Source organism: Gymnoscopelus braueri, assembly GCF_963280865.1.
Source record: "Gymnoscopelus braueri genome assembly, chromosome: 6".
Classification (NCBI taxonomy): domain Eukaryota; kingdom Metazoa; phylum Chordata; class Actinopteri; order Myctophiformes; family Myctophidae; genus Gymnoscopelus; species Gymnoscopelus braueri.
In genome coordinates, this window is record NC_137607.1 from 13,201,190 (window position 1) to 13,345,368 (window position 144,179).

At 42.0% G+C, this 144,179-nt stretch overlaps 6 protein-coding genes and 1 long non-coding RNA gene across 7 annotated transcripts; 2 read left to right on the forward strand and 5 right to left on the reverse strand.

The window, feature by feature from the left end:
• Window positions 1-2,880: 2,880 nt before the first annotated feature.
• On the reverse strand, window positions 2,881-4,497 carry LOC308086814 (T-complex protein 1 subunit gamma-like; the record flags this gene model as incomplete). Its single annotated transcript, XM_080430459.1, has 1 exon — window positions 2,881-4,497. One exon carries the CDS (start codon window positions 4,495-4,497, stop codon window positions 2,881-2,883), a length of 1,617 nt encoding a protein of 538 aa, XP_080286585.1.
• A 5,443-nt stretch (window positions 4,498-9,940) lies between these two features.
• On the reverse strand, window positions 9,941-10,912 carry LOC308086815 (uncharacterized protein; the record flags this gene model as incomplete). Its single annotated transcript, XM_080430460.1, has 1 exon — window positions 9,941-10,912. The coding sequence occupies one exon, from the start codon at window positions 10,910-10,912 to the stop codon at window positions 9,941-9,943; it is 972 nt and encodes a 323-aa protein (XP_080286586.1).
• Window positions 10,913-14,646: 3,734 nt separating this feature from the next.
• Window positions 14,647-20,209, reverse strand: LOC308086816 (nucleoprotein TPR-like; the record flags this gene model as incomplete). The annotated part of the gene is given in 2 exon segments (XM_080430461.1): window positions 14,647-14,790; window positions 14,792-20,209. Coding segments are annotated over 2 exon segments (5,562 nt in total).
• An 18,329-nt stretch (window positions 20,210-38,538) lies between these two features.
• LOC308086817 (uncharacterized protein) lies at window positions 38,539-61,875 on the reverse strand (the record flags this gene model as incomplete). Its single annotated transcript, XM_080430462.1, has 6 exons — window positions 38,539-38,574; window positions 38,783-39,420; window positions 52,955-53,194; window positions 56,633-56,757; window positions 61,299-61,356; window positions 61,731-61,875. The coding sequence occupies 6 exons, from the start codon at window positions 61,873-61,875 to the stop codon at window positions 38,539-38,541; spliced, it is 1,242 nt and encodes a 413-aa protein (XP_080286588.1).
• A 29,305-nt stretch (window positions 61,876-91,180) lies between these two features.
• Window positions 91,181-95,029, reverse strand: LOC308086722 (thioredoxin-like). Its single transcript, XM_080430373.1, has 5 exons — window positions 94,970-95,029; window positions 94,441-94,545; window positions 93,024-93,089; window positions 92,362-92,427; window positions 91,181-91,289 (listed from the first exon to the last, which is right to left on the reverse strand). Exons 1-5 carry the CDS (start codon window positions 94,991-94,993, stop codon window positions 91,224-91,226), a joined length of 327 nt encoding a protein of 108 aa, XP_080286499.1. The 5' UTR covers window positions 94,994-95,029; the 3' UTR covers window positions 91,181-91,223.
• A 22,725-nt stretch (window positions 95,030-117,754) lies between these two features.
• Window positions 117,755-120,736, forward strand: LOC308087448 (thioredoxin-like). Its single transcript, XM_080431305.1, has 5 exons — window positions 117,755-117,827; window positions 118,252-118,356; window positions 118,976-119,041; window positions 119,469-119,534; window positions 120,641-120,736. The coding sequence occupies exons 1-5, from the start codon at window positions 117,804-117,806 to the stop codon at window positions 120,704-120,706; spliced, it is 327 nt and encodes a 108-aa protein (XP_080287431.1). The 5' UTR covers window positions 117,755-117,803; the 3' UTR covers window positions 120,707-120,736.
• Window positions 120,737-130,747: 10,011 nt separating this feature from the next.
• On the forward strand, window positions 130,748-132,473 carry LOC308087303. Its single transcript, XR_013933310.1, has 3 exons — window positions 130,748-130,807; window positions 131,221-131,286; window positions 132,393-132,473. It is a non-coding gene; the product is annotated as an uncharacterized lncRNA (long non-coding RNA).
• The last annotated feature ends 11,706 nt before the right edge of the window (window positions 132,474-144,179 follow it).

Sequence of the window (144,179 nt, forward strand, 5' to 3'; positions counted from 1 at the left end):
TTCAGTTTGGGCGTATTGCCTCTGAATGTGATGATGGCTCATTTGATGCTTTGGATTGCGATGGTGACAGGCTTACATTTTTTGTGCTATCCTGACTTTTTTTTGGTTAAGGACCTCCCAAAATTATACGTATTTGGCCGCCGACCCCCCATCTCAAAATGTTTTGTTCCAGGGACCCTCCAGAAGCAAAGATTTGAGTTAAAATGTTCGCTTTGAAATATTATATTGAAATATTTGCACAAATGTTCTAACATTTTCAAAACGTGACGTGCTATGACCTTGTATATCTGCTATTTTTCAATAGCCGAAGTACAGTATAAAATAATGGTTTAAGTGGTTAAAATCTAAAGGGATTAATTAAGTGGTTAAAAGCTGCTTTCCCGGTTTTAATGGGTTAATATATGCTACAGAGGGCTTAAAATATGTAATTCTCTGCCATCATGGCATTCTCTGCTATTGGAGTAGTAGAGAACAACATTTAATTGAGTAAACGTACAAACGTATTGGTATCAAAATGTACCAAAAGTAAAAGTACTCATTATGCAGAATGTCCCATTTCACAAGTTTTCAAATGTATACAATTATTTTGAAAATAGCAGATCTACAAGCTCACAATCACGTGACGCATTGTGAGCTTGTAGATCGGCTATTTTCAAATGGCCAAAAGTTATATAGGGCTGAAGTGGGTAATGTATGTTTTGTAATGATAATCAAAATCAACAAAGTAACTAGTAACTAAAGAGAGACAAAAAGACCATTACTATATTCAAAAGTAATCAACAAACTACTATAAAATCTGGTCAAACATTGGCCAAATTGTCAAATAATATAAGAGGCAAACATTTTGGGTATTGACATGGTCGTCTATTTTTGTGAAAATAGCCGATCTACAAGCTGTTGTGAGCTTGTAGATCTATCTAGATGCTATTTTCACAATATTAATCTGTGGAACCGAGTCAGACAAAATTGAATGCCTCAACTCCTACAATTCAAAAGTGCTTGTCAAGGTGGGGGGTCCCCAGTTCAATTATGATTATTTTGGGGGGTCGCGGCCTGAAAAGGTTGAGAACCATTGTACATGAAAACCTATTCAGTTACAGTAACAAGCACATAATTACTTTCGACTCCTGATGGGGGGGACATAGCTCCAGTTACGGTTCTTTAAAACACTTACATGTACTCATATATACAGTAGGACTTAATTGTTCACCCGTTACTTTGAATGACCAAACATCATGCAAGAACTTTGTGCATGGTTGTAGCTTCACATAGTTCTGATAATAAACGGTAATGTTTTGCCTGAATACTCTGTTTTTCTTTTAAGTGCAATCACGTGCGGCAAAAGAAGAAAGATGCTGTGATGTTTATTGGTTCTCAGGTCCAATGTGTAAGCAGTTCAAAACACACTCGGCAAGGTACCCCCCCTTTAACCAACTTTTAACAAAAAATAACAAAAGATAGGCATATTCTTCGCCATGTTTCTACCGAATACAAGAAGACTCACTCCAAAACCAACTCACCCCAACTCAAAAAGGAAAACTCACCCCGGAGCTAGGAACACTCACCCCGGGGGGTGGGTAAACTCACCCCAGGACCTGAGAAAACTCACTCCGGAACACTCACCCCGGGGGTAGGAAAACTCACCCCGGGGGAGACGCACTGTGATTGGCCAGTAGTCACTTTGAGTGGCAGTTGGGGCAAACGCAGTGAGTGGGGCAAACGCAGTCAGTGGGGCAAACGCAGTCCCCACCAAAAATATTTACTATTCTGTCCCTATCGGTACATAACTCGGACGGCGCTGATTCGACTAGCAGACCATCAGCTGGTCGTTGCGGGCACTCGCGCCTGGAGGCGCTCGGGCGCAACTCCTCAGCCTCAAGGTCTGCTGAGTCGGCGCGCCTCCGTCATGGTCCAAAACTATACTTTATCGGCGAAAAAAAGAAGTCCGCGGATGACTGAAAAAGTTTTACCCCAAGCATTCTGTGAAAATGGAAAGCTCACAAAGTTAAAAACCATTGGGGTGAGTTTTCCGGAGTGAGTTTTCTCAGGTCCTGGGGTGAGTTTTCCTACCCCCGAAAATCTTGGGGGTGAGTTTTCCTACCCTGTGGGGTGAGTTTTCCGGAGTGAGTTTTCCTAGCAATGGGGTGAGTTGGTTTTGGAGTGAGTCTTCTTGATACCGTTTCTACCCAATTGAGCTATTGACAATCCCCCCTGAGAGGTGAGGTCTCTGTCACTGCCAACCTGCAGTCGGTTTGGGGAGACCGTAGACAACCACACATATCCTCCGATACACATGGAGTTACCAGCCTCTTTTTTCTTTCATTTTTTTTGGGCCCACCACCTCTTTATTATTATTATTATTTTTATAATTGTGATAACATAAAAGCAACAGAAGAAAGGGAAATACCGAAGGAAGAAATACATAAAATAAAAAGGTATTATGTAACTTGGCCCAGTTGTCTTGGTCCACTCATTAGTTCACCCCCAAAATCACTTTTTTTCTATCGATTAGTCACCCCATGGAGACTTGAATTCATAGATATTATTTTGTTTTGGTCACATTCCTAAGCCAATAATTTGATGACCGGCGGGCCGGTATGCAGTGGTTTTGATAGGTGACACAAAGGAGACTCTTTGTGGCTCCTACAAATTCAAATTATTGGCTTAGGAATGTGACAAAAACAAAAAAATATCCATTAATTCAAATCTCCATGGGGTGACTAATCGATATAAAAAAGGTCATGTTGGGGGTGTACTATCCCTTTAAAGCCCCGCTTCATTGCATTGTACATTCACCTCTATGTCATGCAGTGTTCAAACACTCCATTCTATTAGTCTGCTAGAGTTTGTTTCAAGGTTTCCTACAAATGTAATCCCTCTCTACTCTGCTGCTGCTCCTTGTCCTCCACTCGGCACCTCTTTCTTTTTCTTCAAAATGTCATCGATGCGCAGCAGCAGGATGGCCGTGTCCAGAGCGGTCTTGTAGGTCTGAGCCTTGACAGTCAGCGGCTCCAGGATGCCCAGCTGGGTCATGTCAGCCAGGGCTCCCGTCTCTCCATTGACCCCCCAGGCCGTGAAGCCTTCCTCGGCGTGCTTGGCCCTGAGCGAGGTGAGCACCCTGATGACGGAGGCTCCGCAGTTCTGGATCAGCGTCCTGGGGATGACCTCCAGGGCCTGGGCCACGGCGCGGTACGGCCACTGCTCCAGGCCGTCCAGAGCCCGGGAGCGCTCCATCAGGCGCTTTGACACGGCCATCTCCACCGCCCCGCCCCCGGGGAGCAGGTAGGGCTCCAGCAGGATGTTCCTGCACACCAGCATGGCGTCCTGGAGGTTCCTCTCCACCTCGGCCAGGATGTCCTTGCTGGCTCCCCTCAGCAGGATAGTGCAGGCTTTGGGGTCTTTGCACTCGGTGACGAAGGTGAAATACTCGTCGCCGATCTTCTTCACCTCAAAGAGCCCCGCCCCTGTGCCCACGTCCTCCTCGCGCAGCTCGTCGGTGCGGTTGGCGATGCGGGCGCCGCACGCCCTGGCGATGCGGTTGTTGTCCGTCTTCCTGACCCGGCGGATGGCCGTGATGTTGGCCTTCACCAGGTAGTGCAGGGCCAGGTCCGAGATTCCCTTCTCGGTGAAGATCAGGTCGGGTTTGAGCCGGATGATGTCCTTACACATCTGCTGGATGAACTCTTCCTCTATCTGAAGAATCCTGGCAAAGTCTTCCTCTCGGGTGATCTCGATGTCGGTCTGGCTCTCTCCTTTCTTGTACTCCAGAGAACAGTCCAGCAGTATAATGCGGGGGTTTCTGATCGTGCGTCTCATGCTTGCATGAGTCACGTCCTTATTGACCATGACTCCTCTCAGGACACAAGAATCCTCCATGAACCCCCCCGGAACCTTCTCCACTTTGGCGTATTTCTTGATGTCTATCTCCTTGTGTCCGTTCTCCTCCAGCTCAACGGTCTTGACGGCCTCCAGAGCGATGTTACAGGCGAGCTCAGACCAGCGACTCAGAGCTTTGGTGTTGATGGCCGAGTTGACGATCTTCAACATCATGGAGCGGTCATTCAGATCCACCGGAGTGGCGACGTCTTTGAGAATGACCAGTATGTCGTCCAGGGCCTGCCTGTAGGCGGTGATGATGACTCTTGGGTGCATCTTCTGCTCCAGGAACTGCTCTGCTACTGCCATCATCTCACCGGCCAGTATGATGACCGACGTGGTTCCGTCTCCGACCTCCTCATCCTGGGTTCGGCTGATCTCTAGCAGACACTTGGCTGCGGGGTGCTGAACCTCGATCTCTCTGAGGATGGCGTTTCCGTCGTTGGTCATGACAATGCCTCCCATCGGGTCCAGCAACATCTTCAGCATGGCTCTTGGCCCCAGACACGTTCTGATGACATCGGCAATGTTCTTGGCTGCATTGATGTTCCCAGTTTGGACCTTCCTGGCAGGGTCTCTCCTCATGTTCTGGTTCATCACCACAACTGGTCTTCCCATCATTTTGGCAGAGAGTGTTGACTATACAAGATATCTAACTCAGACTATACTAGCTGATATGGAAGTGACTGTGAACAGGCCAGCCATGTCTTTCATATTCATTTCTACCACTCTGACGCATCATGAAGAACTTTGATGATGTCATCTGCCCCAAATCCCTGTGATTGGCTGAGTTGATTCAGCTTTCAGCCAATGACAGACACACACACACACACACACACACACACACACACACACACACACACACACACACACACACACACACACACACACACACACACACACACACACACACACACACACACACACACACACACACACGCATATAGTTCTAATGTGTGCATGTGAATTAAATTAAATTAGTAAATATAAACAAATTAAACAGATAGTAACTAAGTATATGTACTCAAGTAATGCACTTGAGTGCATTTTAGCCTGTGCCATATTGTATTCTGTGCCTTATGTCTACGTCTTTACAAAGAGATTTACAAAGACTGCAAGTCAGTACCAATCTCTTCTTTACAAAACACAATATATTATATAGAAATAGGATGTAGGAACACATCAATATTCCTTTGTTCCTAACCTCCTGGGGATGGGGCACCTGGGGGCTGGGTTTTGATGCTAATCAACAATGAAGAATAGTTTGGAACTATTTTATTTTATTTTATTTAGCTCAGTCCTGACAACTTTGCAACCTGTATATCTTTTTTAGTTCGTTGATGATTGACATATTTCTTCGGGTCAGTTAAAGTGTCTCATAATGGGTCGGATTAAAAAGAAAATCATGCAAATCACTACTTTTTGGACGTAACGTTTTATCTTATTTTATCGTTTTAACCGTGTGTTGTGTCTGTGTCTTGTGTTGTCATTGTGTTGAAATTACACCAGCAGAATGGCACTAATAATCCATTAAGACCAGGAACGCATCTGTGTCATTTTATGAATGTATTTGGCTATTCAAAAAATAGCAGATATACAAGCTCATAGCGCTTTAAAAACATACTCGGTGCTGCTCAATGAGCTTGTAGATCTGATTATTATTTTTTTATTGTGGAAAAGTTATATGCAATGTATATAATATGTATGTTTTAAAGCGAACATTTTGAACTTCAATCTGTGCTTCTGGGGGTCCCTGGAACAACATATTTTGAGATGGGGGTCCGCGGCCAAATATGATTTTGGGGGTCCTTGACATGGAAAAGTTGGAGCACCACTGATATAGCAACATACTGTTAGGATTTAGAAAAAAAAATGTGATACGTATTTGGTCGTGGACCCCCATCTCAAGATGTTTTGTTCCAGCGACCCCCAGAAGCAAAGATTTGAGTTTCAAATGTTTGCTTTAAAAAATATATAATATTCAAAGATTTATATTCAAACGATTTTCCCCAAATAGCAGATCTACAAGCTCATAGCGCGGCACTCGGTGCTGCGCTATGAGCTTGTAGATCTGCTATTTTTTAATAGCCCAAAGACATTTTAAAATGACACAGATAGGTTCCCAGTAATGGGTCAAGCCATTCAATCCAAGAACACATACTGTGTCATTTTTTTGTTGTTGCTATAACCATTACTCTATACTTTGGGCTATTCGAAAATAGCATATCTGAAAGTTCATATAGTGCGGCACTGAGTGCCGCACTATATGAACATTTTGAACTCAAATCTTTGCTTCTGGGGATTCTACAAATGCCTTCTAAATCCTAACAGTTTTTTGAAAAACTTAAGTTGCTATAATATCAGTGGTTCTCAAACTTTTTTCATGTCAAGGACCCCCAAAATTATATGTATTTGACTGCAGACCCCCATCTCAAAATATGTTGTTCCAGGGACCCCCAGAAGCAAAGCTTTGAGTTAAAAATGTATGTATATTCAAAGATTTGCACACATTTTCACGATTTTCTTTTCAAAAATAGCAGATCTACAAGCTCATGGCGCGGTACTAGGTGCCACGCTATGAGCTTATAGCACGGCTATGAGCTTGTAGATCTGCTATTTTTTTTTTTATCATGAAAATCTGTGCAAATCTTTTAATGTATATTTTTTAATGCAAACATTTGTAACTCAAATCTTTGCTTCTGGGGGGTCCCTGGAACGACATATTTTGAGATGGGGGTCCGCGGCCAAATACATATAATTGTGGGGGTCCTTGACATGAAAAAGTTTGAGAACCACTGATACCATAGTAGTGACTTAAGTGTTTCAGAAAACTGTTAGGATTTAGAAGACATTTGTAGATGCGTTTCCGGATTACAGAGGTCTCTAGATACAGTACAGTGGTCTCATACAGCTATAGATACAGTACAGTGGTCTCTAGATACAGTACATGGTCTCATACAGCTATAGATACAGTACAGTGATCTCATGCAGCTATAGATACATTAAAGTGGTCTCCTTTTTACAATAGGCGGAAATTACATATTTGTACTGCATGCAATAAACTGCATGATTCTTGCCCAAAACTGCATGAGATTAGCATAAATGTGGCATTTCTGTACAGGGGAGGCTAGTAGGTATACATGTAACCCATTTCAATTCACTTATATCGAGGTGACAGCTCAAGGGACCATTTGGAAAATGGTGATGGCCGTTTTTCCTTCGCTAAAATGTTGTTTAACTTTGAATCCTTAGGTATTTATCCCCCTTACTGACAAGGTAGCATGACAAGGTTGGTCCCATTGGAAACCTGAGGTTGTCTAGAATCAAATGGTATCTCTATCTTTGGGCTACGTCTAAATTTGAGCGTGCCACAGTCTCCGAAAGACAGTCTCGCCGGCGTTTCAGCCAGCAATCCTGCAGGTCTCATAGGGGTAATAAAACATAAAAAAAACACACTTTGGACCACTTTTTTTCTTGGGATCATCAAAATCCCTATATTAGAGGTCCTATGAATGCCAAAAATCCAAACTAGGAAAAAAAATAAGAGGGTGCGCGTGGACCCCTCCTAGGGCCTCTACTATGGGGGCAATTGTAACACTGTGACTCATTGCATTCAAATTAATATTTTAGTCTTCTCATTATTATTGAAAGCTTAAAAATTGTATTATTAATTAGGGCACATATATATGTTTCTTATATCAAAAGATGACTAGGATATTTCAAGTAGTCTGTGAATTATGAAGGCAAATACAAAAAGTGTTACTTTTGTCCCTGGTCTCCCTACTTGAGTAAATGTACTTAGTTACTTTACACCACTGAAAATATCCCATTTGTGTTTTATATTCACATCATAAATGTAGGCCTATGTAGACCTACGACTGCCTGGTTCTGACGACATGGCTCTTAACTTCTGCAGGAGTCAAACATCTATGTGTGTGTGGGTGTGGGTGTGTGTGTGTGTGTGTGTGTGTGTGTGTGTGTGTGTGTGTGTGTGTGTGTGTGGGCGGGCGGGCGGGCGGGCGGGCGTGTGTTTGTGTGTGGTTGGGTTTGTGTGTGTGTGTGTGTGTGTGTGTGGGTGTGTGTGTGTGTGTGTGTGTGTGTGTGTGTGTGTGTGTGTGTGTGTGTGGTTGTGTGTGTGTGTGTGTGTGTGTGGGGGGGGGTGGGGGGGGGGTGTGTGGGTGGGTGGGTGGGTGGTTGGGGTGAGGTTGAGGTTTATACAATACATTATGAACTAGAAGAAGTGCTCCTCGGAGCACAGGTCTCCGCCAGGTCAGGTAGGTTATTGTGGCCTCCTATAATAGGCCAAAGTGAAAAGGGTGGCATTTCTTCTTAGGCCGTTCACGGCAATCGGACACTGCGTACATGATTTGAGGCATTTTGTTCAAAAAAATTGTTCACGGAATTTGCACGCTTTTTTTTTTGTTCAAAAAGGACCTATCCTGCAAACTTTGGAAGCCAATGTTGGTCAATTTGATATATGGAATATCGGATATGGAAAATCGGACAGATCCGTGTTGATCACATGACTATAGAGATACTGTGTACCGACTTACGTGATGTTTGGACAAAATGGTGGTGCTATAACAGGCCAATCTGAGAAATTCGGGACAGAGGTTCGGCTTTGGCATCCAGGGAGTGTGTGTGCGCAGTTTCGCAGAGACCGGGCCAACGGTGCCGGAGATTAGCTGTTCACAGACAGACGGACGGACGAAGGGACAGGGTGCATAACAGTCTCGGCCATGCCTATCAGCCTGGCGGACACAATTAACCCACATAAGCCATATTTAATAGTGAAAATAGCCAATCTACGAGCTCACGATGCAACGCGCTGTGAGCTTGTAGATTGAAAAATGTTTTTTGGGGTTAAATCTTTTGAAATAATGATAAACAATTGTTGCAAATGTAAAATAAATGGGATATTTACTCACAATCCATAAAAAGGGGTTTGGGTAACACTGTCATACTTATTAGTTGTCTAAACTTTGTAGGCATTTTTTATTATTTCGAAAAACATTTTAAAATAGTGAAAATCTACATCTACGAGTTGTGAGCTTGTAGATCAGCAATATTCACTATCTTAAAAGTTTTTTTCAAAATAATAAAAAATGCCGCAGAAGTAAGGTGCCGCCGGGGTTTTGAAGGAGGGTAGGGAGTCAGTTTTTGATGGCTGTTGGTAGGGCATTCCACATTTTGCTGGCATAATAGAAGGAATTCATCCCTATGTTTGTGCCGAATCTGGGGGGAATGAGATCAGTGGATTAGGCGTAGATTAGGGTCCCAGAGATAAAGATGGTATATCAAATGTGGGCCTGTGGACTAATGCGTTTCAAAGTGGGTCCTTGAAATTAAAAAGGTTGAGAATCACCTGTTCATGGTCTCAGACAAGATGATGTGATGTTTATTGGTTCTTGGCTGCAATAAGCAGAAAACAAAAATAACAGCTTGTTTTGTTTTAAAGCCCACTCACCACGACAGGGTGTGAACAGAGTGGGAACCCGCCCTAATTAGACCCCAATTTATTTCACTATTGAAAAAAAAAGTCTACTTTAAATGTTTTGGGTCATCATTTTTGGCGATGACCAAAAATATATATTTATTTCCGCTGAGTATCCCCACCAGCACAAAACATTCTTCCTGATACTTTTATTTACTGTTTTATTTTTTATGCTTTTTGGGCTCTTTATGTCTTGGCTTTTCAACTTTTTGTTGTCCACTTATCTTTTTTTCCCTTTAGTTTTCAAAACAGGTTAAACAAATTATGTTTTGTACTGGCGGGTGGCTGACCTATCATATTTCACATGGAGTCACCAACCGTTTTCTTTTCCTACTAAATTATGTTTTAACAAAAAATAATGTCATCTCTCTGAGGGAGGGAAATGGGGGAAAAAAAAGGAAAGTCACTCTTAGTGTAGAGTGCATATGGACGTCAGTGGATTATGGGAAAGGTAATCAGGGTTTCACTTCCTCTCTCTTTCCCCTTCTACACCAAATGTCTTTGTCGAAAATAAATAGCCGATCTATAAGCTCACGAATGTGTCGCAACGTAAATAGGAGATGCTAGGGCTCAGGAGGCCCAGCCCAGCAGCCTCTCAATGGCAGCGTTGATATCGCCTCCTGTGGTGATGAGTGCCTGTAGGTTAGCCTCGCGGTTGACGAAGCCCATGGAGCTGAGCTGATCAAGCTGCTGCTGAAAGCGTACTTCTGGGCTCTGAGTCTGAGCCGATGCCACTCCTCCAGCGAACATCTGTAGCATCTGCTGCATGAGCTGCTGCGGCTGTTGTTGGTGTTGCTGCTGTTGTTGTTGAGGGGAACTGGCGGCCGAAGTCGGATTGGATCCTGGAGCTGCGGCAGAAGAGTTATCCGGAGCCACGCTAGCGCCGCCGCCCGCGGCGGGCGGAATAACCTGGGGCAGAAACGCCTGAAGGACCTCCTGGATTTGTTGCGGGCTCCCCACAAACAGGGGCTGGTGGTTCATCGACGCCTGTGCCGACGCCAGGTTTGGATTCTGTGGCATGGACTGCATCATGCTGCGCATGTTCTGATGCATGCTCTGCATCATACTCTGCATGCCGGGACTGCCGAGCACGTCGGCGCCGACGGCAATGGAGATGCCGGCCACGGGGTTTAAGCCGCCGAGCCCGAAACCACCCAGTATGTTGGCAGCAGCGGGCTGCGCTGCCGGCATGGGTCCTGTGGTTGGCGTGGGTCCTGTTGTGTCTGCTGCGCCAGGAGTGCCGCTGCTGCTGGCTTGAGATGGTGGTGTAGACTTCCTCAGGACGAGATGAACACTAAATCCATCTTTGATGCCATGCTGGCTCAGATTATCCCCATCTTTCAGGATCTTTCCGGCGAATATTAACACGATCTGCTCTTGTTTGACCTGGAACCTCTTGGCTATCTCGTCCTTGAACTGGGCGACGGAAGCGTCCTCCGAGATGGAGATCTGTTGTTTCTCCTTCTGGGTTCTGACAGTGACCGCGATCTGCGCGCGTTGTCCATCTTTATTCTCCTGGTTATTTCCCTGAGTACTATCCATGGTGTTCTCTTTGCCACTGTTATCAGCCACCGCTAACTACCACGTCTTTTATACCTTAGACTTATGCCACTCTGACACATCATGAACAAATCTAATGTCATCATCAGCTGTGGTCAGCCAATCACTGGGGATTTTAGGCAGATGACGTCATCAGATTTGTTGATTCAGCCTTCAGCCAATGTGCTCGCTTGAGTTCGCTAACATGTCCATTTGGTGGCCAGTCTGGGACTGTGGGGAACTCCTTATTTGGGTAAGACGGACATCATATTTGCTGCTGTAACAGTAACGGATGTTTCTACATCACTATGACTGCATCACTATGATGTCATCAGTTTGCTGTCAGTCATCTCCAAATTTTGTGCAAACACTCCATATTTGGTCAAAAAACACATTTTAGACAACCAAGAGTTTTGTCCAAAGCATATTTGGGGGCCAATCTATGAGTCATTCATCTATGATGTCAGTCGTCTCCATATTTGGGCATATCAGAGTCCTTAAGAAGTCTGTCTGTAAATGTGTGGAGCTCCATATTTGGGGTGGCTGGCCCCTTCGGTGACCTCGTCATTATGATGTGTCATCTCCATATTTGGGTATTTTGTGCGTAGACAGATGCCTCAACGGCTATGGAAACTACAGCCACATCAGGGGCCCCCCGGGGCCACAGGCTCCAATCTGCACCAAACTTGGCTAAACTAAATTACACAGATATGGGGCACTACAGCGCTGTTATACAGCAGTGTCTTAAAACTTCAAATAGCCACAACTTACCATTGCTCTAATCAGCGCAATATATGACTGGATTTTTAGGCCGAGTGAAACTCTATGATGTCATCTCTTTGTTTTTTTTTGGTTTTTTTTTGTCATTCTTTCAATGTTCATTCTTTTCCTAATAAAACAATGTCTCAGCATGGACTGCTCAACATAACAATACTATGATCTAGTTGAGTTCCCAATGCAACTACGCCCAAATATGGAGTGTGTTGTCTAACCTCAATGTGTCGTCATGACATCAGGTGCAAACAAATCAGTCAGCTCCATATATGGGCACAAAATGGGGCATGCTCATATATGTGCATATACTGATGACATCAGGGATCTCCATAATGGGCATAAAAGAAACAAAGACTAACAGATACAGAGATCTCCATTATACTGTATGGGCATATCAGGCGGATTGGCGGTGCAACGTAGATGTGAGGGCCGTGTAGCGGCCCGAACCTCTAGTACTATAGCCTACAACTATTTCAATATTTTATGATTTTCACTGACTTATTTTTCACAATGATGTGCGACGACTTTTCTAAATTATATTTTTGTCTCAAGACTCCTACATTCCCGCCAAAATGACACGGAAGAGCGGGAAGTGCTTTGGAACCAAAAATCTTTTAGTCATACATTTTCAATAAATGTATTGCTAGTGAGGCCAGCAGTAAAAAAAACAAGCTAAGAACAAATGATGTATAACACGTAGCTACTAGAGTTGTGGCCAAAAACACTCCAAAAAGCTAAGTTGACACTGTATGACTTTAAATGATTCAAACACAGAAGGGGACATTCACTATTTAAAGTGTTTCATAGTCAGGTGATGTCTTGTATTAATGTATTGCGTCAGAGTTGAGATGACGGATCAGTGTGTCATCTGGTAAACTGTCTCCCATGCATACAGTACCTCGAAAAGGGAATGGATGACCCCCACCCCTCTCTTCATACGGCCACCGCGGTTCTCTGGCCAGGGGTCTTCTAATCTAGACCAATGGTACTTTTTTTGTGCTAAGTACCCCCAAATTGATATGTATATGTGGCCGCGGACCCCCACCTGAAAATATGTTGTGCCAGGGACCCCCAGAAGCAAAGATTTGTGTTCGCCCTTAAAAAAAAGATTTAAAGATTTGCATACATTTTCAAGATCTTTAAAAAATAGCAGATCTACAAGCTCATGCGTGAGCTTGTATATCTGCTATTTTTGAATAGCCAAAGTATACAATATGGAGAAAAAAAGGGTTAAAACGATTGTGACACTTTATCAACTAATTTTGCTGGGGACCCCCGGACTCCACTTTGAGAACCAACGTTCTAAACCAGGAGTTTTCAGCCATTTTCAGGCCAAGAACCCATTTGTTGAGACAAAGCAACATAGTGTTGGAAGTAAAACTTTTGTATTATTTAATTTGTTTATTTGTTCAGTCAGTCAGTCAGTCAGTCAGTCAGTCCATACGTTTTAGAAAGCCTTCCATGCATCCTGATAAGAGGCTTAAAGGCTTTCAAACCTATAGCTCACCGTATTTAGCCAATTGTCTCATGTCTGTTGACATTGACCTGCTTATTTATGGCAAGCTTTGATGGCTTCATATATTCACCTGACCACACTATCAATCTATCATCATTAGTGTCGTGTAAATTTAATCTTTTAAAACATTTTGTAATCTTTGCTAATCCAGAAAGAAAACGTGACGTCACAACATTAGCAGATCTACAACATAGCAGATCTACAAGCAACATATAGCAGATCTACAAACTCAAATTGAGCTTGTAGATCAGCTACTTTTGATACTTTTGTTTGATGCCCTTAGGACATTCATTTACGAAAAAACTAAAAGGTAGAATGTGGAGATAAGAGGTTTCTCCCCCGACAGCAATTTGAGCTATATGGTATTACACAGTCTCATGCTGAGGAGGTTTTAAGAATACCTGGCAGCCCACATACGTTGAACTCAATGGATGTGGGCCGCCATGTTGTGAGGTGCTACACCTTCTTGATAACATGTAACTCATGTATTTGTGTTAATGTGTATGTTCAAACGTTTCAACTTTTGGAAAAAGCTAAACAAACCCCCAAAACATATTTTTGGTGGCCCCCTGTAGTAACTCTGAGGACCCTCTAGGGGCCCACAGACTTTGCTCAGTGTCTGTGCCTATAGGTCAGTGGTTCTTAAACGTTTTCAATTTCAATAGTGACAAACGCTCATAGACTAAAGCTCAAAACCCATCTAACCCCTGCTCATTTTGCTAGGATTGGATGGCTTCCACGATCATAACACCAGGGGCAGCTCCACGGATCATGTCCAACCCAGATTTGGCTCAACAAGGGAATGAACTCGTTCTCATGCTATTCAACAAAAATGTGGAATGCCCTACCAAAAGGCGTAAAGGAGTGTAAAACCCTACTCACTTTCAGAACTGCCCTAAAGAAACACCTTCAGGAGGCTGCAATTCGAAAATGGCCCCTGTCAAAGTCCTAACCTAACTCCTGGGGACTTGTTTCATCAGTTATAACTACAAAGTGACTTCTTATCAGCGGTCTCAGAACTTTCGGAGGTCACCCCAGTACACCTAGATGTATTTCCTGTCATTTCCGCATTCAGACCAGGCTATTCTGTCAGCACCTAAAGCAGCGGGAACAGACGTTGGCCGTGCAGTCTTACAAACACCTCTGTACCCCCTCTAGTGACCATGCATAAACACAAACTGTCGCGAGAAATAGCAAAACATCCATACCTCCGTGACAAATGACCAAATGTCCCGATATCCAGGTATTAAAATAACCACGCTAGATGTACACAAACTTGCTCCAGCGGCTCGAGACAGAGCAAACTACACAGCTGTGATTAATTCCATCAGATTACTGAGTGAGTGAGGGGGGAGGGATCAGCTCTCTGGCAGTATGGAGTATGAAAGGAGTATGAAAGGTGTCTTGTCAATAAGAACTTTTATCTTACGGACCATAAGAAGTTTGTTCAGACGTTGGATGTCGGTAGCATGTAGCTCCCTTGAGAGGCCCCCTCCTCATCGCCCTCGTTCAGTACCTGAAACTCTTCTCCCAGGTCTGGACTTTCCTGCCCGTCTTTTGGCACCACGCCCTCTTTTGGCGCTACGCCCTCTGGTCTCAGTACTGTCCTCATCCAGCACCTCCTCCTTTGGTTCCGCCCTCTGAATGACGCGTAACTTCTTGGGAACGGGGAATTCAGAGAGGTCCTCCTGCTCTGTGTCAGCGACCAAAGAGGAACTATACTGGTCCTCTTCACGAGGCCTCTTGGACATGCAGGAGGCGCCTGGTGTAGCTGAAACGGTGTCGAACACGGCCGAGGACGTTGAAGGCTCCTCCACCGGCGAGTTGCTGGGTGCTGCCTCCGTCACAACGGGCGGTGGTTCCTGGATAGCTGGCTCTGTGTCGGCGAGGCTCTGCTGCACCGTCGGCATGGGGCCAGCCAGAGAGGTCTGGATGTTGGGGCTGGTGGAACTCACCAAGCCGCTGGCACTGCCGGACATCGTCACATGCTCCACTGGAGTACCTTCGCTGGACTGCATGGCTTCCTGGTTCTCCACCTGTGTAGTGGGCAAGACAGTGTCCTCATCCAGCACCTCCTCCTTAGGTCCCGGCCTCTGAATGACACATAACTTCTTGGGAACGAGGAATTCAGAGAGGTCCTCCTGCTCTGTGTCGGTGAACAAAGAGGAACTGTACTGGTCCTCCTCATGAGGCCTCTTGGACATGGAGGAGGTGCTTGGTGTAGCTGAAACGGTGTCGAACACGGCCAAGGACGTTGAAGGCTCCTCCACCGGCGAGCTGCTGGGTGCTTCCTCCGTCACAACGGGCGGTGGTCCCTGGATAGCTGGCTCTGTGTCGGCGAGGCTCTGCTGCACCGTCGGCATGGGGCCAGCCAGAGAGGTCTGGATGTTGGGGCTGGTGGAACTCACCAAGCCGCTGGCTGGAGTACCTTCGCTGGACTGCATGGCTTTCTGGTTCTCCACCTGTGTAGTGGGCATGTCAGAGTCCTCATCCAGCATCTCCTCCTTAGGTCCCGCCCTCTGAATGACGCATAACTTCTTGGGAACGGGGAATTCAGAGAGGTACTCCTGCTCTGTGTCGGCGACCAAAGAGGAACTGTACTGGTCCTCCTCATGAGGCCTCTCGGACATGGAGGAGGCGCTTGGTGTAGCTGAAACGGTGTCGAACACGGCCGAGGACGTTGAAGGCTCCTCAACCGGCGAGCTGCTGGGTGGTTCCTGGGTGGCTGGCTTTGTGTCGGCGAGGCTCTGCTGCACCGTCGGCATGGGGCCAGCCAGAGAGGTTTGGATGTTGGGGCTGGTGGAACTCACCGAGCCGCTGGCACTGGCGGACACGGTCACATGCTCCACTGGAGGACCCTGGCTGGCCTGCATGGCTTCCTGGTTCTCCACTTGTGTAGTGGGCATGTCAGAGTCCTCATCCAGCACCTCCTCCTTAGGTCCCGCCCGCTGAATGACGCATAACATCTTGGGAACGGGGAATTCAGAGAGGTCCTCCTGCTCTGTGTCGGCGACCAAAGAGGAACTGTACTGGTCCTCCTCATGAGGCCTATTGGACATGGAGGAGGCGCCTGGTGTAGCTGAAACCGTGTCGAACACGGCCGAGGACATTGAAGGCTCCTCCACCGGCGAGCTGCTGGGTGCTGCCTCCGTCACAACGGGCGGTGGTTCCTGGGTGGCTAGCTCTGTGTCGGCGAGGCTCTGCTGCACCGTTGGCATGGGGCCAGCCAGAGAGGTCTGGATGTTGGGACTGGTGGAACTCACCGAGCCGCTGGCACTGCCGGACACGGTCACATGCTCCACTGGAGGACCCTGGCTGGACTGCATGGCTTCCTGGTTCTCCACCTGTATAGTGGGCATGACAGTGGTGGTGGGTGCTGGGGAGGTAAGAGTCATGTTGGGGCTGGTGGAACTCACCGAGCTGCTGGGACTGATGTACACGGTTACGTGCTCCATTGGAAGACCCTGGCTGGACTGCATGGCTTCCTGGTTCTCCATCTGTGTAGTGGGCATGACAGTGGTGGTGGTGGGTGCTGGGGTGGGAAGAATCCTCATGGCTCTGGCACTGGCCCTTGTGGTGGGCCTGTTGCCTGGGTTGACAGGCCGCTTGCGGGCTGTAGCCGCCAGAGGGGTGGGCTTAATGTTGGCGGTCGGGGGCTCTGAGCTACTGGCACTGCCCCTGTCTGCAGATGGGTTGGTGTTTAGACTGATCTGTCTCTGCTCTATACTCTTGTACTGTTCCTGGGTCTGGCTGGGATCCACCTCAGGGGGCTCATCCCTCTGTTTATATTCCTGTCTCTCATGCTGGAACAGGACCTCTCCCTCCTGTTGGCCCTGATGGCCCTCGTGCTGGGATTTGAGCGTGCTCACCCGCACCTCTAGCTCCCCTCGCTGCTGCTTAAGTTCCACATTTTCCTTCTGTAGCAGGTCCTTGGTGGCTGTGAGCTGATTGATCTGCTGTTTGGCGCCCACAAAAGCTTTCCTGTTTTTTTCCTCTTTGTCGGCTATATGCTGCCTCAGTGTGTCGTACTGGGTGGCTTTCTCATGCAACTCTTGCCTCACCATGCCCATCTCTACTTGCAGCCTGGATGACGGCTCCTGTGCCGAACGCACCTCTGCATCACGTTCGCTGAGTACCGTGTTGAGGTTCTCTAGCTGTGTCTCTAGCTCTCTGGTTCTGGTTTCGGCCTGTGCCAGGGAATCTCTTAGGTCCTGAAGCTGGTCCTGGGATGGGCCTGCTGCTGCCTCAGTCACCATCTTGTCATGTTCTATCTTAAGCTCGTCGTACTGGGTCTTGTAGGCCATCTTGACCTGGGTGAAGGTACGAACCTTCTCCTGAAGCTCCTGATCCTTGGCCTCCACCTCCTTCCTCAGGTCGTTCGTCTCCTCTGTCACCTTGTCCATGTTCTCGTGCAGGTTCTGCACCTGGCTCTGCAGGGAGGTCACTGAACCACTGCTGCTAGACACCTCTGCTTTGAGGCGGCTGTTTTCTTCGGTCAGCTGCTGGATCTGCTCATGAAGGAGTGTGTTCTGTCTCTGCAGCTCCTCAGAGCGGCTCTCCAGCTTTGACATCTCTTCCTTGAAGATCTTCTCTTGCTCCTCCCAAGACACCTTAGCCTCCTGTAGCTGTGCAATGGCTCTCTGGGCGTTCTCCTCTAACTGTTGTTGCTTGAGCTCAGCGGCCTGCAGGGCCTGGTCCTTGGCTACTTGCAGGGCCTCCATGTCAGCCGCATGCAGCATCATCTCCCGCTCGTATTTATCCTGGGCTTCAGATGACAGCTGATCCTGCTCCTGGCTGTGCAATACAGCTTGCTTCTGCTGGGCCTCAGCCACGGCTGCTCTCTGCAACGCCTCTTGGTGGTCTGCCTCGACACTGCTCAGACTTTTCCTCAGCTCGCTCATCTGTTCCTCCACAGAGGCCAGGGCCCTCCTCTTCTCCTCCACCTCCTGCTTCTCTTTATCCACGTCCAGAAGCTTTCTTTCCAGCTGCCTGTGCTGCTCCTTCACGTGGGCCTCCATAGAGGAGCGTGCCTGCTCTGTCACCTGCTTCTCTATGTTCAGTGACTCCTCCAGGCTCTGGGCCATGGCTCTGTACTGCTCCATGCTGGAGCTAGACTCCTTCAGGCGCTCTTCCAGCTCCTCTGCCCGGATCTCGGCCTGCCGCAGGAGGCCTTGTAGGTCCTCGCTGTCCTGATCTGAAACATGCAGTGCCTCTCCACTTCCTTTCTGCCCCCTGAGGGTGTTGATCTCCAGCTGGGTGGCGTTGAGAAGCTCCCTAGTCTCATGGTGAAGAGCCGATTCGGTCTCCAGCTGCCCCTTGGCATCCATAAGCTGGATATCTTGGTTCCTGCTGAGCACATGGTGCTGTTCCACCTCGTGCTCCAGCCTCTTCTGCAGCTGGGAGATCTCCCTCTCCTGCTTCTCCACCTGGCTGTTGAGACGCTGTCGGGTGTCCGTCTCAGAACGTTCCAGAGTGGCCTGGATGGTCTGGAGGTTGGTAAGCAGCACATTCTGGTCCCTCTGCTGACTGAGGATGGTCTCCTCCTGCATCAGTCTTGACTCCACCATCCTCAATTGGTCGTTCTCCTTACGCAGGCTCTCAGCGTGACCCTCGGCCATGGTTAGTTTCCCCTGTATGGCCCTCAGGTCTTGTGTCGTGGTGTGAATCGTCTGCTCGCTCTTCTGGGCAGCAGCAGCCATCTTTTGTCCCTTCTCCCTGAGGGCGGCAATCTCCTTCTTATAACCCTCCACATTGTCCTGCAGCATCTGATACATCTTGGAGTCACACTCTAGCTGGGCGGAAAACTTGGCATTCTGGTAGAGCAGGTCAGAATTTGTCGCCTTCATTTTCTCATTCTGCTCTGCCAGAGCCTTGTCACGCTCCATGCGCTCCTTCTTGTAGGTGGAGAACACCTCCTGCAATTGTTGCAGGGCGGCCTTGGCCTCCACAGCTTCAGCAGACCCTGTGGCCATGGAGATCAGTGGCATGGTGGGCTTGGTAGCCGGTGAGTGGCGAGTGGTGAAGGTCAGGGACAGCTCCTGTTGTCCTGACCCTTGCTGTGGGAAGGTGACTCCAGTTGCCTGTACCAGGAGTATGCGGTGGTACATGTCCCTCTGCCAGCCAATGGACTCGATCAGCTGCATATGCTGGTTACACTGCTCCGTTCGAGCTTCCAGCTCAGATTGGGCTTTCTCCAGCCTGTGCTCCATCTCACTGAACTTGGTGCCTGTTCCAGTCTCCAACTCCTTTTGCTCCAGGGCGTCACCGAGATCCCTGATGGCCATCAGGAGGCGCTGGTTCTGCTGCTGCAACTCCTCCACGTTGCGGTAGGTCACCAGGTGCTGGGTGATCACCTCTGATGTGCTGTTGATGTCGGCCGAGTTCAGCTTCTCTTCCAGGACCACGTGGTTCCCACGGGCCTCCTCCAGCTCCAGCAGCAGTACACGCACCTGTTGAGCCATGTCTGCCAGCAGAAGCTCACACCTCCGGTTGTCCCTCTCCAGTACGGAGGAGTGTTTGTTGGACTCATCGGTCTCCCTCTGCAGGCGGTGCACCTCCTTCACAGCCCGTTCCAGCTTGTCCGACAGGCTGGCGACAAACTTCTTGTCTTCGTCTCTCTGTTGTTTAAAGATGGGAGCCTTGGCCTCCAGATCCTGCACCATGTCATCCAGGCACTTGTTCAGCCGCTTGTTCTCCGAGAGCTTCAGCTGCAGCTGTTTCTGGACCTCCACGTAGGCTGTGTTCAGCTCAGTCAGCGTCATGCCAGGTGGAGACAGCAGTACGCTGGGGGTGTCCAACTCTTTCTTTAGGCTCTGGATCCTCTGCCCAATAGCCTCACCTTTGGCACCATTCATTTCCTCGAGCTTCTCCAGGACCCTGTTTGCTTCTCCAATGTCTTTCAGTCGTTTGTGATGCTCCTCCGCCTCACAAGTCAGCTCTACACTCTTCAACTTTGTGGAGTCTGCTGCTGCTCCCTTGTATAAATTAGACAGCTTACTGATGGCATTCATAATAACATAATAATGGATAGTTAAAGGACTATAAATATAAAAGGAGATCTAAAGATTGTCGCTACTGAGTAGCAGCGATCCCTACTCACGTTCACCAAATATAGGCATATTGCGAACTCTAGTGAGCCCATTGGCTGAAGACTGAATCAACTCTGGCTGACCACAGCCAATCACAGGGATTTGAGGCGGATGATGTCATCACAGTTGTTCATGATGATAGTTGCGTCAGAGGGGTAGAACTGTTAAGTAAATAAAATACATGCTAGTTAGTAGTGGCTTGGAAAATGTGATCTGTATGGCGATTGATGCACCATACAGTGTGGCAGAGCGCAGGGGAAGGTAACATACCATGAAGTCTAAAGGCGATAATGTTGTCGCGCAAGCCGAGCTGATCGTGGTCACTGTCAAAACCATGAAAGATACTGAAATGATGGTAATCTCGGAGGATGCTTCCATCGCACAGTTCAAAGTCGAGATAGCCAAAAGGTTCCAGATCAAACAAGACGAGATAATGTTGATATTTGATGGAAAGGTACTGGTCACCGAAGATGAGGATACTCTAAGCCAGCATGGCATCAAAGATAGATCTAGGGTTGATCTTATCATTTAGACTGCCAGTTCAGTAACACTTAACAGAAAACTGGAACCAGCACAGCTTGCCAACACACTGCTGCTCAGTGACTTGTCTGATGATGAGAAGCAATGCAGGCCTTAATCTAGATCCATCTTGAGACCCTGCAGACGGAGGCATCGCCTGGCCGGACGCCCAGGTAGATTTCTATCTGGCGTCCCCCCACTTATTCCTCCCGGAATGAAGAAAATTAAGGGAACAGTGACACCTTAAAGAAGAAGAGGAAGATTAGAAGATTTGAAACTTTTTTTTTTTTTTTTTAAGCAAGAACAATGGCTTATATTTCAATATGCTAACTTTCCCGGAAGAGAAAGGCTGTAGTATTAGCTTTGAATTCCCACTGATGATGTCACTGGTAGGCAGGTTTCATCTCTGAAACACAGAGTGAGTGGACAGAAGTGGTACCATCTTATAATGAGCAGGATATATACTACATGTATCATTTATATATACCGATATCTAGAGCCCAACCTAACTCCAGATCTACCCTTCGGTCCAGGGACGTATACACGTAGATAAATTGGTGTAAATCACTCAACAACAACACGCAACACTGATACTACCTTTTGGGAATGTATTAACACACACACACACATTCACACACACTAAACTACCACTTGTACAGTATTTAATACCCTCAGCCAGCCCAAGAGAAACTACGCACATTAGTTCTCCTTAAAATGGGTGCTAACGGTAACATGAGTTGACATGATGTTGTAGTAGCAGTAGGTTATTTAACTGTAAACACAAAAACACAAATGGAAAATACTATTAATAATACGGAAACATACATAAATATGTAAACAACACAACAACGGTGAGTACACCCAACGTTTCAGTTAATATAAGTTAGCAATTAAACAGTAACTGCAAAGTGTACAGAACTGAGAAAATAAAGGCTTTAAATAGAACATTCACAGACAGAGTAGCAGATTTCACAATAGTCCTATGTTGTAAACTGCATATTCACAGAAAATGTTTTCATGTGCTTTCACTCGCATACAATATGCAAGCATTCTTATGTCTAATATATATTTGTGTGGTTTTCAACTCCAGAGACAGGAAATATGCTGTGTGACTGCCCTTTTTTTGGTTTCTCAAGGACTGTTTGCAGTTACTGTGTAGATAGAAGCCTCCATGTGATCTTAAAATTACACATTTGAGAGAAGACATTTGGTCACATAACAAAGGATGCCTTCATTGTAACAATTCTTTAAAAATTTAATCCCCAAACAACACTGGAGATTTCAAACTCCGCTCTGACTTCACTATGAAGCTTCTTTGGTGAATAGTGACTGACTCAGACTCAAAAGTGGGGTTCAGGGTTTTTAATGAGCCAAGATGGAGTGGAGTATGTAGTATAATGGTGTGCAAATAAAAATAAATCACTTGTAATAATACCCACTCCCACAACTAAAACTCCTCAGAAAAAGTCTGAAATCATAATTGCACACAAGCAGCATCACACACAGAGCAACACACATCTCCTCCACTTGCAGCTTCCAGTGCATCTTCTGCGTCCATCTGGGGCAAGAGGATGTGTTGCAGTGCTTGTCTCCTTATACATACATTGTCTTTCTCTATCTTTTTGATGAGCTCCATCATGGATACGTCCACATGTTTGCCCGGCGTACCCGATCTACTGTACACGTACATTAGGGCTCTCCCTGGAGCTCCATCACGGGAACACCTTCCCACCTCCTAACATAGGGGTGGTAGAGAAAAAATAATAATATATTGAATTGTAAATGACTTTGAATCAAGAATTGGTTCTGAATATACTTGGAAAGCTATTTGACTATAGGTTCTAATTGAATGCATGATTCAATAATTTTCCATTTTACAGTTTAAAATATGCTATTATAGTAAGTTTAAAATACATAGAATCTTAACACGTTTTGAATCCACCCAATAAGTGTCATGATACAAATCATATTGCGAGGTCACAGAACATTCCAACCCATACCTGCCAATAGTTCAGGATGTTCCTTGGGGGCCCCCAGTGCACAACAATCCTCACATCTTCAACCTGGACAGCCATCCCAAATGCAATTGTTGCCACTACACAGCGGATTTGGCTGTCAGGTTTGACAAACGTTTCCAAGATCCGTTTCTGTGTGTCACTATCTGTGTTCTTCATGAACATGTCAACCAGTTTATTTTGGCTGACATGTTCCTTGCCATCCCAAAATCCATCCTGTAGGCTCTCAAAGAATCCATAGTATACGTCTCCCACTTCTTTTGTGGAACTATGTAGAACATAGTACTGAATTAATTCAGTATTAACACTATACGTACCAGTGTGCCAACTCAAACATAATTTGATTTTGATTAATCAAATGATAAATCACAAATGTATCACTAATTGGATTAACAAATGATCATATCTCAATGATATAAAGAGAATTATCAATTGATGTAGATTCTTAGATGCTGGATTCAGTAATAAGAAATTCTGCACACTGAAAAATGTCAAATAAGAATTCACCAATGCCTTATACAGCATCATTACATATACTCACGTGCAGTATATTATGCATTTAGGAGCCGAAGGTCCCATCTCCCTGAGGTCCTTTATAAGCCAATCCAGCTCTTTAGAGTGGTAGTGGGAACTTCTCTTGAAGGACAGGTGTATGTTAGGCCTTAAATATATAACAAAAATCGATTCAAAGTATGTACCCCAAAACAAGTCACTCACTCAACCATAGAACATCATTGGTCTCGGTTCCTTTTGGAACCACAGAATAAAATGGGTATTCAGTGGTTCTGAAAGGAGCTTCATTGCGCTCTAAAACATAATTTATTTATTTTCTTTCTTACTTACTTATCATAACTAATGATTGCATTTAACACAAAATCACAAAGACTACAACACATAAAAATAAGACCTATAATAGGGCAGGGACAGGATATAAATGCCGGCATTGAGATATGGGTGGGGCTGATAGGTGCAATGCTATGGTTAACTGAGTCTCTCAAAATAACTGTCTGTGATTACCGAAATTCATGTTATTCAACTATACTTGCTAGCTAGAAGAAATATCTAATTTCATCTCAAATATTCTCATTCCCCATTAACTGTAAACCAAATAACATATTACAGTTGTTTGAAGGCCATAAGGCTTACACATACATACCTGTCAGGCAGGGAAGTAATGAACTCCACCTGGTCCATGTCCTGCTCGAAGTCATCCAGGATATCCTGTACCATGTTCTCTGTTACTGTTGCAGTCAACAGCAACAGAGGACAGGAAAGGGCACATCGGACTCTGGGGATCTTTCTGTAGTCCGCCCGGAATGTGTCTCCCCTATAAAATAGAAGTTGATTGTGACACAATGAGCTATGCCTTCATTTTTGAATATTGATGATACTGTACACTTTCATCCTACCATGTTGTGATGCAGTGTGCTTCATCTATAGCCAGAAGACAGATGCTGTCCTTGTGGGACTTGATCCATGTCCACCATGGCTCAATTAGGAGACATTCCGGTGACATGAAGACCAGCGACACTTCTGCTTCAATGATACCTGTCAAAATGCAATCCATCCGATGATGATTGTCTCTTCAATTGTTAATTCTTGGATATAGTTATTCTATTTAAAAATTTACCTTTTATTCATGTTTATTTATGTTTATTTTAACATACTTGTCACTGCGTCGCTGCCCATATCTTTGGTCACTGCAGCTGCATTAACTCCTTTGGCCTTCCAAGTGTTGACCTGGTCCATCATCAAAGCCTTCAAGGGGCTCACCATGAGGACCAAGTGTTTTTTTCCTCCATCCAACTATGGAGAAAAGTTATTGGGTAATAGGTATTAGAAAGGGTACTGCATTAATAGCACAAAGTTAATTGAGTAATGCATGTTCAATAGTGCTTAAGAAAACATTGCAGTTACACTATGTTCAGGTTTCATACAAGTGGCAGGAGTTTTACTTTTGTCTACCAAAATATTACTTCATACCGGTAGTTGACAAAACTTAACTTACTTTTGTGTCTTTATTTGACTACTAGACTATAAGTAAATAAAACAGATTTTATGTTGACTAAAACATAAATGAAATAAAATGCCTTCTAGTCAAAAGATAATGACTAGCAATCTTTGTAGACATATATTTTTCCTAGAAATAACAGAAACGATTAAAACCCCTGCCAACATTAACACTGATAATGCTATTGATAACTTACTATTAGGCCTATGTGTAACCCTACAATGGTTGGTGGCTATTATTGTAGGCCTGAAGATGGAGAATTGTATACCAAAATACCCTTATTAATGCTTGCCTATTTAATTCCACCTTTTAACTTATGTAATTAACGGCCTAAAGCAAATACGTATATAATGTAAGTTTATTACCTTGTCAATCACTTTTGCAAATAGCCCAAAAGCCACACTTTTGCCATATCCAGTCAGCAACACAGCAAAGACATGTTGTCCTCCAATTAAGGCTTTAATAATGTCCCTTTGCTTATCCTTGAGAGGAAAAGGTGACACCTCATCTAAAATGCGGCTGAGATCCATTCCTGGTTCACAGGTCAGAGGTCAGATGGAGTACTATCACAAGCAGAGGGTCCAAACCAGAAAGCAGTCCTGACAGGCAAACACGTCCTTGGGAGCAGGCAAAAACAAGTACCAAATATCACAAGCAGAGGGTCCAAACCATGAAGCAGTCCTAACAGGCAAACAGGTCCTTGGGAGCAGGCAAAAACAGAGTAGTATCACAAGCAAAGGTCCAAACCGTGGAAGTCAAAAACTATGTAGAGAATCACTGGAACACACTAGCTGCAAACACAATGGTTACGAACTGAGGGTCACTAGGAGAAAAAGTTCAATCTTATAGGTAGTGGCTTTATTAGGGAAGTGGTCACAGGTGTGTACCGCTTTATTCTCCAGTCTACTCCTCATTGGCCCAAGAGCCCCCTTCCCATTACACACCTGTGACCACTTCCCCAATAAAGCCACTACCTATAAGATTGAACTTTTTCTCCTAGTGACCCTCAGTTCGTAACCATTGTGTTTGCAGCTAGTGTGTTCCAGTGATTCTCTACATAGTTTTTGACTTCCACGGTACTACTCTGTTTTTGCCTGCTCCCAAGGACCTGTTTGCCTGTTAGGACTGCTTCATGGTTTCGACCCTCTGCTTTTGATTTGGTACTCGTTTTTGCCTGCTCCCAAGGACCTGTTTGCCTGTTCTTTGTCACCAAAATGTCCAAGCCTGTATGCAGCAACTGCAAAGAGGAAATACCCAAAAAGCCCCGTGGCTACAAAAGATGTTCAATTGATTCTCTGTCAAGTCCACGTACAGCAGCATTGGTTTTTCCTCAGCTGTCTTCGAGAGATTTTGTGTGCTTGAATCAAAGAATTCAACAAGAAGACTAAGCCAAAGGGCGCTAAACGAACTTTTTGCGGCACTCCAAAGAGTTCGCTAACAAGGAATTCGCCAACAAGGAGTTCAAATTACATTTGTAGTACACTGTTTATTACATTATTCCATATTGTAGGATATGATGGACATGTTGATGTCCAGTAAAAGTCAGGAGGCACGAGGGACATTGTCACAAATCAGGGACTTCTTCTCCCACAAGTCCCTTCGTAAGGAGGTCAAGGACAATATCCAACATGTCTGGGATTTTGTTGTGGTAATACTTTCTTTATTCTCTATAAAGATGGAACCGTTTATCCCTTGTATTTTGATGTAACTACTATGACAAATGTTTGATTGAAATTAATGCCATATCTACTTTATTCCTAAAGTTTGTTGTTGGGGCATACATCACGCTGTTTGTCACAGACTTGTGCAGCATGGGAAGTGTGGATGAGACACCAGCTGACTACCCAGAGGATGCGGATGGACAGATGGACTGGCTCTACAACACAGCTCAGAGAGTAGTGGACTTCTGCTGGATGCCCTCATCTCCTGAGGACATCAAGGTCGCAGCGAGGGCAGCTGCGGAACCTCAAACAGCATCCAGTGCAAGGAAGGAAATCTACCCCTTCTGCATTTGCGAAGAAAGTATGTTAAGTTCTTCCTATTTTACATCTATTTTTCAATTGTCCCCTTTTCCAAGCAGCCACATTGGGTTGTCATATCGGGGTAAACACATTTGTAATAGTATTACAAGTGTGTCCCCTGGTGAAGTGGTTCAGATATAATGTGTGACTCTATTATGTAAGCACTATTATGCTTCTATTATGTCTTTGGCAGTAACAAAGCATGCTATTTCTTACAGACAAAATGGGAGAAACCATGGTTCAATGCAGTAGCAACCTCTGCGGTGACGTGTGGTTCCACAAGAGCTGTGTTGAGCTGGCAGTAGAACCGTCTGCAGACGAGGACTGGTATTGCAGCATAGAATGCCAACAAAACGACTCTTATGTGCACTGCTACTGCAAAACACGCCAAGGTGGAAAGATGTTCCAGTGTGCACTTGGGAATGAATGCAAAAAATATGTGTGGTACCATGCAAAGTGCATGAGTACCTCAGAAAAAGCAAAGGCAAAGCAACGTACGTGTAAATCCAATTTCAAAACAAATTTGCCTAAATATTGAATTGTCTTTTATAGTAAGATGTCGTGTTTTTTTATTTTATATGATATAGCCACATGGTACTGTTGGGGAGAATGCCTCAACCACAACGTATCAAACCCAACTGACCACGTGTGGAATTACAGCAGAGCAGTCATCTGGGAGGGACTGTACAATATCACCCGGCGAGATGCTGTGAGGGAGGGAGATGGAGAAGCCATGAAAGACTTTTGGAAAACTGACATGGTTCTGTTCTCGGAAAGACGGCACCCTAAATATTTTATAATTGCCCATCAACTCCTTACAGGTAAATTTATCAATATTGAAATTGTACTGTCAGTAGCCTATAAAGGCAGTGTGCAGGAAGATGTGTGCTATACTGAAGATCTAATGCGCAGACTACTTTTTTTTAATTCAATATTACCTTGAATCATTATGTATTTATTTGTACATTAGGGATTGAGGGGTTTCATCCGGAACGCGTCAGAGAGGACCTCAAGTGGAACCGTGTGGCAAACTTGAGTGGTCGACCTGGATGCAACATAGCCTTAGACCTGGTGAATGAACTCAGTTCAAAGGTATAAAAAGCAGCAACTTATTCACAAATGATTCACAAATTATATTCATACGATAAAAATCAAACTTCTGAAACGTGATGTGTTGCTGTACCTGTATTTAATGCAACCATTTTGCAGACATGCTCCAGCGGTCGAGGGGGATGTATACAGACAAGCAGGTCGATCGCTGTGCACAAATGTCTGGTTCCTTTGGGAAGGAGCTGGATCAGCTGTTCAGAAGATCCGGAATTGGACAGGCTGCAACAAAACATCATGGGACAGCTTCTTTCAAGAAAAGGCAAAAGGAGGATGTTGCCAAATTTGTGGAAGAATACAAAAAGGACAAGCTGTTTGAATTTATCCCTGGTAGAAGCCACAAGGGCTTTCCTGACTTTCCTACAACCAGAAGCTGACGGATCCTCAGAAGATGGGGAGACTGACAAGTAAGACACGCGAACGCTGGAAGCGAACGCAGCTCGAAAATAACAATAAGAAGAATCGAAAGGAATGAGCAATTGTAGAGAAGTGGGTGGTACAGTGAAATTAGTGAGAACAGGGCCGCCAGAAGAGTTTGTGAAATGTGTTTGGTTTAGGCATGTTGCAGGCTGTTGTCAGAGCATCGTCTACATTCCTGGTGGTGCACTCTGGCGCACTCTGGCGGCTGCTCACAGGCAGTGCACGCATGTGAGTCACATGGGGGCGCGAGCCAATGAGAGCGTGAGTCACATGGGGGCGCGGCTGCACACAGAGACACACACGGACAGAGACACACACACACAACCCGAGCACGGCTGCATAGTAAGCTCCACTTGGGCTTCCGCGTTCGCAATGAGGAACCTAGCAGAGAAAATGGATGGCTGGCGAAAACTGTCTGTGGGATGAATACAGGTGAGATACAGAATAGGAAAAAGGGGCATCTTTATGTGTAATGTAAAAATGTGTTTACTTACATGTTCTAACCATGTTCTCCTCTGCTTCGTTTCAGGCTCTTTCCAATTAACCAGGTCTCCCACTTCCACCCACCAATGCTCTTCATTCCTCCACCGCCACTCCATCTTGGCTCATTAAAAACCCTGAACCTCACTTTTGAGTCTGAGTCAGTCACTATTCACCAAAGAAGCTTCATAGTGAAGTCAGAGCGGAGTTTGAAATCTCCAGTGTTGTTTGGGGATTACATTTTTAAAGAATTGTTACAATGAAGGCATCCTTTGTCATGTGACCAAATGTCTTCTCTCAAATGTGTAATTTTAAGATCACATGGAGGCTTCTATCTACACAGTAACTGCAAACAGTCCTTGAGAAACCAAAAAAAGGGCAGTCACACAGCATATTTCCTGTCTCTGGAGTTGAAAACCACACAAATATATATTAGACATAAGAATGCTTGTATATTGTATGCGAGTGAAAGCACATGAAAACATTTTCTGTGAATATGCAGTTTACAACATAGGACTATTGTGAAATCTGCTACTCTGTCTGTGAATTAAGTTTTACTAAATTATTAAAAATGTTAAACGGCATCGCCGATCCGCGCGGATTAATGCAGCTTTCTGGCACGTTAGTATTGCTCTTGTTGGTACCTTTGAGAAATCTCTCCAACATCTAAGCGACGAGCTATTAGCCCGAGACCAGACAGTGGTACCCGCGACTATGAGAGAGTGTTTTGAGCGACAAGGGACCCTGGATACCGCCTTCCCAAATATAAAAAAGGTAAACAGGGTCCAGAAAGGGGCTACCCGTGCCCTATACACAGGCAATGATCAGAGACATTGCACACAGTTGACTACACAGCTGCTTCCAAATTAACCACCATCCAACCAGCTTGGAAGTGTGGGTCACGTTGTGTCATTGTATGTTTTACAATTGATACTGTAAAATGCATTGCTGAAGTGTACTACTACTCATGGTTTTAAATATGTTTATTTATTGAACTGAAGTTTAATTGATTGTGTGGTCAGCTCTCTCCCCTCTGCGGTGGTAATCCTGTTGATTGGGAAGGTGCCAAGTGCTGCAGAAGAGGAGGGGTGTTTGATTCAAGAGCAACCTTATTCAAAAAGACTAGCAACCTTATTCAAAAAGACTAGTTTGTGTATGAATGGGCGCCGGAAATTCATGTTATGTCAATGGTAAAACATTCAGTAATTGTGTGTTAAAGGAGAATTCCGGACAAATTAAGTGTTATCTTTGATGTCTCGTTACTCACCTACCGATGTGAAAAGTAGCGTTCTTTTTTTTCATATATTCCCCTGTCGTCATTTTTTAAACACCCTCCGTTGTTATAATGGGAGCGTGAGGGTTAGTGAAATTCGTCTATTATAACCGACGCAAAGTTGTTTTTTTCACTACTAGTATTCATAGTAGAGTCTCATGATAGTCAAACATGCGTTGAAACTATCTGCGAGGCTGCCGTCAATGGCGAACGATTTAACACTGGTTGCTTGTTTCTTCCAGAACCTGGCAACTCGTGTTGCCAGATTCTGGAAACAAGCAACCAGTGTTAAATCGTTCGCCATTAACGGCAGGCTCGCAGGAATTTTCAGCGCATGTTTGACTATCATGAGACTCTACAATGAATCGTAGTAGAGAAAAAAATAACATTGCGTCGGTTATAATAGACGAACTTCACTAACCCTCACGCTCCCATTATAACAACGGAGGGTGTTTAAAAAATGACGACAGGGGAATATATGAAAAAAAATAACGCTACTTTTCACATCGGTAGGTGAGTAACGAGACATCAAAGATAACACTTAATTTGTCCGGAATTCTCCTTTAACTCATATGCCTGGTGTTTGCTTGTTGTGAGTTAATTGAATTGCCAATTGCTGATTATGTGTTTTGGTATGTCTAACTCCCTATAAAAGGGAGCCTGCAGGTGATGAGTCCCAGTTAGACTTTGGGTGACGCACGGGTAACAGCCTGAGTGAAAGTTGCCAGGGCGTACAGCTTCTCATCTGTTTAGGTGTTGTTCCTTGTTTTGTCTGCAAGTGTGTTTATGTTTGTACAATTGTTATTTTGGCCAGTCTTATTTTTCGTCTTTGCCTTTACCGAGGCAGCACTGTATACCCTAGGTGGGGTTGGCGAAAGGGCCTCTCTGTGTGGAGTTTGCATGTTCTCCCCGTGTTCCCTAGGGTAGGTACCCTTACAAAAAACATGCAGTAATCCTGGTCACTATACTGCCTCGCCTGATGGAGGGGAAAGAAAATGGTTGGAATAACGTTCCTTCCATTCGCTACGTCCAACCAGGGAAACTCTCCCCTGTCAGGTGACAAGAAGGTCAGTTGGCTCTCATGCATTGAAGGAGGCATGAGCTCGGCCCTGGCCTCCCTAGGTTGGCAGAGGGAAGGTAGTGCCCAGGATTACATAGACAATTGGCACTGGGTTACAAAATCATGGGATAATTTTTTTTTTAAATAAATAAATAGCGAAAATACGGTAACACTCTTACATGAAGTAGGTTATACGTTTATGAAAAAACTTAAAAAGTTTAAATATGGAGTTAGGAGGTTTCTTCCCGACAGCAACGATATGTGTTTGATAGGGATCTTTATCAATTGGATGCCAACAGTAATTCTGTGCTGTGGAATAAAACCTGTGAAGCAGATAGATAGATAGATAGATAGATAGATAGATCATACGCCGTTTCTCATTTCCATCTCAATAGAACATCAACTATTACTTAGAAATTACAATAAAAAATGTTCCTGCTGAAAGACTTTTATTGATGTAAAACACTGATACAAACATTTTCGTTCAACTCAATTAAGCCAACACATTTCTACAGATAAAGTAAGCGTACCCGGCAATATATAAGCCAATAACCCTCGAATAAGAGGCTGGATACGGGTCATTTTAATGATGACTTGATCTAGGTCTCCTTCACCCCACAGCATGCACCCCTGCCTGTATTGTACCAGTGCATGTACTGTAGCACCTAGTCTGACACACTTTGCTTAAAGCAGCACTATGTAACCTTTTAGTTCAATGGTAAAACATATCAACACTTGCGCAGGAAACCGGAGTGGAGGAGGAAAGTTACATAGTGCAACTTTAAGCACTATGCAGCACAGAAAGGTCAAACACTAGATCAATCTTTTTTTTTAACAAAGGAGTATGGTTATTGTAGTCAAAATGACTGCAGGTTCCTATATGTTCAATAGCTTTCTTCTGAAAAGTATGTTTAGCGCATCCAAAACATTACTGACCAAAAAATAATTCTAAAGTAATAATTCAGCATTAATTTACACTCAAAGTGTGCACTTAGTAACGGTTAAACATGAACAAACAGTCAAGAGAGAGACTCTGTCATTGTAGTGGTACATGACTGGAGGCACTGTCTTCATGTGGATCTGAATATGTGAGAGAGAGAGAGATAGAGAGAGAGAGAAATACTGAAATACTGTGTTAATCATTAAATCACTTAAAGGGGAAATCCACCCATTTTCAATATTTAACTATGTCATTAATATAGCATAAAGGAGTTGTGTGGAAATAAGAAAAAATTTAAAAAAAAATTAACATTGCAAAAAAATTTAACATTGCAAAAAAATTAACATTGCAAATTACACCATGATGAGTCATCACAGTGTAATTTGCAATGTTAATTTTTAATTTTTACTAAACCTTTCAAACCTTTCAAACCTCTTAAACCTTTCAAACCTTTCAAAACTTTAGAACCTTTAAAACCTTTAAAACCTTTAACCTTTAACTCTACTAACACTATCAATACTCAATACCATCAACATTCTTAGCGATCCCACGCTGTTTCTTCAGGAACAGTACCTTCTAGTTCAATATAATCTTTCCTAAAAATGTCCAATCTGCAAGCTCACAATAGAGCTTAGAGAGCTGCTATTTTCACATATTATGACATGACCAAAATAGTGAAGTTAGGGTTCATATTTTATACTTTCAAATTGTTCTATACTAATACTAATCTGCTATCAAAAATGAATACATACATACATAAAATAAAATATTACCATCACAATATAGTTATAGTATATCAAATTAAGTTATTTGGTCAATAATATTGTGATATTTGATTTCGTCCACATGGCCAAGTCCTAGAGGGGAATTTGTGGGAAAAGCAAATAATCAGACTATTACACTGACGGCAACCAGAGAGCCATGGTCACAATGATTTTGTTTTGTTTCACTCTCAACTTATTAAAGTATGACTTACGTAGGACCATTGCACACAGAACCTAACAAAGGAGCCTTACATTGTGCAGATGCTCCTGTATTATTTTTTATTACACATTTTTCAGCTATTTCAATTATTGTATCATTGATTTGTTTTACATATTTTTTCTTGTTGCTGCAATGTCAAGGAGCAAAAACCAAAGAATTCCACTCGCGTACACGTGTATAATGTGCATTAATGATATATAACATTAATATACAGTCATGTACATAAAACAATACAAAAATCGTGAATCTTGGGATGTTGAATATCTTGAAAATATTTTTTTTGTCTGAGTGACATAGAACTGTACAATGACATTAGACTTCATAATCATGGTACTGTAGGTAGTTATTATATCACACCAATCAACCCATTTTAGAAGAGATTTTTAGATGTCTTTGGGCCGGCCTGCCCACTTCTTCTTGGACTTGTCGTCACCCTTCACTCCCAGCAACGAATGAACACAAATGAAACACAAATGACACAAACACAGAAAATGATACACAATCCAATGTAATTATCCAAATATTAACCTTTAGCTTATGCTTCAATAGTAATATATTTATGAATGATAACACCACCATATAATTATCATCCATTAGTAATGGATAGTTTGATGCTAAATAAGAATACAAGTAAAATGGTCAGAAATAAATCAATGCTTGACATTTTATTATAAAAAACTATTTAAGTAGAACAATAATAGAGATTATCAAAACGTACTCTTTAGTAGGGCAGATATACTTATATTCTACAATCATTAAGAAGAAGAAAAATAAGACATATTTTTTTGTCTCCCTTAAGCTGGCTCCAGACCAATCCAAATCGGCCCGATTTTGGGCCGAATTGGCTTCGGGAAGCGTCGGCCAGTCGGTTAGGGGTCCGTCGGGGGGTCCGTCGGGACCTTTTCGGCCGACCCAGAGCCGACCGAACATGTTCAGCTTTTTAGCCGACTGGTAGCGCAGTGGCAGTGACAACAGAGGGCTGTCGGTGTTGCCAGATTATGTGAGAGAAACAAGCGACCATGTCTAAGAAAACCTACATTCACTGTTTCTCGTGAGGGAGAGGGGGAGAGAAAGAGGGGGGAGAAAGAGAGAGAGAGAGGGAAAGAGAGAGAGGAAGGGAGAGAGGGGAGAGAAAGAGAAAGAGAGAGGGGAGGAAGACAGAGAGAAAGAGGGTGGGAGAAAGTGGGTGAGAGAGAGGGAGATACCAGGAGCGAGGGAGAGAGAGGAACGGAGAAAGCGGGAGGGAGAAAGAAAGGGAGAGACGGAGAGAGAAACGGAGGGAGAAAGAGGGAGGTAAAAAGCGGCAGAGAGAGAAGGAAAGAAAGAGAGAGGGAGAGACAGAGGGAGAGTGAAAGATTGAGAGGGAAAGAGCGAGCGAGAGATTGAGGAGAAGGAAAGAGGGAGAGAGAGAACGAGCAATTAAGTGAATTGCTTTCACCTGCTGCTGCTGCTGCTGTGCGGAGTGTGCTACAGGGCATATCTCCGCCAAGCCAGGGTGACCTACCCAGGCTCATGAAATTCATATTCAGGCATAGTAGCCAATTAGAATGAAATCTGCAAAAACGGACTCATATACTGATACAGAACCATATATTGGCTATATATTATGGCTGTCGGGTGGAAATCTTGTATGTTCCTTTTTTATTATTATTTAAAAAACATTTAAAATCGTGAAAATAGCCAATCTACAAGCTGTAATTATTAATAATTAAGAAATACTATATTTTAAAGAGTGAAAAATCAACTAAAGTCATTATTAGTGCAAGTTCATTCACATTTCATTTGAATGAAAATAACTTGTGGGTAAAATACATTCTGTGAATCTAATGTGATTAATGTGACCCCTACTTCAGTCAGTGAAGTCCAGGGCTGAATGTGACATATTGAGACCTATATAACTAAATATTGGTCATTTGCCAACACATTATTTTGTGAAATAAATGGGTAATATTTCACAGATAGTTATACTATTCTTATAATATATTAAAATACAATCATCCTTAACCTTCAAGTTAAATGCATTATTTCCGTGGACTTAAAAATAATTTTTGGACTTAAAAATCTTTATTATTTTTTTGGATGGCCTTCCTGCCCTGGCAGGAAGGCCGGGCAGGGCCTTTGTGCCCTCCAAAAAATTACAACACCAAAGGCCAAGTGGCCTTGCCCCTAAAATGACGAAATTCCAGGCTTGAATGCAATAGATGTACTCTGAGTCTGTTACAAGTAAAAGTCCGGAATTCAACATTTACTTGAGTAAAAGTACTAAAGTATTGGTATAAAAATGTACTTAAAGTACCAAAAGTAAAAGTACAAAAATGTTTGAAAATAGCAGATCTACAAGCTCAGAACGCGTGCATCGCAACACGTTGTGAGCTTGTAGATCTGCTATTTTCAAATAGCTTATAGGTATAAAATAGGGCTAAAGTGGTTAATGTATGTTTCATAATGATTTGCCGAATTGGCTTCGGGAAGCGTCGGCCAGTCGGTTAGGGGTCCGTCGGGGGGTCCGTCGGGACCTTTTCGGCCGACCCAGAGCCGACCGAACATGTTCAGCTTTTTAGCCGACTGGTAGCGCAGTGGCAGTGACAACAGAGGGCTGTCGGTGTTGCCAGATTATGTGAGAGAAACAAGCGACCATGTCTAAGAAAACCTACATTCACTGTTTCTCGTGAGGGAGAGGGGGAGAGAAAGAGGGGGGAGAAAGAGAGAGGGAAAGAGAGAGAGGAAGGGAGAGAGGGGAGAGAAAGAGAAAGAGAGAGGGGAGGAAGACAGAGAGAAAGAGGGTGGGAGAAAGTGGGTGAGAGAGAGGGAGATACCAGGAGCGAGGGAGAGAGAGGAACGGAGAAAGCGGGAGGGAGAAAGAAAGGGAGAGAGACGGAGAGAGAAACGGAGGGAGAAAGAGGGAGGTAAAAAGCGGCAGAGAGAGAAGGAAAGAAAGAGAGAGGGAGAGACAGAGGGAGAGTGAAAGATTGAGAGGGAAAGAGCGAGCGAGAGATTGAGGAGAAGGAAAGAGGGAGAGAGAGAACGAGCAATTAAGTGAATTGCTTTCACCTGCTGCTGCTGTGCGGAGTGTGCTACAGGGCATATCTCCGCCAAGCCAGGGTGACCTACCCAGGCTCATGAAATTCATATTCAGGCATAGTAGCCAATTAGAATGAAATCTGCAAAAACGGACTCATATACTGATACAGAACCATATATTGGCTATATATTATGGCTGTCGGGTGGAAATCTTGTATGTTCCTTTTTTATTATTATTTAAAAAACATTTAAAATCGTGAAAATAGCCAATCTACAAGCTGTAATTATTAATAATTAAGAAATACTATATTTTAAAGAGTGAAAAATCAACTAAAGTCATTATTAGTGCAAGTTCATTCACATTTAATTTGAATGAAAATAACTTGTGGGTAAAATACATTCTGTGAATCTAATGTGATTAATGTGACCCCTATATAACTAAATATTGGTCATTTGCCAACACATTATTTTGTGAAATAAATGGGTAATATTTCACAGATAGTTATACTATTCTTATAATATATTAAAATACAATCATCCTTAACCTTCAAGTTAAATGCATTATTTCCGTGGACTTAAAAATCATTTTTGGACTTAAAAATCTTTATTATTTTTTTGGATGGCCTTCCTGCCCTGGCAGGAAGGCCGGGCAGGGCCTTTGTGCCCTCCAAAAAATTACAACACCAAAGGCCAAGTGGCCTTGCCCCTAAAATGACGAAATTCCAGGCTTGAATGCAATAGATGTACTCTGAGTCTGTTACAAGTAAAAGTCCGGAATTCAACATTTACTTGAGTAAAAGTACTAAAGTATTGGTATAAAAATGTACTTAAAGTACCAAAAGTAAAAGTACAAAAATGTTTGAAAATAGCAGATCTACAAGCTCAGAACGCGTGCATCGCAACACGTTGTGAGCTTGTAGATCTGCTATTTTCAAATAGCTTATAGGTATAAAATAGGGCTAAAGTGGTTAATGTATGTTTCATAATGATTTATATCTGCAAAGTAACTAGTAACTAAACATTTCAAATAATTGTTGTGGAGTACAAGTATAGACAATTGGAAATACTCCAGTAAAGTAAAAGTACCTCAAAATTGTACTTAAGTACAGTACTTGAGTAAATGTACTAGTTACTTTACACCACTGCACGTCAGTGAAGAAAAAACGCTGGGAACATCCCTAAGTGGCTTTGCAGGGAAACAAGCCCAAAGTCGCTTATAATAAGCAGACCTGGCAACGCTGGCACGCTAAAAGTCAAATTAGCACATGAATGGCCAGTCGGCTGACAGACTTAAATGGCAACTTTTGCCAACCGAATACCAGTCTGTTGCAGTCTGGAGTAGTCTGCAATAGTCTGGACGAGTCTGTTTGGTGCGGAGTTGCCTTTACTGTCACTGGTCGCCCCCCTGCAGTTCAGAGGTGGTAGTTCGGATCTTCTTTTTAACAGGGTCTCCATCAGAGGAGGACTGTCGCTGCGTCTTGTCATCTGCTGGAACACACAAAATTATTATTTTTTAAATGTCATTATAATATGTAAATAATGTTAGATTACAATGAATGATAATATTGTTGCTGTCGGGAAGAAACCATAATTCTCATGTCATTTAATCATGCTTTTTTCCCTCATAAATGAATGCCCTATTTTATACTTAATTGTATGACAGTGTTGCACAAAATTAGTTAAAATTACCGATTTACAAGCTGTGATACTTTGTGAGAATGTACATGACATAATTTCACTATTTAAATGTATTCAAATGTTACGTTTTTGCCTTTAATGACTTTCCCAAAAAGGGGACGCCAGGTTTTTGAGTTTTATGAATAGTAAATCATTGAAAAGTATTTAGAAGAGCTTGTGACTAAATAATAACTACATGGATCCATTTGAACAATGTTTATTTTATCCATTTCTTGAAAGTAACGGTTTTGAACATACAAAGTTTCTGCCCCACAGCGACAATATGTTGTTCAGTATTGATGTATAATGTGTCAGACTCCTTATATGGAAAAAAAGCATTTTAGTTCAACTAACGTATTTCTTTGTTGCTTAACATGTTGCTTAAGAGGTGCCTTTTCAGCAAGGCAATATATTTGCTACAAATTAAAAATGGCGTTGTTGTTTTACCTGTATGAATCCTCATGTGCAACTTCAAAAGTTGATTTCGACTGAATCTTTGCTCACAAAGTGTACAAGGAAAGGGCTTTTCCCCTGTATGACACCTCATGTGTGTCTTCAGATGAACCGTTTGAGCAAAGCCTTTGGCACAAACTGTACAAGTAAAGGGCTTTTCCCCTTTGTGAATCCTCATGTGTCTTTTCAGATGACCCGTTTGAGCAAAGCCTTTGGCACAATCTGTACAAGTAAAGGGCTTTTCCCCTGTATGAGATCTCATGTGTGTGTTCAGATCATCCATTCGAGTAAAGCCTTTGGCACAAACTGTACAAAGAAATGGCTTTTCCCCTGTATGAGATCTCATGTGTCTCTTCAGATGACCCATTTGAGAAAAGCCTTTGGCACAAACTGTACAAGTAACAGGCTTTTCTCCTGTGTGGGTCCTCATGTGTGTCTTCAGAATATCCTTTTGATTGAAACTTCTTTCACATACTGAACAAGAAAACGGCTTTTCCCCTGTATGAGTCCTCACGTGAGTCTTCAGCTCATGCATTCGAGCAAAGCCTTTGGCACAAACTGTACAAGGAAATGGCTTTTCCCCTGTATGCGATCTCATGTGTTGTTTTAGATAACTCATTTTACCAAAGCCTTTACCACACTCGTCACAAATAAAGCTTTTCTTCCCTGTGTGAATCCTCATGGATGGAGTTTGTTTTGATGGTTTCAGGTCCTGGGAAAGCTTGCTGTTGTAAGAAGATCTTTGTCCTTTCACATTTCTTGTCTTGTGTGATTTCAGTGTGTTTAAAGCTGACTGATCTTCTCTGGTCTTTTTCCACTCATCACTGTCTTCAGTGTCAGATTCAGAACAGTGTGAAGAGAGGAGCTGGCCATCACTAGTTTGTTGTGATGCTCCACAGTCCTCTACATCAGCTTGTGTTTTCATGTGTTCTGTTGAGGTGCTGGCTAGAGGCTCTGTCTCTCTGTTTTCATCATCATGTTGCACTGCTAGTAATGTCAACGTAGACCCATTAGCCTCCTCTGGTCTTTGAAGTAGCTCCCGTTGTTTCTCTTTGATCTGTGGAGGCTCTGGTTCCTCCTGGATTAGACTAGGATTCCTCTCCTGCTGTTCAACGGAAACCTCCTCTTCATACACAGGTTGGTGCAGGAAGTCTAGACAAAAGATAAAATGACAATGTGACCAGTTGTGCATGCTTCAACACACGGATGCTGTGGGAGTATATATCGTGTCTGGGACAATTCTAGGACAGTATATTTCACTTTACTTGTGACTGCTCCACCACTCATTAGACCTGTCAATGAGGAGAATGCAGTGCAATTTCAATAATTGTGTATTTATAGCTCCTGGACCATTAACACATTCCCTGCCAGAGTTTTCTACAACAGGCTGTTCCCACTGCCAGCCATTTTGACCAGTCTGACTCTTTTTTGTGGACCCATAGCATATCTTCTGCTATGACTATGAACACATGGAATATCTCAAAACAAAGCTTAGAATCTCTTCTTTCATCTGAAAAAAAAAGTGAGTTGATAGCATGTTCCGTCTTTTAGCTAGAGGTAGTTGAATACAGCTCGTTTTCACCAAAAACTGACCTTTTTCTTTAGATTCAGAGTTATGAGTGTTTTACTGAAAGGACACACTTTAGAGGCATAAAAATGATTTCAGAAGTGTTTGATATTTATTTTGCGCCTTCATTGACATCAGGCATGTAAACAATACTTGTTTATAAAAAAAAAACGAAAAAAAACAAAAAAAGTTTTTGATTGTACATTTATCGCTCCATTTCCAAAGTGCAAGCTTATTTCAGCTCAATTCAAACAACATTTTTTCACTGTATTTTTTTTTCAAATACGTTTTCCTCAAAATAATAATAAATAATAATAATTCCAAGTTCAAAGTGCAACATCAATACATTCAAAATCAAAATCAGTCAAAATCTCAAGTATTCATAACAAATAACAGATCAACAAGCTTTACTAAGCTTGTAGATCAGCCTTTTTTTTCCTTTTATGCCATTTATGACAATTTGTGAAAATAAATAAATCAAAATAAGTAAACCAAGTAAAGCTCAATGTGTCATGACTCATGATGCACAATGTGCAGTGCATGGTGAGTGAGGTTGGTAGGTTGAACCAGCGTCTCACTACAAAGTGCAAGAAGTCATTTGAAACTAAATGTAACTACATGAAATAAATAATAATCGTTCAAAGATCAACATCAATAAATTGGTGCAATTAGTGCAAAATAAATAAATACAAATAAGTAAACCAAATAAAGCAGAACTGACATGAATGACAAAATAGGGATGAATGTAAACAGACTCTTGAGTCTCAACAGTGCATGGTGAGTGACTACTGAACATTCGTTACAGTTTCACTGTAAAGCACAAAGTGCAAGTCATTTCAAACTAAATATAATCAACTAACAACAAATAATAATCATTCAATCAATAAATTGGTGCAATCAGTGCTTTCTGAGGGAATGTGACAACTGATGGTGTGTGTGTGTGTGTGTGTGTGTGTGTGTGTGTGTGTGTGTGTGTGTGTGCAAAAAAATAAAACAAAATAAAGTAAGGCAGGTAAGGTAAGGCATGAGGTACTGGTTCAGGTTTTACTCACAAATACCTGTATTCGTCATAAGTGTGGTACCGTAACCAACAGTCCCCAAGATGCAAGGGAACATGACATGACCTGCACTCATAACTGGTCTCGCTCCGTTTTCGGCCTGATCTGCTACACACCCTACAAAGCCTTGTTGGGTGCTTCTTTGTACCCAAGCCTGGGATTTTGTCCATTGTATGGGGTAGAGCTCTATTCAGCCTGCTCTGTGGGTCCACTATTGGTGGCCTTGGGTGGCGAGCAGGTGGTCCGGGGTCCACTCTTGGACCCCGCCTTCGGCGGCGAGCAGGTGGGGCATCTGGTGCAGGGTCCTCTCTTGGTGCCCTTCGGCGGCGACCAGGTGGGGCATCTGGTGGAACGGGGCCATCCTCGGGAGGAGGGGCCTCAATCCCATCCTCCCGAGGAATGGCCTGATCCTCTTCCGGAGGAGGCGGGGCCTCAATCCCATCCTCCCGAGGAATGGCCTGATCCTCTTCCGGAGGAGGCGGGGCCTCAATCCCATCCTCCCGAGGAATGGCCTGATCCTCTTCCGGAGGAGGCGGGGCCTCAATCCCATCCTCCCGAGGAATGGCCTGATCCTCTTCCTGAGGAGGCGGGGCCTCATTCCTACCCTCCTCAGGAGGGGCCACAACCACAAGGTGCGCCTGACGGGTCCAGGAACCCACTATTTCGTTCATGAAGGAGAAGAGGTTCTGCCAGGCACCATCTGGGTGCCTGGCTTTATAGAGGACAAAGGAGTTGTACAGGGCAATTTGGAAGAGGTACAACACAAACTTCTTTGTCCATTTTTTGGTCTTCCTCGTGCACATATAGTAGGACAGGTTCTGGTCCAGTCTGTCGACCCCATTCATGTACTGATTGTAGTCAACCACACAAACTGGCCTCTGTTCGTTCACCCTCTTGCGTTTCCCTTTCTCCCTCAGTGGCACGGTCTGCATTTCGTCAGGGTGGAGTGTGGTGATCATAGTGACAATCTTTGTCAGCTTGGATCGCCATGCCACCACCATCACTCCATCTCCACTATGGCGTGACATTGACGACCCAAGGCCCAGCTTCGATTTGGTCACCTCGGCGATGACGCAGGGTCCCGCAGACGTGGGTCTCCTTGGCAAGGAGGATTTTGGCCGTGCCCACCGAATTGTACAAGTTGTCCATGTACAAATGGTACCCAAAGCCTGCTAAGTCCCCCAGTAGGTTTGAAACCGTGTCCACAAGGGTGTGCCCCAAGCCACAGTATGGCTGCATACTATACAGGTAGCCTGTTGCCGAGTCACATAAAATGTACGATTTGATGCCGTACCTGATCGGCTTACAGGGGGCATACACCTTGAACTCGAGGCGCCCACGCCACAACAGCATGCCCTCGTCGATTGAGATGTTCTGGCTCGGCATGAACATCTGCTTGAAATTTGCCAGCAAGGACTCAAACACCGGGCGGACTTTCCAGAGCTTGTCTTCTTTCTCGTCAGGCTGAAGGACAGGGCGGGGCACGGTGTTATCGACGAAGTGAAGGTTGCTGAGTATGGCCTGGAACCGGTTCCTCGACATGTACTTGCCAAAGAAGGGGGTGGCTAGACGCTCATCAGTGCACCAGTACATCTCAATCTCCGGCTTTTGGAGGAGTCCGGTCAAAAAGAAAAGCCCCAGAAAGTTCTTGAGCTCTACCAGATCGACAGCTTTCCATACATTGGACCTGGAATACTGCAAATCACTGGGCTGCTGCTGGCCTGCATAGAGGTTTGTTTGTTTGCAGATCTCCTGCAGCAACTCGTCTGTGATCAGCAGCTCCAGGAAATCGACCGGGGCATCGGACTCCAGAGCAGCAGCCTCGTTCCGAGGACCCGGATTCCCAGTGAAGGGGATGTCCCGAGGACACCAGTCTGTGGCATGCCACACAGGAGGAGGAGCCTTGCGTTTCCGAGGCCTGCCACCACCTGCGAATTATAGAAATAAGATAATTACCATAAAATATTTGTTTTTGACACACACACACACACACACACACACACACACACACACACACACACATTGCAGCTATACTCATGCACACAGATACACAATCACATGAACTCACAGACAGACACGCACATTGAACACAGAGAGGGAGGGAGAGAGCAGAAGTAACAGACACACACACACACACACAGCTGAAGAGGGTCTTTCTTACCTCGTCTACGACCAACACACACACACACACACACACAGCAGCTATACTCATGCACACAGATACACAATCACATGAACTCACAGACAGACACGCACATTGAACACAGAGAGGGAGGGAGAGAGCAGAAGACACACACACACACACACACACACACACACACACACACACACACACACACACACACACACACACACACACACACACACACACACACACACACACACACACACACACACACACACACACACAGCAGAAGAGGGTCTTTCTTACCTCGTCTACGACCAGCTGATGTTCCAGCCATGTCGCCCTCCAGATCAGGTCCAGCTGATGTTCCAGCCATGTCGCCCTCCAGATCAGCCCCAACCATGTCTGGCCCTACAATAACACATCAATTCAATTTAGGCATTTAGCATCGATATAGATCACATGCATATATATACAGAATAAATACATTTGAGAGAATACATTTACATCGCCCTGTGGGGATTTAGCTTTTTTTTATTCCTGTGATGATAATTCTCACCTCTACTACCACCGCCCACAGCTCCACCAATCGCTCCCTCCAACTCCTCCTCCTCCTCCTCCTCCACACCAGCCTGTGACCCTAGAATAACATAAAAATATACTTTTATAATCTAGGCATTTAGCATCAACATATAGATCACATGAATGCATATATACACTGAATAAATAAATATGAGAGAATACATTTACCATTGTCTGGTTTTAGCATTTTTTTTATTCCTGTGATATAATTGTGACTCTCACCTCTCCTACGGTCACCAGCATGGCTGACACCTCCATCCATGGCTCCCGCCATAGCCTCTGCTGAATCTAGAATAAATTTTCAAATACTATATTATGCATTTAGCATACATAGACAGAGTGACTAGGCACACATGAAATAACATAGTACATCTTTCTGTCATGGTAGAATTACAAAGGCAATTTCTCAAATGCTTTGTTGACATGACCCGATCATGACCTGACTCACATCAAACGCTTCATTTGAGGTCAGGACGAAAACAACAATAACAAAAAAAACCTTGATCCTACAGGATCAAACAGTTTTGTTGTTGTGTTGTTGTGGCCCTGACCTGAAATGAAACCCCTGACCTGAAATGAAACCTTTGATCTCTTTTGTTATGATAACAATTATGTGCAGAGGGAGTGGGGGTTGGGTGCACCTGTTATTTCCCCCCAAAAAAGCAGAATAAAAATAGCAGATCTACAAGCTCACAAGCTTGTAGATCTGCCATTTTATAGCACCACACAATACATCAACAGAGCCTAAAAAATGTCATCAGCAATGCAAACATGCGTTGTTGTGAGCTCAGTTGTGGTCGCGACCCACATGTTGAGAACCACAGACACGGACCGCTGATGGGCCTGTCGTGTTAGCGTTGCCAGGTTGTGGGAGAGGAATAAGCAACCAGGTCTATGAAAACGAGCCCAAAAGTAGTGACTAGCAGACGGGGCCACATGAACACTTCAAGCCTATCTGAACATAGCCAATTTACAAGCTCACACTCGCAGGCAATCACCATGTTTTATAAGCAGCTTCACAGAAAAACAAGCCCAGTGTGGCTTATTGCAGATATACAAACTCATAGCTATAATAAGCAGACCTGGCAACACTGGCTACGACTCAACACACACAAAACCGCTTGATTTCTCCATTGAAATCAACTACGTAACACACAAAACACGATCAAATAAAATACTAACAAATAAAACAATAAAACAATGATCACACAAGCAGATCACAACAACAACTCGCGTTGCGAGTCGTTGTCACTTGTCAGCAATGCATACATGCGTTGTTGTGAGCTCAGTTGTGGTCGCGACCCACATGTTGAGAACCACAGACAGGGACCGCTGAAGGGCCTGTCGTGTTAGCGTTGCCAGGTTGTGGGAGAGGAATAAGTAACCAGGTCTATGAAAACGAGCCCAAAAGTAGTGACTAGCCGGCGACTATGCCACATGGGCACTTCAAGCCTATCTGAAAATAGCCGATTTACAAGCCCACACCCGCAATCACAATGTTTTACGAGCAGCTTCACAGAAAGACAAGCCCAGCGTGGCTTATAGCAGCTATAGAAGCTCATAGCGAAATAATCAGACCTGGCAACACTGGCTACGAATAAACACATAAAACAGTTGGTTTTCTCCATTGAATCAACTACGTAACACACAAAACACGATCAAATAAAATACTAACAAATAAAACAATGTATCAAAAAATGTATGTGTGCTTACCATTGCAAGCAGGCATTGGTTCCCAATCAGAGCCTCCAGAATCACTGGAGGAGTCGGAGACCACACCGGACTCGAACTCACTCTCCGTGCCTGGGTCTGAGACTACTGGGTCAAGCACGGGCACGGAAATCCGTGAACTGCGACGGACAGGCGGGTCCGGCACAGGTCCGGTCACTGGAGGAGTTACTACCGGGGGCACCGGCGGCTCCGATGGCTCCCCTTTCGTCGGCTCCGGTTCCGGATCTGGTATGATCAAAAACTGGAACACCGGCTCCCGTGGTTGGGGGTTCGGGGTTGGGGCTGCACTAGGCCCCCCGAACTGCATCTCCAAGAGCGTTCGCTGCCGTGGACCCGACGATCCATCGGCGACCGTGTTCTTACGCTTCTTGGTTCGTTTCATAGTCTACCCTCTCTCACTGAGTAAACTATGAACTCCTGTCTACTCTCTCTCGCCGATCAACTCCTTCACCTACTCTACCTATATAATATTACCTCCACGCCTCTCTATCTATATGTATATATAATAACTCACTAGGCTATATATATACCACTCACACTTACTATAAATCACTCACTCACAAACACTGTATACTACACTCACCTATATAATTATTACCTCCACGCCTCTCTATCTATATATATATACAATAACTCACTAGGCTATATATATACCACTCACACTTACTGTAAATCACTCACTCAAATATCAAAATCACAATCAGTCACACAAACTCACGTACAAATCTCTCAGATCACTCACCTCTCTCCCTCACTCAATGTCTCAAACTCGCACAACTTTCTCACTGACTCACTCAAATCTCTCAAAACTCACACTAACTCACACTCAAATCTATCAAAACTCACACTAACTCACACTCAAATCTATCACAACTCACTCAATCAATCCACGCAACTATACTCACACTCAAAATTCTAGCAATCTATCTATCTATCTCTCTTTCTCTCTCTCTGTAACTCTCTCTCAATCGATCGGCTTGTCTAAACTCAAAAATGGTTTTAGATGCACAGACTGGGCAGGCTGCCCGGATCCTCTTTCAAGGCTTCGATTGGTCACGTGACCGATGACGTCACCCATCCAGATGCGCTTTGAGCTATGTGCATGAGATTAACCCCCAAGCTGCCAGAGGACCTTATTTAACAGAAACCACTAAAAAGACCATATCCCGAGATATCTCGGGATCGGCGCTTAACGGGTGGATTTTATATCCCGAGATATCTCGGGATTGGCAGTTAATGTGTTAAATAATCACATGCACATCAAGGTGAATGCATACTTGGAAACTAGAGATGGTCCGATCGGATCGGCCCAATAATGCCTCTATCGGCTTTGATCGGGACATCCGATCACGGGTAAATTCACCGATCGCCATTGTATGGAAAAGTATTGTCTCTCGGACTCGGTAAAACAGTTGAATGGAGAAGTATTCTCCCTCAGTAAAACACCATCATATAGAGAAGTATACTCTCATAATGCACTGTATCTATCAGGCTGCAGCTCCTAAACTCACTGCCCCCCTCTACACGCACGCACGCACGCACCACCGTAGACAGAGGGAGACGCGCAGGAGAAATAGCACTAGTCTCAAAGTGAAGTTGTTAATGTTGTAAAACGTTGTGGATAGACCACTGGAATAATAACTGGTCATCATACAGGGTTTCCTGCAGGAAAAAAGTTAGGCCTGGTGCTACGGCTGGGGAGTCATGTGCGCCCGCGTGCCGAAATTGTGCGCACAAAATATTTTTGATTTTTTTTTTAATACAAATTGAATACAATTATTTATTATAACAGAATGAATTAATTCTTATTTTTTCCCTCAAAATATTAACGAGTTGGTGTGATGATGGAAAACACAACTGCATTATGCTATTGTTAGTCACATTTATTCAACATTATGTTAAGCTTTGTACCACTGTACCAGTGTTAGATTTTATCAGCCATTTTTAAATGTAAGTCCAGTATCAATCGCCCTTGTTAGTTTTGATCATATATAGTCAACCTGATCGTGTTTATATTTAGTCAAGTTTTAGTGGACTAAAAGTTGAGCATTTTAGTCTTTATCTTAGTCCAACAAAACATTATGTATTTAGTTTTGTTTCAGTCAACAACAACGGTTTACATTTTAGTCTAGTTTTAGTCAATGATAAATCTTTTAGTCTACTCCAGTCCATGCAAACTTGCCATTTTGCCACACTGATCCCAGTACAACCCAACACTAAACGCCTGGTTATAGAACCAATGTCCAGTTCTACCAACTGATCCCAGTACAGCCTGACAACAACACCTGGTTATAATATAGAACCAACCCAAACTGATCCCAGTACACAGCCAACACCTGATTATAGAACATGGGTCTTCAACAGGGGGTCCGGGACCACTAGGTGGTCCTTAGATTTACAATAGGAGGGCCACCAAATGTTGTTTCATAGGATTTATTTAATTTTACATTAACCACTTGAACCCTCGCATCCTTATTCTGAAGGGAGCATTTGCCGAAAATAGCAGCTCTACAAGCTCCCCATTTTCGGCAAAGAGATTTGGTGTACAGGGAAAAAAGAGTGAACCAAGTACAGAGCCAAAGGTCAAGTTTACAAAGTAATAAGTTGAGGGTTTAAGTGGTACATTTCTGAAAATCAACATATTAATAGAACATATAATGTGTAAACAAACAAACATCATGAAGTTACACATCACTGATGATAGTGCTGCCAAATAAGTCTATGAAGCTAACTATGAAAAAGTTTAATCTGCAATACGTTATACAATATGTAGTGGGGGGTCCCTGCTTCATCTCTCTGACAGCTAAGGGGTCCTTGGCCTGAAAAACGTTGAATACCCCTGGTATAGAACTATACACTGATCCCATAGGGGTCCTTGGCCTGAAAAACGTTGAATACCCCTGGTATAGAACTATACACTGATCCCATAACATCCTAACACACAACACTTGGTGATACTCAGAACCAATGTCCAACGTCTTAAAACCAGGTTAGAACAGTAACTTTGTAACTTTTATAACTGCTGGGAGCGCAGTAACTGCCAATTCAACTCTGTGTGTTTGTGTGTGTTTGTGTTTGTGTGTGTGTGTGTGTGTGTGCGTGTGTGCGTGTGTGTTGCTGCACGTGCAAGCAGCTGTTCGTTTGTTTTGTTTTGTCAGAAGAACGCTCCCCCGGGTCTAATCCATTGGCGTCCGCGAAACAAATGGGGGCGAGTGTGATTTGGGGTGAGGAACGGTTACCACAGTGCGCTTCTCGCCAAACTCAATTGCGGAAATAATATGAATAATATTATGGGGATATAATCCTATAGGCTACATAATATATTGAAACTAGAGAAAGTGCTCCTCGGAGCACAGGTCTCCGCCAGGTCAGGTACGTTATTCTGGCCTCCTGGTGGCGCTATAATAGGCCAATGTGAAAAGGGTGCCTTTTATTCTTAGGTCGTTCACGGAAATCGGACACTGCATTCATGATTTGAGGCATTTTGTTCCAAAAATGTGTTTTGCTAAATTAGACCTGCTGGTGGCGCTATAACAGGCCAATGTGAAAAGGGTGGCATTTCTTCCTCGGCCTAGTGGGAATGTGCGTGTGAAAATTCACGGAAATCGCAAGCTGCGTAGTTTGAGGCTTTTTGTTCAAAACGGACCAATCCTGCAAACTTTGGAAGCCAACCATAGGCAATGAGGATGGAATATGGGAAATCGGACAGATTTGTGTTGATCACATGACTATAGAGATACTGTGTACCGATTTGCATGACGTTTGGATAAAATCTGTAGGAGTAGTGTAAAAAAAAAAGGGTTTTGCACAAATCGGCCTCCTGGTGGCGCTATAACAGGCCCATGTGAAAAAATTGGGGCAGAGGTTCTGAATTGGCATCCAGGGAGTGTGTGTGCACAGTTTCGGAGCGACCGGGCCAACGGTGCCAGAGATTAGCTGCTAACACACAGACAGGACGGACGGACGGACGGACGGACAGGGGCGAAAACATACTCTCTCGCCATGCCTTTCGGCCTGGCGGAGACAATTACAAAAATAAATATAGCAGATGCCTTTACTGTAATATGGGCGGCTATTTTTATTAATTAAAAACATTCCTGATCCTTGCGTGTGCATTGCAACATTGCATAATTTTCACCAGATTTTTTGGGGCTCGGCACATGCGCCGACCCCCCCAACAACAACAAACAACATGGCGGCCCCCGTCCAACGCAACGCCTTATTGATCATACTACAGCGTCACACAAAAGTATCAAAAGTAGCAGATCTACAAGCTACTTAACGCGATGGGGCTTTTACAGCACTGCACCAACACTACCATCGTCAGCAACAATTGGACATGGAGACATGGCTGAACTTCAACCTGGTGTTCACTTTCTCCATTAACAACCCGTATATCTAAATAAACGTTCATATTTCTAATATAAAGTGCTGACCCCATGGCCACGGATGTTACAATTATGTACGGGCCTGCATAAGTACCCGTATCTTCCGTATTGTTCAATAAAAAGCATTTTAATCCGATTGGTGGCCATTGTCTCAGAATCTTCTCCATTTGCTTTCATTTACGCGACCCTATCGGTTGGGAGGTGTATTACACTCTGATACATTATAACTCTATGAGAAAATGGCCGCCGATCGGATTAAAATGCTTTTTATTGAACAATACGGAAGATACGGATACTTATACCCACCTGAAGTTAATTGTAACATCCATGGCCATGAGGTAAGCACTTTATATTTGAAATATGAATGGCATTAGACCTGGTTGCTTATTTCTCTCTCACAACCTGGCGTGGAATGTGTCTCACGTGACCGCTAGCAGAGGGTCTTCAACCTGTGGGTTGGGATCTCAACGCCCCGTTGTGAGCTTGTAGATAGATATACTTTATTGTCCTTGCGGAAATTCATTTTGTACCAAGCAGCCATCAGGATATTAAAAAAAATCACAAAACATAACATAAATATATAGACAGATCACACAATACAGACAGACAGACAGACAGACAGACAGACAGACAGACAGACAGACAGACAGACAGACAGAGGAAGAGAGGAAGAAGAAGAGAGGGCTAGCTTGTAGATCTGCTATTTTCACAATATTTATCTGTGGAACCAGTCAAACAAAATGAGGTCCCCAGTTCAAATATGATTATTTTGGGGGGTCACAGCCTGAAAAGGTTGAGAGACAGACAGACAGACAGACAGACAGACAGAAAGACAGAGGAAGAGAGGAAGAAGAAGAGAGGGCTAGCTTGTAGATCTGCTATTTTCACAATATTTATCTGTGGAACCAGTCAAACAAAATGAGGTCCCCAGTTCAAATATGATTATTTTAGGGGGTCACAGCCTGAAAAGGTTGAGAGACAGACAGACAGACAGACAGACAGACAGAGAGGAGAGGAAGAAGAAGAGGGCTAGCTTGTAGATCTGCTATTTTCACAATATTTATCTGTGGAACCAGTCAAACAAAATGGTGGTCCCCAGTTCAAATATGATTATTTTGGGGGGTCACGCCCTGGCATCCCTTATTTTTATTTATTTATTTTCACAAATTGACATAAATGGCATAAAAGAAAAAAAAAGCTGATCTACAAGCTCAGTAAAAGCTTGTAGATCTGCTATTTGTTGCTATAAATACAGGTGTGGCTTGAGATTTTGACTTGTGTGGGCAAAAAGTTTGGAAAAGGAAGCTCTCGATGAATGTATTGATGTTGCACTTTGAACTTTGAATTATTGTTTATTATTTGGAAAAATAAATATTTTGAAAAAAATAAATACAGTGAATAATGTTGTTTGAAATGAGCTGAAATAAGCTTGCACTTTGGAAACAGTGATAAACGTACAATCAAAAGCAGTTTTTTTTTTAATTTCTTTTTATAAACAAGTATTGTTTACATGACTGATGTCAATGAAGACGAAGTGTGTGTCTTACTAAAACGCTTATAACTCTGATTCTAAACAAAAAGGTCTGTTTTTGGTGAAAACAAACTGTATTCAACTACCTCTGGCTAAAGAACGGAACATGCTATCAACTCACTTTTTTTCAGATGAAAGAAGAGATTCTAAGCTTCGTTTTGAGATATTCCATGTGTTTATAGTCATAGCACAAAATATTCTGTGGGTCCTCAAATATGAGTCAGAATGGTCAAAATTCCTGGCACTGGCTGATCCTGTTATAGAAAAACCTCTGGCAGGCAATGTGTTAACAAGAACCCCAAAAGGGGTTCCTGTCCTGAAAGGTATAGTTACAAATAGGGGTTCCCGCCCTAAATGGGTTAAATGACAACTTAAAGGACACATTTATTTTCCATCCTGAATGAAAAGTCAGTATTATTATTCCATTTTGGCTATGTACAATAAATTCAAGCCAATGTTCAGAGGCATTGTCAGTATTTGTCTTAAAAGGTAGGGTAAGTGATTTGCTATTATTCAAATAATTGCAAAATGGGTCTATGTTCTGATAGCTCGTTACTATAGAGTGTCCTGTCCATATAAGGAGTCCCCCATGTCTCTCCAGCTCTTTATTAAACAGAAAATGCATTTTCAGTGCTCTCTCCTGATTGGCTTAAAATGTGTCACCTACCTGAAAATGTACTATATTCCGTTTACCAAAGAGCTGGAGAGACACCTGTGACCGAACAAACGCTCTGTAGCAATAATTACTATCAGAATATAGTACTTTAACCTTTTTAAACAAAAAACAAAACAAAAAAATATCACTTACCCTACCTTTAATTTCTTTAATTCATATTTCTTTTGTTGGTAATAATTCAACTGTCAGCCAGTGTTTTGAGACATGTTTTAATTGATAAAAAGACATTCAACATGCATAAATAATTAAAAAATATATTTAAAAAAAAATGAAACTTTTTTTTTTTAAATAGAAATGCCCTCCCACATGATCGGAGATTGAAAGGTGATTGGTGATCGGCCGCAAAAAACCTGATCGGACCATCTCTATTGGAAACGATTCAGAAACTCACATTTCAGCTGTGATATTTTGTCCATGTTTTAATTATTCCCATGAGCAACACAGGCAGCAAAGAAGAGAAATTAGTCCAGGGATACAAAACTAATTTAATTTGAAAACTTTGTTGCAGCCTTGCATGTTAATAAAAACTTATCGACTGCCAGTGACGAGTACACTCGTCAGTTGGCCCGAGGCTCACATTGCCATTAACGAGTATGTATGACGATTGAGTGTTTTCAGTGGTTTTCCACTAGATGGCGCTGTTCGCTAACCTGGGAGTCACCATTTGACTCCCAGAGAAGCAAAGAAGCAGCAAATCACGGGATCGCAAGAAAAAACAGTTATTCTATTTGGAGAAATGTCTTTTTCTCTGTTTCTGCTGTTTTTTGGCGAAAACAACCTACATTCAACTGCCCACAACTATGGAACGGATCATTGCGGCGGCACGGGAAGGGAAAAACAGAGGGGACCAAGTAGGCCTATAGTGTATGTGCAAAAAAACACCTTAAAACTTAAACTTGGCCTTGTCACTGAACCCGCAACCATCTGACCTAGCAGCATCTATGTGCTGTTAGTGAGGCTTTTAGACGTAGTGTCAGTACCGATAAAGTGATGTTTATTTTGTTTTGTTTTATTTGTTTGTTTTTTACCTGAGAGAGTGTCACACCTCGTCTTCCAGTGTAGTAATGTCAATGTTGATACATCAGCCTCCTCTTCCTGTTCCTCTACAATCTGCGGAGGTTGTGGTTCCTCCTGGACCAGACTTGGGTTCTTCTCCTCATGTTGTGGTTCCTCCTGGACCAGACTGGGGCTCCTCTCCTCATGTTGTGGAGGTGGTGGTTCCTCCTGGACCAGACTGGGGCTCCTCTCCTCATATTCAGGGGAAACCTCTTTACACACAGACAAGAGGAGGAGAGAAGAGGTAGCATCAAATTCAGCAGAACAACTCAAAAGTGTTTTTCTCATTGTATGAGATTTCATCGAGATTTATTCGTAACTATTTGATTGGTCACAATTTGATTGGTCACAATTTGATTGGTCACAATCATCTACAGCGGTAACCAGGATTTCTCATACATATAATGTAATCTGGCAGCCTGCCCAAATAGATTAACCTGACAACAATTTGTTTTGGGAGAGTTGGCAATTTTGGATTTGTTAGATCCAGAGCGACTTACAAGTGGAAGATCAGAGTAACTGAACACTAACCCTCGTCAAAGTTCATGTAGAGTCAGTAGAGAAACACAAAGAAAACTGTACTACAAAGAAACTATGATAACAGGTAAACAACATGCTATTTACAATACATGTTTACCATTTGTGGTCAAAACAAATAAAAACACACCCAAGTCTTCAAAAGGGGATGGGAAGTAATTAGTTACACTACATTTACTTTTACATTACATTTACCTTATTTAGTAAAAGTATCTAGTTACTTTGAAGCTACTTACCTAATGTGTTTGGTATAGTATGGCATAGGACATGTTATGGCATTGAGTGATTGAATAACAAACATAATAACAAGACCAGGAGACCTGGTTCTGCCAGACCAAGACTTCACATGATGTGTCAGCCTGTGTCTATGCCCATGTATGGACGAAAGGGGGACAGACTTTTATGGCTGGGGCCTAAGGACAAAGTGACCAAAACCTGTTTTTTGCCCATGTATGGAGAAAACAGGTACAAAACATGCCCATGTATGGACGAAAGGGGGACAGACTTTTATGGCTGGGGCCTAAGGACAAAGTGACCATGCCCATGTATGGAGGAAACAGGTACAAAGCCTAATGTAAGCCAGACCCCCTGGGTCCGGCAAAAATAGTGAATACTGGCAATAATAAAACGGAGCCTTGCACTGTGCCAGTGCTTGGCCCCGTAATTACTGTATAAAAGATACAAATGGATGGATGAATTATTCTCTCTTAGAAGGGATGGACAAACTGCAAACCAAATTCATCTGTTAACATAGCTATAAGTAGCTTAGCTACTATGAGTATGTCTAATACACACTTGCTACTTCCAGCTAAGGAACATAGCTAGAGTAAAAAGCTTCCTGTCACCTGCAGACCTAGAAAAGTTAATTCATGCTTTTATTTCCTCTCGATTAGATTACTGTAATTCCATCTATTCAGGCCTCTCCAAAAAAGCAATATCCCGTCTCCAATTAGTGCAAACCTCAGCTGCTAGACTTTTAACCAACACCAAAAAACGTGACCATATCACCCCCATTTTAGCTGCTCTTCACTGGTTACCTGTTAATTTTAGAATTGATTTTAAGATTTTACTTATGACCTTTAAAGCTGTGAATGGACAGGCCCCCCTTTATATTTCTGCCATGCTGGAACCTTATAGGCCTGTACGCAGCCTCAGATCCTCGGATAAGGCCCTCCTGGAGACCCCCACACCCCAGCTCATCACAAAGGGTGGAAGAGCTTTTGCAGTCCGGGCCCCAAGCTTTGGAACGCCCTACCTGTCACCCTAAGACGTGCAAAATCAGTATCATCTTTTAAAACTCTTCTGAAAACGTATCTCTATGCTAAGGCCTTTTCTTAAATTTTACTGTCACTTTTGTTTTATTTGAGTATATCTGTATGTATTTTGTGCCACTTGCTTTATTCTCTGATCGTCTGTAATAGCTTTTATCCAAATTTTTATCATGATTGTTCTTTTTATTCTGCTCTGTAAAGCACTTTGTGACTTGTCTGGAAATGTGCTATATAAATAAATGCATTATCATTATCATTATCATTAATACATAAATAAACCTCTCCATCAAACAGGGACGGGTGCCCCATGATTTCAAAATAGCGAGAGTAACCCTTCTGTACAAAAAAAGGAAGGAAATTAGATGGCAACTACCGCCCTATTTCTATTCTTAGTTCCATCTCGAAAGTTATGGAAAAAAATAGTTTATGAACAGGTTGAAAAGTATCTTGCAGAAAAAAAACAAATGTACGAATTCCAAACTGGCTTCAGAACATCCCACTCCACTGACACATGCCTTCTCTATTTGAACGACCACATCAAACAAGAGGTGGCAAATACTGCAGCATGGTCATGATGGACCGCCAAAAGGCTTTTGACACCGTTTATAACTCTACTTTGATTTATAAACTAAATTAAAGCAATTGGTTTTGATAGCACATCAGTGAGCTGGATGCAATCCTATCTGGAGGGGAGAGAACAGGTGATGGAGGTGAACGGAACTGATAAATAGGATTTCATCTTTTATTTTTATCATTTGTATGTTAATGTTTGGAGTGTTATTAAAGAATTGTCTCGTCATTAAAGATAGGCCTACAGTTCATTATCTTATTTGAGTTTTCCATAGCAATAACCTTGCATGTGTCAGCATGACCTTAAACTGAAACTGTGTTTATCAACTTACTAAAAGATGATATCATATTATTGTAACCCTGTGCTGGCCAAGTGCCTGGTACAGAATGATACGGTCAGAGCAGAGGCTCTTTTCTCTATAATGATGTACCAAGCTCTCTCTCTCCTTCCCTCAATGGGAGTGACTTACAGACTGTATTTAAACTGTTGCTTTACTCTGTAGGTCTCAGAATGCATTCTCTGAATAAACCAATTTATTGAACTCCGTATTCTCTTCTCATATTTGGTTCCGCGTCACGGTAACTTTAACTGAGTATTTCAGACTCAAGATTTTCCTAGCTATCAGGATAGGGTTGAGGACAGAGTACAGCAACTTGCAATGGGCCTGGTCTACTAGATACACAACAACGTTAAGACATCCACGTACCTGTCAAAGTACTTCAAAAACGTAAATTAAGTCCACAATCACAACACTGAGGAAGCTCCACTGATCAAGTCCAACCCAGATTTAGCACAAACAAAGGGTTGAATTTGTTTTCCTGCCATGCCACAAAATGTGGAATGCCCTACCAAAAGCTGTGAAGGAGTGCAAAACCCTATCTGTATACCTGTCTTTCAAAACCGCCCTAAAAGAGTACCTACAGGTGGCTGCAATTCGAAACTGCCCCCTGTAAAGTTTATTTTTTTACAGAGGTGTAAAATGTTTTTATGATGTAGTAGTAGTAGTGAATATCTGTCTGTCATTTAATGTCATTATGACACGAGTACAAGGACCCCAATGGAAACAAGCCATAGGCCTTCTTGGGTTTTAAATCCTATTAGCTGACCTTGTTTTGAACTGCACTTTCATGTGCAAACTTCTAATAAAGTATTCAATCAATCAATGTACAGTCCAACAGTTGTAAACATGTTAACTTAGCTATAAGTATCTTAGCTAGGAGTATGTACAGTCCAACAGTGGTAAACATGTGGTATAAATGCAATTAACAAACCTTCTCTGTGTAGTGTGATGTGTGGCTGTAGCATCACGTGCAGCAGTTTGTTTTGTCTCTCCAGCAGAGTTTCTAGTGTCTCTATCTCTCTCTGGAAGAGGTTGCACATGAACTCTGCAGCCGCACTGAGGCGCTCCAACACAACCACTCTGACAAGCTTCACACAACAAACATCACCACGCTGCTGTTTTTCCAAAGCACACAATATCTCCTCTCCGATCGACGTCAGCTGTTCATTTATCGACAGCCGTACAGACTCTATTTGCCTCATTTTACCTCGTTTATCACACATTTTTCACCACGACGTTTCTTCTACACCGCATTATATTGTTATGCAACTATTTTCTGCCAAGTCCCAGCACCTAGTTACCATTCAATGATACGCTTCTACATAGAGGGTTATATCTCTATGGGTTCACCTTCAGCGACATGAAAACAGTTAGCATCATGGTTAGCATGAAAACAACACGCTCTTACTTCCGGGTTAGAGTGTCTCGCACATGCTCAGTAATGTAAATGGTCGCTGCAATGTTGCTCTCGCCCCCTGGTGGAGGAGGGGTATAACTGTCATTGAAGAAAGAAAGAATGAAAGACAGACAGGAGGGAGAGGAGACAGCTTTGTTTTGGAATGGCCAACGAAAAGTCCTGACCTTAATCCAACAGAAATGTTGTGGAAGTTCATGTGAGGAAAGCCACCAACATCCCAGAGTTGAAGATGTTCTGTATGCTCCAATTCCTCCAAGCCCATGTGCACCACTGAAGGGCCGGTTCTAGGGGGGGGCAGGGGTGGGCAGTGCCCACCCAAACGTGCATCCTGCCCACCCAATCAAAATTGGGGTAAAAATAAATAAAAATAATAATATTTTTTTGCCAATTTTTTTTTTTATCATAAAATATTTATGTAACATTTATTTATTTTGATTGGGTGGGCACCATAGACTGTAAGTGGGCACCGTGGGCAGCATTTTAGACCCACCTGAACACGCACCGCTTAGTGTCTCTCCGAAGCGGGGGGGTGGGGGGACTGTGACGGGCCGACTGCTCGCAAAACCCACACACAGAAAAATGAAGCAGAACCGTTTGGGGCCCCCGAAAACCCCCCAAATGGTTTTGGGCCCCCCCAAAAAAAGAATCTTCGCCGTGGTTAGCGCGGCGCCGAGGAAGCCGCCCCCCCCAGCATTTATTAATGCCCCCCCAGTTAATAATTTCTGTATCCGGCCCTGCTGACTGATCAACACTTACCACAAACCTTTAGTTGCACTTATTACTGCACAAGGGCTCACACCATATACTGAAAGCAAAGCTTCACATACTCTTAACACACAGATATGTAATGTTGGAACATTTCCCTCAATAAATAAATCACCATGTATAATATCGTCGCTGTCGGGTGGAAACCTTGTATGTCCAAAACCGTTTCTTTTCTAATTATTAATTTAAAAACAAATTAATTTAGTGAAAATACGGTAGGCGATCTACAAGCTCACAACGCCTTGCATCGCAAGACGTTGTGAGCTTGTAGATCTGCTATTTTCAATACTTTTGTGCGACACTCTTAGATGATAAAATAGGTTATACTTTATACACAATATATTTGTCTCATTGTTTGATGGGGTTCTCTCTATCAATTGTGTGCGTGTGTGTGTGTGTGTGTGTGTGTGTGTGTGTGTGTGTGTGTGTGTGTGTGTGTGTGTGTACCTCAGTGATAATCCACTCATAAGACATAAACAGTGTCTCTCCACAAACACATTCAAGCTGACTGTGTGAAGAATGTGCTTCTAGTGATCCAGAACCTCAACATAACAGCATGGTCTTCCTCACAGTGATGAAGGATCTTCTGGTGGAAAGTCTGCCTCAAACCACATCTCTGTGCTCTACACTTCAGTGGACAAACTTCCACTGTTATAGAAATGCTTTCACAAACACATCACCACACTATTGCATTGTGCTTTCTATGCATTTGATGTATTATTGTGTTGTCCTTGCTTACTGTAAATCGCTCTGGATTAAGTGTCTGCTGAATGCCTAATTTGTAATTGTGCTTAATTATGTCATTTCTTGGTGAGGATTTCCATTTCCCTGTTCAGTAATTTTGAAAAATGGATTCTTCCCCTACTCTGGGGAGAATATTGGGCAGCAATAGCAAATCTAGACGCTCACAACACGTCATGACATGATGTGTTGTGAGCTTGTAGATCAGCTATTTTCAGCAAAGAGATTGGTTGTACTAGACTAAAGGGGGGAAATATAAGCATACTGTAGACCTCTGGGGGACCCCGGTTATTGAAGTATATCAAGTGTAAGAGCCAAATGGGTGAAACATGTGTAATGAATTGGTGTGAACATGGGTGGCGCTGTTGGCTATATAAGTCTCAAGTTCACTGCCATGGGCAGGAGGTTGTGACCCGGAAGGGCAATGGTTTTTGACCGCAGGTTACCGTGCTGTTTGAATCACCGCGGCGCTAAATGTTTGTTTGCAAAGTATTCGTCTGTCAATGGAACCCAAAAGTTACTGTTTGCACGGTGAAGTAAAATAAATACATCTTTCTGTATGAAGAAATGCCTGCGTCGTATCATTGGAACACTGAGACACAGCGAGCGGGTTGTTATTAGATTAAGCAAAGTATCGGCACGTCAGCCAGGTCTAACTACGGGCTCATCTCCTCAGTAGCTCCGTATAAGATGGGAGCTCCTTTAATATTAGTCAAAAACCTGGTTCCAGTTGGACCTTCGTCTGGAAGCTGCGGGAGCTTCGCTACGTTTGGGACGTGCAGAGGCGAGAGACTTTCTTTGCACTGACTTTGTTGCGCGAGCTGCGAACTGTCGTTTGATTCACTGACAATTTATTATGGAGACCCGCAGAGCGGCGTCAGACGTTGTCATGGAGACGGGCGTGCGCTCCGCTGCGGTGACGTCATGGCTGGGGTTGAAAAGCGGGTGGTTAAACTGACTCCAAAAGCGCTTGCTGAAAATTGTGAAAAGTTGCAAACGGGCAGAAAGGCTAAGCTTAACATAGCAGCCAATATAAGAAATGCAATTCAAGGTTTCATGGTAAATAATGAAAAATCAAAGGTACAAAATGCTCTTACAGAACTGCTTCAGGTGTGTAATGAGGCGAAATACATGCATGACAATCTGTTGGGTTTTGTGCCACTGGATGAAAAGGAAAAACAAGAAACGTGGTTTAAAGCAACAATGAGTGTATTTCAAATGCAAAACTGTGGGTTTCAAACAATGTAATGATGAAATTGAAAATGCAAATGAAATCGATGGTACAAATGAAGACAATGAAATTGATGGTGCAACAACTGAAGGTGGTGTTCATTTAATTGTTGATGGTATTTGTCCAAATGACAGTATTTCCAACATTGCAAGTAAACATTCAACCAGGAGTGGTAAAAGTGGTAGATCAAGTACAGCCTCTGCAAGAATAATAGCAGAGGCTGATAGAGCTGCACTTGTTGCTCGTGTGGCAGTTTTAAAGGAAAAACATGATTTGGAGGACCAGGAGCAACAGTTGAAGGAGCAGGAACAAAGGCTGAGGAGGAAAAGAGAACAGCTTGAGTTGGATACTGAATTGGCGGCAACCACTGCAAGGTTGGCTGTGTTGCACTATTCTGAAATAAAAGGTTCCTATCATGCACCTTCAAATGCAATGAATTCCTATTCGGAAAGGGAAACAAGGAAAAAGGAAAATGTCAATGTATTAAATCCTATGGCAAAAGAATATAGGCCTGGAAAATCAATGCAACAAAACAAACTAACACAACTGTCAATACCACCAAACAAACAAGTGGATATGAGATCAAAGGAATGTGGCCAATGGCATAGCACTGCTACTAACCACAAGGAACAGGAAAGCAAAATGAGATCAAAATGGCATTTGCAAGGCCAATCAGCAACTGTTCAATTGAATAAGGAAAAGCAATCAACAAATCATAAAATCAATCATGTTCAAATCAATCAAAATCAATCTGCAAACATACTTACCATCATGGAGAGACAAAATGAAATAACCGCTGCTCTGGTGCAGCAGCAGCATTCCAGCTCTCTGCCACCAAGAGTTATTCCAACATTTGAAGGTGACCCTCTCCAATACAGGGCATTTATAAAAGCGTTTGAGCAGGGAGTGGAGGAAAAAGCAACAGAAGCTGATGCCTTGTATTATTTGGAGCAATTCACAAAAGGACAGCCACAAGAATTGGTGCGTAGCTACCAGCATATGGATCCTGAGCGTGGCTATGCAGTGGCAAAGGGTCTTTTACAGGAACATTTTGGAAACCAGTACAAAATAGCAACTGCTTACATGCAAAAGGCCTTGGCATGGCAAACAATAAAATCGGAGGATGTCAAGGCACTCCAAGCCTACTCATTATTCTTGCGCGGCTGCTGCAATGTAATAGAGGAGCTTCAGTACATGCAGGAATTGGACATGCCTGTCAACATGAGAGCCATAATGACAAAAATGCCATACAAGATGAGGGAGCAATGGAGGACCAAAGCTCATGGCATTATGGAAAACACCCATGAAAGAGCTCACTTTTGGGATCTGGTTACATTTGTGGAGCGAAGTGTCTGTATCCTTTCTGACCCTCTGTTTGGTGACATACAGGATCCAACATCTGGGGTGGTTGGCACAAAGACTCTAACAAGGTTTAGTGCATACCCAGGGAACAGAGTGAAGGAAAACATTGTCGCCACCACAGTAGCATCCATGGACCTACCTGAGAGAGCCAAGGAGATGACATCACCAAAATCAGGTTCAGTGAATATCAATGAAGCTGAATGCCTTTGCTGTGCTAGCAGTCACTCATTGGAGGACTGTAAACAGTTTAAGGAGAAGACTCATAAGGAGAAAATACACTTTCTGAGGGAAAGGGGAGCTTGCTTTGCATGCTTAGGTGTTGGTCACATGAGCCGTGATTGTGAAAGGAGCGTCACATGCAAGGTTTGTGGTCACACCACACCGGGCTTCACATCAAAAGGCAACCCCCAGCCCCAGAACAGTTCGAGGAACCATCTAATGACCAACCAACTGCACAGCAAACATGTGGACATACAGGGGCCGGTAAGGACCGGTGTGTGTTGTCCATTCTACCTGTGAGTGTGAAAACTGCAAAAGGAAACATCATACGAACGTATGCCTTCTTAGACCCTGGTAGCTCAGCCACATTCTGCTCGGAACATCTAATGCAGAAGCTGAATATCACGGGCAGAAGAACCAACTTCTTGTTGAGCACCATGGGGCAAGAGACCGTTGTTCCAGCCTACTCCTTAACTGGTTTGGAGGTAGCTGGTTTGGACAGTAATGTCTTTCATGTGCTTCCAGAAGTTCTCACCAAGAAGAAAATGCCAGTCACTGCTAAGAACGTGGTGGCACCTGAAGAACTGGCTGAATGGCCTTACTTGTCCAACGTACATATCCCACGCCGAAAAGCAAATGTAGACCTGTTGATTGGAACCAACGCTCCCAAGATATTGGAACCTTTGCCTAGCCCCAAAAATGGGGCTAGGCAAAGGTTCCAGGGTTGGAGGAAAAGGTTCCTCAATAACAAAAGCTTGCACCAGGAGTGTGAAGCATACATGAACAAGCTCGTAAGGAAGAACATGCAGCAGGAGAAAAGAAGAGGATGTGGGTGGGATAATGAATTGCCACAGGACATCCTACACCAATGGAAAAGGTGGTTGGAGGAGTTGGACTTCCTGAATTGCAGCAGGTGGCTTGGAGGTCCTGCCTTTCTTTGGAAGCCAGAGGAGGATTGGCTCAAAACTGTGGCAAACGTCTCAGTGGACTTGAATGACCAGGAGGTCAGAAAGGAGGCAACAGTAAATGCCATCAGTTTGTGTGACATGTCTAGTCCTACTTACCAACTCGTTGCCTACTGCTTAGACTCGAAGAGGCTGAAGACAGCAGTGGCCTGGTTCCTCAGGTTGAAGGTCACGTTGTTGAAGCAGAGCCGGCTGAGAAGAACCAAAGGGAAAGGAGTTTGTCAGCTGGAGATATGGACTCTTCAGCTCCTCGTAGATCCTGGCCACTTGGCAGGGTTCTGGAGGTCTTTTCAGACAAACAAAGTCTGGCACGTTCCATGAAATATCAGACTAAAAGTAGCACCAGTGAGGCCAGTGACAAAGCTATGTTTGGTACATGAAATGTAGATGCAATTGAATCCTCAACATGTTTTGTCTCTCTTTTGTTTTTGTTTATTTGTTTTGAATTGTTATGTCTGCCTGCCTTAACAATTAGGGGCCGGTGTGTAAGAGCCAAATGGGTGAAACATGTGTAATGAATTGGTGTGAACATGGGTGGCGCTGTTGGCTATATAAGCGTCAAGTTCACTGCCATGGGCAGGAGGTTGTGACCCGGAAGGGCAATGGTTTTTGACCGCAGGTTACCGTGCTGTTTGAATCACCGCGGCGCTAAATGTTTGTTTGCAAAGTATTCGTCTGTCAATGGAACCCAAAAGTTACTGTTTGCACGGTGAAGTAAAATAAATACATCTTTCTGTATGAAGAAATGCCTGCGTCGTATCATTGGAACACTGAGACACAGCGAGCGGGTTATTAGATTAAGCAAAGTATCGGCGCGTCAGCCAGGTCTAATTACGGGCTCATCTCCTCAGTAGCTCCGTATAAGACGGGAGCTCCTTTAATATCAAGGTTTTAAGTAGTTAATTGCTGTTTCGATCAGGTTTGAGTTATTTCAGCTAATTCAGAGGTGGGAATTACCCGATATGGCCTTATTTGGTTATATCGGATCATATCGTATCAGTGAAATTTCTCACTGATATGAAAAAAAAGACCGATATGAAAGGGAAAAAAAAGTTTGCGCAAAAAGCACGTTGCTGGTGTAATGATATATTTTGTCCAAAAGAGCGCGCTGGGCTTGTAGATCTGCAACTTTCAGTAGGCCTACCATACTCTACTACTCTATATACAACAGCATCCTAACAAAAACATTGTCGACCAAAGCAGCTTCAACCAGCGGATACTTTTCCCAGATGCGATGGTAAATTTGTTCAATCTGATGACTGGTTCAGCCCAAAACATGCCAGTATAAATAATTGTGGATTGTCCTATAATAATAATAATAATGATAGGCTGAGGTGAGGCTATACTCACTTCTATTTTAGCGTCGTCATTTTGGCTTAGTTTGTTACGCCTCAAACAAAAACAACACCACAACAGCTGTGTTAATTAATTAATTGTCTACAGCGGGTTTGCGTATTAAGTAAAAGTATCAATACTGTAATAGAAATAATCTGTTACAAGTAAAAATCCGGAATTAAAACAAATCTGTAAAAGTAAAAGAACAAAAGTTTTGGTATCAAAATGTAGGCTACTTAAAGCAGAGTCCTGCACATGTCCAATGTTGAGAACCCGCGCTGCCCGTCAATAATCAGATCTGCAGAGTAGACCCACCCGTCACCCGTGGCCGTGATTATTTCGAAATACGAACCAGAACCGCCCGCGGCCGCCCGTCAAATAATGGACCTGTTGTCCGCCCGTTTATCCGTGATTACATGCAGAGTAAAATGGAAATAGCCTACAGACAGTCACTCAATTAAGGTGTGTTGAAATGTGTTGAAAAGGATAGCATAGCAGCCTTCAACAATAGAGCTACATTCAGTGGTCAGGTTTGTTCAGAAATCAAGTGAAGACGGAGGAGCAATTTTTAGCCAACGCGCACATACGCACTACGCATGTGTCATTGTTTACATTGTCATATGGTTTTAATTTGAAGGTTTAACAGGATGTTCAATGTGTTTTTGAGAGTTAAGATTACTGACCGGCGTGCTCCATGCTGGTGTGCTGTGTTAAGTTACACAAGTGACGTTGTTTGGGCGGAGACAGTGCTCTCTGATTTTCACAATAAAATGTTACCTACCCGTGTTTAGTTCAGAACCGCCTGTCAGTATATTTTACACCCGTTTTCAACCGTCAAACGATTGCAGGACTCTGACTTAAAGTACAAAGTAGAAAGTACTACTCATTATGCAGAATGTCCTGTTTAACAAGTTTTCAAATGTATAAAAATCTTTGGAAAATAGCAGATCTACAAGCTTGTAAATCTGCTATTACCAAATGGCAGAAATGTATATAGGCTGAAGTGGTTAATGTGTGTTTTGTTTATAATATTCTAGATCTTAATCTACAAAGTAACTAGTAACTAAAGTTTTCAAATAATTGTAGTGGAGTAAAAGTATAATATTTGCCTCTGAGATGTAGTGGAGTAGAAGTAAAAGTGTTGAAAATTGGAAATACTCCATTGAAGTAAAAAAAATAAGTACAGTACTTGAGTAAATGTAAAAAAAAAAAAAACAGAAAAGGCCTATTTTCATTCCAGCTAATTTTATTTGCTGGAATGAAAATAGGCCTTTTCTGTTTGTTTTTTTTCTTTTCACAATATCGGTTGCATATCGGTTATCGGTGACCGATATAATCCAAACCTCTCTAAAATCGGTTATCGGTATCGGTCACAAAAATCCATATCGGTCGGACTCTAGTGGGAATATCATTCTTTGTAAGATTGCTGCTTTCATTCAAATAATTTGGTGCTCGTCTTCATTCAAAGTTTGTCTTGCATCCTGGTGTTTAATTCAGCCAACATGGTCTGTTGCGTCCGTTCCTGGGTCAGCTTGGAAGGGCTCGGGGACAGCGCCACCCTGCTCCGACTTTAAAGTTCCCCCGGGCCGTGGACTGAGGTATCTCTGCGTCTTCCTTAACTGAGCGCAGGGACGGACCCCCACCACCAGTACAAAGTAGATTTTATTTTTATTTGGTACGGTTTTGAATGTATACCTTCCTAGTGGTTAAGTATTCTGTGTGACAGTTAAGGGAGACCACCTAATCATGCATATTTAACTTCTTCCTTTATGTTCACTGCCTGTCTTTCCATTTGAATATGACTTTGCTTTTGTCTGATTGATCGCATACAAATATGTATTTGTAATTGCAATATTAGTCCATCTTTAGGAATATTATCTAAAGATAGATGTGTTCCTACTGTATATTCACTGTTGATACAGTACATATGTATTGATAGACTGTACTATACATTCATTCAGAGACCTAATGCAGATATCTACTGCCATACTCTAAGCTCATTATTTTCTTTTCTCCTGACTGGATTTTTTTGGTTAGGCCCAGACTCAATCTGTGAAAAAGCGTTAAAGGAGTAGTTCACCCCCAAAATGACTTTTTTTCTATTGATTACTCACTCCATGGAGCCTTGAATTCATGGATATGTTTTTGTTTTTGTCGCATTCCTTCCTTTATTATTTGATTATAATACATTTAGCCCCATTGATTCCGGTAGGAGACACAAATGCATTTGTGTCTCCTACCGGAATCAATGGGGACAAATTCATTATAATCAAATTATTGGCTTAGGAATGTGACAAAAACAAAAAAATATCTATGAATTCAAGGCTCCATGGGGTGAGTAATCAATAGAAAAAAAGTTATTTTGGGGGTGAACTACCCCTTTAATAGCCAGGGCTGTTAGTGACCCGATCGTTCACTTTGTGATACAAGCGCCAAATTTTCCACAAAGTTTCTTCTGGACCTACTTTTTCAAAAAAGCCCGTTAGCCAAGCAAAAAAAAACAATTTGGCTGCCATTTTCCAAAATGGCTGCCGGCGAAAGACATGCTATGTGGTTTTTGACCTGGATTGTGATTGGATAATCCAATTTGGATTATTTTGGCATCAGAATATAGTTTTGACTCCCCCCCCACCCCCTCCCCCCGTTAGCCACCCAAAAAAAAACCAAAAGCCAATTTCCAAAATGGCTGCCAGTGAACGACATGCTATGTGTTTTTTTTACCTGGTTTGAAATTATTTTGGCATCAGAATATAGTTTTGACTCCCCAGCGCCCCCTCCCCCCGTTAGCCACGTAAAAAGATATATATGACTGCCATTTTCCAAAATGGCAGTCATATATATCGGCATATATACCGGCGACAAACTAACACATTACAAAACAGTACTGTGCGGTTATTGTACAGCACTGTACTTTACACTACTGTACTGTTCTGTTATTGTACAGCACAGTACTGTACTGTACTGTACTGTGCTGTGCTGTGCTGTGCTGTATTGCTATTGTACAGTACTGTACTGTACTGTGCTATATTGCTACTGTACTGTACTGTACTGTACTGTGCTGTATTGCTATTGTACAGCACAGTACTGTACTGTACTGTACTGTAATGTACTGTTCTGTACTGTATTGTTATTGAACAGCACTGTACAGCACTGTGCTGTACTGTATTGTTATTTAACAGCACTGTACTGTACTGTACTGTACTGTATTGTTATTTAACAGCACTGTACTGTACTGTACTGTACTGTACTGCACTGCACTGTACTGTACTGTATTGTTATTGAACAGCACTGTACTGTACTGTATTGATATTGAACAGCACTGTACTGTACTGTACTGTATTGTTGTTGGTTACCAGTTCACGATTTAGTGAAGAATCTAGGCCCTGAAAAATCCATTGGCATCCTTTTCTTTCACGCTTTCACTGGATGTGATGTCGTGTCAGCCTTTTGTGGGAAAAGGCAAAAAGACAGCATGGCAAACCCGGCAAGTGTGGCCTGAAGTGTCTCATGTCTTCCAGAAGCTCAGTCAATACCCACCAGTAACAGTGCATGACAAGAACAGCACTGCTGATGGGGTTGATGATGCAAGATTTTACCTGTTTGCATGGAAGCAGAGGTCCTCTATGATGCCATTCCACCTACAAGGGCATCTCTTGCACATCATGCTTCAGCATGCCACTTATCAAGTTGCCCGTGTCTGAAGCCAGGCAACTGTATGTCAAATGCATACAGAGAGCCCTGCCAGCTGGGGATGGCGAGCAGAAGATGATATTTGGCAAGTAGCGTGGATGACACTCTACCAATTGCCCAGATTTGTGAACAACTGACAAAATGCCGGTGCAAGACTGAATGTCGTGGTAGATGCAGTGCTACCGCTTTGGCCTTCAGTGCACTCTGTTGAGTGCCAGCAAATGTGACGATTAGAATCCAGGGGGGGGGGGGGGGGTAAAAACTCATATGTTGATACCAAAATAATCAAAATCCAATCACAATCCAGGTCAAAATACACATAAAATGTCTTTCCCCAGCAGCCATTTTGGAAAGTGGCAGCCATATTGTTTTTTTTTTGCGTGGCTAACGGGGGAGGGGGCGGGGGGGGAGTCAAAACTATATTCTGATGCCAAAAAAATCTAAATTGGATAATCCAATCACAATCCAGGTCAAAATACACATACAATGCCTTTTGCCTGAAGCCATTTTGGAAAATGGCAGCCATATTGTTTTTTTTTCACGTGGCTAACGGGGGGAGGGGGCGGGGGAGTCAAAACTATATGTTGATACCAAAATAATCAAAATCCAATCACAATCCAGGTCAAAATACACATAAAATGTCTTTCGCCAGCAGCCATTTTGGAAAATGGCAGCCATATTGGATTCTTTTGCGTGGCTAACGGGCTTTTCCTAGGCATTGTTCATGCCAAATTTGGCGCTTGTATCACAAAATGAACGATTGTAACATAAAAATGGACTTAACAGCCCTGATTATAAAGGCTTCCTAGACAATTAGCAGCGTTAAAGGAGAATTTTGGACTAAGGTTTTCTTACCTTTTCTATGATGTTATGATATCTTAGGATGAATGGTACAGTAGAAAAATGTCTTAACTCCATCTCGGGTCCGCCACAGCTTAAAACGTGCGCAGATAGGCCTTGCGTTAGATCACATATTTTTTTTTGTTTTTTTTTTAGATCTGACGTTCATAGTGACAGAACACTATGCAACCACAAATAAAATAAACACCAAGTCTCACTAGACGAGATTGAAATTTCGAGATTTCAATCTCGTCTAGCGAGACTTTTTTTGACAGTGTTCTGTCACTATGAACGTCAGATCTCACAAAAATCAAAGGAAAAAAAACCCCATTAAAATATGCGATCTAACGCAAGGCCTATCCGCGCACGTTTTAAGCTGTGGCGGACCCGGGATGGAGTTATAAAATGTTTCTACTGTACCATTCATCCTAAGATATCATAACATCATAGAAAAGGTAAGAAAACCTTAGTCCAAAATTCTCCTTTAAAGGCTTCCTAGACAATTAGCATATGTAAAATTATAATGGTTGGTATTATTGTTCTAAACCTACGTTCCTGCTGTTCTACATAAAGCCAACCAGTTGAAGAAATCACAGACTGAGGCTTTAACCTTGCTTTCATGAAATATAAGAGACCATTAGGGTTTTATAGAAGATGCATTTGAACAAGTATTCTATTGCTAGTTTGATCAATTCAAATTATATTTATTCTTAACCACTTGAACCCCAACACCCCCTATTCATATTAAGTTATCTTATGTGGATGCCAACATGGAAAACAGTAATTCTGTGCTGTGGAATAATACCTGTGAAGGAAGGAAGGAAGGAAGGAAGGAAGGAAGGGAGGGAGGGAGGGAAGGAAGGAAGGAAGGAAGGAAGGAAGGAAGGAAGGAAGGAAGGAAGGAGGGAAGGAAGGAAGGAAGGAAGGAAGGGAGGGCAGGCAGGCAGGCAAAACCGGCAAAACCGGATCCCAAATAATTCTGTTTCCGGTCTTCAAACCGGAACCGGAAATGGATCAAAAAATTCCGAAAGTGCACCTGGGGGGGGATCTACGCGAACCGCTACGCGATTGGCACGCTGCGGCTTTAAATAGGTTCGCGTAGATCTACGCGATTGGCATTCAATGTGTTAATAATCAAGTTATTAATCATATATTTTGAATTATGAGTATTCAAAATTAAGAGTAAAACATTAACGGGCACCATGAAAATCAACTTATGACTAAACACAAGCTTAATTTGTATTTAACCTCAACTTTAAACCACCAATAAAATAATCAATTATTTTATTTCAATAAATCTACAAGATCTGAAGGGAAACGATCTTGTCTCGGCAGAGCCTTTTTAAGATGTGTGTCAACATATAATTTTTTTTCACATAAAAATATATTAATTTATTCAATCAAACCTAAGCTAGGCATGCAACATTCAATAAAAAGGAAAAGCTCAACATTAAATGTAATCAAGGTTTTAGCGGATTCAGATGGAAGCTAAACCTTACTTTAAATCCTGTGAGAAAACAACTTAAAGGTAGGGTAAGTGATTTTCTTTGGTTAAAATACGTGTTAAATAGCTCTATATTCTGATAGTACTCATTACTATAGTGTTTGTTCAGTAAAAGGAGTCTCCTCGTCTCTCCAGCTCTTTATAAAACAGAAAATGCATTTCGTTTCAGTTTCATTTCCAATTTGATCCAATCAGGATAGAGAACTCAATCAGCATATAGATTAAACAAGTGAAATTGGAAGTGATGACACTAAGAAATGAGCAGGCAAAATTGGAACTGGAACACTATAAAAATGAAGCTTAAAAATGGGTACTTCCTCCTGATTGGCTGAGATTTTGACACCTACCGGAAAATTTATTTTCTGTTTATTAAAGAGCTGGAGAGACGGGGAGACTCCTGTTACTGAACAAACACTCTATGTCTATAGCAATGATTACTATCAGAATATAGTGCTTTAACCTTTTAACAAAATACTTTTTGTTTTAACCCAAAATGATCACTTACCCTACCTTTAAATGAAATAAGAAACAATGATATGCCATGAGCAGCTTGAATTGATCTTTTTCAAAGGTTGTTCCTGCGTTTACCGCACATCAGTTGTCATGTGATGTGTCCGATGATCCAGTGAGTTTGTTGTTTGTTGTGGCAACGTAGTGGACTTCACGCTGGATTTAGGGTGAAACGCGCAAAGTAGTTGTCAATCCGTCCTATTGTGTCTCCACTTTACTGAGGAGCCAGTATGTGGCAGTGCAGGGCTGCCCACGTTAGAGCTGCCGGTGCTGTGCCTATGGTCAGGCAAGAGTGCAGTCGTCGTAGCGTTGAGCATCTTCTGTTCTTCTTCGCTTCTGAAGAGGAGGGTGTCACACACAGCGTTTATATCTGTTGCGTGACAATAACATGAGGCTGTTACAACACGTGGGTTCTTCCGAAATACCTTGTTGTTGTTGTGAGGCAAAGACATGTCCAGAAGTTGTGTCCATCTTGGGAAGAATGAAGTCATGCACTCGTGCATTGCTCATGGCTTAAATTACACATATTCTGCAAATGTCGAGTTTATTTAATTTATAAACTTTTTTACAAACCATTAAAGGCATGGGTTTCCGAGGCTAACAAACCATTGAATCCAGCGCAGTAAACTACGATGAATAACTTGGAAAAGTGCAAATAGTGAATATCAGGAATTACAATCAAATTATGATTAATGAACAGGAATGATTGCATGAATGAAACATTCAAACATTAATGACATGAATGGTTATCAATAAGTCAGAGTGGGATGTGTGGGATGATAACATAATCCAATAAAGGGAAACAGTATTATAATCCAAGAATCCTGAGCCATTCAGGGCTGAGTCTGTGGTGTACCAGTGAGTTTGCTTTGGAGACAATCAGACAAACATCTGAAAATAGAATGTACCAAGTTCCGGTTGCACTTCAAAGTGAGTCCTCACAGTTAAAGTCAAACCTTGCGTTAATGAAATTAGATGAAAACTTCCATTTCTGTCGCACATGTCCCAAAGTCCAGAGGAACATTCTTGAGGGTCAATAGGTCAGGAGTGTGAAACCAAACATCCTATGACATGTAGAGTGAGACCTCAGTATGTGACAGAGAGAAGTACTTGCAGTGTCCATTTGTTCATCCAATCCAATATTGTCAGTGTGGAAACTGCATAAACAGTAATTGTGCTTCTATGACTTGATCTAGGTTTCCTTCACCCCACAGTATGCACCCCTGTATTGTACCAGTGCATGTACTGCAGCACCTAGTCTGACACACTTTGCTTAAAGCAGCACTAGGTAACCTTTTTATGAATGAAATGTAATGTACGTCAAATCTGTATGGTAGAGTATGTTTATACAATATAACTTATACAATTGAGTTGGTCGTATTTCGTCTCCCTGCTCTTCTACTGAGACATTTAGATTGTGTCAAAAAAGGTCATGTCTCACCTGAAGGTCAAAATTCTATGTATCCCCTGAGCAAGCAGGCAGGCTCTTAGCTCAATGGTAAAACATTTCAACACCGGGGTGGAGGAGGAGAGTTACATAGTGCAGCTTTAAGCACTAGGCAGCACAGAAAGGTCAAACACTAGATCAGTATTTTTTTAACAAAGGAGTATGGTTATTGTAGTCAAAATGACTGCAGGTTCCTATACAGTATGTTCAATAGCTTTCTTCTGAAAAGTATGTTTAGTGCATCCAAAACATTACTGAACAAAACATAAATTCTAAAGCAATAATTCAGCATTAATATACACTCAAAGTGTGCACTTAGTAACGGTTAAACATGAACAAACAGTCAAGGTATTTGACAAAAGTGGAACACAGTATATCATTTAAAGAGACCCTGCCAGTGTAGTGATATATGACTGGAGGCACTGTCTTCATGTGGATCTGAATGTGAGAGAGAGAGAGAGAGAGAGAGAGCGAGAGAGAGAGAGAGAGAGAGAGAGAGAGAGAGAATAAATACCGATATCAGGATTTTGGTGTTAAAGGACAAATTTGTTTTTTTACAACCAAGGTTTATATTTTAGCTAATACACCAGAATGAAATGTTTGGAGCAGGGGAGTCTGGTGCAGCGCACAGGTCCTGGACCTGGTGAGACGAAGGAGGAGCCCGGCCAGGAGACAACCCACAGAGCCTAGTCCCTCCACGTGCCAGAGCCTCCCCGAGTCCCGGCAGAGTATTTCCGGAGAAGCGGACTGAGTGGCCCTGTCTTGCCCTATAGGACTGACCGTGGGTAGCTACTGGGACGTAAGTCGGGGCTTGATCAACCCCGGCTGGGTCACCTGGGTGAGGGTGTATGTTGCGAGACCCGAAACATCCTATGACCCCAGGCTACAACACTGATGATACGTCCCAGGTGCATCCATGTGATGTTTTTCGTTATAGTTATTCTATTTATAGTGGCTCATAGGAATTTATAGACTACGTGACAACCAGGAATAGTTTGGTGACCACCGGAGAGACGGGTGACAGCCGGAATGTAGACGGCATCCGGGAGCAGTTTGGGTTGGCGCCCCAGTCTGTGTCTTCCGTGAGGAAGAAGCCCAACAAATCCACGGTGAGGCCTTTGGGAGGACCATTCAAGTAAGACGCAAGGGAGACTGCAGTACCACCAGCCTGCAGTACCACCAATGTGATGGTGTCACGGGCCAAGACACCATCACACCAGAATGAAATGTTTGGAGCAGGGGAGTCTGGTGCAGCGCACAGGTCCTGGACCTGGTGAGACGAAGGAGGAGCCCGGCCAGGAGACAACCCACAGAGCCTAGTCCCTCCACGTGCCAGAGCCTCCCCGAGTCCCGGCAGAGTATTTCCGGAGAAGCGGACTGAGTGGCCCTGTCTTGCCCTATAGGACTGACCGTGGGTAGCTACTGGGACGTAAGTCGGGGCTTGATCAACCCCGGCTGGGTCACCTGGGTGAGGGTGTATGTTGCGAGACCCGAAACATCCTATGACCCCAGGCTACAACACTGATGATACGTCCCAGGTGCATCCATGTGATGTTTTTCGTTATAGCTTGTAATTAAAGTAAATAAAAGATGAGTGTTATTTTTTTTTCATTTACTGCTTTCTATAGTTTTAGCGATATTTTTTACAGTGGGCGGGGGCATTCTGTCCGGTGGCTAAATATGCCTTTTTTACACAATAAAAAAGGTCCTGTGGTCTTTGATGGCCAGATGTGAGTTATTGGGGGCTAGAAGAGCTACTGTAAATAATAATAAAGAAAACGCCGGGTTATTGTGTAAAAAAAGACATATTTAGCCACCGGACAGAATGCCCCCGCCCACTGTAAAAAATATCGCGAAAATTGCTTAAGCTATAGAAAGTAGTAAATTTAAAAAAAATAACACTCATCTTTTATTTACTTTAATTACAATCTAAAACATAAACCTTGGTTGTAAAAAAAAAAAAGTTGTCCTTAATCACGGACAGAAAGGTCCCATTACATAATATGATAACCCAGAGTTGATTTAATTGCACAGTATTAGCACTTTAGTAATTTGCACAGCGTACAATAGAGCTTGGAGAGCTGCTATTTTCACATACCATACCATGACCAAAATAGGGAAGTTAGGGTTCATATTTTATACTTTCAAATTGTTCTCATATATTTGTTTGTAAAATGCACAATACTAATCTGTTATCAAAAATGTATACATACATACATTTTAAGGCCCAGTCCTAGTGGGGAATTTGTGGGAAAAACAAATAATCAGACTGACCCACTGACAGCCACCAGAGAGCCATGTGTCACAATGATCTTGTTTTGTTTCACTCTCAATGTATTAAGAACACTTTTATTTATGACTTACTGTACGTAGGACCATTGCACACAAAACCTAACAAAGGAGCCTTACATCGTGCAGTTGCTCCTTGTTTTACATATTTCTTCTTGTTGCTGCAATGTCAAGGAGCGAAAAGGTCACATTCTTGATTTAGTCCTGTCCTTTGATGTGAATATTTCTAATTTCTAATTTATGTCTGTCCGATCTCAAAAGTGTTGTTTTTAGTTTGATGTCTGCTCCTCCTTCCAGGAAAATACCCATTCCCACCCGTTCCCACTTGCATCCTTAACCCCTTAACTGCCTGTAAATTGATCACTGTTTTTGATACCACTGCAATTGCCCCAGCTCCTTACCATTCCATCGACGATCAACTCACTTATTTTAATAAAACCAGCCAGGAAACCTAAGACCTCGTGGCCCCCTTCAAAACCCGGACTAAATTATTTTAACTGTCTTTGCAACCCAAATTTGAATCTTGAGATGTTGAATATCTTGAAACTAACTTTTTATCTGAGTGACATAGAACTGTACAAAGACATTAGACTTCATAATCATGGTAGGTAGTTATTATACCACACCTATCAACCCATTTAGAAGTGATTTTTAGATGTACCTGAAGTCTTTGTCTTTACTTTTGGAGCCTTTGGGCCGGCCTGCCCTCTTCTTCTTTGACTTGTTGTCACCCTTCAATCCCAGCAATGAATGAACCTCTGTACAGACAATGATACACAATTCAATGTAATTATCCAAATATTAACCTTTAGCTTATGCACCACCACCATACAATTATCATCCATTAGTAATGGATAGTTTGATGCTAAAAAAGAATAAAAGTAAAAGGGCCAAAAATAAATCAATGCTTGACATCTAAACTCTTTAAAGTAAGGCCTGATAATCTCTATTATTGTTCTACTCTTTAGTAGAGCAGATATCCTATAGCATTAAGGAGAAGAATAAGAAGAAGACATATTTTGTCTCCCTTACTGGTAGTTCGGCTCTTCTTTTTAACAGGGTCTCCATCAGAGGAGGACTGTCGCTTCTTCTTGTCATCTGCTGGAACACACACAAAAATACTTTTTTGAATGTCATCTTACTATCTTACTACTATATAATTGACAAAAGCTCCGAAAGTTCGTGCGGGATTCGCAAGCACAGGATCACTCCATATGCCTCCAAGACCCGCCACAGACTGTTGATCAGAGCTCTGGCTATGTTTTAGGCTCCTCACCCCACCTCGATCAGTGATCAGACTCTCGGCTTGATTGATTTTGCGATTTGCCTATGAGACCCTCAGCCTGATCTGGCAGGTTGCCATAGCAACCAGATACAGGAAGTCTGACCTCCTTATCACATGACCACGGTTGGGAGGTTGGGAGGTTGGGACTAGAGGTTAGGGCAAAGCAAAGCGGGGAGGGAGGAGAGGAGAGGGGAGGAGCCGAGAGGAGAGGCCAGAGGGGCCGGACTTCGCATGACGTGTGTGCAGAGCAAGCCCCCAGAGTTGCTGAGAAACATTGAAGCTGCCACCCCAGTGGCCAAAGCTGGAACTGCAGGCGGGGAGAAATACATGCACGCGCAAAACATACTGAGATATTTATATTTATACATATAAATATGTAAACATATTATACATACATACATATGCATTTACATCTAAAAATGCATCTCGAGTGTATTTAATAAATATCTCGCGTTCAATCCTTGACACACGGGCTGCCGTAGAACGCAAAAAGGACACTAGTGCGCATGCTCATAACTCTATGGGGAGTCAAAATCGAACCAATAATTCTACTTCCGGCAGGTTTCCGGGTGCTTCAAAACGCCAGTGAGCACATTCATTGAAATGATAGCTGGGGGCGGGGCAATACGCCCTCTAGTTATATTATACCTCTATGGTGCAGAGTGACTATAGGCCAGTGCTGTCTGGACCAAGATCAGGCCTAGATGTGAGGGCCCTCACATCTAGGCATATTATGTATATAATGTTGGATTACAATGACTGATAATATTGTTGCTGTCGGGAAGAAACCTTGCTTCTCATGTCAACTAATCATGCTTTTTTCCCTGCATAAATGAATGCCCTATTTTATACTTATTTGTATGACAGTGTTGCACAAAAGTAGTTAAAATTACCGATTTACAAGCTGTGATACTTTGGGAGAATGTACATGACATAATTTCACTATTTAAATGTATAAAAATGTTAAGTTTATCCCAAAAAATGGACGCCAGGTTTAAAGTCTGTTTTTGAGTTTTGTAAACAGTAAAGCATTGAAAAGTATTTAGAAGAGCTTGTGACTAAATAATAACTACATGGATCCATTTGAACAATTTGACAATAAGTTGTTCAGTATTGATGTATAATGTGTCAGACATGTGAAAAAAAGCATTTTAGTTCAACTAACAGATTTCTCTCCTGTATGAATCAACAGGTTGCTTAAGAGGTGCCTTTTGACCAAGGCAATACATTTACTACAAACTAAAAATGGCGTTGTTGTTTTACCTTTATGAGTCGTCAGGTGCATCTTCAGAATTTGATTTCGACTGAATTTTTGTTCACAAAGTGTACAAGGAAAGGGCTTTTCCCCTGTATGACACCTCATGTGTGTCTTCAGATGACACATTCGAGCAAAGCCTTTGGCACAAACTGTACAAGGAAATGGCTTTTCCCCTGTATGAGATCTCATGTGTCTCTTCAGATGAACCTTTTGAGCAAAGCCTTTGGCACAAACTGTACAAGTAAAGGGCTTTTCCCCTGCGTGAATCCTCATGTGTCTTTTCAGATGACCCGTTCGAGCAAAGCCTTTGGCACAATCTGTACAAGTAAAGGGCTTTTCCCCTGTATGAGATCTCATGTGTGTCTTCAGATCATCCATTCGAGTAAAGCTTTTGGCACAAACTGCACAAAGAAATGGCTTTTCCCCTGTATGAGATCTCATGTGTCTCTTCAGATGACTCATTAGAGAAAAGCCTTTGGCACAAACTGTACAAGTAACACGCTTTTCTCCTGTGTGGGTCCTCATGTGTGTCTTCAGATGACCATTTTGATTGAATTTTCTTTCACATACTGAACAAGAAAACGGCTTTTCCCCTGTATGAGTCCTCACGTGAGTCTTCAGCTCATCCTTTCGAGCAAAGCCTTTGGCACAAACTGTACAAGTAAATGGCTTTTCCCCTGTATGGGATCTCATGTGTTGTTTTAGATATCTCATTTTACCAAATCCTTTACCACACTCGTCACAAATAAAGCTTTTCTTCCCTGTGTGAATCCTCATGGATGGAGTTTGTTTTGATGATTTCAGGTCCTGGGACAGCTTGCTGTTGTAAGAAGATCTTTGTCCTTTCACATTTCTTGTCTTGTGTGATTTCTGTGTATTTAAAGTTGACTGATCTTCCCTGGTCTTTTTCCACTCATCACTGTCTTCAGTGTCAGATTCAGAACAGTGTGAAGAGAGGAGCTGGCTATCACTAGTTGGTTGTGATGCTCCACAGTCCTCTACATCAGCTTGTGTTTTCATGTGTTCAGCTGAGGTTCTGACTAGAGGCTCTGTCTCTCTGTTTTCATCATCATGGTGCACTGCTAGTAATATCAACGTAGACCCATTAGCCTCCTCTGGTCTTTGAAGTAGCTCCTGCTGTTTCTCTTTGATCTGTGGAGGCTCTGGTTCCTCCTGGATTAGACTAGGATTCCTCTCCTGCTGTTCAACGGAAACCTCCTCTTCATACACAGGTTGGTGCAGGAAGTCTAGACAAAAGATAAAATGACAATGTGACCAGTTGTGGATGCTTCAACACACGGATGCTGTGGGAGTACATAGCGTGTCTGGGACAATTCTAGGACAGTATATTTCACTTTACTTGTGACTGCTCCACCACTCATTAGACCTGTCAATGAGGAGAATGCAATGCAATTTCAATAATTGTGTATTTATAGCTCCTGGACCATTAATTAATTACATGCACATCAAGGTGAATGCATACTTGGAAACTAGAGATGGTCCGATCGATCGGCCATGGATCGGACCGGCCCGATAATGCCTCTTTCGGCTTTGACCGATCCGATCGCCATAGTATGGAGAAGTATTGTCTCTCGGTAAAACACTGTTGAATGGAGAAGTATTCTGCCTCTGTAAAACACCGTCGTATAGAGAAGTATACTCTCTCTGTAATGCACCGTATCTATCAGGCTGCAGCTCCTAAACAGGAGTAGCACTGGTCTCAAAGTTTGGGACCAGAGTAGATCATGAGTAGTGTCTTGGTGGATGCCTTTTCAACACAAATGCGCATATTATTGCCAGCCAGCTTTGTAACACTAGCAGGTTAAAGTTATACAATGCAGAATCCCAAATAACGATTTTTAGCAACCTCTGCTGGTCACTACCGTCACTGCATACAATTTCCGTAATCCTCGATTACCCAGAATTCCATTCGTTTTCACCGGAAGCCGGAAGCGTTTCAAAAAGCGATCTTTTAATTGTTTTATACTATCTACGGATCGTTTCTCTTAGCCAGTGGAGCATTAGTTACCATGAGCTGTGCTTTCTTTTTCTGTTCTTTTTCGATCTTCCAATCCTACATTATCTTAACATCAGCGTGAGGTTCCTTTTTGTTATAGCGCGGTAGTTCCTGGCCAAACAGGAAACCGTTGCGGTAGTTCCTGGGGACGTCGGCCACGACGTCATGACGTTGGCCAGGAACGTCATTTCCCCGGGAAAGTCCCCCCAGTCCACTTTCAATAGAAAATATATAAATAAAAGGCTTCCGGGGGTGAAATTCACGGAGTGGGTGTTGTGAAACTTTTGCCACTCGCAAAAGATATACAATTTAACTTTAGTTTTGTTGAAAACGTTACCTAGTATTACTTTAACGATTGCTCGTTGAAACTGTATGCGCATTTGGCCACATGGCATATATATTTCATTATTATTTAAGATTTTCTTTTTTTACTTTTTACTTTTTTTATGCCTTAGTTTCAACCAAAATATATGCTAATACTAATTATAGTAATATAGTATTGATAATTGTAAATGGCCATTGGTCACACCACCAGTTTGTTTTACTGTAAACTTAGAGTGGAGGAAGCCAGCTGCGCTGTCTGTGCAGAGTGCAGTCTGCTGCTGCCTGATGCAGCCTGTTACACACTCCCCCTCTCAGTCTCAGACACACGTGCGATTTATTGATTGAGTTCCTCGTGGAACTACTTCTAACTAACAAGTGCAAATGAGCCCGACCGCCCCCCCACGACGGGACGCGGGATAACCCTACGTTTGCAACTACTTTCACCTGCGCACTTCACCGGGTATGGACTAGTATTTGTAATTATATTGTTCTAAAGTATTTTCATTGCCTTTATTTGAAGATGTGCACACACATGCCACACACATGAAGTAGGCTATGTATTGAATTGATCAATGCTGCTATTATTAATACAGGCTACTACATGATGGTTTATTTTTTGTTATTGTTTTGTAGGCCTACTGTTCTACCTGAAGAGCCCTTTTGTAGCATGTACATGCGTTCTAGTAAAAGAAGCGTTCTAGTAATCAAAAAATATTCGCCAAGGCTGTCCGATTTTTGAATTTGATAATGGTCAGATTGTGGCATCCCTAGTGCGTTTGTGTGTATAATATCCAACTGAATGTTTTCTGTAGCCTAGAGATATCAAGTAATTCCCTGTAGAGCAGGGGTCTTCAACAGGGGGTCCCTCAGAGTTACTACAGGGGGGTCTCAAAATCATTGTGTGATAGGACCTTTTTCTTTTATTTACATTAACCACATGAACCCTAATATCCCTATATTCTGAGGGGAACTTAAGAAGAGGTAGAGTGTAGAGGGAAAAAGAGCAGACCAAGTACACAGCCTAGGGTCAACTTTACTACTGAGAGTTTTAAATGTCTGATAAATACACTGATGACAGTGCTGTCAAACAAGTCTATGAAGCTATCTATTAAATCTATGAAAAGGTTTCATCTGCAACACAAATGTTACACAATATGTAGTGGGGGTCCCTGCTTCATCTCTCCCTAAGGGGTTCTTGACCTGAAAAACCTTGGAGACCCCTGCTGTAGACTAGAGAGTACTTAGAGTAGACCCTCTCCTTCATGCTAAACTTAAAGGGCAAGACCACTTTGGTAGAGGTTTGCGTTGTGTAGTTACCTTGCCATGATGTAACTCCAAAGGTGGGCAAGAAATACAAAATAATTGCTCCATTGATTAGAAATTGATAATTCAAAATATGCTCCTCATTGACTTACATTGTACGGTAAAACTGCTCTCAAATCACTCTTTTAGCACAAAAACGAACGCAAACAAAGTTGATTCAGACAATATAGAACATCACCAAACCCAGTACTGTTTTTTTTTAAATAAAAATGTCAACTTCCTGTTGATTTTGCCATTTTTAATAAGTAGAAAACCCGGACTGGATCGGCGGATCCGGATCCAGATCTTCAAATAGTAAAATCAACAGGAAGTTGACATTTTTATTTAAAAAACAAACAGTACTGGGTTTGATGATGCTCTATATTGTCTGAATCAGCTATGTTTGGGTTCATTTATGTGCTAAAAGAGTACCGTACAATGTAAGTCAATGAGGAGCATATTTTGAATTATCAATTTCTAATCAATGGAGCAATTATTTTTGATTTCTTGCCCACCTTTGGAGTTACATCATGGCAAGGTAACTACACAACCCAAACCTCTACTAAAGTGGTCTTACCCTTTAAAGGCCAACTTTATTTTCCATCCTGAATGACAAGTCTAATATTATCATTGCATTTTGGCTATGTACAATAAATTCAAGCCAATGTTCAGAGGCATTGTCAGTATTTGTCTTAATTTCTTAAATTCATATTTCTTTTGTTGGTAATAATTCAAATGTCAGCCAGTGTTTTGAGACATATTGTCTTTTATTGCTACAAAATAATTGATACAAATAAATTCTGCATGCATAAATATTTTTTTTTAAATAATTTGAAAACAAATTGAAAAAATAAATAAAACAATAATTGAAAAGAAAATGGGAAAAAAATAGAAATGTCCTCCCACATCGGATTGGCGATTGATCGGTAGCGGTGATCGGACTTAAGGTGATCGGTGATGTATTATTATGGATCCCACTGCAGTTCTAGGCAAACCCCGCCCCCGCTGCTCAAACTACCTGGTGACACAAGGAAACGCCACCCCCCACCTATATATATATACAATATATATATATATATATATATATATATATATATATATATATATATATATATATATATATATATAACATGTGACCAAGGGGCCAGACCGTGCAATGGTATCTGCTGAAGTTGATGGTATCCAACCGCCCCGTGATGAGATTCGAGACTATGAGGACATGCGTTCTGTTGGATCGAGTGAGGCCTCCTGGAAACTCTTTTCCTTCAACATATCACAGAGCCACCCTCCTGTCCAAGCCCTCCTCCGCTTGCATCTGAAAGACCAGCAGGAAGTTTATTTTGCCCAGGGTACTGAGGAGACTGTGGTGCAGCAGGGCAGGGCCACAGAGTTGACTGCTTTCTTCCACAACAATGCCAGAGAGAAAGCCAGCACAGGTCCAGATTTCAACCCTACAACCATGCCGCGCTATGTTGACATGCCTCAAAAATACACCTACCAACAAAACACCAAAGCTTGGAAGCTCAGAAAAAAACAAGGCAGTCACTATTGGTCGTGTCCACACCGTCAACCCCGTGGCTGGAGACGTCTTCTTCCTGAGACTGCTACTCCACCATGACCACTGCAGAGGGAAGACAAGTTTTGACGACCTCTACTCCATCAATGGCACGGCCCTCGAAACCTACAAGGACATGTGCAGGGAGCTTAGCCTATTGGATGATGACAACAAGTGGTCCACTGTCCTTACTGAGGCTGCTATCACATAGCTCTGCCCCCAGATTCGTCTCTTATTCGTAATCATCCTCATCTTCTGCCAACCAGCTGACCCCAAAGCACTGTTTGAAGACAACTGGTCTCAGTGGACCGATGATTTCAAGCGCACAGCACAGCGTAGGATTCTGTCCTTCACTGAGGACCAGCTGAAAACCATGGTGAGACTGGATCTGCAAGCCTCACTCCAGTCACATCACCAGGATGGATCCAATGACTGATGCAGAAAAGGCCACTGTCCATGGCCTGGTCAACATCGAAGAGGCCCTCATCCGTGAGGAAATGAACTACGATGCTCACGAGCTGGCAGCCAATGTGGAGGCAACAATTCCAAAGTTTACTACAGCACAACAGCAGATTTATGACACAGTCATGGCAGCAGTCAGACAACAGTGGAGCCTACAAATGTTCATATCAGCACGTGGAGGATGCGGTAAGAACTTCCTGCTCAATGCCCTCCTGGATGCAGTGCGCAGTCTGGAACCAGGTGGCTGTATTGCCCTTGCCATGGCAACCACTGGCATTGCAGCCCAACTCCTTCACCTAGACAGAACACTCCATTCGCGGCTCAAAGCTCCTCTCCACCCAACAGAGGACACAACCTTGAACATCACAGCACAGAGCAGCCTGGCCAAACTACTGCGCCACTCACGCCTCCTGCTGATTGATGAAGCCACCATGATGCACCGCTACCTGCTAGAGGCACTTGACCGCACACTGAAAGACCTCATGAAGAAGCCAAACACTCCATTTGGTGGAAAAAATCGTATCTTGGCCGGTGACTTCCGTCAGTGTCTCCCAGTGGTTCGAGGGGCTAATGAGGCCCAGATTATAAAGAGCTGCCTCAATAAGTCCAAACTGTGGGAGAAATTCACCGTTTTCAGCCTCACAGACAACATGCGCGTCTGACTTTGACACGTGGACCCTCAGCCTTGGCGATGGCACAGCCAATGATGACAACAACTTGGTGTCCATCCCAGAGAGCATGCGTTTCCACATTCAACCCAACACAGACCTGGACAACATAGCAGAGGCGACCTCCATGAAAGAGTTCTGCAACACAGTGTTTCCAGACTTGCCCACCAACTACACAAGCACTGGTTGGCTGGAAGGCAGATCACTGCTTGCCCCTACCAACAAGGAGGTGGACACCATCAATGACATCATGGAGACCTGGGTGCCAGGTATGGCTACCAAGCTGACCAGTGCTGACACCCTGGTGGACTACCAAGATGTAATGCGCTTCACCATCGAATATCTTTCTGAACACCCTCAAGCCTGGGATGCCCTTGATAATACTCCGCAACATCAGCCCCAAAGACGGACTGTGCAATGGAACCAAACTCTTCTTCCAGAGGGCCCTCAACAACAAGCTCCTGCTGTGCAAAATAGCAGCCACACTAAAGGAGGTATATTTTTTCTTTTAATTTTTATCCCATGATTTTGTAACCCCATTTTTTACACCCAGTGCCAATTGTCTATGTAATCCTGGGCACTACCTTCCCTCTGCCAACCTAGGGAGGCCAGGGCCGAGCTCATGCCTCCTTCAATGCATGAGATCCAACTGACCTTCTTGTCACCTGACAGGGGAGAGTTTCCCTGGTTGGACGTAGCGCGTGGAAGGAATACGTTATTCCAACCAGTTCCCTTCCCCTCCATCCGGCGCCCCGGCTGGCCAGGGGGAGGCAGTATGTGACCAGAATTACTACATGTTTTTGTGAGGGTAACTACCCTTGGGAACACGGGGAGAACATGCAAACTCCACACAGAGAGGCCCTTTCGCCAACCCCACCTAGGGTATGGGCACTGATGACGCGGAGGAGAGAACACGCCCACAGCGTTCCCTGCGGAAATCGAACCCAGGACCTTCTAGCTGTGAGGCGACAGCGCTACCGACTGCGCCACCGTGCCCCCACACTAAAGGAGGTCTTGATCCCTCGAATCAAGTTCCTTCCTGAAGCTGGACAGTTCCCTTTTGACTGGGCCAGACGACAGTTTCCGGTCCGTACTGCTTTTGCCACCACCATCAACAAGTCCCAAGGGCAGACCCTCAGAAGAGTGGGAGTCTGGCTACAGTCCCCTATCTTCAGCCACGGACAGCTTTATGTTGCCAGTTCAAGGACGGGTGACCCAGCAGCCCTCACGTTTGCCATACAGCACCAGCAAGAGCACACTGAAAATTTGGTTTTCAAAAAGGTGCTTCTTCCACATTGAGGCAAGACTGTTGCTTAGTTACATTAACATTTCTCTTTAACCTACATGTGTCATCATCGTCATGAGCAGCTATATCACTGCCTTTTGTTTCACATCATCCATAATGCACATGTGATATTGTGTGGTTCAATCCTGCCTTCTCCGTTTCTCCACTTTCTCTTCTGCAGAGGCTGCCATGACAATCTGTACAACCTCACACCAATGCAACATCCTTTCATCATGGACACGTGCTTCTTCCCCATTCAGGTACGGCTGTTGCATTGATACATGTGTCATTTCACAATAATCTACATAACTGATGCTGATGCTGATGATGATAATGACGCTGTTAATTACCACTCCACAGCAATATCACTATCTTCAGTTACCCCTGATCCCTGGGGGACATGTCACATTGTCTGCTTCTTCCCTGCCTTCTCCGTTTCTCCCATTATGCAGACCCTGCCATGACAATCTGTACACACACGCAGTCAAACTTCCTTTCGTCATGGAGACGTGCTTCTCCCCATTCAGGTAAGGCTGTTGCATTGTTACATGGGACATTTCACAGTAATCAACATAACTGATGATGATAATGATAATGACACTGCTGATTACCGCTTCACAGCAATATCACTGGCTTGCCCGCTCACCAGCACCTGTTCCAGAGACCATCTCACACCAGTCCTACACAACCTGCACTGGCCCCGGTCAAGCAAATAATCCACTTCAAAACACTACTATTAATAGTGTTTCCCCGCTAATGAACTTCTGGATCAGCTGACCAATTGGTGGTTCTCAAAGTTGTTGAGATAAAGGGATAAACTACTTAGCTCCCATACGGATCCAACAACTTCCTGACCAATTGGTGGTTCCAAAGTTGTTGAGATAAAGGGATAAACTACTTAGCTCCCACACAGATCCAACAACTTCTGCCACCACATAGAGGTCACAATCCAGCTTCTGATCATCACACAGCACCAAAACCGCTCTCATAAAAGTCACCACTGACATTCACCCATTCTGCAGAGTCTGTCATGACAAACTGTGCAACCTGCCCGCCTTGCAACTTTCTTTCCTGGACAACTGCTTCTTCCCCATTGAGGCAAGGTTCTTGCATTGTTACATGTGTAATTTCTCATAAATCTACATAACTGATAGTGATGATGCTTACCACTTCACACAAATATCACTGGCTTTCGTTTCACATCATCCCTGGTGGACATGTCACATTCTGTGGTTGATTCCTGCCTGCTCTTTTACTCCCATTCTGCAGGCCCTGCCATTACAATCTGTGGAACCTGACGACGTTGCAACTTCCTTACATCATGGACATGTGCTTCTTCCGGCAGGCAGTTGCATTGTTACATGAGTCATTTCTGATAAATCTACATAACTGATGGTGATAATGATGCTGCTGCTTACCACTTCACAGAAATAGCACTGGCTTACGTTTCACCTGATCCCTGATGGACATGGCACATTGTGTGGTTGACTCCTGCCTTCTCCTTTTCTCCCATTCATGGCCCATTCATGGCCCTGCCATGACAATCTGTGGAACCTGACGACGTTGCCACTGTCTTTCACACCATTTAACTCTTACCTCCCTTTTATACAAATAAACTGCTGACTTCATCTCCTGTGATTTGGTCTATCTCTGTACATTTCCATTCAATTACAGAGTGTACATCAGTGCACACTGTTCACGGGTCTGCCATGCCGGGTGTGAGTAGCGGCCCGAACTTCTGGTACTCCATATTACAAGTTGGGTGGCATATCATTAATTGGCCTATATAAAAGATTAGCGTCTTTTTTAGCAGTTAAACGGATCAATGTACAAACAGTCCATTGAAGCGGAAACGCGTGTATGTGCCATAATTTATTATTTATTATGGTTAATTTATTTATTATTATGTAAACTAATTTGTAATAAAAAAAAACAATGTGACGTTCTGAATGGAGGTGTTTGCAGTGAAACCGTACTGCTACAGTCACGTAGCATGGATAAATTAGTTTCTATCAAGACTAAGACGGTAAAGAATGCATTGGGGGGGGGGGGGGGGGGGGGCGTTTGCTTGCGGCTGCCGCATTTGAACAAGTTGTAGTCTGTCTGTCTGACAGGCCATTGCAATACTCAAGACGACAGAGGAAAAAATTGTGGATCAACATTTTTGCATCGTCCAGCAACAGATAAGCCCTAATTCGCGCAATATTTCCAGGATGAAAGAAGGCAATCTTAGTAACATTATTAATGTGTGTAATAAAATTCAGTTTAGAGTCAATTATAACACCCAGGTTTTTGTTTATACTGCAGTGCTATTTTCTACAAGTGACAACATTTAAGTGATAGCGTTCCTATTCTGGACATGTCATAATAGGCACTATTATGTTATCCGTTAAAAAAGCATTTTAATCCGATCATCAGAGTGCAATACACCTCCCAACCATTAGTGTCACATGGTTGAAAGCATCGGAGAAAGTTTGGAGAAAATGGCCGGCGATCGGATTAAAATGCTTTTTATTGAACAATACGGGAGATACGGGTACTTAACGCGGAACCGATCAACTTGTAACATCCGTGGCTCGTGGGTAAGCACTTTATATTTGAAATTACTATTACAGGTGGCTGCAATTCGAAACTGACCCCTGTTTTTTACAGGGGTGTAAAATGTATTCATGATGTAGTCGTAGTGAATATCTGTCTGTCATTTAATGTCACTATGAATTGAGTACAAGGACCCCAATGGAAACAAACCATAGGTTTTCTTGGGTTTTTAATCCTATTAGCTGACATATTGACCTATTGAACTGTGCTTTCATGTGCTTTTTTCTGCAAACTTCTAATAAAGTATTCAATCAATCAATGTACAGTCCAACAGTTGTAAACATGTTAACTTAGCTATAAGTATCTTAGCTATGAGTATGTACAGTCCAAAAGTGGTAAACATGTGGTATAAATGCAATTAACAAACCTTCTCTGTGTTTTCCGTGCAGCAGTTTGTTTTGTCTCTCCAGCAGAGTTTCTAGTGTCTCTATCTCTCTCTGGAAGAGGTTGCACATGAACTCTGCAGCCGCACTGAGGCGCTCCAACACAGCCACTCTGACAAGCTTCACACAACAAACATCACCACGCTGTTTTTCCAAAACACACAATATCTCCTCTCCCACCGACGTCAGCTGTTCATTTATCGACAGCCGTAGAGACTCTATTTGACACATTTTATCATACATTTTTCACCACGACGTTTACCATTCAATGATACGCTTCTACATAGAAGTGTATGACTCTATGGGTTCACGTTCACGTTCAGCACCATGAAAACAGTTAGCATAGCACATAGAGGTATAATATAACGGCATAGCATCATGGTTGGCATGAAAACAACACGCCCTTACTTCCGCGTCAACGTGTTTCGCACATGCTCAGTAAATGGTCGAAGCAATGTTAATTTCGCCCCCTGGTGGATGAAGGATATAACTGTCATTGAAGAAAGAAAGAAAAGTATAAATGTTAAAGAATCTTTCGTCTTTAAGATGGACGGACAAACAGACAGACAGACAGACAGACAGACAGACAGACAGATAGACAGATAGACAGATAGACAGATAGACAGATAGATAGATAGATAGACAGACAGACAGCACAAGGCAGAGAGATATGGCCAACCCACTTTATCATATAAAATACAGTGATGGGTGAGATAATCATCGCCAGTAATAAAACGCAAAGCACTGTGGTAGACTGCATCCAGAGGCTTCAGTGTGGAGAGTGAAGCAGAGTGGAAAGTGAAGCATAACATCATATATCATTGGAGGTGTTCTAACTGCCCTGGAAGGCAAACTGGAGGCACAAGTGGAGACAATTCTATTCAAGTCCATTTTACACAGCACAGCTGTGGAATGACATTTATATAAACAAATATATAAAAAATAAATAAACAGCTATAAAACATGTATATGGAATGAATGAAATATGCCCCCTGGATCCTGGCCAGTATCCAGGGGCCCCTGGAACAATTTACTTTACCCTGGTGTCCATATTCTGGGTAATTAAATGGATTAAGAGCATCTGCTAAATGCCTATTGTAAATTGAAAGATTTTGGGGGGGAGGAGACAGCGTTGTTTTGGAATGGCCAAGTCAAAGTCCTGACCTTAGTCCAACAGAAATGTTGTGGAAGCACCTGAAGTGAGCGTTCATGTGGGGAAAGCCACCAACATCCCAGAGTTGAAGATGTTCTGTATGGAGGAATGAGCTCCAATTCCTCCAAGCCAATATGTGCACCACTGATCAACACTTACCACAAACCTTTAGTTGCACTTATTGATGCACAAGGGCTCACACCACATGCTGAGAGCAAAGCTTCACATACTCTTAACACACAGATACGTAATGTTGGAACATTTCCCTCAATAAATAAATCACCAAGTATAATATTGTCTCTGTCGGGTGGAAACCTTGTACATCCAAAACCGTTTCTTTTTTAATCATTATTCTAAAAATGATTTGACGCATTGTTGACCGACTATTTTCAGTGAAAAGATATAGTGTGTAGAGGGAAAGTATAGACCTCTAGGGGTTTATACTCTTCCATCTATGGGACCCACCCATAGATGGAAGTATATGGGTTTTAAGTGGTTCATTACAGTTTGTATCAGGTTTTAGTTGACTTTTTATTATTTTTATTGATTGGATACTTTATTAGCCAGAAATGTAAACAGCATGTGGTAAAATAAGACATTAAGGCTAAAAGGATAACACAAAGAAGACCTGGGGACTTGTTTCCACTGTGGTCCTATGTATTAAATGCATCAACATTTAGAGGTGGGACTATAATCCTTTGTAAAATCATAGCTTTAATTGAAATCATTTGGTGCTTGTCTTCATTAAATGTTTGTCTCGTGTCCTTTTTCATATTTTTTTTAAAGCCTTGAATGGCTTAGCTCCACAATATATTTATGATCTACTTACTGCACCTCCTGCTCCCAGGTCACTTAGGTCATCTTCCCAAAAGCTCAGTTCCCCCAACACACCTCAAAACTTAAGGTGACCTTTAACCTTTAAGGCCTTTTCTGTTGTTGCCCCCAGACTCTTAGGAACAATCTCCCATTACACATAAAGTCCAGCTCTACCATTGAACATTTTAAATCCACCTTAAAACCTTGTTTTCTATTGCTTTTAGCTCAGTCTGAGGGAAACTAACTCTGACTAACTCTGTTTTGCCCACTGAAATTCACTTTTGAGTTTAAACTGTATTGCTTTTCTTTTGAACTATGCTGTATTTTAGGTCTATGTCTATTTTCAATGAAAGTTGTTTTTAAATGTGCTATACAAATAAAGGTGACTTGACTTGTATCCCGGTCTCGATTCAGTGAGGTCCAGACACAGATTGAAAAGCAAGAGCACCTCTGAACCAGTCACACCACTGGACAGCTGGTCAAGTCAAACAACCACACATCACCTGTTGAAACACAAAATAATATACCTTTAGGATTTAGGACTCGTCACTGTCATGTTAGAGTACACTGAATCATAATACTCCACACTGTTGGACTGAAACCTTGTATCTGCTTATTTCATCTCATGATGTTTCTTGTTCTTTTTCAAAATGTTGTACTTGGCGAATGACAGTTTCATGTAAAAGTAGCCAAACTATTAGATCAGATTTACAAGCTTAATCTTGACTCTCTGCCAGTACCTCTGCTGTTTTTTCCCCCACTGCTGTTGCTGCTGCTTTGACACCTGAATTTAATCAATAAAGGTTTATCTGGATGAGAACATGAAAATAGGTATTACAGTAATGTTGTGGAATCAGGTTGATTGTTTGAAAGAACTAATGTAGCAAACATTCTTATGAATACATGAGTTGTTTCTCTCTCTCTCTCTTTCCCTCCACTCTCAAGTTTGAAAAGATAGATTACTAAACTATCTGTATTTATATTTTTTATTATTTTGGTGTCAGCATGTTGGCACTGGAAATATTGTGTTCTTTACAATGTGAAAAGAACACAATAGGTACATGTCTCAGTCATGTAGACATCCCAGTTTCACTTAACATAGCACCAATGCTTGTGTTGCCAAAGTTGACCAAATTGACAAAGACTAAAACTATAGTTTAAGGGTAAAATAGCAGAAATAAATCTACAGGGATTAGTTATTTTAGTTAGTTTTGTATATTTTCTATTCTTTCTAAAGTCTATTTGTATTTTTTATTGGAGTAAACAAATCAATGCTACAGTAGGGTGCAGCAACCTCTGACCGGTCAGAATCCTATTTACAAGTGGTGAGTGCTGAGGAGTCTTTGGCTTTTCCAATTTCCAGTACAGCACGTTCAAGATGAACTTGTGCCAAAAAGAGATGCCAGGAGCATGGCTACAGTCCTAATACTCAGACTGAAAGGAAAATTGAATAATTGATAACATTTCCTGCCCTCTTGTTTCAGAGAAATGATAATTGGGGTCTGGTGGGGATAGGCTGTGCATAGTCACTGTGACATCAGTAAAGCACTCCTCGATGTCTACATTATCCTTTAGCACCAAACATGTTTTATGTTGGTGTTCACTTGTTGGCGTGTTGTTTAGCCCACATGGCATACGAGCTCTGCCATGCAGATAGGCATTCATATTGTACTAACTAAGCATTAAATTAAAATTTCGTTCATAATGCAAGCTGCAGTGCCAGCTTAAATGAACCGAATTAACATAATTCACACATGAAAAGCAAAAGCATTAGGTCCGTTACTTATTTTCATTTATTAAATCCACCAAATGAGGATGACATACAGAGGAAAAATCCCATCATCAATCCTCTCTGAGACAAAACAGGACTAAAATGTTTTCCCTCCATTCAAATGGGACAGCAGAGTGACAGGAACCTGAGGGCAGAGGGGGGGGGGGGGTGACATGCAGCCAACCATTCAGACTAAAAATGGTTGTTTTTAATGAAACCATAACCAATGTTCACATGGTGCACATACAGAAAAACAAACAATGTTTGGCTCCCGTTGGCTCCCGTTCTTCTACAGTTGAGGTGCATTGGGATGGGTGGAAGGGCTTTCTCTCATGAACGTAGAGCTGTCACTTTCTCCACCAGCTTGTCATAATTGGCCCCAGAGAACTCCTCAACCTAAAAAGAAAATAATGCATTAAGTCAGGGGTCTTCAACAGGGGGTCCTCAGAGTTACTACAGGGGGCACGGCAACTCTTTGTGTGATAGGATCATCCTTTTTACATGAACCACTTGAACCCTTGCATCCCTATACTGAGGGGAACTACACGCTCACACGATCTACAAGCTCACAAGAGCTTGTAGATCAGCAAACCAAGTACAGAGCCAAAGGTCAAGTTTACTAAGTACTGAGGGTTTAAGTGGTTAAATGTCTGAAATAAACGAACAAATAAAAGGAACATTAATTTACACAACACTGATAAAAGTAAATGAAGCTATCTATGAAATCTCTGAAAAGGTTTAATCTGTATCACAATTGTATACAAGCTAGGAGGGGGTCCCTGCTTCTTCTCTCTCTCAGCTAAGGGGTCCTTGGCCTGAAAAGGACCCCCACCGCTTTGACGGTCTTGGGTCACCCTGTCTGGGTTTTTGTTCCAATAATGACCACCTCATTGTACAGTATCCCTCTTATTATACACCTACTTTATTCAAATGCAAAATGATGCTTTTATTAGCCAAAGATTACCTGCTTCCACAGCAATGCAAATACAGAGAGCATGCCTTGATTGACCAAATAAGAATAGAGTATTCAACAAAGTGGTATAACAGTTAAACGAAAAAGGAAAACACATTTAATACTGATGTTTTCTTCCAGTCTCCACTGCTCAAATAACTGATGATTATTCCTTAAGTCACGCGTAGCCAGACAACTATTCCTCAATCTCCGAATACGAGTCTGCTCGTCAACTCCGTTCACAAAAATACTAATTTAAAATAACTACATTTGATATTACAATTTCAATTTTTGATAAGCAGCAAGCTATGTATGCTTCAATTATTTAAATTTATATGAGAACGAATTGTGACGAAACGGAAGCGGGAGGAGGCGTCACATCCGCTTTATCCTCTGATAATTTTCAGAGCTTCCGTGCTCCAGACTGTATGTACTGTACTGTACAATTGTGGGAGGCAACAGTCTGGCTTAAGAGACTAGTTATTCCTGAAAACATACTTCAACTAAATAGCTTACCATCTTTCCATTCTTGTAGAACTGGAATGTGGGCATACACTTGACTTTACATTCTGCTGACACGTCCTGAGAAGGGAGAAGAGAGAGACGGTGAAAATGCTTGTCAGACATTAAAACGGGACCGTACCTATGTTCCCCAGGTTCTATGTTCCCCAGGTCCTATGGTCCCCGCTTTCCTAGGGAGAGCGGGGAATATAGGACCTAACCTAAACCTAACCCTAACCATAACCTTAGTTGGGAACATACAGTAGAACCCGGGGAACATAGGTATGACCCCCATTAAAACGACGAAGACCTTTCACCTTGGAAGCATGGCCAGTATAGAGTTCTTAGATCTTAGTTGCATTCGCTGTTGCGTTCACTTCCACATGTTCCGCTTGTTGATGACAGGAGTATCAACGTAGACGATGTTTGCCATAGCAGCATTATACACAATGTCAATCGGAACCACAACCACACGGTTTGGTGAGATAATTAAAGAGGAAAATAAGCATGTCACTGTGAGGAGCAAGAAATCGATATTTTCTCTTGTTGTGCTGCGCCCATACACCCACAGAAAATAAACTAAAACTAAACTAGATGTTGAGCAACTGCACAGCCTATTTCTTGCCTTAATGTTGCCAGAAACTGGTGGGCTGTATAGGTAAAACACACTGACTTACCGCTGCCACATCCACATCGACCTTCAGGAAGACTACGTTCATGTTCTCGGCTTTTTCTGCCAATTCCTATGGGAGAATAGATTACATCAGCATGGAATTGGTTTATGATATATATATATATATATATATATATATATATATATATATATATATATATATATATATATATATATATATATGTAGATTTTGATCTGACCCAGTAAAAAAAAAGAAGAGGCATGTAGACCTGATGGCAAAACAGTATATCATTTATATATGTAAATATTTTAGTAACAAATTCAAACAATTCCCTGGTTAAAGGTAGGGTAAGTGATATTTTTTGGTTAAAACAAAAAGTATTTTGTTAAAAGGTTAAAGCACTATATTCTGATAGTAATCATTGCTATATCATTGCTATAGAGTGTTTGTTCAGTAACAGGAGTCTCCCCGTCTCTCCAGCTCTTTGATAAACAGAAAATATTTGTTTTGGTAGGTGTCAAAATCTCAGCCAATCAGGAGAAAGTACCCACTTTTAAGCTTCATTTTTATAGTGTTCCAGTTCCAATTTTGCCTGCTCATTTCTTAGTGTCATCACTTCCAATTTCACTTGTTTAATCTATATCCTGATTGAGTTCTCTATCCTGATTGGATACAATTGGAAATGAAACTGAAACTGAAACGAAAATGCATTTTCTGTTTATTAAAGAGCTGTAGAGACAAGGAGACTCCTTTTACTGAACAAACACTCTATAGCAATGAGTAGGCTACTATCAGAATATAGAGCTATTTAACACTTATTTTAACCAAAGAAAATCACTTACCCTACCTTTAAATAATGTCAAGGGATTCATTGAAAGTAGGCATCACCTGGATGTCCCAGACTGTTCATTACAGTATGTGAACTGAGACCGGGCTGCCAAAAGGTTACCTGACCAACAGTCCTCTCAGTGGAGAACCTGGCCCATCCCCCAGCTGATAACACACCACCCACTTGGCAAAAGGCCCTGCATAATACTGGAAGTACAGCTGGCAAAATACACAACCTTGAATCAACATCATTCAAGGTTGGATTTTCAAGTCTTGATGGAGAGAGCTCATAAGACAAGTAATAATGAAAATATGGAACAACAGCTACAGTATCTGAGCCCAAGCTGGTTCTGTCTTCTTTGACTCACTTCCAGTCCAGTCTACATCCTAAACCACTTTCAACCTGGCGTCCACATTTTGGGCGTACCCCATCATAGGCAAAATCTTTCAAAAATAGAAAAATAGCAGATCTACCAGCTCACAACATATTGCACAGTGACAAGCTTGTAGATTGGCTATTTTCATGCAACACAGTTGTATGAAGAAGTCTAAAAACAGGGCTTAAGTGATTAAGTCTATCTATGCTATCGATGAGCTCCAACTCTGCAATCACAATCATCTGATCTCTCACCTTGAAGCGAGGGGCAATCTGTTTGCAGGGGCCACACCATGTGGCTGTAAAGTCCACCACCACTAGCTTGTCCCCAGCTTCCACCAGGATGGCACGGAAAGAGTCCTAGAGAATGTCAAACATTATTATACTATGGGTGACAGACAGATCATCAATTCACCTATAGGCATACATTCCCTCTCAAATCCACATTGTCCACTTTATATTTGTGACATTTACACACCTTCTTTCTGTCTCATACACGTTTGCAAACCATTCTTTGTCTGGCATACAGTAAATATGGAACATGAAATGAAGATGTATTCATTGTTAAAAACTTAAACATTGTGTTTAGAACACAATTGGTGTATTACCTATTTTGTGATATCATAACTAAAACACACACTCAACTCTGGAAATAGAAACAAATGAACAAATTGGCGCCTATATATTCTAAACAATAGCACTGCCTGAGCCTGAACCAAAACGTCTTACTGGATGTGACAATGACAGAACGAAATAAGAACATAAACAATAGCTAAACACTCACCAGGTCTTTAACTTCACGAACCATGGTGACTGATGATGGTATTTCTCTGGATGATGATGATCAGACTGCCACAAATTGTACAATTGAATTGAAACTTGAAACACAAGGCGCTGAATGATGTTAAAACTGCATGAATTTGGTAGACATGCCAGACTACTTTAGAATAAGGTCCTTGCTTTCACAACAAGAATTTTCAGTTGATCTTTCTTTTTGTATCACTCTGGTGTACTCTGTATGAGGTTACAATGAAAAGATTACACAAAACAATCCACGTCAATGCTGTATCTCATCTTATCTGATAATATGAGCAGGGAGGCTCCCCCTCCCTGCTCATCCTCCTGGACCTTACAGCGGCCTTTGACACTGTCGACCACACCATCCTCATCAACCACCTCCACTCCACAATCGGACTCAGCAATACAGCACTAGACTGGTTCAAATCCTACCTCTCCGACAGGACAGAATACATCTCCCTGGGAGGTTCAAAATCCCGCACCCAGCCTGTCACCTGCGGTGTCCCCCAGGGATCTGTCCTCGGCCCCACCCTGTTCACTCTGTATCTGCTACCCCTTGGGCGTGTCATCAGCAAGCATGGAGTATCTTTCCATTGCTATGCTGATGACACGCAACTGTATATAAAAACCAACCACTCTGCCACTCCGCCATCATCATCATCTTCACCTCCACCACCGCCCTTATCCACCCTCACCACCTGCCTGGAGGAGATAAAGGAGTGGATGAAAAACAACTTTCTGCAGTTAAACAGTTCAAAAACCGAAATAATCCTCATAGGCACCCCACACCAAATAAAAACATCACCCATAACCAGCATCAGCTTCTCCGGGCAGGACCTTCCCCTCTCACCAGTGGTCACTAACCTGGGAGTAAAAATGGATCCCCATCTGAACTTTGAATCCCACATCAAACACATTTGCAAAACTTCATTCTTTCACCTCCGTAACATTTCAAAACTCCGCCCCACACTCACACCAGCAGATTCAGAGAAACTTGTCCACGCCTTCGTCTCCTCCAGGCTGGACTACTGTAACGCACTTCTCATCGGGATCCCTAGCAAGAGCCTTCAAAGGCTCCAGTACATTCAGAACAGCGCGGCTAGGATCCTGATGAGAGTGCGTAAACATGAACACATCACACCCATCCTCCGTTCACTCCACTGGCTTCCCGTCTGCTTCAGAATCCAATACAAGGTATCCCTTCTGACACATCAGTGCATCCACGGCAACGCTCCTTCCTACCTCAAGGAATTAGTCCCCCTACAAACCTCAACCCGCAACACCCGCTCTTCAAACACATACCTCCTCAAAACCCACAAGGCAAAGCTTCGTACCATGGGCGACCGGGCCTTCTGCTCGGCCGCCCCCGAACTGTGGAACGCCCTCCCTGTCCACCTGAGAGCTCCACAGTCAGTTGATTGTTTTAAGAGAGGACTAAAGACCTACCTTTTTAGCAAAGCATTTTTATAGCTGGTTTTCTGCCCCCATGTTTTTAATGTTTTTAATTCTTGTTTTCTTCTAGTTTCCTAGTTATTGTTTTCTTTTACTGGTGTGATGTTTCTGTTTTTATGCAACTGCCTTCTGTAGCACTTTGAGATTTCCTGTAAATGAAAAGTGCGTTACAAATAAAATCTATTATTATATGCACCACTCCATAGGTCACTGATAAAACACATTGCATTCACATTGCATTCATTATATATGGACACACGGCAGACTGTTTCACTGTTACATTATAAACATAAAACATTAGTTTTACATACGGATGGAGGAATTCATTTGTCTCAAAACCATTAACATATGGCAGCCTTCTAAAATGTAGATTTATAGATTAGGGGGGCAGTTTCTTTTTTTTTTTTAATGACTGGATTGAGGTGGGCAAAGGGCCGGGTCCGGCCCCCGGGCCGTATGTTGCCCATGTGTGAAGGAGGGCGTTAGTTTACGAAAACACATAAAAAGTTGAAATATGGAGATACAAGATTTCTGCCCGACAGCAACAATATAATAGGGCTTAAGTGGTTAAAGGTGTGTTAATGTGGGTGTCAGAATCTCCAGTAAGTACTACAATATTGTTTTTGAAAGTGTCTTGATCCTTGGTGGGATTAGACTTTGACAATGGCCTTGCCAATGTTTTCTCTTTTTTACTAGCAATCCCATGAAAGCAGCTGGCATGTTTTCAAATCCATCTGTGCTCCCTGTACGTTTTTCATCTGTGGTAATCTCTCAAGAACAGATTCTGCTCTGCGTTGGAATCTGTCGGGGAGGTTCGTCATAACGTGTACGCACTGACCTACAAGTGGGCGTGCCTTCAGATCAGGAAGCAGGCCACGCTTTACCCAATCAAATGTAGTGGGCGGGATTCAAGTGTCCGTCGATCCTTCCCCACTGGAAACCAACCGAAACTAATTTAACAATAGCGTCCGTGGAGCAGACATAACCACGGAAAGATATTCACATTTTAACTTGCTCTTTCATCATAGAAACAAGTGGGCTTATAACCAAAACGATCCATGTTCTCTGGGAGAAGTGGTGTTAGTGTTCCGTGTAGAAATATTGTTAGTGGGAATGAAAACACCGGAAGTGAAAAGCTGAAGGCAGACCAAAACCCCGGTTTCCTTGCGCACGGGTGCTCCATTTTGCTCCCCCCAGAGCTAACTGAGATAGTAACAAACAGCAGATGTCGCTGTTTTTCCTTTTCAGTTGGCTCTTGGTTCCCAGATTGCATCTGTGGCAATAAGGCAACACTGGAGAAAGGCCCTCCCACCTGCCGTCAAGAAAAAGATTATCAGTAGTATTCCCAAAAAATATTAACACCCTTTATGTATCCCTAAAATAGGAAAAATGTCCCAATAACCCTATAAAAGACACTTGTTGTTTATCAACAAATACATCCCAAGATTGTTTAATGCTAGTAATGACAGTTAAAGGGACTACACCGTGAATTTTAACTTTTTCTTATTTTTTCCTTTAAGCAACATGTATGTGTAATCGATGACGAATGCTTACATCCTCAAAGTAGCAGTCATATCCATCTTAGGAGGCGTCTTTCAGGGTCTGGTCCAGTGACGTCACACTTTTGTAGTTAAAGGCTTGTAGTTAAAGGCTCTTTGAGGAAGACCACCTTGGCATCGGAGCCTGCGCAGCTCAAATTCACATGCTCAATTCACATGCTCAGTGCTTCACATAAGAATGTATATGAAATGAACATGAAAACCGAGTGCGGTTAAGATTTTTTTCTTCTTTTTTTTAACAAGCACTGTAATGCATCCAACACAGTTTCTGGTTGATAGTGGACAGTATTGAACCTTTTGTGTGGAAATTAAACAAGAAAACATGCTTAAATATTTTTTTAACATGGGCGTCAATGGGAAATTGTGACATCAGCACACCACCTATTTAAGCATTTTTGTCTCCGCCAGAGCGAGAGAGTATGTTTTACCCTCCGTCCGTCCGTGTGTGTGTCCGTGTGTGTGTCCGTCCTGTCTGTGTGTTACCAGCTAATCTCCGGCACCGTTGGCCCGTTCGCTCCGAAACTGTGCACACACACTCCCTGGATGCCAATTCAGAACCTCTGCCCCAATTTTTTCACATGGGCCTGTTATAGTGCCACCAGGAGGCCGATTTGTGCAATTTTTTTTTTTTTACATTACTCCTACAGATTTTATCCAAACGTCATGCAAATCGGTACACAGTATATAGTCATGTGATCAACACGGATCTGTCCGATTTCCCATATTCCATCCTCATTGCCTATGGTTGGTTTCCAAAGTTTGCAGGATTGGTCCGTTTTGAACAAAAAGCCTCAAACTATGCACGTTCCCACTAGGCCGAGGAAGAAATGCCACCCTTTTCACATTGGTCTGTTATAGCGCCACCAGCAGGTCTAATTTAGCAAAACACATTTTTGGAACAAAATGCCTCAAATCATGAATGCAGTGTCTAATTGCCGTGGAAGACCTAAGAATAAATGGCACCCTTTTCACATTGGCCTATTATAGCGCCACCAGGAGGCCAGAATAACGTACCTGACCTGGGGCCTGTTCCTCAAAAGGTGAATTAGAGCTAAAGCCTGGCTTTACCACCTACGGTTCCTCAAAAGGTGAATTATCTTGAAGATTAGTTTAGCCAGTTCACCCTGGCTAAGTTTAGCCTTATCCGATTCCTCAAAAGAGAATTGAAGCAAGCCTAGCTTAGTTACCATGGCAATTTAGCTGTGAAGTTAGCCTGGTCAGGAGCAGGCTAACAGCCAAGCTTACTTAATCCAGTGCCTTGTTCTTCAGGTTTTTCCACAGTTAATTCAACACATGTGTTTGAATATGGACTCATTTTAATGACCTTGCATTCAAATAAAATGAAATAAATACAATAAGATATAATCAATTTAATTATATTACTGAAATAGTGTGTGACCATGAATCATAATTGTTTCACAATGACTCATGTGATATGTCATTGTCACTCTGTTAACACTATAGTTCATATTGTTGTTAGATGTTTGATAATATATTACATTTCTTTTTAAATATTATAAAAAATGTCTAACACATACATATACATATATATATATAAATAAATATATTTAAATATATATATAAATTATTAGTTACAGGTTTAAAGGAGCCTCTTTGTAAGTCAATAAGGAGCATATTTTAAATTATCAATTTCTAGTCAATGGAGAAATTATTTTGTATTTCTTGTCACCTTTGGAGTTACATCATGATGGCAAGGTAACTACACAACCCAAATCTCTACCAAAGTGGTCTTGCAAATGTGGGGTTATTGCGTGTCTCGTCCCGTCCCCCGTTCATCCCGTCCCGTCCCGTCCCCCCGTCCCGTCCCGTCCCCCCCCGCCCCCCCCCGCCCCCCCCCCCGTCCCCCGTCCCGTCCGTGACCGTCCCGTGCGTCCCGTTGCGGCCCCCGTCGCAGTACACCACTCCCCCGTCCCCGTCCCGTCCCGTCCGTCCGTCCTGTTGCCCGTCCGTTGCAAACACACACACAGACACACAGACACAGACACACACACACACACACACACACACACACACACACACACACACACACACACTCTGTGTGTGCTTGCAATACTTTGCCACGCTTTCTCCCTGGATCTATTTATTGCGGTCGCGTTTCCTTTTCTGTTGATAACATGTTTCACTTCCTCATATGCTTACATGAGCTGCTGCTGTTCGGCCACAGAGAAAAACGCTGCTCGAGTTTTGTTCCCCGCTGCCATGATTGGTCAAGTTCAAGGAATCTGCGCTCGAGTTCATGGTCTTTTATAGAAATACGTCGCCGGCCCATTCAGCCTGGCTTCATTATCCTGGCTGGACACAGCCTGGCTTGACATAGCCTAGCTCGACAAAGTTGCTCCTGTTCAGCCTGGCTTGGCGTCTGAGGAACGGAATAAACGAGGCTTTTCGGACCCGACTTTGTCAACCCTGGATTTGGCTTAAGGCCAGGCTTTTTTAATTCACCTTTTGAGGAACAGGCCCCTGGAGGAGACCTGTGCTCCGAGGAGCACTTTTTCTAGTTCAATATGTTCCACCTCTGGGATTTCTTAGGACTTTTTTGTTTGTTTTTGATAACTAACATATTTATGAAACAAAAAAAGTTCAAAGAGTTTTTGTTGCAATTTGTCCTAGGTTAACCCCTTATTATCCATAGAATGCCTATACTTGATATGGCTGTTTTGAATGGCCCACTTAATTGCAGATTTCTAAAGATCCGCTCATCCAAACAAGTTCAAACTTGATACTGCGTTTCCCTTGGTCCCCAGCAACACACCTGACAAATGTCAACTTCATACAGTGTTCGGTTTTCAAGATATATAATTGCATATGTAATAATAGTGTCGATGGTGGCCATTTTGAATTAAAATAATTTCCCTACATGCAATTCCTTGCGACTTTTTTCCTCTCATTCAGGACATATTTAGGACAGAAAATCTGTTGAGTTTGTTTTTGTTGCAATTAGTGGGAGGTCAAGTGACATTATTACTGGACTATACTCCTCCTCCTACCCTTCACTGATCACTGATGTCTGTCAATCTGCCTGAGTGGTGATGTGATCAGGAATTTAATGGATGGGTTGATGATGACATTCCTTTAGTCAATACTAGTCATGCGGTGAATCATTGTTGTAGCCTAAACATTGAATGGCATTGTGTCTTTGAAATCTGCTTATGATGTAGTGGGGGAAATAGGTCTATCTATCTTTCTTATGGTGGCCAATGGCCATTGAAGATGATATCGACTTATTAGACACACACAGACACATTGTTGATGTCAGCAACAAAGGGAAAGGTGCCATAATGGAATGCTTTGAGTGAGTGACAAGCAATGACTCAATCTGAGAAGTGCATGTAGGCCTACCCTCTCGACTTTTTCCCCATCCTGTCAGATCCCCAATTGAGAACAAAATAACAGCACCAGAGCTATCCAGTCCCCTACTATGTCCATGAGTCTCCGCTTCTCTTCACCTCTCTCTCTCTCTCTGTTTTATTCTTTTCTAAAGAAAATCTAATCATGAACAAAAACAAGTAAATAATAAGATTACAAAATACAATCATTCATGAATGATCTTTGGTTCCCTAAATAAAGGGGGTCCACAGTTAATAGAGTTAATAGAGCATCAAAGTTTAAACGCCTTTATGTTTACACTATATTCTAAAGTAGCCGATCTACAGTATGCACATCATACAAGTATATAGCAGCATATATTTAATACTGTGGAATTTTCTATTTGAAAAAATGCAGCTTTATTTTACAAAATGGTTCTTGCTTTGCTTCTTCGGGAGATGAGAATGAATGGTTTACAATTGAGACTGTATTTATACAACATTTCGGCCACAGGAATGAACAATTATTATGGTGTTTCCCTTTAAAGGCTTCTTAAACTTGAATGATTTTCAACTACTATGAGTGTATTTGTTTCAGTATTGACCTCCTGACAAAACAATAGCTGTCCTGACAATCTGTGTTTCTATGGCAACAAGATGACACAGTAGTGTACACCAACTCAGATCAGAGCCTTACTCACCAAGGAATCTACCCAGCTCCTTATCCAAGCCTCAGTCATCTCCTTGTTTCACTACTGTAACTCCCTCCTTGTGTAGCAGAGTGGCTCACCGCCTCAGCCTGATGGCCTGAAAGTCTAATATCCCCTCAAGCTATAGGGAATTCCCTTTGGCTTAGTGGTTAAGATGTTGGCTTTCCATGCGGGAGACCCGGGTTCGATTTCCGGGTGTTACACGTGGGTATCTCCCACCATGCTTAAACTTCTTCAACAGAACCAGAATGCTGTGGCAGGCCTGGTTTTAAACCTCCCAACATTTTCATATGCCCCCCCCCCCCCCTTTGCCGTTCCCTTCTATGGCTTCCGGATGCTGTCCTCATCCAATTCAAAACAATTGTGGTGACCAACATGGCAATCAAGGACACGGCACCCCCACCTCGAGGATATGATGAACCCCTACACCCCTTCTCGCTCACTAAAATCAGATAACTCAGGACGTCTGTCCCTTTCTTCCCTATGACACCCTGGTCATTCCTTGCTCCCCAGCTGTTGAATGACCTCTGCCCCCTTACATATTTGTTACACTTTCCTACAATATTCTAAGGAAGAGAAGAGGTATAAGGTAAAATGTGTACTAAACTCTAATCTGTACTCTTTTGACACTTGATTGATTTACAACTGAACAATTGTATTTTTTTCACAGCCATTTTTGTTCAGCTGTACGTGTATACATGTAGCTCAGCTAACAGCCAAAGTCACACATGTATGCATTACACATACACACACTCACCACTGTGACATCACGTTCCCGTCCAGCCCGCGGGACACTCTCACTGGTAAGGTGCCACACAGCACCCTCCGTTCAAGCATGGCAGGATGCAGATTGCTATGATAAGATGCAAGAAACGAGAGACCATGTGTAAAAACAAAACCATCGTGACTAATTTCTCTCTCTCTCCCCCATGCAAACGTTCTTTCATTCTTCGTTATAATTTCCCAAGGAAACCACACACTATTTCACAACATAGGTCAGGCTAGCATTACTAATGGTTCAAGGCTTAATTGTCACATACAGATGCATATAGGCAGTGAAATTCTTCAAGCTTCTCGTCCTTACAAATAATAATAAGATAACTAATAATATGGAAGGGAATGCGGTTCTGGCTCTGGATAAAGAATGTTTTTCCTCTATATTATGTGCAATCAGTCTAATGACAGTAATCCAGAGAGACACGGGGAGAAAGTGAACTTCTATCATGACTATGTATTTTCTTAAAGGGATATTTCACTTTCAAAACAACTTTGGGTCATTTTATCGTCTACTCAGGCTTTTGTGAGCCCCCCCGACAGTTTTTAAGTTGCTTTATTCAGTATTTAGATATTTGATATTCATTTTATCAGACACGCCCCGTTCCTATACAAACCCATTATAACTTCAAACTCATTTTTAACATGTTAGATTCATCAAAAACACCCATCCTTGGTTCTGGTGACTCACCCTGCCCTCCTAATATGCGAGGGGGCCATGTTTTTTCGATAACTTTTTCCATTTCTTTTATAATTTTGTTTTATTGTATTTCTTTTTTTTCATTTTCCAATTAAAAAAATAAATAAATAAAAGTTATCGAAAAAACACGGTCTCCTCGCGTATTAGGAGGGCAGGGTGAGTCACCAGAACCAAGGACGGGTGTTTTTGATGAATCTAGCATGCTAAAAATTTAGGTTGAAGTTATAATGGGTTTGTATAGAAGGGGGCGTGTCTGATAAAATGAATATCAAATATCTAAATACTGAATCAAGCAACTTAAAAACGGTCTGGGGGGCTCACAAAAGCCTGAGTAGACGATAAAATGACCCAAAGTTGTTTTGAAAATGAAATATCCCTTTAACCGTCTACTGAAACCTCTCTAGCAAATCTATTTGAGTGTCAAAAGCTTTTGTTGGAACACAGTTAACTGTTTTGTGTAATTGCTTATTCTATTGTATCAACAGGGCATTTATGATGACTATTTCTATTGTATCAACAGGGCATTTATGATGACTATTTAGTAGGTTAACACTTAAAGGACAACTTCACCCATTTTCAACCTATTGTGACGTTGCGGGGTAGCTAGAAAGACGAGGCGAGGAGACGATGTGCAAGTTGCCAGCTCAAAACACACTGAGCCCAGATTTATTCCCTTGCCGCAGCACCAATCTAACCCGAGGTTGAGGGTCACTGGACATAAAACAATAAAGAGGGTGGCTAGCCCAAGGCTAATAATAATGAGAACGTGTGCTGTCTCTCAGTTAACTCAGTCCCGCATTACAGCACCCCAGAGCAGCCAAACTTAACTAACTCTTCCTCCCTCCCCGGCACACATGTAGCCAATACCCAAATCAGTGACACCTCCCTCAATCAAAGTAACAGGACACACATGTGTAATAGTACCCCAGCGTTACACTATCTTCATATAATAGGTCCTCACTAATGCTCATGATATAATGATAAAAAAAAATTCTAATCAGTCTGTGTCTCAGAGGAGGGCTGTAGACAGTTCAGAAACCCGTCTACCAGTGACATCATCGATGGGGAATCCAAGCTAATAGAAACTGTAGGCTTTGTATTCCTGGAAAGTTGCAATGCAATAATAGATCCCATTGTTGTTCCATTAATAAAAATCTGAATAAAAAAAAAAAATCTTTTTAGAAAGAAATATCCTGCCTAACGATGATGTCACTGGTAGACGGGTTTCTGGACTGTCCACAGCCCTCCTCTGAGACACAGACCAAGTAGATTTTTTTTAAATAATTTTATCATGAGCATTAGTGAGGACCTATTATATGAAGATACTGTAGGTTGAAAATGGGTGAAGTCGTCCTTTAAGCTCCTCACATAACCGTCCCATCCAACCTTTTGGGCCTTTGTCACACACCACCGTTCTGACACAAAACACAGCTGGAAAGAGGAAAATACATACAGCAGACAAATTTACATTAAAAACAATGTCGCGCAAATAATTGTCTCCGCCGGAGGCGGAGAGTATGTTTTCGCTTCGTTCCGCTGTATGTCCCCCTCCCCCCTAGCCAAGCTAACATTGGTCAAACTTCACGTGACACGTGACAATATGTTGTCACCAATGCTTTTGATTGGCTAGCGAGACGCATGACGAAATAAAATCCTATAAATAGGTGTGTCACTTCAATCAGTCTTGATTGGAACAGTACCTTCCAGTACAAATCACCCGTCCGTGCGTGTGTGTGTCCCTCTGAGAACACCTAACATTGGTCAAGCAAAGGCGCAGAAGGCCAAAGCTAAGAAAGCATACTCATCTACAACAGTAACACAGAAGAGGACTATAGAGTTGAATTGATCCCACAACAAGGTCGAAGTCTTAATACTGTAACAATTGGCCACCTTGATCAAATACATTATGTAGCACTAGAGAAAACTGACATAGATCAAACACACCAATCAACTGCTGAAACTGTTCAAGACAATGAAGATGAAGAAGACAGACAAGCATTTGAACAAACCAGTCAATTAGATCTGCATCTAATTATAATTAGATGCAGACATTACATATTCAGTCGCCCCTGCAGAACACCAAAAACCACGCGCATTCTACCAAGACGACCCGTGCTATTAAAATAGCATGGGTCTGCTGGCGGAGACTTGTGCTCCGAGGAGCACATTTTCTATGTTTTATATTTGGTGAGAGGGGAAATATGTTGCATGTTATTGTTCATTCTCAGCCAAGTATCTTGGTCTTCATGCAGTGATTACAGTAAACCTCGGCCTTGCGCTGTCATGCTGGAATAAAAAAGACCAAAAGAAAAGAACATTTCATGTAAGTCCCTAGAAATCCAGTAGCTCACATCTCCATCTGAGATATTTCCTCGGAACAGTGCCTCCTTAATTGGTACAGATATCCCTGTGTACTGTATGTGGCCCTAGAGTGAAGGAGTATGTCACATTTCAATGCCAGGTGAGGAAGGTGCTAGTCAGAGGACAGGACAGGAAAGGTCTGCAAAGGAAGAGGTAGTGCACAAGAATGGGAAATACACAGCAAGAGGAAGTGCATAGGAAGAGGAAGAATGCAAGGGTACAGTAATAGGCATCAGTCACAGAAGAGAAGGCAGTTGTGGGTTAAACTATCTCTCTCTCAACCACAGTCATCATATCTGGACATAGATCATAATGTATCAACCACCACTTCCAGATTAGCATCCATAGATAATATCAAACAATTAAGGCTGATGTAAATGCATTGCAAGTGCTGCAGGTGTCCTAGGGAAGCTGAAGGAACAGAAAACATTGGTTGTAGGTGAGGTGCAGACAGGAAGGCCCTGAATGATTCCCTCGACACAGAATATGACGGACGTACGGAAGCAGCTCAAAGTAAAGACCAATGATACGGGAGGGTACAGTAGATCGTACAGTATATGTGTTGTGTTCAGAGCGGAGAGTCCCGCGAGGAAAGGAGAGGAGGGGGGTCCCTCGTCCGGGTCCGTTGCGCTCTCTACAGACACCTGCTCCTGCCGGTGCCCTCCATGGCGTAGCCGGCAAAACACAAGTACACCGCCACGTCCCCGAACTGGAACACGGTCCCCCACATCACCCCGTTGGCCACGTGGAGAGGTGGGCCGCAGGACACCCCTGTACAACAGCCCAAATGGAACCATCCATGATACTGGCTAAATCTCTCATGGTCATGTACTGAGGTCATTTTTTCAGTCTTTTGTCTCTAGTACTAAGAGACAGAGATTCATATAGAGGCGGTCATACAAGGTACTAGTAGTTATCAGAAATTCTCATACTTTACACAATCCAGCATGATTTTGCATGTTTGTCACTGGACCAGTTCAAAATGCTCTAACTTAAGATATGGGGTTTGTCAACTAACCACACCCTTCTGCTGAACGGCTAGAACATGTGTTAACTGATAGGTTCTTGATCGTTATCTTAAACCCCCTTGCTGTTGATCACACACAGATAAAGAAAGACACGTGACACACGAGATCTCTTTTACTCGTACGAGGATTGTAAACGACCATGTATCTCACTGGACACGATCCCAACTTACAATGGCGCATCCTCCCCTCTACCAAGCACTTTATTATCACAAGACAGGAGAGAGGAGGAGACAGTGGAGTGGAATTCTACTAGCTGATAAGGACTGTCAGACATATTACACATTGGATTAATACATTGCAGGAATTCCATTAAATGAATACAAATCAAAGAAAGAACTTATATACACACATTATAATATATATCTCTGTACACAGATATTATAAACTGGTCCTAACATTCCCTCCTGTTGTTCATTTAATTAATACTTCTGAACATCACATTTCAAAATGAACATCATAACAGGATTTTTATTAATCAACCCAACAACTCAAACATTTGCCTCTTCGCTTCCAGTGGCCTTGGGACTAACTTTCTATGTCACTCTCAAATAGGGCTTGAAAGGAATACACACTCTCGTGTGGAGTGGAGCACTTGGGACAAATATCGTCATCAGTCTAAGACAACGCCGCATGTCTGCACGACCTTCTCATTGACCATACACTAATGGTCTTGCTTTGCGTCACTAACATTCTTGGAATTAATGTCATCTGAACTAAAAAAAAACACCACATGTCCTTTTTATCAGAAACGCAGACCCCTCCACTCGCAGCAGTCAAAAGGTCAAGAGTCCATCTATTCTGGACGGCCATTAACGACGCTGACTCAAACTCACGGTTTTGGGCCTCTGGTCATTGTAGCATTGAGGAACAGGCTACGTCTATAGTTAATTGTCTCTACACGTAACATAAGCTTTCCCACTCCAAGATGGGGAAAGAGAGACAAACCAACCTTATTGGCACGGGATTACCAGTGAGATTGTATTTTTCTTACAACCTCCAATTCTTAGTTGATCTAAACAAACACGGGGGAGTCAGCATGAATGTCTGTTGACAATTGTGTTCGTTGATCTGACCCTTCTTCACAGAGCCAGCGTGGACATAACAAAGGTTAGGCTTCCGAGTGACATACAGGCTTAACAGTGCTATTTAGGGCGTATTTCAACTGATGGTACGGTTTACACGGCAAATAGCTGCTGTTAGTTCAAAGTCATTTTCTCCCAAGGCTCACCAGCGATATTGGATTTCGAGGCATGTCACTTCTCATGACCAGTTGTGTGAAGCAGATATATTTATATGTGTGCAAACATAAACATTCACATTTTAGTCTTAGCGATTTGATTAGCGTAAAAATATACCTATATATATTTAGATTTAGACGGTGAGAAACATTTTCGTCAACACTCCTCGATTTACGAGTAACTTTAATAATACAAATATATAATACACTCATAGAAATTAAAAAACTCACAAAAATACCAGGGGTGCAATTCTACGTGTAATAGGAATGGGGAAGGGGATTATTCTAATGGGAGTCTTCTCCAGGTTTGGGTCTGACCGTAGCGCTATCAGCTCGGCCCCACCCGCTGCTGGCTTTAGCACTCCTATTACTTAAATGTCTGATAATGTTCGCACCAATTTACAGTGGCCTTTTGTGGATCCAAATAACACGTTTCACAGCAATTGTGTTGGTGACCAGGACTCGGAACGGACCCTCTCAGCGCAGAGTTGGTCCTGGTCCTTTCGCTTGATGATCTTTATCACGGCATGCAGATCACCAGTGCTTCAGTCCCTGTAGGGAGAGAGAAAAGACTAGACAGATAATTTGCACTTTGGACTTTATTCGCTCCACTAATGTGATGCATTATGGCTATGGCCGTTTTGACACATCTGTACTTCAATCTAGTTTTACAGTATCATCACTTTTCAAGAAGTGGAAATAATAGTCTTACATATGGCCTTTCGTTACCTTTTCATTGTCTAAAAACATGTACAAAACTGTTTAGCATAATTTTGAAAATTATAAGTGTGAAAATGCTGCTTAATTATATTATTATAAGTGTGAAAATGCTGCTTAATTATATATTATATGTGTACCATCCCTCCTGTTTGAGATATGACCTATGGTCATGACTCAACTTCAGATCCTAAGTGTGAAATGGTCTGTGACACTGGAGCCAGACATAACAAATGAAAACTCCCTTGGGAAGCGCGACTAGGTTCCTTGGCTATTTTGTCTGCTAGGCGTTTCCCAAGCGCAAAAATAAACAAAGTAGAAATGTATCTTCACTATCAGTGTAGATTCAGACAGTAACAACGAACTAGTGAGATGGGGTTGAGAACATAATAAAAAATTTACACAGGTTCCAGGTCTTAATGGGTTAAGAAACGTTTGGAGTAAAACCTAGAGGCCTTAACTTAGTACCTTGCTCTTTCAACAAGACATAAATCATTAAAAAAACTTCTTTAACTTCAGCAGTTTGGATAAAGGACTTAGTATAATCAGGAAGGGCCAACACAGAGACCAAAATGTGCATCATCTGTCTTAACTTAACAAAAACGTCTTCTGCTTACGCAATTCAAACTATATGGGGCATACTGCAAGGAGCTCTCTCTTATTCTTGGGTTTTGGTGCTTGTATCTAAGCTGCTCTTCTATCTGAATGTAAACAGTGGCCTGCTACTCTTCCCCCATACTTTCACATGTGGGAGATTCTACTACTAAATCAACACAAGAGATAACGTGAGACGAAACCTGACAACGTGGCCTTAACATTTAGCTATTTCCCTTGAGAAAATGGCTGGACTATTAACAAACTCTTGCTGATACTTAAATGAGTAGAAATACTTAAACAATGAGTACAGATACTTTAAAGTTCCCAAACTGAGTAAAAATACTTTAAATGAGTAGTTTGCCTCTGGCTTTCTCCTTTTTCTCTCTTTCTTGGCTTGACTTCACTGACACACACACGCACACGCGCACACACACACACACACACACACACACACGCATGCACGCACACACACACAGAGGCAGGCTCACTGGAGCGTACACACACACACTCTCCAGTACTCAGTCTCTGTCTCTCTGTCTCTCTTTCTCTCACGCACACATGTGAACACACACCCACGCGCACACATGCTCACAGGCGCACACACAGACAGTCAGACAGACACACATACAATCTGCACATTTCAGACTTCATACTCATGCATCACTGTTATAAAATATATATACTCACTCCTCTCACACACACAGTACCTGACACTCTCCAACGTAAGTGACGTCATTCCACATGCTCCAAACACACACACACACATTCTTTTCGGTACATGAACCTACACACATGCACGTATACAAGCACACACGCACGTCATAACCCATTTTTTTTTTTTTTTTTACACTACTGTTGCTACCCTTCACACTTTACATATAGTACATACTGTATGTATTACACCCAAACACCACATTCACTCACAATTCATGTACACTAACACCTGAACACACACATACACATACAAATTCTCTCTTTCTTCCTCTTCTCTCTCACTCATTTAAACATCACTCCTTACATGTCGTTGTGCACCACGACATGGAAATTTGAAATGTTTAAATGATTACTGCATCTATGGGGCAATTCATACAGATCACGAAAAATGCACAATCCACTCTCTCATTTACACATCTTTTAGACAAAACAAAACATGTTTTTCTTACTACAAAACTCTCTCTCTCTCGCTGTCGCTCTAATGCGCACAGCCTCCTACCTTCTTCTCTTTCTCTCTTCTCTAATCATCCCAGCCTGACATATTGCATGACTCGCAAAGAGCCAGTCCGAAGAGAAGATGGCCCTTACGACCACATATACAACATGAGTTGGGGGCCCTTGTTTGGCCTTTCTCTTTCCTCGTATCATCCCATCCATGTACTGTTGTGCTTGATATACAATCAGCCACAAAATGGCCTAAACGACCACACCTAAAACATGAGTTGGGGGCCCTTGGCTGGCCTCTCTTCTTGCCCTGCTTTGGCTTATCTCCTTCGTTGGTAACATCGACTACAATCACTTGTTTCACAGGAGCACCTGTATCTTCTTTTTCCTTCTCCATATTAGCAGTCAATTACTATTATGTGGGTGAAAACTTAAATATGTGTGGTTATTATAATGTTCTGTTCAATGTGTAGAAATTATTTTAATCACTGTAAATATCTTGTTCTTATCCTAACTAAGTGTATTTCAACGTTTCTAGGCACTGCTGTATACTGGTCAAAAACTGTATCACACCCAAATTCACCACGTCCACCACGTGTAGACGTGCCCCAGGGAATCACGCACTTATCACTCACTTATCACATCCAAACCATACACCGTACACCCCTGAGATTGTTATGGGGGTTATACTAGATATATAGAATAAATATAGACAAAGCAGTTTACACGACTAGATTTCCCCGGAGGGGGCTGTCAGACCCACTGGCTTTCAACCACCGTGACAAACACACACTCAACTTGTACCAGTATACTCTTGCAGCTAATAAAATGCAGTGGCTTTCGCCACTACAACACAACTATAACTGTAGTTGCTTATCTATGCACAACTACAACACACTTGTCAATATTACACCTAAGTAATAACAACAATATGTCCACACAAGGACCACACTTGTCAATATTACACCTAAGTAATAACAACAATATGTCCACACAAGGACCACACTTGTCAATATTACACCTAAGTAATAACAACAATATGTCCACACCAGGACCACTTACATGTTTCTTATAGGCGTGTGATCACGTTCAGATTTCGGCAGTCGTTCGTCGAAGAGAAGATTTCGGACTGGTGAACACCGGCCTGGTGTGACTTTACACCCCAGGGCTTGCAGGACCCTCTCAGATCTCTGGCTATCGATAGACTTGCGATGCGTCCTCTTCTCCTCTTCCAGAAACGACGTAGAAATCCGACACGAAGGACCAGTGAAATGATAGGTTCTTGATCGTTATCTTAAACCCCCTTGCTGTTGATCACACACAGATAAAGAAAGACACGTGACACACGAGATCTCTTTTACTCGTACGAGGATTGTAAACGACCATGTATCTCACTGGACACGATCCCAACTTACAATGGCGCATCCTCCCCTCTACCAAGCACTTTATTATCACAAGACAGGAGAGAGGAGGAGACAGTGGAGTGGAATTCTACTAGCTGATAAGGACTGTCAGACATATTACACATTGGATTAATACATTGCAGGAATTCCATTAAATGAATACAAATCAAAGAAAGAACTTATATACACACATTATAATATATATCTCTGTACACAGATATTATAAACTGGTCCTAACATAACTCTACCTCTGCATAATATACTATACTAATGAAGAAAGGTGCACTGCCGAGCGAGGTTCTGCATGAGCTGTTTGTGAAGGTAAACTGCATCTCATATATTTCTCATATTTCGCCGTGCTCATGAAGACAGTGAGGTTCATGCCCAGTGACGCCAACACATTGAAATTTGAGTTTCCTTTAGTACCTCAACGACATTCTGAAAGGATTGCGCCACACAGAGATAAGAGAGGGCAGAGAAACAACATGCAAATGCATATCACAATGCAACACAGCAAGCAAAACAGCAGCACCACAGCTACCATTGTGTTCTGACGTGTCTCAAGAAAGAGCAGGAGATTATCTAACAGCTAGGGTTGCCATAGCAGCTGCAGGTGCAGCCCATAATTAGGCTAGCATGCACGAGACATTGCTTGTTGCATTCACATCCATAATGATTCTATCTCCAGAGGAGAGTGTGAGTCAATAAAGTGGAGAGATGAGCAAGTACTGAAGGTAAGAGGCAGATCAAAGTGAGGAGTCATGCTCAGTGCAGAGTACTAGAATAAAGACACTGTTAAGTATAGCATGATGTGACACTTGAAAATCAATCATGCACATTGTACCACACTGACACTATCTGTATACTATAGGGCTACCATTGTTCCCTCTGTGATTTGTTCACAGAGGCCTCCAGTGCTGATTAAATTCATGTAATTATTACCTAGCTGTTGTTTTGAAACCCCACAGACTTGGGTTTTTCTGATTACCCAGTTCTATTGCTGTAATACTCTTGGTTCATGTGTCTTGGTGTTGAGTCACACTGCTGTCAGTCTGTGGAATGTGGATCAATATGCTATTTCAAGCTTTGATTAATCCTTCATCTACTGTTATTTGTCTGTGCATCATAAAAAATATGTGGTACATGATTTAATCAATTATAAAAACAATCACTTTTAATAAAAAGATCTATTTTTGGAAAATAACTGAAATTTAATTTAGTTAAACACCATCCCTATTCTGGACATGTTATGAGCCTGCAGATCAGTTATTTCCATTTTGTTGTGCAACACTTGATGTACAGTTTAAAAAGAGAAATAAAGAAGCGCTGCAGGGATCATTCATTGGCTCTGATAGATAGGTGCTCTTTGGTGACACAGGTAGGAACATATGAACAAAAACGTGGTTTCCAAAGAAGTACTGCTTGCCAAAAAGGTGTGAACTGCAGACTTGCATAGAAAACAATTCCAAGGCACTCCTTCTTAAGTGAAAAAAGATATAGATTTATTTAGAGCGAGGCAACAGAATACGACCAACACGTATGGACCTAGCAGGTCTTCATCAGGGCCTGTCTCAACTTGATGTACATTGTAGGGCTTAAGTTCATTCTAATCGATTTAGAAAAAAGGAAACAGATGGCTAACTGACTTGCTAACTGCCTACACTACATTTTGTGTTTGTATTTCGTATAATAAAATGTAATGTCTCTCTCTCTTTCTTTCAGTCTAACTGCTCTGGATGGCATAGAGGAGGTCTTGGGGCTCAAGGGTGGGGAGACCCTCCTGGTGAACGCAGCAGCTGGGGTAGTTTGTTTAATTGTTTGTTTGTTTGTTTGTTTGTTTATTTGGATCCCCATTAGCTACTACCTTAGCAGCAGCTACTCTTCCTGGGGTCCACACAGAAATAAATTACATTGCATTACATTCAAATGTGGGCTCTGTGGTTGGCCAGATCGCCAAGCTCAAGGGCTCTAAGGTGGTGGGCTGCGCAGGCTCCGATGCCAAGGTGGTCTTCCTCAAAGAGCTGGGCTTTGATGAAGCCTTCAACTACAAAAGTGTGACGTCACTGGACCAGGCCCTGAAAGACGCCTCCTAAGATGGCTATGACTGCTACTTTGAGGATGTAAGCATTCGTCATCGATTACACATACATGTTGCTTAAAGGATCTACACCATGAATTTAAAACATAATAATAATATTTAATATCATATTGTTTATGTCCCTCAAACGTTTTTCAAAATGTTTGAGCCTAAATCAAGCCTCAGATATACTCATTCCAACTAACTTCTCTCTGGCTTATAAAGCACTTTCACCTGAAATACCACCTTGTCCTGTTTGGCACGGGGCGCTATTGAGCCAGTTTGTATGCATGTTATCTCCTGGTTCTGTGTGGGAAACGTTTTTTTTTTTAAATAAGAGAAACTTCCAAGAGTCGGTTGGAACTGAAAAACGGGAGGGATTGTACCCTGACGTGACGTCACGTCAGGGTGCAAATCAGTTTGGCCTGTTTTGAGACCAATTTACAGAAAACCCCAGATTTGCTGTGAAAGCCTGAGTGTTCAAACTGGGGTATTTTTGGGGATAGAAGAGAGGTAGGGGAGACACAAAAAAGAAGAAAACTTTAAAATTCATGGTGTAGTCCCTTTAACTGTCATCAGCATTAAACAATCTTGGGATGTATTTGTTGATAAACAACAAGTGTCTTTTATAGGGTTATTGGGAAGTTTTTCCTATTTAGGGATACATAAAGGGTGTTAATATTTTTTGAGAATCCTACTGATAATCTTTTTCTTGACGGCAGGTGGGAGGGCCTTTCTCCTGTGTTGCCTTATAGACCAATTATTTATTATTTATCCTTATCCTTATCCTTAGACTTGACGCACAGGTGATTGTTTCACGCAATCAATTCTCAACCTGTTGTTTTGGAGTGAGCTGGTTTCAGCACACCCCAACCCCCTCTTGTGTGTTGGCTAGTGAGGCGCGTCCTAGCGAGACCTGATAGAATGGGTTTCATTGCGCGCATACTGGTTGCACGCATACTGGTTCTTATCAGTGTGACGTCGTCTGTTAAGGGGTCTATAGCCACAGATGAAAAACATACAGGGAGCACAGATGGATTTGAAAACATGCCAGCTGCTTTCATGGGATTGCTAGTAAAACAAGACCAGGAGACCTGGTTCTGCCAGACGCAGAACCAGGTCAGCCTGTGTCTATGCCCATGTATGGACGAAAGGGGGACAGACTTTTTTGGCTGGGGCCGGAGGACAAAGTGACCATGCCCATGTATGGACGAAACAGGTACAAAGCCTCATGTAAGCCCGACCCCTTGGGTCTGGCAAAAAGAGAAAACAAAGTCTAATCCCACCAAGGATCAAGACACTTTCAAAAACAATATTGTAGTACTTACTGGAGATTTTACACCCACATTAATACACCTTTAACCACTTAAGCCCTATTATATCGTTGCTGTCGGGCAGAAATCTTGTATCTCCATATATACTTTGTATGTGTTTTCGTAAATTAACTTCCTACTTCACACATGGGCAACATACGGCCCGGGGGCCGGACCCGACCCTTTGACCATCTCAAGCCTGCCAAGTCATTAAAAAAAAAAGAAGAAACTGCCCCCCTAATCTATAAATCTACATTTTAGAAGGCTGCCATATGTTAATGGTTTTGAGACAAATGAATTCCTCCATCCGTATGTAAAACTAATGTTTTATGTTTATAATGTAACAGTGAAACAGTCTGCTGTGAGACCATAATGAATGCAATGTGAACGCAATGTGTTTTATCAGTGACCTATGGAGTGGTGCATATCAGATAAGATGAGAAACGGCATTGACGTGGATTGTTTTACGTAATCTTTTCATTGTAACCTCGTACAGAGTACACCAGAGTGATACAAAAAGAAAAAGATCAACATTTTGTAACTGAAAATTCTTGTTGTTTTAACATCATTCAGCACCATGTGTTTCAAGTTTCAATTCAATTGTACAATGTGTGGCCCTTCACTCATTTTATTGAAGTCAGTATGGCCCTCTGGAAATAAATGCTGCCCACCCCTGCCCTACTTCATCATACAAGAGTATTTCACAAAAATAGTGAAAATAGCGATCTACATCTCACAACGCATCGCAAAGCGCGGTGAGCTTGCACATCTGCTATTTTCACTATTTTAAAATGTTTTTAAAATAGTAATAAAAGAGGAACAGTTTTGGACATACAGTACATAGTTTCCACCCGACAGACACGATATACTTCGTTGTACTGTATGATGAATAGCCAAAATAGCCGACCTACAAGCTCACAATGCCTCGCAATGAAATGCGCTGTGAGCTTTAAACAATGTTTTCACTTATAACACATGCCCAAAATAAGGACACCTGGTAGAAAGTGGGGAAACTCTCACTACACCAAATAAACAGTATTATGTGTTTTTGTCAAGGTAACAAATGTTAACTCTGTTGACTTATATTTGTTATACCATGTAATGTTTGTGATAGTTGCTAGGTTTAAGGTCTACCTACCTACTATCTTAGTTACTGTACTTTGTAGCACACTTGTTTTCTCATAAATATAATTACTGGACCACTTACTATTCATCCAGTTGAGTCAAATATGAAAGTTTACTGAGTGCCTTTCTATAAAAAAAGAACTTTGTTTTTCATACAACTTCTCCTGTCTGTCTCATGTCATTCAAATAAACTTCTAACACTTACATTGTATCTTGGCCTCTCATCAGCCCCACTGGTTCTAGACTAGAGAACAAGTTAATACTAACTGTATAACTTTGTGTAGAGCTTCATTTGTATATGTTTGTGAATTATCATTCTGGGAAAAGGAGAAAACCCTTTTTTTTTATCTCAAACATAAAGCACCCAGTGTACTGGCCTTAGGTTGCCTACTGGAGGTTTTTGTTTGATCAGGAAAAAAGAGGCTATTTTTATACACTGATTATAAGTCTGTGGTCTTGTTTCCATGGTTGAGGATGTTGCTACTGCTACTCTATTGTCAAGGAGAATGTGAGATGTGTTTGATGAGCTCAAGACATTGGCTACTGTTCAAATTTAGGAAAACGTTAACGTAATGTGGGACTAAATAATACTATACTACAAATACTTTCATTGCCATTGGACATTATGCAGCTTCATTCATAATTCAGTCTCTAACAGTAGACCAGAGGAATGTGTCAAGTCATAGTGACTAGAATGAGGAAGAGCCTCCCCGCTGTGCAGCTATTAACACACAATCACATTCATGATGCAAACTGCACTTTATAATAGAATACAATTACATTTATATTCATTAACCACTTACCCCAGCATAGTATTGTGGGGAAAGCTTTCACTGAAAATAGCAGATCGACAAGCTCCACGTTCATTTGTGAGCTTGTCGATCGGCTATTTTCAGCTAAAGCTTTGAAAGTTAGTATTGAGCCCTGAGGGACTCCGGTTACCCATATGGGTTTAAGTGGTTAAGAGCTGAAACATCCGATTCATCTTCATCTCTTCATGTATCTGGAAAATGAAATCTTTTTTTTTTTTTTTACAAGCATGGTAGTATGGCGATTGGTTGATCAAACAAAGGTTGATCATTGTGATCATTGATTGGTGATTGATTTCATGGTGATTGGCGAGCTGCCAATGATCAAAGTGCATGCTGTGGTGTTTCCTCAAAGGGGAGGTTCTGTAGTAAGTGTCATAAAGCAACACAGGCAGACAGACAGGATCACTCTACCTCTAGTCCCAGCCAGCAGTCTGATCATCATCATCCAGAGAAATACCATCATCAGTCACCATGGTTCGTGAAGTTAAAGACCTGGTGAGTGTTTAGCTATTGTTTATGTTCATATTTCGTTCTGTCATTGTCACATCCAGTAAGACGTTTTGGTTCAGGCTCAGGCGGTGCAATTGTTTAGAATATATAGGCGCCAATTTGTTCATTTGTTTCTATTTCCAGAGTTGAGTGTGTGTTTTAGTTATGATATCACAAAATAAGTAATACACCAATTGTGTTCTAAACACAATGTTTAAGTTTTTAACAATGAATACAGCTTCATTTCATGTTCCATATTTACTGTATGCCAGACAAAGAATGGTTTGCAAACTTGTATGAGCCAGAAAGAAGGTGTGTAAATGTCACAAATATAAAGTGGACAATGTGGATTTGAGTGGGAATGTATGCCTATAGGTGAATTGATGATCTGTCTGTCACCCATAGTATAATAATGTTTGACATTCTCTAGGACTCTTTCCGTGCCATCCTGGTGGAAGCTGGGGACAAGCTAGTGGTGGTGGACTTTACAGCCACATGGTGTGGCCCCTGCAAACAGATTGCCCCTCGCTTCAAGGTGAGAGATCAGATGATTGTGATCGCAGAGTTGGAGCTCATCGATAGCATAGATAGACTTAATCACTTAAGCCCTGTTTTTAGACTCCTTCATACAACTGTGTTGCATGAAAATAGCCAATCTATAAGCTTGTCACTGAGCAATATGTTGTGAGCTGGTAGATGTGCTATTTCTCTATTTTTGAAAGATTTTGCCTATGTTGTATTCACCCAAAATGTGGACGCCAGGTTGAAAGTGGTTTAGGATGTAGAATGGACTGGAATTGAGCCAAAGAAGACAGAACCAGCTTGGGCTCAGATACTGTAGCTGTTGTTCCATATTTTCATTATTACTTATCTTTTGAGTTCACTCCATCAAGACTTGAAAATCCATAAAACTTTGTAATAAGCTGTCTGGGAAATCCAGACAATGCCTACTTTAAATGAAAACCTCTGTAGACCCCTTGACATTATTTAAGCAGGGAATTGTTTGAATTTGTTACTAAAATATTTACATACATAAATGATATACTGTTTTGCCATCAGGTCTACATGCCTCTTTTTTTTTTTACTGGGTCAGATCAAACATCTACAGTATATCATCAACCAATTCCATGCTGATGTAATCTTTTCTCCCATAGGAACTGGCAGAAAAAGCAGAGAACAAGAACGTAGTCTTCCTGAAGGTCGATGTGGATGTGGCAGCGGTAAGTCAGTGTGTTTTACCTATACAGCCCACCAGTTTCTGGCAACAATAAGGCAAGAAATAGGCTGTGCAGTTGCTCAACATCTAGTTTAGTTTTAGTTTATTTTCTGTGGGTGTATGGGCGCAGCACAACAAGAGAAAATATCGATTTCTTGCTCCTCACAGTGACATGCTTATTTTCCTCTTTAATTATCTCACCAAACCGTGTGGTTGTGGTTCTGATTGACATTGTATATAATGCTGCTATGGCAACCATCGTCTACGTTGATACTCCTGTCATCAACAAGCGGAACATGTGGAAGTGAACGCAACAGCGAATGCAACTAAGATCTAAGAACTCTATACTGGCCATGCTTCCAAGGTGAAAGGTCTTGGTCGTTTTAATGTCTGACAAGCATTTTCACCGTCTCTCTCTTCTCCCTTCTCAGGACGTGTCAGCAGAATGTAAAGTCAAGTGTATGCCCACATTCCAGTTCTACAAGAATGGAAAGATGGTAAGCTATTTAGTTGAAGTATGTGTTCAGGAATAACTGGTCTCGCCAGCCAGACTGTTGCCTGCCACAATTTCACAGTGCAGTACATACAGTCTGGAGCACGGAAGCTCTGAAAATGATCAAAGGATAAAGTGGATGTGACGCCTCCTCCCGCTTCCGTTTCGTCACGATTCGTTCTCATATAAATTTAAATAATTGAAGCATACATAGCTTGCTGCTTATCAAAAATTGAAATTGCAATATAAAATGTAGAGTTATTTTAAAATTGTATTTTTGTGAACGGAGTTGACGAGCAGATGACAGCTTCCGTTCTCGGTAGTTCCAGACTCGTATTCGGAGATTGAGGAATAGTTGTCTGGCTACGCGTGACTTAAGGAATAATCATCAGTTATTTGAGCAGTGGAGACTGGAAGAAAACATCAGTATTAAATGTGTTTTCCTTTTTCGTTTAACTGTTATACAGCTTTGTTGAATACTCTATTCTTATTTGGTCAATCAAGGCGTGCTCTCTTTGTTTGCATTGCTGTGGAAGCAGGTAATCTTTGGCTAATAAAAGCATCATTTTGCATTAGAATAAAGTAGGCGTATAATAAGAGGGATACTGTACAAGGGTGACCCAAGACCGTCAAAGCGGTGGGGGTCCTTTTCAGGCCAAGGACCCCTTAGCTGAGAGAGAGATGAAGCAGGGACCCCCTACTACATTGTATACAATTGTGATACAGACTAAACCTTTTCATAGATTTCATAGATAGCTTCATATACTTTTATCAGTGTTGTGTAAATTAATGTTCCTTTTATTTGAACGTTTATTTCAGAAATACCACTTAAACCCTCAGTACTTAGTAAACTTGACCTTTGGCTCTGTACTTGGTTTGCTCCTTTTTCCCTCTACACCAAACGTATTTGCCGTAAATAGCTGATCTACAACCCCTTTGAGCCTGTAGATCGTGTGAGCGTGTAGTTCCCCTCAGTATAGGGATGCTAGGGTTCAAGTGGTTCATGTAAAAAGGATGATCCTATCACACAAAGATTTGCCAAGCCCCCTGTAGTAACTCTGAGGACCCCCTGTTGAAGACCCCTGACTTAATGCATTATTTTCTTTTTAGGTTGAGGAGTTCTCTGGGGCCAATTATGACAAGCTGGTGGAGAAAGTGACAGCTCTACGTTCATGAGAGAAAGCCCTTCCACCCATCCCAATGCACCTCAACTGTAGAGGAACGGGAGCCAAACATTGTTTGTTTTCCTGTATGTGCACCATGTGAACATTGGTTATGGTTTCATTAAAAACAACAATTTTTAGTCTGAATGGTTGGCTGCATGTCACCCCCCCCCCCCCCACCTCTGCCCTCAGGTTCCTGTCACTCTGCTGTCCCATTTGAATGGAGGGAAAACATTTTAGTCCTGTTTTATGTCTCAGAGGATTGATGATGGGATTTTTCCTCTGTATGTCATCCTCATTTGGTGGATTTAATAAATGAAAATAAGTAACGGACCTAATGCTTTTGCTTTTCATGTGTGAATTATGTTAATTCGGTTCATTTAAGCTGGCACTGCAGCTTGCATTATGAACGAAATTTTAATTTAATGCTTAGTTAGTACAATATGAATGCCTATCTGCATGGCAGAGCTCGTATGCCATGTGGGCTAAACAACACGCCAACAAGTGAACACCAATATAAAACATGTTTGGTGCTAAAGGATAATGTAGATATCGAGGAGTGCTTTACTGATGTCACAGTGACTATGCACAGCCTATCCCCACCAGACCCCAATTATCATTTCTCTGAAACAAGAGGGCAGGAAATGTTATCAATTATTCAATTTTACTTTCAGTCTGAGTATTAGGACTGTAGCCATATGCTCCTGGCATCTCTTTTTGGCACAAGTTCATCTTGAACGTGCTGTACTGGAAACTGGAAAAGCCGAAGACTCCTCAGCACTCACCACTTGTAAATAGGATTCTGACTGGTCAGAGGGTGCTGCACCCTACTGTAACATTGATTAGTGTACTCGAATAAAACATTTAAATAGACTTTAGAAAGAATACAAAATATACAAAACTAACTAAAATGACAAATCTCTTTAGTTTTATTTCTGCTATTTTACCCTTAAACTATAGTTTTAGTCTTTGTCAATTTGGTCAACTTTGGCAACACAAGCATGGAGGCATTGGTGCCTATGTTAAGTGAAACTGGGATGTCTACATGACTGAGACATTTACCTATTGTGAACTTCTTAAATCTTCCCTCTGACAAATACCTCCTGTATTATAATGTAATACTAATAATACTGAAACTAATAAAAACAAACTAGGGCTTAACATCTTTAAGGGCGTGGTCACACCAAAGTTTAATTCTACCTATGAGGGCGGATTTTTGCAGATATCCGCAAATGGCAACAAACCGCTCGGTTCGCATTGAAAAGCATTGGCAGAATCCGCCCTCATATACAGTAGGTAGAATTAAACTTCGGTACGACCACGCCCTAAACCATAAAAACTGAAACTAGCGAACACACTCATGAATCTGACAAAACAGAAAACAAAAGTAATCTATAATAAACTACCAACAGGTAACCTGACCACAAAAGATATTCATAACATTGCGAGAACACGAAAATGGGAGAGGGAGCATTTCATTAACAATCCTAAGTGTCATTCTTTTTGACACCTGTTGAAACCACGGGTGTTATTTTGTTTTACATTTATCAGTAAAGAAGCTTTTTCAAGATATTTTATGCTTAAATAAAAATGTAGTATATAATAGTTGCCATCCTAGTAGTAATATAATAGTAATAATAGTTTACACATATACACTGGACAATCACATCAACAGTTTTTACACATCATACAAGTATATAGCAGCATATATTTAATACTGTGGAATTTTCTATATGAAAAAATACAGCTTTATTTTACAAAATGGTTCTTGTTTTGCTTCTTCGGGAGATGAGAATGAATGGTTTACAATTGTGACTGTATTTATACAAAATTTCACTTCATAGGACTTGAGTGCTGAGTGGCATCTTAGAAATGATAGTATCCAGATCTCCTCTTCCTGTGGGTGGGGGAGAGACGATGCGAAATGCCAGTAAACATTTAACTTGGCTCAAGTGAGCTTCACTCTGAATGTTGGGACTATATGTCTACTCATCGATATCTATCTACGTATACAAAATGCTAAATGGCATATTTCCAAGTTAATCCACTTCACACAAGTACTGTACACTGTGAGGAGGGAAGACAAGGAAGTAAACTGAATTAGTGCTGTGCATGCGTGTTACCTCGAGCAATCATGGCCGGTCCACCCTTGACTGCAGTGACATCTATTCGGCCTGATGCACCGCCCTCCATTCCTACACGGTGATGAGCATACAGCTGTGAACATATTAATGGCCACAGGAATGAACATGTTCTCATTTAACTACAGTACAATTATGGTGTTTCCCTTTAAAGGCTTCTCAGACTTGAATGATGTTCTACTACTATAAGTGTATTTGTTTCAGTATTGACCTCCTGACAAAACAAAGCTGTCCTGACAAGCTGTATTTCTACGGCAACACGATGACACAGTAGTGTACACCAACTCAGATCAGAGCCTTCCTCACCAAGGAGTCTACCCAGCTCCTTATCCAAGCCTCAGTCATCTCCTTGTTTCAATACTGCAACTCCCTCCTTGTGTAGCAGAGTGGCTCACAGCCTCAGCCTGATGGCCTGAAAGTCTAATATCCCACAATTGTGATGACCAACAAGGCAATCAAGGACACGACACCCCCACCTCGAGGATATGATCAATCCCTACACCCCTTCTCGCTAACTAAAATCAGATAACTCAAGACGTCTGTCCCTTTCTTCCCAATGACACCCTGGTCAACACTCATACTTTTCACGATCCAGCATGATTTTGCATGTTTGTCACTGGACCAGTTCAAAATTCTCTAACTTAAGATATGGGGTTTGTCAACTAACCACACCCTTCTGCTGAACGGCTAGAACAGCTAGTGTTAACTCTACCTCTGCATAATATACTATACTAGTGAAGAAAGGTGCACTGCCGAGCGAGGTTCTGCATGAGCTGTTTGTGAAGGTAAACTGCATCTCGAAGACAGGGAGGTTCATGCCCAGTGACGCCAACACATTCAAATTTGAGTTTCCTTTAGTACCTCAACGACATTCTGAAAGGATTACGCCACAGAGATAATAGAGGGCAGCGAAACAACATGCAATTGATGCAAATGCATATCAAAATGCAACACAGCAAGCAAAACAGCAGCACCGTAGCTACCATTGTGTTCTGACGTGTCTCAAGAAAGAGCAGGAGATTATCTAACAGCTAGGGTTGCCATAGCAGCTGCAGGGGCAGCCCATAATTAGGCTAGCATGCACGAGACATTGCTTGTTGCATTCACATCCATAATGATTCTATCTCCAGAGGAGAGTGTGAGTCAATAAAGTGGAGAGATGAGCAAGTACTGAAGGTAAGAGGCAGATCAAAGTGAGGAGTCATGCTCAGTGCAGAGTACTAGAATAAAGACACTGTTAAGTATAGCATGATGTGACACTTGAAAATCAATCATGCACATTGTACCACACTGACACTATCTGTATACTATAGGGCTACCATTGTTCCCTCTGTGATTTGTTCACAGAGGCCTCCAGTGCTGATTAAATTCATGTAATTATTACCTAGCTGTTGTTTTGAAACCCCACAGACTTTGGTTTTTCTGATTACCCAGTTCTATTGCTGTAATACTCTTGGTTCATGTGTCTTGGTGTTGAGTCACACTGCTGTCAGTCTGTGGAATGTGGATCAATATGCTATTTCAAGCTTTGATTAATCCTTCATCTACTGTTATTTGTCTGTGCATCATAAAAAATATGTGGTACATGATTTAATCAATTATAAAAACAATCACTTTTAATAAAAAGATCTATTTTTGGAAAATAACTGAAATTTAATTTAGTTAAACACCATCCCTATTCTGGACATGTTATGAGCCTGCAGATCAGTTATTTCCATTTTGTTGTGCAACACTTGATGTACAGTTTAAAAAGAGAAATAAAGAAGCGCTGCAGGGATCATTCATTGGCTCTGATAGATAGGTGCTCTTTGGTGACACAGGTAGGAACATATGAACAAAAAAGGGGTTTCCAAAGAAGTACTGCTTGCCAAAAAGGTGTGAACTGCAGACTTGCATAGAAAACAATTCCAAGGCACTCCTTCTTAAGTGAAAAAATATATAGATTTATTTAGAGCGAGGCAACAGAATACGACCAACGCGTATCGACCTAGCAGGTCTTCATCAGGGTCTGTCTCAACTTGATGTACATTGTAGGGCTTAAGTTCATTCTAATCGATTTAGAAAAAAGGAAACAGATGGCTAACTGACTTGCTAACTGCCTACACTACATTTTGTGTTTGTATTTCGTATAATAAAATGTAATGTCTCTCTCTCTTTCTTTCAGTCTAACTGCTCTGGATGGCATAGAGGAGGTCTTGGGGCTCAAGGGTGGGGAGACCCTCCTGGTGAACGCAGCAGCTGGGGTAGTTTGTTTAATTGTTTGTTTGTTTGTTTGTTTGTTTATTTGGATCCCCATTAGCTACTACCTTAGCAGCAGCTACTCTTCCTGGGGTCCACACAGAAATAAATTACATTGCATTACATTCAAATGTGGGCTCTGTGGTTGGCCAGATCGCCAAGCTCAAGGGCTCTAAGGTGGTGGGCTGCGCAGGCTCCGATGCCAAGGTGGTCTTCCTCAAAGAGCTGGGCTTTGATGAAGCCTTCAACTACAAAAGTGTGACGTCACTGGACCAGGCCCTGAAAGACGCCTCCTAAGATGGATATGACTGCTACTTTGAGGATGTAAGCATTCGTCATCGATTACACATACATGTTGCTTAAAGGATCTACACCATGAATTTAAAACATAATAATAATATTTAATATCATATTGTTTATGTCCCTCAAACGTTTTTCAAAATGTTTGAGCCTAAATCAAGCCTCAGATATACTGATTCCAACTAACTTCTTATAAAGCTTATAAGATGCTTTATAAGAGCTTATAAAGCACTTTCACCTGAAATACCACCTTGTCCTGTTTGGCACGGGGCGCTATTGAGCCAGTTTGTATGCATGTTATCTCCTGGTTCTGTGTGGGAAACGTTTTTTTTTTTTTAAATAAGAGAAACTTCCAAGAGTTGGTTGGAACTGAAAAACGGGAGGGATTGTACCCTGACGTGACGTCACGTCAGGGTGCAAATCAGTTTGGCCTGTTTTGAGACCAATTTACAGAAAACCCCAGATTTGCTGTGAAAGCCTGAGTGTTCAAACTGGGGTATTTTTGGGGATAGAAGAGAGGTAGGGGAGACACAAAAAAGAAGAAAACTTTAAAATTCATGGTGTAGTCCCTTTAACTGTCATCAGCATTAAACAATCTTGGGATGTATTTGTTGATAAACAACAAGTGTCTTTTATAGGGTTATTGGGACGTTTTTCCTATTTAGGGATACATAAAGGGTGTTAATATTTTTTGAGAATCCTACTGATAATCTTTTTCTTGACGGCAGGTGGGAGGGCCTTTCTCCTGTGTTGCCTTATAGACCAATTATTTGTTTACTAACATTGAGACTTGACGCACAGGTGATTGTTTCACGCAATCAATTCTCAACCTGTTGTTTTGGAGTGAGCTGGTTTCAGCACACCCCAACCCCCTCTTGTGTGTTGGCTAGTGAGGCGCGTCCTAGCGAGACCTGATAGAATGGGTTTCATTGCGCGCATACTGGTTGCACGCATACTGGTTCTTATCAGTGTGACGTCGTCTGTTAAGGGGTCTATAGCCACAGATGAAAAACGTACAGGGAGCACAGATGGATTTGAAAACATGCCAGCTGCTTTCATGGGATTGCTAGTAAAACAAGACCAGGAGACCTGGTTCTGCCAGACGCAGAACCAGGTCAGCCTGTGTCTATGCCCATGTATGGACGAAAGGGGGACAGACTTTTTTGGCTGGGGCCGGAGGACAAAGTGACCATGCCCATGTATGGACGAAACAGGTACAAAGCCTCATGTAAGCCCCGACCCCTTGGGTCTGGCAAAAAGAGAAAACAAAGTCTAATCCCACCAAGGATCAAGACACTTTCAAAAACAATATTGTAGTACTTACTGGAGATTTTACACCCACATTAACACATTCCATGCCAGAGTTTAATCTCATAATGTACTCACCAGTGCCAGCGTTTTATTGTTGTTTTTTTGTTTTTATCATGTCGCCACAGACCTCGCTAAATAAGTTAAAAGTGCGCGTTCATTTGGTTCTAAACACACAGCGGATCCGTGAGAAACGTCCAGCGAAAACAGTTTCCAAATGCGAGCCGCCATCTTGAAGCTACAGCCGATACACGCTAAACAGTGATCAGCGAGGAGAAAAACAACAACCAGAGAAAATCGAGTTTTAAACAGGATCCCAGACAGGAAGCGGATACGATCGAAAAAACCGGAACCCGAATAATTCCGTTTCCGACCGAAAACCGGAAACGGAAATGGATCAAAAAAAATCGGAAAGTGCACCTTGGGCGATTAACATGGGAATCGGCGGTTCGCGTAGATCTACGCGACTGGCACGCTGCGGCTTTAAATAGGTTCGCGTAGATCTACGCGATTGGCATTCAATGTGTTAATACACCTTTAACCACTTAAGCCCTATTATATCGTTGCTGTCGGGCAGAAATCTTGTATCTCCATATATACTTTGTATGTGTTTTCGTAAATTAACTTCCTACTTCACACATGGGCAACATACGGCCCGGGGGCCGGACCCGACCCTTTGACCATCTCAATCCAGCCTGCCAAGTCATTAAAAAAAAAAAAGAAACTGCCCCCCTAATCTATAAATCTACATTTTAGAAGGCTGCCATATGTTAATGGTTTTGAGACAAATGAATTCCTCCATCCGTATGTAAAACTAATGTTTTATGTTTATAATGTAACAGTGAAACAGTCTGCTGTGAGACCATAATGAATGCAATGTGAATGCAATGTGTTTTATCAGTGACCTATAGAGTGGTGCATATCAGATAAGATGAGATACAGCATTGACGTGGATTGTTTTACGTAATCTTTTCATTGTAACCTCGTACAGAGTACACCAGAGTGATACAAAAAGAAAAAGATCAACATTTTGTAACTGAAAATTCTTGTTGTTTTAACATCATTCAGCACCATGTGTTTCAAGTTTCAATTCAATTGTACAATGTGTGGCCCTTCACTCATTTTATTGAAGTCAGTATGGCCCTCTGGAAATAAATGCTGCCCACCCCTGCCCTACTTCATCATACAAGAGTATTTCACAAAAATAGTGAAAATAGCGATCTACATCTCACAACGCATCGCAAAGCGCGGTGAGCTTGCACATCTGCTATTTTAAAATGTTTTTAAAATAGTAATAAAAGAGGAACAGTTTTGGACATACAGTACATAGTTTCCACCCGACAGACACGATATACTTCGTTGTACTGTATGATGAATAGCCAAAATAGCCGACCTACAAGCTCACAATGCCTCGCAATGAAATGCGCTGTGAGCTTTAAACAATGTTTTCACTTATAACACATGCCCAAAATAAGGACACCTGGTAGAAAGTGGGTAAACTCTCACTACACCAAATAAACAGTATTATGTGTTTTTGTCAAGGTAACAAATGTTAACTCTTATATTTGTTATACCATGTAATGTTTGTGATAGTTGCTAGGTTTAAGGTCTACCTACCTACTATCTTAGTTACTGTACTTTGTAGCACACTTGTTTTCTCATAAATATAATTACTGGACCACTTACTATTCATCCAGTTGAGTCAAATATGAAAGTTTACTGAGTGCCTTTCTATAAAAAAAGAACTTTGTTTTTCATACAACTTCTCCTGTCTGTCTCATGTCATTCAAATAAACTTCTAACACTTACATTGTATCTTGGCCTCTCATCAGCCCCACTGGTTCTAGACTAGAGAACAAGTTAATACTAACTGTATAACTTTGTGTAGAGCTTCATTTGTATATGTTTGTGAATTATCATTCTGGGAAAAGGAGAAAACCCTTTTTTTTTATCTCAAACATAAAGCACCCAGTGTACTGGCCTTAGGTTGCCTACTGGAGGTTTTTGTTTGATCAGGAAAAAAGAGGCTATTTTTATACACTGATTATAAGTCTGTGGTCTTGTTTCCATGGTTGAGGATGTTGCTACTGCTACTCTATTGTCAAGGAGAATGTGAGATGTGTTTGATGAGCTCAAGACATTGGCTACTGTTCAAATTTAGGAAAACGTTAACGTAATGTGGGACTAAATAATACTATACTACAAATACTTTCATTGCCATTGGACATTATGCAGCTTCATTCATAATTCAGTCTCTAACAGTAGACCAGAGGAATGTGTCAAGTCATAGTGACTAGAATGAGGAAGAGCCTCCCCGCCGTGCAGCTCTTAACACACAATCACATTCATGATGCAAACTGCACTTTATAATAGAATACAATTACATTTATATTCATTAACCACTTACCCCAGCATAGTATTGTGGGGAAAGCTTTCACTGAAAATAGCAGATCGACAAGCTCCACGTTCATTTGTGAGCTTGTCGATCGGCTATTTTCAGCTAAAGCTTTGAAAGTTAGTATTGAGCCCTGAGTGACTCCGGTTACCCATATGGGTTTAAGTGGTTAAGAGCTGAAACATCCGATTCATCTTCATCTCTTCATGTATCTGGAAAATGAAATCTTTTTTCTTTTTTTTTTACAAGCATGGTAGTATGGCGATTGGTTGATCAAACAAAGGTTGATCATTGTGATCATTGATTGGTGATTGATTTCATGGTGATTGGCGAGCTGCCAATGATCAAAGTGCATGCTGTGGTGTTTCCTCAAAGGGGAGGTTCTGTAGTAAGTGTCATAAAGCAACACAGGCAGACAGACAGGATCACTCTACCTCTAGTCCCAGCCAGCAGTCTGATCATCATCATCCAGAGAAATACCATCATCAGTCACCATGGTTCGTGAAGTTAAAGACCTGGTGAGTGTTTAGCTATTGTTTATGTTCATATTTCGTTCTGTCATTGTCACATCCAGTAAGACGTTTTGGTTCAGGCTCAGGCAGTGCAATTGTTTAGAATATATAGGCGCCAATTTGTTCATTTGTTTCTATTTCCAGAGTTGAGTGTGTGTTTTAGTTATGATATCACAAAATAAGTAATACACCAATTGTGTTCTAAACACAATGTTTAAGTTTTTAACAATGAATACAGCTTCATTTCATGTTCCATATTTACTGTATGCCAGACAAAGAATGGTTTGCAAACTTGTATGAGCCAGAAAGAAGGTGTGTAAATGTCACAAATATAAAGTGGACAATGTGGATTTGAGTGGGAATGTATGCCTATAGGTGAATTGATGATCTGTCTGTCACCCATAGTATAATAATGTTTGACATTCTCTAGGACTCTTTCCGTGCCATCCTGGTGGAAGCTGGGGACAAGCTAGTGGTGGTGGACTTTACAGCCACATGGTGTGGCCCCTGCAAACAGATTGCCCCTCGCTTCAAGGTGAGAGATCAGATGATTGTGATCGCAGAGTTGGAGCTCATCGATAGCATAGATAGACTTAATCACTTAAGCCCTGTTTTTAGACTCCTTCATACAACTGTGTTGCATGAAAATAGCCAATCTATAAGCTTGTCACTGAGCAATATGTTGTGAGCTGGTAGATGTGCTATTTCTCTATTTTTGAAAGATTTTGCCTATGTTGTATTCACCCAAAATGTGGACGCCAGGTTGAAAGTGGTTTAGGATGTAGAATGGACTGGAATTGAGCCAAAGAAGACAGAACCAGCTTGGGCTCAGATACTGTAGCTGTTGTTCCATATTTTCATTATTACTTATCTTTTGAGTTCACTCCATCAAGACTTGAAAATCCATAAAACTTTGTAATAAACAGTCTGGGAAATCCAGACAATGCCTACTTTAAATGAAAACCTCTGTAGACCCCTTGACATTATTTAACCAGGGAATTGTTTGAATTTGTTACTAAAATATTTACACACATAAATGATATACTGTTTTGCCATCAGGTCTACATGCCTCTTTTTTTTTTTACTGGGTCAGATCAAACATCTACAGTATATCATCAACCAATTCCATGCTGATGTAATCTTTTCTCCCATAGGAACTGGCAGAAAAAGCAGAGAACAAGAACGTAGTCTTCCTGAAGGTCGATGTGGATGTGGCAGCGGTAAGTCAGTGTGTTTTACCTATACAGCCCACCAGTTTCTGGCAACAATAAGGCAAGAAATAGGCTGTGCAGTTGCTCAACATCTAGTTTAGTTTTAGTTTATTTTCTGTGGGTGTATGGGCGCAGCACAACAAGAGAAAATATCGATTTCTTGCTCCTCACAGTGACATGCTTATTTTCCTCTTTAATTATCTCACCAAACCGTGTGGTTGTGGTTCCGATTGACATTGTGTATAATGCTGCTATGGCAACCATCGTCTACGTTGATACTCCTGTCATCAACAAGCGGAACATGTGGAAGTGAACGCAACAGCGAATGCAACTAAGATCTAAGAACTCTATACTGGCCATGCTTCCAAGGTGAAAGGTCTCTTGACAAGCATTTTCACCGTCTCTCTCTTCTCCCTTCTCAGGACGTGTCAGCAGAATGTAAAGTCAAGTGTATGCCCACATTCCAGTTCTACAAGAATGGAAAGATGGTAAGCTATTTAGTTGAAGTATGTGTTCAGGAATAACTAGTCTCGCAAGCCAGACTGTTGCCTCCCACAATTTCACAGTGCAGTACATACAGTCTGGAGCACGGAAGCTCTGAAAATGATCAAAGGATAAAGTGGATGTGACGCCTCCTCCCGCTTCCGTTTCGTCACGATTCGTTCTCATATAAATTTAAATAATTGAAGCATACATAGCTTGCTGCTTATCAAAAATTTAAATTGCAATATAAAATGTAGAGTTATTTTAAAATTGTATTTTTGTGAACGGAGTTGACGAGCAGATGACAGCTTCCGTTCTCGGTAGTTCCAGACTCGTATTCGGAGATTGAGGAATAGTTGTCTGGCTACGCGTGACTTAAGGAATAATCATCAGTTATTTGAGCAGTGGAGACTGGAAGAAAACATCAGTATTAAATGTGTTTTCCTTTTTCGTTTAACTGTTATACAGCTTTGTTGAATACTCTATTCTTATTTGGTCAATCAAGGCGTGCTCTCTTTGTTTGCATTGCTGTGGAAGCAGGTAATCTTTGGCTAATAAAAGCATCATTTTGCATTAGAATAAAGTAGGCGTATAATAAGAGGGATACTGTACAAGGGTGACCCAAGACCGTCAAAGCGGTGGGGGTCCTTTTCAGGCCAAGGACCCCTTAGCTGAGAGAGAGATGAAGCAGGGACCCCCTACTACATTGTATACAATTGTGATACAGACTAAACCTTTTCATAGATTTCATAGATAGCTTCATATACTTTTATCAGTGTTGTGTAAATTAATGTTCCTTTTATTTGAACGTTTATTTCAGAAATACCACTTAAACCCTCAGTACTTAGTAAACTTGACCTTTGGCTCTGTACTTGGTTTGCTCCTTTTTCCCTCTACACCAAACGTATTTGCCGTAAATAGCTGATCTACAACCCCTTTGAGCCTGTAGATCGTGTGAGCGTGTAGTTTCCCTCAGTATAGGGATGCTAGGGTTCAAGTGGTTCATGTAAAAAGGATGATCCTGTCACACAAAGATTTGCCGAGCCCCCTGTAGTAACTCTGAGGACCCCCTGTTGAAGACCCTTGACTTAATGCATTATTTTCTTTTTAGGTTGAGGAGTTCTCTGGGGCCAATTATGACAAGCTGGTGGAGAAAGTGACAGCTCTACGTTCATGAGAGAAAGCCCTTCCACCCATCCCAATGCGCCTCAACTGTAGAGGAACGGGAGCCAACGGGAGCCAAACATTGTTTGTTTTCCTATATGTGCACCATGTGAAAATTGGTTATGGTTTCATTAAAAACAACAATTTTTAGTCTGAATGGTTGGCTGCATGTCACCCCCCCCCCCCCCCCCTCTGCCCTCAGGTTCCTGTCACTCTGCTGTCCCATTTGAATGGAGGGAAAACATTTTAGTCCTGTTTTATGTCTCAGAGGATTGATGATGGGATTTTTCCTCTGTATGTCATCCTCATTTGGTGGATTTAATAAATGAAAATAAGTAACGGACCTAATGCTTTTGCTTTTAATGTGTGAATTATGTTAATTCGGTTCATTTAAGCTGGCACTGCAGCTTGCATTATGAACGAAATTTTAATTTAATGCTTAGTTAGTACAATATGAATGCCTATCTGCATGGCAGAGCTCGTATGCCATGTGGGCTAAACAACACGCCAACAAGTGAACACCAATATAAAACATGTTTGGTGCTAAAGGATAATGTAGATATCGAGCAGTGCTTTACTGATGTCACAGTGACTATGCACAGCCTATCCCCACCAGACCCCAATTATAATTTCTCTGAAACAAGAGGGCAGGAAATGTTATCAATTATTCAATTTTACTTTCAGTCTGAGTATTAGGACTGTAGCCATATGCTCCTGGCATCTCTTTTTGGCACAAGTTCATCTTGAACGTGCTGTACTGGAAACTGGAAAAGCCAAAGACTCCTCAGCACTCACCACTTGTAAATAGGATTCTGACTGGTCAGAGGGTGCTGCACCCTACTGTAGCATTGATTAGTGTACTCGAATAAAAAAATAAAATAGACTTTAGAAAGAATACAAAATATACAAAACTAACTAAAATGACAAATCTCTTTAGTTTTATTTCTGCTATTTTACCCTTAAACTATAGTTTTAGTCTTTGTCAATTTGGTCAACTTTGGCAACACAAGCATGGAGGCATTGGTGCCTATGTTAAGTGAAACTGGGATGTCTACATGACTGAGACATTTACCTATTGTGAACTTCTTAAATCTTCCCTCTGACAAATACCTCCTGTATTATAATGTAATACTAATAATACTGAAACTAATAAAAACAAACTAGGGCTTAACATCTTTAAGGGCGTGGTCACACCAAAGTTTAATTCTACCTATGAGGGCGGATTTTTGCAGATATCCGCAAATGGCAACAAACCGCTCGGTTCGCATTGAAAAGCATTGGCAGAATCTGCCCTCATATACAGTAGGTAGAATTAAACTTCGGTACGACCACGCCCTAAACCATAAAAACTGAAACTAGCGAACACACTCATGAATCTGACAAAACAGAAAACAAAAGTAATCTATAATAAACTACCAACAGGTAACCTGACCACAAAAGATATTCATAACATTGCGAGAACACGAAAATGGGAGAGGGAGCATTTCATTAACAATCCTAAGTGTCATTCTTTTTGACACCTGTTGAAACCACGGGTGTTATTTTGTTTTACATTTATCAGTAAAGAAGCTTTTTCAAGATATTTTATGCTTAAATAAAAATGTAGAATAGTTGCCATCCTAGTAGTAATATAATAGTAATAATAGTTTACACATATACACTGGACAATCACATCAACAGTTTTTACACATCATACAAGTATATAGCAGCATATATTTAATACTGTGGAATTTTCTATATGAAAAAATACAGCTTTATTTTACAAAATGGTTCTTGTTTTGCTTCTTCGGGAGATGAGAATGAATGGTTTACAATTGTGACTGTATTTATACAAAATTTCACTTCATAGGACTTGAGTGCTGAGTGGCATCTTAGAAATGATAGTATCCAGATCTCCTCTTCCTGTGGGTGGGGGAGAGACGATGCGAAATGCCAGTAAACATTTAACTTGGCTCAAGTGAGCTTCACTCTGAATGTTGGGACTATATGTCTACTCATCGATATCTATCTACGTATACAAAAATGCTAAATGGCATATTTCCAAGTTAATCCACTTCACACAAGTACTGTACACTGTGAGGAGGGAAGACAAGGAAGTAAACTGAATTAGTGCTGTGCATGCGTGTTACCTCGAGCAATCATGGCCGGTCCACCCTTGACTGCAGTGACATCTATTCGGCCTGATGCACCGCCCTCCATTCCTACACGGTGATGAGCATACAGCTGTGAATATATTAATGGCCACAGGAATGAACATGTTCTCATTTAACTACAGTACAATTATGGTGTTTCCCTTTAAAGGCTTCTCAGACTTGAATGATGTTCTACTACTATAAGTGTATTTGTTTCAGTATTGACCTCCTGACAAAACAAAGCTGTCCTGACAAGCTGTATTTCTACGGCAACAAGATGACACAGTAGTGTACACCAACTCAGATCAGAGTCTTCCTCACCAAGGAGTCTACCCAGCTCCTTATCCAAGCCTCAGTCATCTCCTTGTTTCAATACTGCAACTCCCTCCTTGTGTAGCAGAGTGGCTCACAGCCTCAACCTGATGGCCTGAAAGTCTAATATCCCACAATTGTGATGACCAGCAAGGCAATCAAGGACACGGCACCCCTACCTCGAGGATATGATCAATCCCTACACCCCTTCTCGCTAACTAAAATCAGATAACTCAAGACGTCTGTCCCTTTCTTCCCAATGACACCCTGGTCAACACTCCTCCTTGCTCCCCAGCTGTGGAATGACCTCTGCCTCCTTACATATTTGTTACACTCTCCTACAATATTCTAAGGAAGAGAAGGGGCACAAGGTAAAATGTGTACTAAACTCTAATCTTTACCACATTTACTCTTTTGACACTTGATTGACACACTGATTTACAACTGAACAATTTTATTTTTTTCCCAGCCATTTTTGTTCAGCTGTACGTGTATACATGTAGCTCAGCTAACAGCCAAAGTCACACATGTATGCATCACACATACACACACTCACCACTGTGACATCGCGTTCCCGTCCAGCCCGTGGGACACTCTCACTGGTAAGGTGCCACACAGCACCCTCCGTTCAAGCATGGCAGGATGCAGATTGCTATGATAGGAAGAAAGAAACGAGAGACCAGTGTAAACAGAAAACCATCGTGACTCATTTCTCTCTCTCTCGTTCTTTCATTCTTCGTTATAATTTCCCAAGGAAACCACAAACTATTTCACAACATAGACAGGAAAGAGGAAAGGAGAGGAGGGGAGTTCCTTGTCCGTTGCGCTCTCTACCTCTGCAGGCATGGGGCGTCCATCTGCTCTTCTCCAGACACCTGCTCCTGGCGGTGCCCTCCATGGCGTAGCCGGCAAAACACAAGTACACCGCCCAGTCCCCGAACAGGAACACAGGCCACCGGCACCACCCCGTTGGCCGCGTGGAGAGGTGGGTCGCAGGACATCCCTGTACAACAGTACTCATGTCATGTACTGAGGTATTTTTTTCAGTCTTTTGTCTCTAGTACTAATTCAGAGATTCATATAGAGGCGGTCATACAAGGTACTAGTAGTTATCAGAATTCTCATACTTTTCACGATCCAGCATGATTTTGCATGTTTGTCACTGGACCAGTTAAAAATTCTCTAACTTAAGATATGGGGTTTAACTAACCACACCCTTCTGCTGAACGGCTAGAACAGCTAGTGTTAACTCTACCTCTGCATAATATACTATACTAATGAAGAAAGGTGCACTGCCGAGCGAGGTTCTGCATGAGCTGTTTGTGAAGGTAAACTGCTTCATGCCCAGTGACGCCAACACATTCAAATTTGAGTTTCCTTTAGTACCTCAACGACATTCTGAAAGGATTACGCCACAGAGATAATAGAGGGCAGCGAAACAACATGCAATTGATGCAAATGCATATCAAAATGCAACACAGCAAGCAAAACAGCAGCACCGTAGCTACCATTGTGTTCTGACGTGTCTCAAGAAAGAGCAGGAGATTATCTAGCAGGGGTTGCCATAGCAGCTGCAGGGGCAGCTCATAATTAGGCTAGCATGCACGAGACATTGCTTGGTGCATTCACATCCATAATGATTCTATCTCCAGAGGAGAGTGTGAGTCAATAAAGTGGAGAGATGAGCAAGTACTGAAGGTAAGAGGCAGATCAAAGTGAGGAGTCATGCTCAGTGTAGAGTACCAGAATAAAGACACTGTTAAGTATAGCATGATGTGATGTGACACTTGAAAATCAATCATGCACATTGTACCACACTGACACTATCTGTATACTGTAGGGCTACCATTGTTCCCTCTGTGATTTGTTCACAGAGGCCTCCAGTGCTGATTAAATTCATGTAATTATTACCTAACTGTTGTTTTGAAACCCCACAGACTTGGGGTTTTCTGATTACCCAGTTCTATTGCTGTAATACTCTTGGTTCTGTGTCTTGGTGTTGAGTCACACTGCTGTCAGTCTGTGGAATGTGAATCAATATGCTATTTCAAGCTTTATGATTAATCCTTCATCTACTGTTATTTGTCTGTGCATCATAAAAATATGTGGTACATGATTTAATCAATTATAAAAACAATCACTTTAAAAATATCTATTTTGGGAAAATAACTGAAATTTAATTTAGTTAAACACCATCCCTATTCTGGACATGTTATGAGCCTGCAGATCAGTTATTTCCATTTTCTTGTGCAACACTTGATGTACAGTTTAAAAAGAGAAATAAAGAAGCGCTGCAAGGATCATTCATTGGCTCTGATAGATAGGTGCTCTTTGGTGACACAGGTAGGAACATATGAACAAAAACGGGGTTTCCAAAGAAGTACTGCTTGCCAAAAAGGTGTGAACTGCAGACTTGCATAGAAAACAATTCCAAGGCACTCCTTCTTAAGTGAAAAAATATACAGATTTATTTAGAGCGAGGCAACAGAATACGACCAACGCGTATCGACCTAGCAGGTCTTCATCAGGGCCTGTCTCAACTTGATGTACATTGTAGGGCTTAAGTTCATTCTAATCGATTTAGAAAAAAGGAAACAGATGGCTAACTGACTTGCTAACTGCCTACACTACATTTTGTGTTTGTATTTCGTATAATAAAATGTAATCTCTCTCTCTCTTTCTTTCAGTCTAACTGCTCTGTATGGCATAGAGGAGGTCTTGGGGCTCAAGGGTGGGGAGACCCTCCTGGTGAACGCAGCAGCTGGGGCAGTTTGTTTAATTGTTTGTTTGTTTGTTTGTTTATTTGGATCCCCATTAGCTACTACCTTAGCAGCAGCTACTCTTCCTGGGGTCCACACAGAAATAAATTACATTACATTACATTACATTAAAATGTGGGCTCTGTGGCTGGCCAGATCGCCAAGCTAAAGGGCTTTAAAGGAGAATTTTGGAGTAAGGTTTTCTTACCTTTTCTATGATGTTATGATATCTTAGGATGAATGGTACAGTAGAAAAATGTCATAACTCCAATGTCATAACTCCACCAATGTCAGCCACACCAGTGTGCGCGGATAGGCCTTGCGTTAGATCACATATTTTAATAGCTTTTTTTTTCATAGTGACAGAACACTATGCAACAAAAAAAAATAAAAGTAAAAAAAAACCTAAGAGACTTCTGCTTTTTTTTTTTTTTTTTTTTTGGGGACAGTGTTCTGTCACTATGAACGTCAGATCTAAAAAAAAAATGAAAAAAAAAGAAGCTATTAAAATATGTGATCTAACGCAAGGCCTATCCGCGCACATGCCAGGGATGGAGGGATGGAGGGATGAGACCGTCTTCCATCACCTTCAATAATGATTAGACCTATTTGATCCCGTGGGAGAAATTACGTTTTCAGTTACAGAAGTGTTCATTGTATTGCACAGGCCATCGGGACACCTCAACAACTTGGCAGGGCCGGGAATCGAACTTCTGCTTCTGAGGCGGGCTCTCTACCCATTCAGCTATGGCCACCCTGTTGGTCTTTGCTTCCATGTTAGTCATCTCAGCATGATGGCTAGGTCGTCCACATAACCATATTTCTTTAATGTTGTATCTGGTAGGTCATAGATGTAGATGTTAAAGATCATTGCTGAGTGAACGGACCCTTACGGAATACCATTCCTCAGTCTTCTGAGCCATTACTGGTCTGTAGAGTGAAGCTGCGGTTTGAGCAAGTTCACCATATTTCAATCAGGGATTGTCCTCCGAAACATCAGGTGGAGTTCACAGTGCCAGACAGTGCCAGACTATTTCCGGGTTTAGTAATACAAAAAAATCAATGTTCTGATATCAAAAACATTTGTAATTCACTTCATAATAATAATAATAATAATAATAATAATAATAAGGGTAATGATAATAACAATAATAAATAGAGAATGTGCTCCTCGGAGCACAGGTCTCCGCCAGTACTGTTCCTGATTAATCCTGTCTTACCTATTTATATTACATATTGTCACGTGTCACTTGACCAATGTTAGCTTGATCCTGTTAGCTTGACCAATGTTACCTCACTTCAAAAAACATAAATGGCTTTTATTTCGTCACAGAACGAAAACATACTCTCCACCTCTAGCGGAGACAATAATAACTTTATTTCACTTTCTGTACTGCATCCAACAGTTTCTGGTTGATAGTGGGCCTCGCTTGGTTTCAACAGTATTGATGTATCATAGTGTATTCAGTCAGAAGGAACCGATGCTCCTTTCCTTCACTTATTTTAACCCATTTAGACCGGGAAAGAATCTGTCGTTTTTTGATGTCTTTGGCTATTAAAAAATAGCAGATATAGTGGGCAGTACTTTTTTGTGGAAATTAGACAAGAAAACATTCTCAAATCCTTTTTTAACATGGGCATCAATGGGAAATTGTGACATCACCTATTTAAGCATTTTTCAATATGTTCCACCACTGGGATTTCTTAGGACTTCTGATATGTTATTACTAACATATTTATGAAACAACAAAAAGTTGAAAGAGGTTCTGTTGCAATTTGTCCTAGGTCATTTTGTATAATGCCTATACTGAAATGTGATGAGGGGTTTGTGCCAATTCAGACTACCCTACCCCTTGCGCCAAAAAAGCTTCTGCCGGTCATCAAGTGCAACTGCCAGGCTGACTGCAGCACCCTGAGATACACATGCAAAAAGGAAAATATCGAGTACACTCCGGCATGTGGACACTGCAGAGGGTCCAGCTGCACTAACTCAATAGAGATGCACTGTGACGAGGATGAAGATGACATTCTGTAGTGTGATATTGTGTGCGCACATTTTAATTGAGTTGTTTGATCAGTACTTGAGTTGTGTAATTATGTGATCATGATAAAATAAAATCTTGTCACTGATATTCTGTATCCTTGTTTTGCTACAGTACAAGGAAATACAGCATGGTCAAATCTAGCAGAATGGGCCAAAAAGCGTTTTTGGTAGGGTTATACTTACAGGTCATTTTTTATGTGATTCAGGACATATTGAGGATAAAAAAATCAGCTGAGTTTGGTTTTGTTGCAATTAGGAGGTTGACCCCCATTTTGCTTAAAATGCCTGGAATAGTAGGCTAGAGCTGGTCCATAGCTAGAGGAGGAGGGGCAATCCAATCCAGCTGTGGCTGCATCCAGGGTTGCCATGTCTGCTTATTCTAAGCAACTTTGGGCTTGTTTTTCTGTAAAGATGCTTGTAAATATTGGTAGTTGCAGGTTGCATTTTTTGGGGGGGCTTGTTTCTAAAAGTGTAGTTTCTTATTTTATGGAAGCGAATAGATGCCAAAATTCAAATGAAATGGCAAATTCGAAAATTCAATTGAAATACAAAATGATATTTTGGGCTTGCTTCCTAAATATTGTTTAAAAACCCAGAGGTTCTCAAACATTTTCATGTCAAGGACACCCCAAATTAATATATACGTCTGCAGACCCCCATCTGAAAATATTTCATACCAGGGACCCCATTCAAGATTTGTGTTGTTAAAATGTGTTGTAAAAGTTGTTGTTTTTTAAATCCACATTTTTCACATTTTCTTCTAGATTCTTTTTTGGAGAATAGCAGATCTACAAGCTCACAACCGCATGTGGCCTAAGTTGCTTCTTGTTTGATTGTTTTCCTAGACCTGGTTGCTTGTTTTTCTCACTACCCTGGCAACACTGGCTGCATCCTATGTGAGACAAGCGCATTTCACATTCGCATATAAAGCACTGAGTGCACTCACTGGTTCATTACAAACCAATACGTGAGTAAGCTCCTGGATATCCTCCCTGCATGCCATCCATCGCTCGTTTATTGTCTCTCACAGTGTTGGAACAGAACAGAAGTCTGATGATAGCTGACCGACCGTTGTGATAAAGTGATAAAGGACCGTACAATCTATCAACCTTGACAGATAACCAGTGGTTTCAAATTGACAGATTTTCATCTATAATTACATCATGGCCAATAGGGCATAGCAGTGGCGGCCATTTTCTGGTTCCACTTCAAAATAGTCAATGGATTTTTCCCATTGATATTTCCAAAAATATCTATATCAATTAATTTAAGCCTAGAATCAAGCCATCCAGGGTCCTGGTGAATCATGATCATACATTTTTTTTTTCTGTGATACTTTTTTATTTTATATTTAATTATATGATATGATATACTATATTTAATAAATACCCTTTGTTTTGCCGTTTTCAAAAAAGTATTTTCACAGAATCAAACGTTTTATGGTCATGATTCACCAGGACCCTGGATGGCTTGATTCTAGGCTTAAAATAATTGATATAAATATTTTTGGAAATGTCAATGGGAAAAATGCATTGACTATTCTGAAGTGGAACCAGAAAATGGCCGCCACTGCTATGACCTATAGACACACCAGGTTGAAAGTGGTTCAGTACATCAAGGAGATGAGTGTAGTCAAAGTGTTTATTTAAAAAGACATGATAAAAAACACCACAAGGCCTCAGTCTTCATCAGAGTAAAGAAGGAATGTTCACATACATCATTGGAGGTGTTCTAACTGCCCTGGGAGGCAAACTGGAGGCACGAGTGGAGACAATTCTATTCAAGTCCATTTTACACAGCACAATACATTTAAATATAAATATATAAATGAGTCAGTTATGGGTGATCAAGTTGCCTGCCTGAGATGTCTCTGGTGTTTGACCATAAAGCAGAGCACTGTGGCTGCCAGGGTTTTACCCTCAGTCTTTCTACGCATGGATGGATTATTGACTGGGCCAATGAGGTCAGTGTCCAGGTGCCCTTGTCAACCATCAACAATTTAACCACATAAACCCTGTCGTCCCTAATCTGGGGAGAACATTTGGCAAAAATAGCAGATCTACAAGCTCACAACATATCACCACACAGCATGTTTTCAGTGAAATGGTTAACTGTAAATATATATTTAAATAGAGAACCAAACCACTAGAGGCCGCTATCCCCTTGGGTCACAGATTATTTTTCCATTGAAAATACCATAGGGTCTCAATAGCATTCGTGGCAAATAACTGTGTTCCAAAAATAAAGAAATGAGCCCGGCGATTTTACTCATTTGGATATTAAGCATCTAATGACTAATTTATTACAAAATATATATATTCTTTCCAAACACAGTCGTTATCAAATGTAACTCAATATCATAAACAACACAGTCACATACCTGACTCGCCGGGCTGATTTGTTGTTTTTTTGGAACCAGTTCTTATATGACGCAATTCTAAAATTACCCTACTGTATTTTCAAGACAAAAAATACTTCTGTGACCCAGGAGATAATGATGTGACATCAGGACTTTGATATAGGTTAATGTACAAATGTGTGGGCACTTCATTCTACAGTACAAGTGCACTCCTGTATTAGTCGTCTGACTGACAGAGCTGCAAATAAATATCATGCAAATACTGTAGGTTATAGACTGTAAATCTTGTAAGATAAAATGTCTGAAGGTGCTTTCTTGACCCACACATATGCCTTCCACCTCAAGGGGGGGGGGGGGTCAAAAGAGGAGGAGACAGTGTTGTTGTGGAAGCACCTGAAGTGAGCAGTTCATGTGAGGAAAGCCACCAACATCCCAGAGTTGAAGATGTTCTATATGGAGATATGAGTTCCAATTCCTCCAAGCCCATGCGCACCACTGATCAACACTTACCACAAACCTTTAGTTGCACTTATTGATGCACAAGGGCTCACACCACATGCTGAAAGCAAAGCTTCACATACTGTTAACACACAGATATGTAATGTTGGAACATTTCCCTAGATAAATAATAATAAATCACCAAGTAGCCTATAATATCGTCGCTGTCGGGTGGAAAACCTTGTATGTCCAAAACTGTTTCTTTTTTAAATATTATTTTAAAAACGATTTAAAATAGTGAAAGTATGGTAGCCGATCCACAAGCTCACAACGCCTTGCATCACAAGACGTTGTGAGCTTGTAGATTTGCTATTTTCACTATACTTTTGTGTGACACTCTTACATGATGAAGTAAAGCATACATTTATGAAAAAAGTTTTAATGTGGAGTTATGAGGTTTCTTCCCGACAGCAACAATATATGTGTGTGTTTTTGTGTGTGTGTGTGTGTGTATTTGTGTGTGCGTGTGCGTGTTCATCTCAGTGACAATCCTCTCACAAGACATAAACAGTGTCTCTCCAAAACACATTCAAGCTGACTGTGTGAAGAATGTGCTTCTAGTGTTCCAGAACCTCAACAGAACATCGTGGTCTTCCTCACAGTGATGAAGGATCTTCTGGTGAAAAGTCTGCTTCAAGCCACATCTCTGTGCTCTACACTTCAGTGGACAAACTTACACTGTTATAGAAATGCGTTCACAAACACTTCACCACACCATTGTATTGCACTTGTGTGCATTGTCATATTTATTGGTGAGGATTTCCATTTCCCTGTTCAGTTATCTTGAAAAGATTATCCTTAACCACATATTGCCCTATTCTGGGGGCGAACATTGGGGAAAAATAGCAAATCTAGAAGCTCACAATACATCACCATGCTTCCGGATCATTTACATTATATTACAGTAATGTTTTGCTGTGAAATAATGTTTGTGAATCTCACGTTGTTGTGCAGGCCTTTAAAGAAAGATCAACATGATGCATTTAAACTAAAGTGTCACACTGCAGACCTCAACATATTAAATATTGTATATTTTTTCTACAATGATGAGAATTAAAAGGTTCAGTTTCCAGCAAGTTCACTTAATTTAATATAGGATTAATGTCCTTGGGAGCCTATCTTTGCCAGTGCCTTACCCATTATCCCTAAACTACATTTTCAAATAGTTCAACTAGCCGATCTACATCAACATGTTGTGAGCTTGTAGATTGGCTATTTTAACTATTTCAAAATGTTTTTTAAAAATAGTAAAACATGGCAAAGAAGCTTAGGGATAATGGGTAAGGCACTGGAGAAAATAGGGCCCTTGGTGTTTTGTCTGTCGTTTTGATTGATTGAATTCTTCATTAGTCAGAAATGTAAACAGAATGGAGGTACAGTATTTTAGGCTAAAAGGACAACAACAAAAAAGTCCTGGGGGCTTGTTTCCATTGTATTCAATTCCAATAGAATGAAATTATGGGATCATTTGTCTTTCAAATTAATAACACAACAGCATTTTTAAGATGAGAATGTATATATATATATATATATATATATATATATATAAGACCTAAAACCTTGCATAGAAATGACAAAACGTTTGCCCTTTTCAAGTTGTTTATTGCTGTAAATATTATTACAAACATGG

Excerpts from the sequence above, each read along its gene's own strand:
- LOC308086722 (XM_080430373.1), bottom strand. The coding sequence starts at position 94,993 with ATGGTTCGTGAAGTTAAAGACCTG. Across the intron at positions 94,546-94,969 it reads TTCGTGAAGTTAAAGACCTG|GACTCTTTCCGTGCCATCCT; the intron begins GTGAGTGTTTAG and ends GACATTCTCTAG. Across the intron at positions 92,428-93,023 it reads TCGATGTGGATGTGGCAGCG|GACGTGTCAGCAGAATGTAA; the intron begins GTAAGTCAGTGT and ends CTCCCTTCTCAG.
- LOC308087448 (XM_080431305.1), top strand. The coding sequence starts at position 117,804 with ATGGTTCGTGAAGTTAAAGACCTG. Across the intron at positions 117,828-118,251 it reads TTCGTGAAGTTAAAGACCTG|GACTCTTTCCGTGCCATCCT; the intron begins GTGAGTGTTTAG and ends GACATTCTCTAG. Across the intron at positions 119,535-120,640 it reads TCTACAAGAATGGAAAGATG|GTTGAGGAGTTCTCTGGGGC; the intron begins GTAAGCTATTTA and ends TTTTCTTTTTAG.